Consider the following 102,735-nt stretch of genomic DNA (forward strand, 5'->3'; position numbering starts at 1 on the left):
CCGGCCCCCCCCCCCCCGCCCCCCCCCCCCCGCTCCTCATCCTTGCTACTCTGGGCTATATTCCCAGCATTGTCACTGGCCTGCAGTGCTGGATGACCTTGGGCAAGTCACTGCCCTGCTCTGTGCCTCAGTTTCCACATCTGTAAAATGATGATAATGCTACCAGCCTCCTTTGTAAAGCGCTCAGAGACCCACGGATGAAAAGCGCTAGATAAGAGCCAGAGATTGTTGTTATTTATTCATCTATGGCCACACTGATGCCAGTTGCTCTGCTGCCTACACCAGAGAGATTGATTCCTCTGTAACGTGGCCTGGTCATTTATTCAGAAAAGAAGAGTTGCAGATCTTCTGGCAAACTACATCCCGGAGGACGAGGCGCTGCTGCTAAGGAACGGCAGGTACGTTAGATCCATTTGACAGCAAGCAACGTGGTTCTGAGAAGACCGTATGCCATAAGGATCAGGTCAAATAAAATCCAACCTCAGCCTAAAGCCCACATTGAACTATGACCCTTTGAATCAGTTCAATTCATTAATTAGCGTATTTATTTATTCTGGGGACTGAAGCTGCAAAATTGGCAGTGTGGCCTAATGCACAGAGTACTGGAGTGGGAAGGGACTGAAGCTGCAAAATTGGCAGTGTGGCCTAATGCACAGAGTACTGGAGTGGGAATCAGGACACTTGGTTTCTCTTCCCTGATCTGCTACAGGCCTGCTAGGTGTCCTTGGGAAAATCCCTTCGTCACTCCGTGCCTCAGTTTCCCCATCTGTAAAATGGGGATAACAATACTGCTCTTCCTTTATCAAGCTCTACTGATGAAAAGCCCTAGATAAGAGCTAGCTAGGGGTTGTTATTTGTTATTAAATTAAGATCTGGATTTCCAAGGCCCCAGCAGTCAGGCAGACTGCTTGGCGAGAGAGTCAGGAATGTTTTGCTCAGGCCCATTATAAAAATAGGGAGTTATGTAAAATGTAAAAGTTAGACCCAGATCCAGGTTTGGATTTCAAACACCACCAAAAGCTGGAATCTGGGCTGTATATTGAGGCTGATCTGGGTATTTTTAGTTTAGTTTTCATTTTGGCTTTGCAGTTCCCCCTTCCCTTCAGATGTAAAAGAGCCACACGCCCCCAAGAGAGCCTCTGGCTAATATTACACACTCAGACCGGTTGGTTCGGCATTCAGACTTTCGGATGTTTGTCAGAGAATGAGCACGGTCCAGCGGCCATGGAGCCAGGAATTTTGGGTTCAGTTCTTGACTCTCCTTGGTTGTCACTTACGTTGTCCTGACCTGTTTCCTCAACTGCAAACTGGGGACAACAAAACAGAGGGTATGTGGTCCAGCATCCAGAGCATTGGAGTGGGAGTCAGGACACCGGGGTTCTCTTCCCAGTTCTGTCATTGACTCACTGGGCAAATCACTCCGTTTCCCTATAGGTAAGATGTGGATAGTAACACTTAACCTGGCTGCCTGTCCTTTGAGAGCCTCGGCCAGTTAGATTCATAGAGGTCCTACTGCGCTGGGTGAATCTGATAAATCATGATTTATTCTAGTGGATATAACTAGTGTCTCTTCCAGCCCAGTGTTACCAACTGCGCTGATAAGAAGGGCTGGGGGGGCCCATCTGTCCTTGTAGGTGTGCGTGAGGGGGAGATGCTCCTGGCTTGATATGACTGTCTTTCCTCTCTCTCTCAGATACGCCTGCACAGTATGTTTCCACCGTCCGGTCTTCGACACGCTTGACATGCTGACGGTCCATAGGGCCGGCAAGAAACACATCACTAGTAAGTCAGCCCTAAGGGCTCAGTTGCTCAGGGAGCTGCAGACTCTGGGTAGTGGAGATGGTGCAGGAGGAAAGAAGAGTCTAGCTTCACTCCCAAAGCTCAGGGGCAGTTGGTGGTGCTGGGAGGTAGAAGAACTGTCTTATCACCGACAGAATTGCCAGGCTGGATCAGACCCAAGGTCCTTCTCGGCCAGTATCCTCAGTCTGACAGTGGCCAGCACCAGGTGCTTCAGAGGCAGGTGTGAGTAGCAGATGTGGGATAATCTGCCTCTCACATAGGTCTCTTCCTGGTGTCTAATAGTTAGAGATCAGCTGAAGCCCGGCTTGATCCCCTCCAGAACCTACGCTCTGGAGCGTTAGACAATAGACATGAGCCCCATGATGCCATTTAGAGAGGTGCCTTTCAGGGGTGAGCTGCCTGGAGCTGTCTGTCTGCCTTGGGAGAAGGACAGACTGAGATGACCCAGCGAGGTTTGGACCTTCACACTGCTTGGATTGCTCAAAGCCATCCATCCATCCTCCTGAGACACAGCGGAAAGTGGCAGTCCGTGCCACCCCAACCCGGCAGCCCTTTGGCAATGTAACCTCGGCTGGGTGGCAGACTGCTTGGCGAGAGTCTCACTGCCTGGATTACCTGTGTCTGTCTCTCTCTGTGTCCCAGGCCTGCAGACGTTCTACGGAAAGAAGCGGTCACGCGAGAATGAGGTGCAGAAGCGGCGGCAGCAGGAGTTCCTGCGGGCAGAGGAGGCAGGCACGCAGGTTGGCACGTGCGCCCTATGGGAGCCCCTCCCATGACCTTTACCTGGCTGGCTGTGCTGAGCTTGTCTGTGTTTTCCTTAGGATCATGCGTGCCCTGCACCCTTGCTGGCTCAGACCAGGAAGATTGCCCAGAATGCTTTGCTGAAAGCCTCTCCTTATAACAGCTGCTGCCGAAGAAACAGGTAATACCTATGCGTTCCCTGCCAGCGTGGGTCGAGGGTTCACCATGGCGTCGGGGGATGGTACGAGAGCCAGGCACTGCCTTGGCAAGGTCTTTGTTGCAGGGTAGCGTCACCATCTGCTGGACATCTGCCCACAGCAGGCTTTTCTGCTCTGCTCCTCTGTAAGGGCCATTCGCCCAGTGGGTGTCAGTTAGCATAGCTTTGTGGACGTCCATGGTACGGTGCTGATTTACCCCAGCTGAGGATCAGGATCTGGCCCTGAATCCTTAAGCTGATCATTTCCTGGTGGGCCAGGCGCCGAGTGTAGTGGGAATGGTTTCAGAGCAGGGGATTGTGAGTCTTCTCTGTGCCTACTTTATATTTCAGCAGCGGAACGTGTATCACGTGAAGGCAGCAGCTTTGAGAAGAGAGTGTGGTCTAATGGTCAGAGCAGGGGACCTGAGTTCTATTCCCAGCCCTAGGTGGTTAGGGCAGAGGTCTGGGAGAGATGATGCATGGGTTCTCTTCCCAACTCTGGGAGGAGAGTGAGGTCTGGTGGTTAGAGCAGGGGGGGTGGCAGTCACGCCTTCTGGCTTCTGTTCCCAGATCTGGGAGGGGAGCGGGTCTGGTGGTTAGAACAGGGAACTGGGGGTCAGGACTCCTGGGTTCTGTGTCAAGCTGTGCCACTGACTTGGCCAATTCCCCTCTGTGCCTCAATTTCCGCATCTGTAACACAAGGATAATATTTATTTTCCTTACGTGGGGAATTGTGCGGGTTACTCCCTGTCCAGAAATCACTTTGGGATCCTCTGACGGATGGGGCTCTAGAGAGCAAGATACCATCCCTGGTTGTTACTGTGGCCGTGCACAGCGGGCAGCTGGTCGCCACTAGTCTCAGGAGACCTGCTGTCTGTTTTAGGCCCGATGGCAGCGGCTCAAGCGTTAGTTCTTCTAGGACGGAGCCTGCTGCCCCCGCTGCCTTCGGGAGTGCCGTTGGGAAGCAGCCAGCAGAACCGGGAAGCTCCGTGGCGAGAGGTGAAGAGGGATGTGCTGCTGCGGACACCCCCCACTCCACGCGGCTTCCTGGACACGCCAGCCCTCGAGCAGGTACCAGCCCGAGAGGCTCTGGGGTCTTGTCCCTTCCACTGAGGCACCTGGGGACAATTAAATCGACCATTCGCCTGTCTCACTGCAGCAGCTCGTATGTTTCTGCAATCTTCGGGAAATTCCAGTGCTGTTGTCTGCTGCTTAGAGTGGGGGGGCTGGAAGGCAAGACTCCTGGGTTCTTATCCCAGGGGGTCATTAGAGTGGGGGATGGGGCTGGGAGTCAGAACTCCCTGGGTTCTAGCTCTAGCTCTGAGAGGGGAGTAGGGTCTAGTGGTCAGAGTGGGGGGGTGGGGAGGGGCTGGGAGTCCAGACTCCTGGGTTCTTACTCTCCCCACCATTGATTTGCTATGTTGCGTTGGGGCAAATCCCCAGGCCTTGGTTTCCCGGGGGGGGGGGGGGGGGTGTGTGTGCGCATTCGTTGTTGTCACTCAGGTTTGTGAGCGGCGTTACAGATCACTGTAGAAATGCAAAGCGCCATTACCCCATCACATGAACTCACTGATCTCAGCCTCCCGTGAGCTGCCAGTTTGGCTCGGAACTAAGTGTGTCCACAGAGGTGATGAGCTCTCCGTGGAGGTGCCGGTGGGCAGCGATGCTCCATCCCGACCTTCCAAGGCCTCACGGCCTCATCTCGTCCCTTTCGTCTCATTCTAGACTTGCAGAAGGAACCTGCTGCGAGGATCAAGAGAAGCAGCAAAAGAAAATCCTCCTTGTCTGCCCAGCCTGGAGCCATCAGCCCTGAGAAGCGCCAAGCCCTGGAGCACTATCTCCTGCTCAGGAGGTGAGCTGGCTTCTGCCTGTTCCCCGCAGAGCAGCAGGGTGCATCGGCAGGGGTCCGATCCCTGGGGCTGAGGGGTAGGAGCTCATCTCAACACTCAGCAAAGGGAAAAGCCCCCTAAGTCCCATCCAGCCCCTTGCTGGGGGCCAGCCTGGGGGTTTAACCTACCATCTCTCCTCCATGGCTCTGCCCATCTAGTTCTTGGGCTCTCATGCATGCAGTCCCGCACAGCGCTCCCCGCCCGTCCATCTCCAAATGCTTTACAAAGGGATGGCATCACAAGTGGAGGGAAACCGAGGCACAGGGAGTGGGATGGAGTGACTGGCACTGACAGAATTGGTTATAGAACCCAGGAATCCTGGCCCTGTCAGTAGAGAAACCATCTCCTTAGCACCATCCTTCAGTATTCTTAAATTGGCATCCACCTGCCCTGGTGTTTGTAACTCTCTGTCTGTCTGTCCTTCCCTCAGCTCAGGCTGGATCCAGGACCCTTGCGGCAAGTGGGTGAAAGATGAGAATGTGGAGTTCGACTCTGATGAGGACGAGCCACCGTCCCTGCCGCCGTCCTGACTTCTCAGCCACTCCGGCTAGTGGGATACCCCCAGGAACCGGGCCCGGTACTGACTACGCTGACCATCTCTTGGGATGGGGCTGGCAGAGGGGGGCAGGAACGGCCTGTCTGCATCTTCCTATCCGGCCCCCATGGCTTTGATTTTTGGATATAAATCACCAGGGAAGAAGGCTCTTTCCAAACAGTTCCTAGAAACCCGCATCGCCGCTTCACTGTATCCACGGACACTGCTGGGGTCATTCACAGTGGGAGCTGCCATGTCACTATTGCCACAGGTTCCCAGCACGAGGTCTGCTCTGTCTCTGGGGATGAGCACAAGGGTGAGATGCAGCTCTTGGCGGGACACAGAGGAAAGCGGGGTGTGCTGGAGGAAGTCAGTGCTTCGGGTTCATCTAGCATCTTTCAACCCAGGATCTTAAAGCATCTCCCTGAGGGAGGCAAGTATCATGCCCCTTTTGTGTGGGGAAACTGAGGCACAGACTAGCAGCAACGTCTATGTGAGTCAGTGGGAAAAGTCAGGATAGATCTCAGGAGTCCTGATTCCCTCTTATGTTCTGATCACTTTTATTAGGTGTATTACGGTAGCACCTAGGCACCCCAGCTGTGGATCGGGACCCCATTGTGCTGGGCGCTGCACAGATACAGAACAAAGAGACGCTCCCTGCCCCCCAGAGCTCACTGGACAATGCTCTCTCCTAACAGGCAATTCTCTGGCCTTTTTTTTCCTCATGTGGTTTTTGTTTTTAAAAAGTCGATCTGAAAATCAAATTGGCTTCTCCCTGCGCTGCGGGGGTGGCTTGGTACATTAAAAAGCACCACAGACGTCTTCTGTTCTCAGCCCACTGGTGAGGTGGCACCTTCCTATTTGCATTACATTTGACACTTCATTTAAAAGAAATGTATGTTAGCGACCACACAGAGTAACAAGGAAAACGGGGGTGGTCTCTGTGAGGCCTTCCGGGGCCTGAGCGTGGGCTTAACTGTAAATATGGGAGCAGTCCCATTTGAAATCGGCTTCAAGTTAAGCACAGGCTTAAGTGCTTTGTTGGGTCAGAGGGCTAAAATTATTATTTATTAGGTGTATTATGGTAGCACCTTAAAGCCTCAGTCATGGACCAGGACCCTCTTGTGCTAGGCGCTGTATGTTATGTATTAGGTGTATTACAGTAGTGCTCAGGCGCCCTAGCCATGAACCAGAAACCCATATTAGGTGTCTTACGGTAGCACTCAAGCGCCCTAGCCACGGGCCAGGACCCCATGGGACTAGGCGCTGCACAGACACACACCAGACCAATGTCCTGCCCCCCAGAGCTCCCAGGCTCCCAGTCGCTTTTTTCCTGTAGCCCTCATGGGTCCTTAGACCCAGTGATAGAAACGCAGAGACCGGATCATCTTCCTTCCTAGTCCGCGGTCAGACTGGGGTAACCCCACTGACTTCAGTGCATCATGCCTGGTTTGCACCAGGGGAGTGAGAGGTTCCCACTGACCCAGTTGAGCTTTCCAGGTCCAGTCGGCCCTCGATTTGCACCCTGGCCCGTTCCTATCCCCATTCCCTGCCTCCCTGACCCGTATCCTCCCTTCTCCAGATGTCCTGGCTCCTGGTCAGTTTCTAGCTGCCGTGGGTGCTGGCAGATCTCAGAGCCTTGTGCGCCTTCAGGGCGTTGGAGCTGCTCACCCCAGGCCACCACAGCTGTTCGAATCCTGAAAGTTCTCAGCTACCGTGCTTGCGCTGAGTTTCCAGCGCTCGTTAATACAGCTTGAACTCTGCCAGGCATGAGCACAGGGGGGCGAGCTGGCCAGCCACTTTCTACTGGGGGCCCAGAACTTGCAGGTGGAGGGTCAGCTCGGGTCGTTAAAGCAACCCCGACAAGGGGGGGAGCCCAAGGCCTCGACCCACCTGTTGAGCTGCTTGTGAAAATGACGGGTCTCCTGGTCAGTTCAACAAGGATGGAGGCATGTGGGGCCCTTTCGCAGCCCCTCAAGCATACCTAGTTGGTTCCTGTCCTGCTTCGAGGAGCTAAGGAGGACGGCAGCTGGGGAAGGCGGGTGCGGATTGGCACCGGGTGTGGGGCCTCTGGATCAGCACTGCAGGGCCCTGGCTTGGAAAAAGGATTGTGAAGCTCCTGGCCCTGGTATTCTTCCGTGCAGCTCTCAGAGCCTCTCAGAGGGCGCCGTAAGCTTAGCTATTGGGAGGTACAGCAGCAGCCTGACAGGTTTCAGAGTAGCAGCCGTGTTAGTCTGTATCCGCAAAAAGAACAGGAGTACTTGTGGCACCTTAGAGACTAACAAATTTATTAGAGCATAAGCTTTCGTGCTTATGCATCCAAAGAAGTGGGCTGTAGTCCACGGAAGCTTATGCTCTAATAAATTTGTTAGTCTCTAAGGTGCCACAAGTACTCCTGTTCTTCTTTTAGCAGCAGCCTGGAAGCCTGCCAGCTCCCCCCTCCACTTCTATTCCTAGTGAGGTCCGGTGGGGCAGGCCCGGGCCTGGGCCTTGGCCACAGGACAACCGGGCTCTCTTCCGGGCCCTGCTCCTGACCTGCTCCAGGACCATGGGCGAGTCCCTTGCCCGCCCGGTGCCTCAGTTTCCCTGTGTGTGTCTGCTCTATTCAGCCTTTGAGCTCTTTAAGGCTGTCTCTCGCGCTGGGTCTGCAGTGCCTGGCGCGAGGGGCCCCAGTCTAGCCACCAGTCGGCCAGTGATAAATCGAAATACTGGGGTCAAGTTTCCTCCCTGGCAGCACCCGCTCCACTGCACGTGCTGCTTCTGCGCTGCTGCCCTGGGCGCTCTGCCTCCGGCACGGTGAGCGGGCATGGATCCTCCTCCCAACCGGCAGGCCCCAAGTTTGGAGCAGCTGATTTGAGCTCCAAATGGCCCCGAATGGGCCACATCCACCCTCCCAGAATACAGGCAAAGCGGGGGGCCTGCCCTGGGGGTGCCAAGGCCACGGAGGGGAATCCACAGACCCTCTGGCCCTTGGGAGGGGAGGGGGATGCTTGGCACGATGCCAGAGCTGCATTGGGGGGTCCTGCCTCTAGTCTGCCTGGAGGCAGTTAGGAGCAGCTCTGCCCCTGCTGGCACCTTGTGGGCACTGCTCTGCCACGTTTCCTGGGCTTGGGTTGTGAACAAGGCCCTGGGGGGGGCTGAGCCAGGACAGTCTGGTCTCGGTTGTGGCTGCCCGTAGTTCAGCCTCCTGCCTATAAATAGGCAGCGGGTGTTGGGCGGCCGTGCCCACCGGGTCCCTGCGGGGGGAGGGCGTGCTCCCGGGATGAATCGCACCCAAGGGCTCTGGCAGCCAGGACCAGGGAGGATCATGGGGCCAGGTGCTGGTGCCAACGGGGCGTGAAAGGGGCCCAGGCTGCAGGGGGAGGGGCCGGCCCCAGATGCGGCCGGAGCTGGAGTCCCCTCAGGAGCTTGGGGCCTGCCGGGCTTAGTGGAGCCGACTGCGGGCATGGGGGAGTCACTGCCTAGAGAGAGCAGGCGGGCGCCATCCCGGCTATGGGAGCAGGCGCTCCCTGCGTGAGGCTGGCATGGTCTGGCTAATCCCACGTGAGACACTCCCCAGCCGCGCACACCCTGCTCAGCGTCCCTAAGGACAGCTGAGCCGCCGGCTTTAATAGGTTGTTTCCAGCTGCTAGACGTGTAAATTTTAGGGCTTATAAACCTTTCCGGCTTGGGGGGAGGGGTAGCATTGTGGGTAGGATCGCAGGAGCCTTCGTCTAGCTGAGGAAGCGGAGAAGGTGTGGGGGGGGTGCCACTGGCGGAGATTGGGTCTAACCCCCATTACTGGGTATGGGGGACTGTGCTGGCCTCATTCCCCTCCTTGAGGGTGACGTCCATGCTGTCCTGTAACCTGATCGCCCTCGCTCCGTTTCACGGGCTGATCCCAGGGGTATAAATACACCAGGGCACAGGGTGCTTGGCTGCGGCGCTGCCTGCCTGCGACCAGTCCCCCGGCGGCAGCTCCGTGAGCCTATCGTGCCAGAGCTTAGCCACTGAGTCCCTGGCAGGCGCCAGCCTGGGTCTGTGCAGCGGTGGGCTCAGTGGAGAAGGTGGCACCACAGGGCAGTGCCACTTTGCAGCTGTGCCAGCCCTGGACACTGCAGGCTCCAGTCCCTGCCCCCGTGCCCAGCGCTTTTGGAGACAGCCCGGAGTTCAGTTACAAAGTCCCCACACTTCTGTTTCCAGCATCCACTGGATCGCGGGCGCAAGCCAAAGCTGATGGCCTCCCGCCTCCTCTGTGCTGTGACACAATGGCCCCTGCTCCACTTACCCCCACTTAGCCTGCCCCGGGGGCCAGCTGCATCTGGGTCACTGCTCCAGAGGGCCGGGTGGGGCTGGATCCCCTGCGACAGGCGGGGGGCCCTCTCCCATGGTTGGCCCCCAGCGGCCCACGGGATACTTTGCTTTCAGAGTACCTGCCTCCGAGAGTCTCAAAGCAAGTTATAGAGACAGGGCAGGATCAGCGGCCCCATACTACAGAGGGGGAAACTGAGGCACAGAGGGACCTTGCCCCAGGGTCACACAAGGAGTCAGTGGCAAAGCAGGGAATAGAACCCAGGCACCCTGCCTCCTCCCCAACCTCTGAGCTAACCACTGGACAATGCTGCCTCCCATTTATAATGCTCTTTTGAGCCTCCACCCTGATTTGCCCCTTACATGGGGCAGGATTCCTCGGACCCGCAAACGGAACCCAGGCGTCCTGTGCTGAAAGCGTGCCCCCTCCTCCCACTGGGGCTCCGCAGCAGTCAGGTGTGGCCACCACCCAGAAAGGGGCCGGGAGCCAGCCTAGCTCCATAGCCCCCTGCAGTGCTGCCCCCTGGTGGTGCCGGCGGGGAATTGCCTCTGGTCACCTTTGCAGGGACCCAGCCCAGTGACTGTCCTGGAAGCTCCAGCCCCCTCCCCTCGCCTCCCACCCACCCCTATCAGTCATCCCTGCTCCTCGCGGCCTAGGGCCGCAGCCCTTTGATGCTGAGTAAGACGCACACATGGGAGCAGCGTCGCTTGTTTACGAGCCTGGCAGCCCCAGGCCGGGCAGGGCTTAGCATGGCCCCGAACGTGTTTGCTGATTAATGCCACCTGCCCCCAGCAGCCCGTAGGCGTGACAGGGAGGGAGCCAGCGCGCCATAGTTACCATATAAGCCCATCAGTCGGTGCCTGGCTTGGGGCCTTCCTCTCTGCCAGCCTGGGCACGTGAGGCCGGGCACATCGGCCCTCCCCGCGCTGGCCCCTCTATGGAGCCTGAATCCGAACTCCTTCGCCCCGGGGGTGTCTGTGCCCAGGGATCCCCAGGTCTGGAGTCAGAGTGACAATGGATGTGTAGGGCCACGTCCCCCCCCAATCATGGCGGGGGCAACCCCTGTTGGCCAGTGGGGAGGGGGCCGTAAGGAGCTAGGCTGGCTGGGAAGCCAGGGCCTGAGGGGTACCACCAGGAGTGAGGCTGCAGGGCTAAGTGCCCATGGGGGACCCCCCCCCGCACCCGCCAAGGTGCCTCTTGATTCTCAGCCCCCCCATTGCTCCAGGAGCTGCCCCGGGCAGCAGGTGTGCGAATGGCTCGTGGGCCAGGGGGAGGATGAGGAGGGTGTGTGCATGGGCTGGCAGGAACCGGGAGGGGGGAGGTGGCATCCTTGAAATGACCTTCCGGCCACAGGGTTTGGCGTGAGCTGGGATGGCTGGAGCTGAGGTTGCACTAGGCCCTGGACAAGCAGCGCTGGGGAGCCCGGCAGGAACATGGGGGGGGGGGGGGTCAGGTTAGCGGCACACTCGAGGCAGAGCGCTCCAGGGGTAGGGCCCCACCACTAGCGCCACAGGGTCTAGGCCCTGTTCCAGTTCGGAGCGAGCTTGGGTAAGTCACTTCCCCACTCTGTACCTCAGTTTCGGCTCCCATCCCTTTGGCTAGTTACAGGGTGAGTGCCTTGGGGCGGGGCCCCGAGCTCTCGGGCAGCCTCTAGGCACCGCTGTAAGGAATGTAAGGGCTGGAGGCTGTGGGGGGAGAGGAGGGGGGCTGCAGGGGGTTGAGGGGTGGGGAGGGGGGGCTCCAGGGGCAAAGGAGGGAGGCGCAGGCGGTGGGGGCGAATCCAGGAGCAGGGGGTCACTCTCCGGAATGGGGAGCTGGGAGACTAGTGGGCAAATGGACTGATCTGTGGCTTGGCCAGCTCAACTCTGTTGGCCCCGCAGGGCAGGGGCTGGCCCTGCTGCAGCCCGGGGTGCGGGGCGGGGGGAGGAAGTGCCCTTTCTCTGAAGCAGCTGGGACTGGCCCCTGGGAGGAGGAGGCTCCCGGCCCTACGGCGTGCTGGTCCCCGCCCCCCACCCCAGTGCCCGAGCCTAGGCCCTCTGTCCGCATGGTGATCCCTTTATTTACAGTGAGAACCAAAATACTCGCTTCAGTTCTCTTCCTAGGAACGAGTAACCTGAGCCGGGGACTCCAAGTGCTAGATGGGGCGGGAGAGGGGCGGGGGGCCGACAGCTGAGGGCCGGCTCCAGGAAATCTACAAAAAGAACAAAAAGCTCCGCTTTGCTTTGCGCTGGAGGCAGCGCCCTGGCCGCGGGGCACCATGGCTTCGAGGCACGGAGAGGCGTTAAAGACACGGGCTGGCTTGCGGCGGCGCCGGGCATTATGTCTTCCTCTGCTTGCGACCTGTGGGGCAGACATAGCAAGGGGGTCGGTGGGGCAGAGCTGAGCCCAGAGGCCCCCACCCCACCCTCTGTAAATCGACAAGTACCAACCTCCCTCCCCCTCCCCAGATCTAGCTCTGGCCCATCCCGGAGACGAACAGGAAGAAAATGCCCCTGGGCGGTTTAGGACAGGAAGTGAAGAGGCTGACATCCATCAGGAACGGGCGATCCAGTGGGATGGTCTGTGGGAGTGTTACCACTCGCAGGGTCTTAATCCCCCTGCCCTGGGTGAAGTCCAGGGCCCGCTCTCCCATTCTGACCTCTCACACCCCCACTGCAGGGTCAGCCGGCTGGAGGAGCCTTCACTTCCTGTCCTAACCAGCAGCACATGGAATGACACCGGGGTCTGGGAATTGACTCATAAACCACCACATCCAAATGCACAGGTCTCGGTTGCTTAAGCTAAAGAACCGGCACCATTAACGCCACCCTCGGACCGGCTCTGTCTGGTCTAGCCGCTAGAGGGGAGCAGCATTGTACAGTCGCCCCAGAGCAGAGAGCACCAGACCTCAGGCCGTCCGCAGAGCCGCATCAATGGGGGTAAATCTGGGGCGAGGGGACCTGTTGTAAATCCAAGGGGGCTCGGGCTCCCGGAGCCGCTGCAGTGGGGCCGGGGAGGGGGTCGAGCCGTCGGTCTGTCCCCTCCCCACCCTTCCCCGACCTGCTACTTACGGAGCTCGTTGTTCTTGCTGATGGCAATGGAGGCTCTGGCCCTTGGTCCCTGCTGCGTGAAGTGGTACCCGAAGCGGATGATGGAGGGGCACTTCTCCAGCATGGCGGCCATCTCCATCTCCACCGAGTCCCCCAGCCGCTGAGACTGTGGGGGGAGGAACGGCAGCCTCGGTGGGTACCACCGCCCGGCCGAGCTTAGCCCCAGGGGCGGGGAGCTCTGCTCCCACCTTCCCCCAGGCTGCCCACCAGCCTCCCCAGCCTCCCAACTGGCCTGCCTGACACGGGCTGCACCAGCCCTGGTGTGGGGCATGGCCCTGGGAACCTGATTGCAGGCCTGGGTAGCCTTGGAAACAACCCCCCCCCCACCCTCCCTGCCGTCCATAGCCCCCAGGGCCCAGCCGGCCCTTGGTCTTTCCGCAGAGACTGCCAGGCGGCTGGGAGCTGGCCTGACAGCCGCCAGACTCATCTCACACCAGCTGCTGGGGGGTGACTACAAAGCAAGGCCGGCCCCTAGGGTGAGAGGCCTCATCTCCTGTTACTCACCCCCGGGAAACCGGGGATTGTTGTGGACGGACACCGGCCTCCGGGAGACCTTGTCAGTAAACTGGAGGCTGCATTTCAGACTCAGGCGGTGCTTAGGGTCCCGCCAGGCGGGCGCCCAGGCCTCCAGGACACGTCCCAGCCTCGGCACCTGTGGGGGCCCGAGGATGGTAGCCTGGAGCAAAAGGCTCAAGCCATTGTTTCTCTCTCTCTGTGTGCAGGGAAGGCTGAGCGGTTGTCAGGCCGGGTCCCTTGCCCGTGGGGTTCGGAGCCAGGAGCAGCTTTGGGCAGGGCAGGGCAGCGCTCGTGTGGCGGCACGACACCGGGGCAGGCGAGGTGAGCAGAACCATCCATCCTGCCGAGCTCCCTGCCGCTGGGATCTAACTGGGTCGGGGTTCGCCAGGGCCGGTGGCCCAGCGTGGGGCCCACCCCAGGCCTGACAGCTCTGGGCAGATGGCTGGTTGGTCCCAATCCTCCATTGATCCCTCGCTCTGGATCCAGATACCCAGCCCAAGCATCTGGCTGTCCTGAGTAACCGAGGCCTATTGGAGTCACCCAAAGCCTTTCCATTCACTTCATGGGGCCTCTCCTTACCCCACCCACAGCCCATGGCTGCAAGGCACTGCGCCCCCTGCTCCATGTACACACGGGATGCAGTGCGAGCTCCACCCCTCCCCAGATCAGGCCCTTGCCAGCTAATTAATAATTAGCCTCTGTCTACAAATGTGACCCCTCGTAACTCCCAGACAGATAAGGGAGTGTTAGAACAATACCTGGCCCTTGGCTAGGGAAAGTGGTCAACGCCCCTTACAAACCTGGGTTGCATTATCCCTGTTTTACCTGGGGGAAACTGAGGCAAAGAATGGCCAGCTTCCTTGTCACAGGGTGACTGGATCCTTTAAGGAGAAATGGGGCCAGCCCTGGCTGTGTCATAATTAGCAGCCTCCTAGCCTGAGGGGGCAGGACTAACTAAACACCTGGACCTCATAAAAACTTGGGTGAGGGGAAACTGAGGCAGGGATGCTGCAGAGCCATCCCAGGCCACAAGGGGGCACTCAGAGGCACCCACCCTGTCATACTCTTATTAGAATCAATTGCCAAATTCCCGCTGACGTCAATGGGGCCAGGATTTGAAACCCCATATGCCCACAGAAGCTAAGCTGGGATTAATACTGAGGGGTTTCCAGCACACAGGTCGGTTCGTTCGCCCCACCTCTCGCTTCCCGCCCACCCGTCAGATGACGCCTGGGCTCGCTTGCCCTTCCGGTGCCACGCCCCCACCAAGCCGCGTCTCGCACCCCGCCCCGGTGCTCCCTGGCAGCTGGGCACGGCCGTACCTGGTTGTCCACCTTGAGCTCGGCCAGCGCGGTGTTCTGCTGCACGCCCTTGATGACAGCCATCATCCCAGCACTGGTGATGAAATTGGATTCGATGTTGAGGCTCTCAAGAGTCTTGTTCTCCTTCAGCATCTCAGCCACAGCCTGTGGGAGTCCCAGACCAGAGTCAGTCGCATCGACCTCTCACAGCCTGCAAGCAGGGTTTGCTGTGGTGACATCCTCCCCACGCGGCCCCCCGTACAGAACACGAAGCTAAAAGGTCGCTGGCCCCCACATAAGGGCCTCCAAGGTAGACACCACCCTCAGGACACTGTCTGGATGGAAGTCAAGGCTGGTAGTTACCGGGGACGCTGTTGAGCGACATGAGACGCAGCCGCCCTCCCAGCTCTTGCTGGCTAAGGGACAGCGCGTGTACATGCAGCTCCAGCCAAGCCAGGTTTGCGGCATGGTCCCGGAGCCCCAGGCTGAGATTGGGGAAGGGGGGTTCGGTTCTGAGCTGAAAAGTCTACCCAGGGCCTGTCAGCACAGCCGCCACTGTGACCATCTGGCCCGACTAGCTTCACACAACCCAGAGAACCTCCCCAAAACAAGGCCATGAGAGAGCTGTGAGAGAAACATCCCGGCTGCCTTGAAAGACCCTCGGGAAATTGTTCCCAAGAGTTAATTACCCTCACCTGCGACCCAGAGGCCTTGGAATAACCCCTAGCTCTTCCCTATTGCGCTGCATCCACGGATCTCCAAAGGGAGGCAAGCATCATCGCCCTCATTTTACAGATGGGGAAACTGAGTCACAAGGCGGCAAAGTGACATGGCCAAGGTCACCCAGTGGCAACAGAACCCCGGACTCCAAGGCCAGGGCCCTACGCACTGGACCACACTGGGATCGCTAATGGTAATTGTTCCTCAGCTGTAGCTTGTCTTCTAGTCTGGTTCTTACAAGGCCTGGTCACCAGGGCTCCCTCCAGAGAGTGCGTTAAGCGTCGTGCCTCACATCTGTCCCGAGTGGTTCTTTGCTTGCCAAGCTGAGGGGCCGTGACTGAAGACTCCATTCAGCAGAGCACCGAAGCCCAAGCATAAGCCCCCCTGATTGTGTCTACGCTGCGACAGGGAGGCGACGTACCTGAGATCTAGCTAGATCAAAGCTAGCGCAAGTCAAAACAGCAGGGAAGCTGCTTGGCTTAGACCTGCCCACCCAGGCCCCTGGGGATGTGCACAAGCAGCTAGCCCCTGCCACCGCCTGGGTTGCTGGAGCGTCACCGTTTTGTTACTTGAGCTCACTAGATCAACCGGGCACGGGGCACATCTACACATGCTGAAGTCACACCTCCAGACTGCAGTATAGATGTATCCACTGAGCATAACGGGACCTATGCCGGTGCTTAAGGGCTTGGCTGAATCCAGCCGGGGCTTAAGTCTCCAGCCAGGGAAAATTCTCCCCGTCGGGGAAGCTGTTTCCCTCTGGGAGAGTCAGACTCCCCGACGATTCTGGTGCCAGCTACGGCTTGTCAAAGCTTGGCGGGGAACGGCAAACGGAGACGCTCCAAGCGGCTCCGTCTGTCGGGAGCTGCAGGGCTTACCTTGGCCACGGGGTCATTGCTCCGAGTCGCCACCAAGCTCAGCTTCTTCACGTGGGTGTTGGTTTTCATGGCTTCACAGATTTCCTTCAGTTTTGGGATGGGAATGTCCTGCAGGAGGAGAGAGTGAGAAAACGGAAGCCTTCACGGGTTTGTCTTGCATCACAATGGAGGGATGGACAGAGGGATGAGGTAGGTGGGTGGGTTGATGGGATGGGGGACGGAGGGATGAGGTGGATGAGATAGATGGATGGGTGGATGGAGGGAGGGATAGGGTGGGGTGGATAAGGTAGAGAGATGGATCAATGGGGTAGATGGACAAGGGGATGGAGGAATAGATGGATGGATGGATCAAAGAGGTAGATAGATGATGAAGTAGATGGATGGATCCAAGGGTGTGATGCTGTATGGAATCTGGGGGAATATGTCAGGTATAACTTGCCAGATGCGATCATCTCGTTTCTGTGTTTGTATCATCTTTGTATTATGAGTTATAGATATGTAGGTATGTCTGTATTTCAGATTTGCGCTATGCTTCCTCCGGGTGACACACCCAGACAGTTTGGCATCAGCACTGGCTAGCCTGCTTGATGGACCATTAAGGACCATCAGCTATACAACTGACCCATTGAGAGAAGGCAGAGGATACACCTTATCACTCAGCACGGAAGGCATGGGCATGCTTGTGGACAGAAAAGGCTTCCAAGCCATGTGTTGGAAACAAAGGAAGCACAGGCCGTATGGCAAAAGACTATCAAAGGCAGCTGCATCTTCTCCATTTTGTCTTCATTCCTGCTTCTTACCTCTGGAGGAACCTTTCTATAAAGGAAGCTCTGACAACGTACTGAATGACCCATCCCAGCTGTGGGTGTGTTCCAGAGGGACTTTCAAGCCAGCAAACTCACCAATACTGCTAGGAACCTGATATATCAGGAGTTCTCAAACTGGGGATCGGGACCCCTCAGGGGGTCACAAGGTTATTTCATGGGGGGTCGCGAGCTGTCAGCCTCCACCCCAAACCCTGCTTTGCCTCCAGCATTTATAATGGTGTTAAATATATAAAAAAATGTTTTTAATTTATAAGGGGGGGTCGCACTCAGAGGTTTGCTAAGTGAAAGGGGTCACCAGTACAAAAGTTTGAGAACTACTGTGATATATAGACTTTGAAGTCTTTGTATGTATGTGACTGTTTTACCATTTAACATCTCTCTTCTTGTTCTTTCTTTTTCTTTATAATAAACCTTTAGTTTTAGATACTAAAGGATTGGCCAGCAGCGTGGTATTTTGGGTAAGATCCAAACCTATACTGACCTGGTTAAGTGGCTGACCCTTTGGGCTCAGAAGAACATTTTGTATTGGTGAGCAGAGTTTTTAAATAACTTCTCACTGTACTGGACCCAGAGAACTGGAATGCAATAAAGGTGGCTGGGTGATTCCTTTTTTTGCTTCTTGATAACCAGTGTGGGGGATCAGAAACACAGTCTGTGACTGGTTGGGGAGTTTAACTTCAGTGTTACCCACCAATCTTGGAAGTATATGCTCTCCCTTTGGCAGCCAGCCCTGACCTTGGCATTTCCAGAGAGGGTGGCCCCAGCCAAAGTGTAGATAGATGATGGAGTAGATGGATGGATCAAAGTAGTACACAGGTAGATAGATGTAGATGGATCAAGGAATGGATGGAAGGAAGGGCTAAACAGATGGAGGGAAATGGATATCAGGTGTGTGGATCGAAGGGGTAAATAGGTGGAGGGAGGTGGATATCGGGTGTGTGGAATGAAGGGATAGATAGATGGAGGGAGGTGGATATCAGGTGGGCGGATCGAAGGGGTAGATAGATGGAAGGAGGTGGATATCGGGTGGATGGAATGAAGGGGTAGATAGATGGAGGGAGGTGGATATCAGGTGGGCGGATCGAAGGGGTAGATAGATGGAGGGAGGTGGATATTGGATGGGCGGATCGAAGGAGTAGATAGATGGAGGGAGGTGGATATCGGGTGGGTGGAAGGAAGGGGTAGATAGATGGAGGGAGGTGGATATCGGGTGGATGGAATGAAGGGATAGATAGATGGAGGGAGGTGGATATCTATTCCTCGAGGGGCTGAGGTCCTGGCCCCAAGGCATCAATGGCCCCACTATGATTGACATCAGTGGGACCAGGATTTCACCCCAGGGCTTTGACCAGTCAGATGCCCCCACGGCTCGGGGCTCCCACCCTCTCCCATGCCCCTTGCTACCCTGGGGGAAGCTGACCTTGATATTGTTCAGGTTGACCTCCTCCAGGTCCTTGTCATTGCTCTGGATTTTTTTGAGGGTCTCCTCCACGTTGGTGGGGTTCGGCGGCTCGTCTGGGACTGGTTTGTACCTATCCGGCTTTACCACGCCTGGTGGGAAACACACACGCACCACCAGGTCGGCAGGGGGAGATTCGCCGACCCAACCCTCTCACGTTCCACCAGGCCCGAACCTCAGCTGGCATCACCCGGCCTCGGAGCCAGGGGAACGCCGCCAATCAGCCAAAGATGCTTCGCTGTGGCTACTCCTGATTTACATCAGGATAAATGCTGGGAGAATTTGTCCCCCTCTGTTTCCTGACACCTCCTGCCCTGCGTTACTCATAACGATCCAAACCGAGAGGAATTTATAAACCCCATTTCGTTCTCATCCCAGATCTGCTGGTTTCACAGCCCGCGGTTCCTGACAGCAGGTTCACAGCCCCGCAGGTGGGACAATCCAGACCTAGGGACCCAGGCCTGGTGCTCTCCGACAGACTGAGCGACCCCACCGGAGTCAGCTGGCGCGTGGGATGAGCGCAAACCCCACCCGCCCGCCCCGCAGGCCGGTGGAGCTCACTCACTGTTGATGCCTTCGGTGCTGGTGATGTTGCCGCTGCAGATGGCTTCGTAGTACTGCTTGTTGCTCATCAGGGTGTACATCCCCAGAATGGCTGTTGGGGAGGGAACAGCAAACAGGCCGCAGGGTTTAATAGCAAAGACCGAGAGTCTGAGCTGCAGAGGTACGGGATGGGAGTCGCTGCAGCTCTCTGCTTTCACCCTGCACCTGCCTGGCAGAAGGGAACTGCCCAATTTCACTAAGAACAGAAGAACGGCCGTACTGGGTCAGGCCAAAGGTCCATCTAGCCCAGTATCCTGTCTGCCGACAGTGGCCAATGTCAGGTGCCCCAGAGGGAATGAACAGAACAGGTAATGATCAAGTGATCTCTCTCCTGCTGTCCATCACCACCCTCCGACAAACAGAGGCTAGGGACACCATTCCTTACCCATCCTGGCTAATAGCCATTAATGGACTTAACCTCCATGAATTTATCCAGTTCTCTTTTAAACCCTGTTATAGTCCTAGCCTTCACAACCTCCTCACGTGAGGAGTTCCACAAGTTGACTGTGCGCTGTGTGAAGAAGAACTTCCTTTTATTTGTTTTAAACCTGCTGCCTATTAATTTCATTTGGTGGCCCCTAGTTCTTGTATTATGGGAATACAATAAACTGCACTAAAGTGACAGTCGGAGTGTTGCTGTTTGCTGTTAAACAGCTACCACCTTGCACCCCAGAGGTGGCTGCATCTCAGCAAAGAGGAAGGGATCCCTGTACAAGCAGCTTCCACATTCCACGCCAGAAGGTGCTGTGTCTCACCACTGAGAGAGTGCTCCCTGTCTAAAATCTTCCATCCCAGAGATGGCAGCATGCACATAGTGGGTGACGATGCCTTTTATAAATAACTGCCGTGTTCCACCCCAGAGGTGGCTGCATGTCAGTGGGTGGGCAAGCAATTCCTGTACATGAAGGGCTCACAAGGTGCCCCATGACCCTGGGGATTGACGGCACTTCTCTATTACCGTGGCAGGCCACAGGGCAGCCCAGCGGCCGCACTCACACCCCGACCGCGGCTGGTTGTGGGAGGCCATAGGAAAAGCCCCTAAATGTAATCTCTCACCACATGCCCCACGTATTTTTATTGGCCTAGCATCTCCCCGGCGGGTGTAAGCGGATAGCCCTGGAGCCTGCCTTTCTCGTTTTAGCCACCCGCTGGCTCCCGGCCAGCTCGCTCGCTGCTGAGCTCTGGGAATCCGAGCTCATCATGGCTTGTATGGGCAAGAGCAGTGACATCTCTGAGGCGGCGTGGGGGCAGGGAACCAAAGCTGGGTCCCGGAGCTCGAGCAGGCCGGGCTTTGTGCTCGCTTTACCCCCTTGTCCCTCGACGCCCTCCCACCCCCACCCGGGGAGCTCAGAGGGCTGCTATGTATCGGTGCCAGGCTACGAGCCAGCCTGCATGTACTGGAGCCGCAGGGAGCCCCTTAAAGAAGGCGAGGGCACAAACACCCAGGAGTATATGCACACGCCAGGCCACGCGTGCACATGTGCTCACACCTACGTGGATTCACATAGGTGCATGTGTTCGCACAGGGGCATACAACCATGCAGGTACAACCATCTACATGTACGCATGCATACACCAGGCCACGAATGGGTCCACGCGCGCACATAAGCTCGTACATGCATATATTCGCACAGGGGCATACAACCACGCAGACACACGGGTATATGTATGCACATAGGCACAGGGACAGGCATCACACAGCGCATGGACTCACACGGGAGGCACCCAAACACAGGGGCCTATCCACACACCCCCAGACGCATGCATCCACTCACACGCGTGCATTCACACAGGGACGTGCATACAACACGCACAAACCCCCCTCTGCCTGCACGCACACGCCGAGCTCCCCGGGCATGCTCAGTCTGCACAAGTCTGCCCCGTCTGGGCAGGCATTTTCACACACCACAGACCCCAAACCGCAACATAGTCCCCTGCCACTAGCCCCACGGCAGTTACATGCCACACTCGCTAATTACAGGAGCTCTGAGGGGTCAAATCCAGCCCTGGCATAGGTGGCAAGATGCCTGTTGATTTCAGCGGGAGCTGTGCCCACGGGCCTGTCATTTGCTCCCCCTGACCGATCCCACACGCTGCGTCCCCACAGGGATGTTTTAGGGCAGCTGGCCCCAGCTCTAAGCCCCGAGGTTGTTCCTGGTACCCACCCCGGCTCCCCATGATGACGTCCAGGCCCCCTGTGGGGTAGGCAGGACCTGTTCCCTGCTCTCAGCATCTCCCACCCCCTTGAGCGGTCACACGTGGCAGATGATGAGCCTGCTACAGCCTTGGCCAACAGCCTCACCTTTCGGCTCCTGCCACAGAGCTGGTGCTTCATGCTCCAGAGGTCTCTGGGCGTGGGATTAAACCTATGACCCAACCCGGGGGGCTGAGCATCTCACTAGCTCCATCTGAATCCCACCCCCGGTGCCAGGACCCGGCCAACCTTAGCTCAGCCCCAGTCACAACACACCCACCCCAGAAATGCCAGCCGCCCAGCTGCAGCGATGTCTAGCCAGGGCCCCGGGCATTCACCACTAGCACGCAGGCAGGGCACTGCTGCCTCCCACACCGCTGTGGCCCCAAAGCAGACGGGGTTTGCTGCCCTCGAGGGCCCCAAGCCCTTCACCTGCAATGTCGCACATCTCTGCATCAGTGGCGTTGGCCAGGGCTTCCTCCAGCTCGGGTTCCAGAGTGATCTGCTCCTCCTTGGGGATCTCCCGCTGGGGGTTCTTTGGGATAAAGGGTTTCCCTGCAGAGAGACAGACTGGGGTTAGCATCTGGGCTGGAGAGCAGCGAAGGTTAGAACCGTAACATAGCGGCGTATGCGCTCAACTGCCTTCTGCTGCATGGAATCAAGCATGTGTGTCATATGCCCTATACTGCCAGCAGCCAGTGAAGATTCTTCTGCAGCTCACGTGGCAGGAGCCTAGACATTTGGAGTAGGAAGATGTGTTTTCTATTCCCCCTGCCACCACGAGGTTATAAGTAGCAGCCTGTTGATGCCAGGTAGCCATCGACTGGTGACAGCATCTTCGATTCCCACAGTGCCTTCTGCCCCGGAGTGCTTGCTTCCCAGCGCCAGAGCAGGAATTGCCGTCCCAGATCAGACGGGTTGTCAGAACTATAAAGGGAAGGGTAACAGCCCTCCTGTGTACAATACTATAAAATCCCTCCTGGCCAGAGATTCCAAAATCCTTTTACCTGTAAAGGGTTAAGAAGCTCAGGTAACCTGGCTGATACCTGACCCAAAGGACCAATAAGGGGACAAGATACTTTCAAATCTTGGTGGGGGGAAGGCTTTTGTTTGTGCTTTTTGTTTTCTTGGGAGTTCGCTCTTGGGACTAAGAGGGACCAGACATCAATCCAGGCTCTCCAAATCTTTCTGAACAAGTCTCTCATATTTCAAACTTGTAAGTACAGCCAGGCAAGGTGTGTTAGTTTTATCTTTGTTTTCTCAACTTGTAAATGTACCTTTTGCTAGGGTGTTTACCTCTGTTTGCTGTAACTTTGAACCTAAGGCTAGAGGGGATTCCTCTGGGCTCTTTAAGTTTGATTACCCTGTAAAGTTATTTTCCATCCTGATTTTACAGAGATGATTTTTACCTTTTTCTTTAATTAAAAGCCTTCTTTTTAAGAACCTGATTGATTTTCCTTGTTTTTAGATCCAAGGGGGTTGGATCTTGATCCACCAGGAGTTGGTGGGAGAAAGGAGGGAGATGGTTAATTTTTCCTTGTTTTAAGATCCAAGGGGTTTGGATCTGTATTCACCAGGGAATTGGTGAAGAGTCTCTCAAGGCTACCCAGAGAAGGGAATTAGCACATTGGGAGTGGTGGCAGCGGACCAGATCTAAGCTGGTAGTTAAGCTTAGAAGTTTTCAGGGAGGCCCCCACATCTGTACCCTAAAGTTCAGAGTGGGGAAGGAGCCTTGACACGGGTGATGCACAAATGCAGCCACCTCTGGGGCAGAACGCTGTAGCTGTTTAACAGCCACACGAGGTCAGGACAGGAAGCAAAGGAGAATCCAACTGAAAGGCCAGGCAGCGCTGAGTGACAGAATGTAAGAGTGCGGCCGATCCTTTTGACAGCCCCGCAGGGAGTTCTGGCCTCAGCTCTGTAAAATTCCTGTGACTCATTCGCTCCAGCCCCTTCACAGCTGGGAGCATGTGCCAGCCCCCAGGGCTAGAGATTACCAGGGTGTGTATCGCAGAGTCCCAGCCCCACCACACACACAGCAAGGCGAGGGCCCCTGCCCCAAGGAGCTGCCAGTCTAAGTCGAGAGACAACAGGTGCAGACAGACAGACGGGGGAGCACCAGGGGACAGATGGTCCTGATCAGCACAGAGGTGGAGAGAAGGTAGCACCCTGGATTGGTGCTGGCAGCAGCGTGAGATCCCACATCAGTTAGATCAGGACCGGCCCAATACGCCGTTCTCGATGCTGCCTTCGTGTGGAATAGCCTCTGGCCTAACCCACAAACAGCTCAGTGGCCCAGCAGCTCTGGAAGACCCAAAATCCGAGGACCATGGTTGCCAGCTCCTCCAGCCCAGGGGAGCTTTCTACCATCTGTGCAGCAGTTAGGGCTTCCTCGGGGGCTGGTCCCAGACTGGAGCATGAACTCCCCCAGGACTGGCTCTTCCCAGCCTTGCACCCCTCCCACCCCCCCGGTCTGCTTCTCTGCCCAGCCCTTCTCCAACACCACACAGCAACACCACCAAAACACTCCCCCTGGCGAGAGAACAAGCCACTCGTGGCAGGGGTCAGTCATGTGGCTTAATGCACGCCTGGAAGGTGCTCGCAGGCCACGGTCACGGGGCGGGATGGGAAACTGCATAGACTAGGAGGTCCTGCACTGGACAGGGGCCAGAGGAAGGTTGGGGGAGATGGAGCTGAGCAAAGTGCTTTTCTGATGTGACCAACCAGCCTGGAAGCACCTCGGGGCTCTTAGCTTCAGGGGAAACCAGCCACTGTCAGACACCTGATTTTCAGGAAGCTGCAGTAGCAACGGCTCCAGGCACCTCCTGCCTAGCTGGGGCACTGGGGGCAGTGTCACCCTGGCCTGGGTTTCATTTCACGGGTGCATCGTGGCGGGTTCTGATGCCGCACGTCCCTCCAGGGCGGCACAGAGCCCATCACAAGAGACGCTGTGTAGCTGACTAGCTGGCCCGGTTCCCTGGGCTCGCAGCCTAGCAGTGCCAGCACTTCTTTGTGATCATGCGCTGAAGGGGAAGCAGGGAGTTCTTGGGCCATCAGGTGGCCAGGGGCTATGGACAGAACATGTGGAGCCCATGCACTGGGGCCGATCCCAGTCACTCTGCGCCTGCGCTTGGAGCAGGATTGGGGTGCGGGGTGGCCTTTGCTCTCCCTGGATTCTGGGTTGTTGCCGGGCCCTGCCTGGCACCCAGGGTAAGGTGGAGCAGCCCGGGGTCCCAGTGGGCCCTGGGGAGAAAAGAATAGGCACAGTGCAGTGCAACACACCCGCCCTACCCTGTATGGACCCTGGGGAGCAGAGAATGGCCACAGCACAGGGTGCTACAGCCACAGCCCCGATCCACCCCCTGCAGCAGGGGTAGGGGCAGGGTGGGCACAGGGCTGGGGAGGCCCCGGCACAGGGAGGATTTTCAGGGGCACCGTTTCCAACCACACCCAGGCCAGAGCAGCACAGAGGGGCGTGAACGCACCAGAACCAGGCCTGCTGCCTCCACCTGCGTCACGGGGGTTCCACAGTGAGCGGCTCCTGTCCTGCCAGCGGAGCGAGGCGGGAGGATCCCCTCCCCGCAGGGTGCCGTCGGAGAGCTCTGCTTCCCAGCCGCCCCCCCAGCTCAGCCTGACGCTCCCAGCGACTCCAGCTCCCTCGCAGCCAGAGGCAGATTTAGAGCTCAGCCGTGCTCGGGAGCCAGGCAGGCGACCCGGCATCTCCCAAGGACTCTGTCTCTGCCCCAGGGCCCCGCCTTGATGTTCCAGGGCCCTGCGCTCCCAGGGCCCCAGGTGGATCCTTTAGCGCCACGATCTCCGTGGGGTCAGGAGGATTTTCGTTATAATTTGTCCAATGTGGCAGAAGACGTCCCCTGATTGGCAGCCCTGGGCATTCACCGGATGGGCAGAGCCCGGACTTAGCTTCCTCCTATGCTGCCCCCCGTGGCCCATTCCCTCCTGGGCCTCCCTGGTGAGTCTCCCAGGTGTTGGGGTCACCAGGTGGACCCCAGGCCCCGCGGATGGGGCAGGGGAGTCACTTCCGGCCCCGGACACCCTTTGAGCCGAAATGGAAGCCGGTTGCCACAGGAGGCCGTTGGGCTGGGGCCATGGTGACGCCGGGGAATGGACCCTGAGGTGCGCAGCACTGTGGGGGGCGGCTCAGGGGAAGGAGCCTCACAGGAGGGGTCCCCAGTCAGAGAATAGAGCATTGGCCCTTTAGGGTGGCATCCAGAGACCCCAGCTGAGATTGGGGCCCTGTACAGACCCAGAGTGGGAAGCGCTCCCTGCCCTGAAGATCCCAGTCTCAATAGACCAACCAGACTTGGGAGACATGGGAAACTGAGGCACGGAGAAGGAAAGGGACTTGCCCAAGATCCCCCCGTAGGCCAGTGGGAATAGAACATCAGGTATCCTGAGGCCCAGACTGGTGCCCACTAGCCCTTGCTGCCCCCCAGAACCTCAGCAGCTCTGCCCTTGCCCCTGCCCCAAGGAGCTGGCCCCGCCAGTCGCTGCTGGCTCCCTGGGGTTATGGGGAGAGGAGTGGCCAGGCCAAGGTGTGGGTTCCGGGGCCAGGAGCTGCAGTGCCTGGGCTGGTGGGACCCCAGCTTGGATCGGACGGGACAGCCGAGCAGCTCACCAAGATATTTTGGAGCAGCCGCAGCTCCTGGGCTGAGCTACGTATAATCCCTTCCCTCCTGGCCCTGCAGCCCAGCACCTGGGCAGACACTCGGCCAGCAGCACTCAGGGACAGCCCTGCCCACCCCTCAAAGGCCAAGGCAGGGCCCCCAATAGGCCCTGGGCCATTCTCCCTGGCCTGGTCCGCCTGACCCACCACTGCTTGGCCACCCAGAGACACAGGAGGGGGTGTGTCCCCAGGTGCTGCCCCTGCTCTGATGGGGGGCCACTTGGGCTGTAAGCACGTCTCCCCCAATCAGGGGGGCGATCAGGCAAGTGCAAGAGACTGTACCATTTGTGCCAGTGCCGGGTCAGGCTGAGCCAAGCCCCCGTGCACACCCCCGCACACACACTACCGTGGTACCTCTCTTCTCGCCGGTGAATGGCACCAGGTCCTCACGCTCCTTTGTCTCCAGCGCCTGCTTCTCCAGGTGCTGCATGAGGGCGTCCCGGTCCAGCGGCCCCGTCGGGCTCTTCTTGGTCTGGTCTCGCTGGCGCATCCCGGCTGGGAGCATCATGTTCTGGAAGAGGGAGGCGGGAAGGGGTCACTGGCGGGACAAGCCCCCCATAGAGATCACCGCCCCCCTGCCCCTGAGGAGGGGCACAAAGCCCTTTGCAAATAGCAATGAATGAAGCCTGGCGCCTATGCCCCATGTTACAACGGGGAAACTGAGGCACACAGCAGGGGAGTGGTTTACTCAGGAAGCTAGTGCCAGAGCTGGGAATAGAACCCAGAAGTCCTGGCTCCCAGCCCCCTGCTCTAACCACTGAACTGCACTCCCCTGCGACCCACACTGGTCTAAGTTTCGAAGAGTTTTATGACCATCATAGCTATAGGTGAAAGCCAGGGTCAGAGGTGGGGTGGGGACGGGATTGAGGCTTTGAAGTCTGGAGCGCAGAGGCCAGCAACTGTCCCCAAGCCGCAGCGTCACCCCCTTCCTGTGCCAGCTGGGGGCGGCCTCACCTCGGGATCCATCTCCTGCAGCTCTAGGTCGAGCTGGTCCAGCTCCTCGGGGGAAAGTTCCCTCAGGAGCTTCTCCTCGTCGATGTCCCGGTACTTCTCCAGCTCCATCCGGTAGGACGTCATGGTTCAGCAGCGTCGGAGGCAACCCCTCCGCAGCAACCAAGCAGAGACTTAGCCTGGGTGGGGACACAAACAGATGTGGGCTCTCCCTGCAGCGGGGCATTCATAAGGTTCACCCATGGGACTCCCTGCTGCCACACAAGACCTCTGGGTCACTGCCGAGGGACAGGACTGACATTGACCTCTGCAACTGCCTGCTACAAGATATCAGTGAGATCAGCCCCGGGGATTCCCTGATGTGGGATATTAGCAAGGTTAGCCCATGGAACTCCCTGCTACCGGATATTAGCGAGGTTAGTCTGTGTAATTCCCTGCCACTCGATATTAGTGAGACTAGACAGTGCAACTCTCTGTCACTGGCTATTAATCAGGTTAGCCCGTGGGACTGCCTGCCATTGGATATTAGTGAGATTGCTCCATGGAACTCCCAGCAACTGTATGGTTATTAGGTTAGCCTGTGGGACTCCTTGACACTGGATATTAGTGAGGTTAGCCTGTGGAACTCACTGCCGGTGGATATTATTGAATTCCCTGGCATTCCGGCAGTCTGAAGACGCTGTAGGGTCCAGAGTAGCAGTGGGCAGGAATCCAGCAGCCAGGCCCAGCCAACCTCCTGCCCCTCCCGAGGGGATGGTGCATTAACTGCCCTCATCTCCCACCCCCTCCCCAAAGCCTCGGCACAAGGGCCCCATGGCAGGAATGGTTAAATCAGCCCCTAATCTTGCCCCTCCCTGTCTCCAAACGGCTGCAGTAGCTCAGTGTCCTTATCAGAGACCCAGGACCCATCCCAGCCCCGCAGCCATTGGCCCCGGCCGATAAGGGAGCAAGTCTGAAGCAGACGCTCTGAGCAGGGTGGGAGGATGCAGAGGGTGCCCCTGGAGGGGACGAGAGAGTCCATTGGGGGCCATAGGTCCATGCTGGAAGGGATGGGGATGGAGGTGGTGCTGGGCTAAGGGTGGCAGAGGGAGGGCACCTGCACTGAGATAAGGATGGAGCTGGAGAGGGAATGGATGCCCTGGGGACGGACGGACAGGGCACAAGGGGGATGCAGGGTGTCGTGCTGGGGGTGGAGGAGGCACCAGGCGTGAGGGGGGTAGGCCAGGGATTGAAGGGGGTTGCTGGGCACAGAAGGGGCGCTAGGGGCGGAACCTAACGGGCAGATGGAGAGGTGACACAGCCAGCGTCATCCGCCCTTCGACTGATCAAAACTGCCAAGGCAGCTGCTCCAGGAATCTGCCAACCTGGCTGGACACGGGTCAGCCTGGCGCCCAATGTCATGTCCCGTGATGCTCGTTCGGAGAGCGGTGCCAGCTGGCAGCTGTAGAACAGGTGGGACGGCCGCCCCATCCCATCCCCTCCCCGCTGGAGCGGGGTCTGAAACAGGGCAGAGAAACGGGCCTTAAATAAAGTCACTGAGCAAAGTGCTACACGGTGCGGTGGGTTTTCTCGGGGCTCCCACAGGGCTGATAAATCGGAGAGGGGTCAGAGAAGAGCTGCAGGGAGGATTAAAGGATTCGAAAACTCCAGGAGCTCAATCTATTTAGCTTAACCAAGAGAAGGCTAAGGTGGGACTTGATCTCAGTCTGTGAGTACCCACATGGGGAACAAGTATTGAATAATAGGCTCTTCACACTAGCAGAGAAAGGCCGGACACGATCCAATGGCTGGAAATTGAAGCTAGCCACATTCAGACGGGAAATAACGTGCACGTTTTTAACCAGGACAGTAATTAGCCACTGGAACAATTCCCAAGGATCATGGTGGATTCTCCATCAGACACCATTTTTTAATCAAGACTGGATGTTTTTCTAACAGCTCTGCTCTGGGAATTCCTTGGGGGTAGGTCTCTGGCCTGTTACAGAGGTGGGATGATCACCACGGTCCCTTCTGGCCTTGGAATCTATGAATCTATGAACTCCAAGGGTAGACAGCCCCATAGTTTCCCGCATCAGTAAAATGGGAGGTGCTCGGAGATCCGCAGCTGGGAAGCGTCTTAAAGAGTGGGCCTGAGTCGCTTTTACCCTCAGGCATCGGCGGCGACTCCGTGGGTGCTCTGGGGCTGCAGCACCCATGGAAAAAAAAACAGTCGGTGTTCAGCACCCACCGGCAGCCCCGTGAATCAGCTCCTCCCCCACCCAGCCTTCCCACGCGCCAGTGGCCCCGCCAATCAGCTCCTCCCCCTCCCTCCCAGTGCCTGCCGCCCACCGTGATCAGCTGTTCAGCAATGTTCAGGAGGTGCTGGGGGGGGAAGGGGAAGGGTGGGGGGCAGGAAGAGGCGGAGATGAGGTTTGGGGAAAGGGGTGGGGGCGGGAAGAGGTGGGGTGGGGAATTTGGGGAAGGGGTGGAGTGGGGACTGGGCCTGGGGCAGAGCGGTGGTCAAGCACCCTGCGGGAACTGGGGAAGTCGACACCTATGCCCTCAGCCCGTTTACCCAGCTCTGGCAGTGTAAGGAGAGCATCTACGTCACCCGCTTCAAGCCCTGCACATTGCTGCCTGTTGCTTGTAAGCTCATTGGCACAGGGCCCAGCCCCCACGGTGATGGGCACTCTGACTGCCTAAGCAGACAGGACTGGCCAGGGCATAGGGATAACGTTGAATTAGAAGGGGCCACAGGGCCACAAGGAGGGATTCTGATCTCACACCACAGTGTTCAATGCCGTTGCTCTCGATTTACCAGCATACGGGCGATCAGAACCAAGCCTACAGCCGCTAAGGCCAGACAGAGTCGCTCTGATCGGTTAGTCTGACCTCCTATCTAACACAGGTCAGAGACAGCCACCCAGGGGTACCTGCCACAGAGGGAATTATTTATATTATTACCCATTAGCATGTTAAAGCAGCAGCAGCCACCAGACACCAGCTCACGTCGAAAAAGCCTTGCTAACAGCCCGCTGCTCCCAACTCCGCCTGACCTTGCTCTGCTGAGATCACAGCGGCCAGGTGCTCACATATAGCTGGAGCCTTACCGGGGTAAAGCTGGTTTCCGACTACAAAGCAAGGGCACAATGTCCTGGAGGGCTCTGGGAATCTGGCAATAGCCCTTTGGCCTTTCCCCAGAGCGAAACCTGACCGTCCTCTTGTTTTATTCCAAACAATTCAGTCTGCGGTTGTGCCACCGGGCACTGGGGTCCAGCTAGGTTTCAGAGGCTGAGTGGGACAGGCTGGGTTGGGAAGCTGGATAGGAGACCTCCGAGCGCCACCCACCCAGATCTGCAGGAAGCAATACTGGAGGATTTGATAGGTGGCGCTCTCCTTACTGGGTCAGCACAGGGCACTAGGGAGGGCTGCGTGGCAGGTGTAACACACACAAGCCCCCGTCACTAAAGATCCCCTAGTGCTTGTTAGCCCGAGTCCCAGCCAAATTCCAGCCTGGGAATTGCAATGTTGCCTACCTAATATTCCTCCTGCAGTTACGGTGCTCGGGCCCTGTCCTAAACGCTTATAACAGCTGCTGCAGCCCTCCCCAGAGGTGGCCACATTTGAGCACTAGTCAAACCGACCCGTACGGGTCTGTAACATTTACCCAGCGCTCTGGGCTGCGAAGCACTGTAGGAGCATCTATGTCGTAGCCCTGTCGTGCTTTGTATATTCTTTTGGTGGGGGGAAAGCAGGCCCAGTAGCCGAAACCCATCCTCCATCAAGATCATGCATGGAGCCATGATAGGAGACAAAGCTGTTTACCCGGAGGGTCAAGTTAAAGAGCAGATGTCCCAGGCAGAGAAGGCGTCTCAACGCACTAGGGAAAGATCCCTTCACCTACCTACAAGAGGAACACGTGCCCTACAGCCCAGAAAAGCAGGCACTGATCCCACATGGGCAGCCTGTCCCCTCCAACGCAAGCCGGAGGTGAGAATCCAGAGCCCAACGAGCAATGGCCGAAGAGGGCAAGGCAGCCCCACGCCCCTTCAGCGAGCCGCTTAGAATATTAGCTTTGTGGTTAGATCAGCCTTGTGCCCCATGGAGAAATCTACCCCCCGGGAGCAGGGCTTCCAGCTTACCTTCCCCTGGCAGTCCAGGACGCTGCCTTTCCAGGCTGGGCGAAAGTAGCAGCAGCAGCGCAGTGCTGAGGCAAGGGATACCGCCAGCGAAGTGTGTGAGATCAGCATTTTATTATTTTAGCTCCAGCCGGGCAAAGGGGAGGGTGGGGGAGCGAGATCACATAGACAGGCTGGTTATCAATCACTCCAACTGCCCAGCCGGTTTTCCCAGAGCCCTGCAGACCCCCAGTGGTCAAATGCCAGAATTGCCACTTGAAGGGGGCAGCTCTGGGTTGCCCGTTTTGCTTTGCAGGTGGGGAGGGCATGAGATGAGGCCTTAGCAGCAGGAAGGGCTCCTGCCGATCAGAGCCAGCCACACAGGCATCCTGGCAGAGCTGAGAAGACAGGACCCCTCTCACTCCAGATCCCACGCGACCGCACTGGGAATCCTGGCTTTAGCTCGGGATCAGACACGGCCTGGATCAGACGAGGGGATGAGACAGAGCTCTGTGGGGCAGCGATCGTCTCTTTGATGTGCCCGTACCACACCGAACACAGTGGACTGCTGGTCCGTGCCTGGGCGTCCCAGCTGCTACCATAATACACCTAATAAATAACATGCAGCACCCAGCACGATGGGGTCCTGGTCCATGACTGCCCCTCCCAGCTGGTACCGTAGTACCCCTAAAAAAGGTCCCTTCTGGCCTGTAATCTATTAAACTGAATTAGAGAAGAGAAACAGAAGGGAGGTGAGGGGCTGATTTATGAGGACAGCTTAATGGAGGTGTGGGGTAAGAAAAGGATGAGCTTGCAGTTAAGGCCTTGGACTGGGACCCTCGAGATCTGGATTCAATTCCCAGCTCTGACTCCCCATGTTAGTGTGAGACCTTGTGCCTCAGTTTCCCTATCTGTAAAATGGGGATAATGCTAAATCCCTGGGAGGGTCAATACACGACCATAGGCAAAGCATTCAGCTACTTTGGGGACGGGGCTGGCTAAGACGCTAGACAGGCAGAACTAAGCTGTACCCTGGGGGCAGGGGATGGGGCGGGGACGACGATAGCCAGCTGCAAGGAGGAAGAATTGCTTGGGGAGTAACTAGGAGCGAGAGAGAGAAATTTAAGCTGAAGCTCAGGAATGGCTTGTTAACAAGCTCTCCGGTGCAGCAGACTCATCCCCCAAGGCGCGGCATCCCCAGAGCCCGAGACATTTAAAACCAGAGTGGAGTAGAGAGGGGGCAGGGATCAAGCTGGCGGTGGATACAGGCAGGAAATCGGATGGGCTCGGGCAAGGAGGGCGACTGAGGAAATCGCCTTTGGAATGGGGGGTTCTTTTATTTCCCTTCTCTCCTTATTGAAGCAGCTGGGCTGGCGATGCTGCCTGAATAACACGCTGCTCTGGCTCTCCCAGGGGTGTTACTGACAACACTTATCAGAGCCCTGCAGGCTGGCCAAGCCACACGAGCAGGAGGCAGACACCAACTAACCTGTCTGCGACACGGAACCGCCTGTACGTCGCAGCCCTGCCAAGGCTCCAGTCAGCGCCACAAGTCAGGGTTTCAGCGCAAACCGCTCCTTGCGCCTCTGGCTTTTGCAATGGGAGTTTTACCCTGCCCGCAGTCTCAGCTAGAACCAACTGAACGTCACCTGGTCCCTGACGCTCTCCACTGGCACTGCCCCTGCTGTAGCTGATCAGTGAGAAGGGACATTAGACTGCAGCAGAATCCGGCCTCTTTCACCCGCTCCTCCCCTCCCTGCAATGAGCCACACAGTGCAGACAGCGTCTGTCCTGTCATTTTATTATCTTTCTAAACGGTTAAACAGGAGGCACCATTTCCGAGCTTAAAATCCATCCTGCTCCTTACAGAATAAGTGATTCCCACCCACTGCATGCCTCTGCTGGTGCACGCTGGTTTGGCTTTTGTAGGGGCTTCTGGGAGGGTTGGGCTGTGCACAGTGGTTTGTTTTTGTAGAGTCTGCTGGGAACAGCGGGCTGGACACGCTGTTTTGTCTTTTGAAGTGCCACCCAGGAGGGACGGGCTGTGCACGCTGGTTTGTTTCTCGTAGGGTCTCCCAGGAGAGAGGGGCTGTGCACGCTATTTTGTTTTTCGTAGGGTCTCCCAGGAGGGACGGGCTGTGCAGACTGGTCTGGGTCTGGTAGGACCGCTGCACGCATTGCTTTTTTTATTAAAAAATAAAATAATAAATAAAGAGCAATGAACCACCACCCATTTGAGTTTGAAAAACAAAAATACGTAGGGAAGAAGGAGGGGTGGGTCAATACTGAGCCACCCAAAGGTGCCTGTGTCTGTTTAAGAAGTTCCCTCCTGGAAAGGGAACAGACACTCCTGGGCTTTATGTGGCCGGGACGGTTTGTTTGATGATGATTTTCTGCCGGGTCGCCCGGACATTTGGATCCGTTGCGGGCGGCCCCGCCCCCAGGGCCGCAGAAGCCGCCGCATTGGGCAGCCCATGGGCAGTGATGTATTTCTTGTAGGCCTCACGGATGATTTTGAAGGCCCGGATGTTGGAATAGGGGATGTCGGTGATGGGGTCCCGGTAGACGGCCGGCTTGTGGGTGACGGGGCAGATCTCCTTCACGGGCAGCTTGGGCTGCTTGGCCTTAGGGAAGAAGCGCTCAAAGGTCTCGTCGTCGCTGAAGGTGATGAAGGTGCGAGAGCATTTGCCAGCCGGGGAGGCAGCAGCCTGGGGAGCCTCTGCTGTTTGCTGCATGTCTTGATCCAACCTGGGGGTGGGGAGAAAACACAGGAATCAGCTTGAGCTTCAAATGCAACAGCGGGAGTAAGAACATCCAGGGCTCTGGGGATGAGGGGGCACAAGGACACACGGTGCTTTTGGAGAGGTGCGGGGGGAGACAAAGGATGTACTAGGCACTTGTGCTCAGTAAAGGAAGCAGAGTTGGCGCCTGCCAGCCAGAGTGCAGGAGTCAGCAGGGACAGTGAGACCTAGGAGGGAGCTGGCAGCCCATCCCGAGGGGCCGGAGTTCAGGCTAGGGAGATGGGGATTGTATTCACTCCTCCCAACACCTACCCTTCCACATCCACATTCTCCTCCTTCACCCCGAGGTCAGTGATCAGCGGCATGGTCCCCGAGTAGTAGCGGATCACCGGCCCCACACACTTCCGCTTCTTCTGCACATGCTTCCTCTTGTCAGCTTCCAGCCGCTCGTAAGTCTCTGCAAGGGCGATTAAACCGAGGGTGAATGGAGCAGGGCGCGGAACAATGGGGCAGCTTGGAAAACACCATCAGTCAACGATCCGGCTACCGAGCCCACTCGACTGCCCTCAGAGCTCTGGGCTCTTTGCTTCACACTGGGAGGTACCACATGGAAGCACTGCAAGAGCCATTAACTGTGACTATGACTCCAGCATTTCAGAGGGATTTGTGCCACACCAAAAGCTCTCACTCTGCAGGTTGCAGGTCACCAATGGTCTGCAAACTCCTTCCTGGCGGTCTGAGAACCAAGGAGGGACACACGGGCTCCCATAAGGGGTGGCTGGTATCTGAATGAGCCAGAGAACTCCTGTGTTATGCCTATAATTCTGAACCATTCATGATGGTGAGGGGAGGTGCCTAGGCACGTCTATACATCATCCACAGAACTAATGCTTGGGTACCATTATCCACGCTTAAAATTGGGGAATCCGAGGCACAGAGCAGTGAAATGAATGGCCCATGGCAGAGATAGAAATAAAACCCAGAGTCCAGATTCCACCCCCACACTGCTCTAATCACTAGACTCCACTCTCCTTCAAGAACTAGGAACAGAACCCCGGAGTGCTAGCTCCAGGTCACCTGCTCTAATACTAGATAATACACCCTTCCAGAGCTGGCACTCGAACCTGGGCGTTCCGATTCCCAACCTTGTGCTCTGCCTATCAGATCATGTTGTCTCCAGTGGACCATTACAGCCCTGACTGGTGCGCCAGGGTCCTGCTGCCAACCTGAGTGAAGAGACTGTGTTTCTCAGGGCCTCCCATTCAGCTGCAAGCACAAGGGCTCGGACTGCTCTAAGCCCCATTCTTACATAAGCCCCTAACCCCAGTCATTTCACTCCCTGACCCCACGCTGCTCAGGTCTTCTTTGTGTGGCTCAATTCTGCCACTGCAGTGGGGTGAGGGCTACTGCCTGAAGACCTCACAAGCCTCATGCCCTCCTACCCATGTCACTCACCCAGAGACCGCAGGTTAATCTCCTCTGTGATCTTGGCCTCCTCCAGCAGCTCCTCCTGCGTCAGCGGCCTGTCATAGTTCGTCCCCCCCTTCTTGCGCTTCGACTGCACCTGACGCTCCTGGACACGCAGGAAGGTCTGGCGCGTGTGCTCCGTAGTTGACTGGCGCATGTACTTGCGGCCTGTAAGCCCAAGTCAGGACATTGGGTAAGGCAAGCAGAGACAGTGTAGCTACCAAGAAACCAGCAAAGCAGCCCCACAATGATTCCTCCTGGTCTGTGGATCACAGCTCAGCCCAGCAACTGTACTTGAATAACCTTGAATCAAGCCTCTGCCCTGCAAATGGATGCAGCAGCTTCGAGAAAACCTTACAAACAACTGGTGTCTGCTCACCAATAAATTTGATCCTAATAAGCATCAGACACACTTACTGTCTCCCACTTCATCCTGGAGTTCCAGGGGCGCAGACTTCTCCTCTCGCACCTTCTGGGAACTGCTAGCAGCTGTATCGGGCTTCTTGGGTCTCAGGCTTTTGATGGGCTCCTAGTGGGTTCAGAAAAGAGGTGATGCAAGGAGAGATAGAACCTCCTGGGGGCTTGCTATTTCCAACCCCATTTAAATAAAGAGCCACGAGGGATTTTGGAGCTTGTTTTTGAGAGAGGGCCCCTGCCAACATAAATGCCTTTAAAAAGAAAAGTGCTTTGCCCATATTACTAGTTACACCTTTGATTACAAGTATCAGAGGGGTAGCCATGTTAGTCTGGATCTGTAAAAAGCGACAAAGAGTCCTGTGTCACCTTATAGACTAACAGACCTATTGGAGCATAAGCTTTTGCATGGATCTAACGAAGCAGGTATTCACCCATGAAAGCTTATGCTCCAATACGTCTGCTAGTCTATAAGGTGACGCAGGACTCTTTGTCACCTTTGATTACAGAAAGAACATTTTCAACCTCTGATTTACGTTAACCATTGCTGCAGTCTGTTTATTATGGTTGGTTTCTAACCACTAGACATCACTCCCTCCAAGAGCCAGGAATAGAACCCAGGAGTCCTGACTGCCCATCTCCTGCTTAAACATGAGGCCACACTCCATCCCAGAGCTGGAAATAGAACCCAGGAGTCCTGCCCAGGAGTCTGCACTCCCACTCCTGAAAGGCACTAATTGAAGATGTTTTCAAGGTCCTGCTGCTGATCATAAACGAAACAGCCTATAAATGGAATTGCTGCCAACTCCCCGGCTACCCTCTAAACTAGATTATAATCTGGTTGTACTGAGCGTTTTGGCAGCAGCTTTCATGGGGGTCCCTCCCTCAGCCCAACACGACTATATCAGAAACAGCGGTTAGACAGCTGGTGAGTTGAGACCACTGTCCATCATGCTGACTGTGGTTGTATTGTTGTTTCCTTGCGCACCTCTGTCTGTGTCCACCTGGTGTCTCCTGTCTTGTACTTCAATTAGACGCTCTTTGGGGCAGAGACCATCATTTTCTTCGCTGTCCATACAGCACCCAGCACACTAGAGTCCTGGTCCATGACTGGTGGGTGCTCTTAGGTGCTACCCCAATACAGAACCAGAGGCTGGGTCACCCAGCACCACAACCAGCTGCTCCGTCCTCACCTTGTAAGCCTTGGTGACCACCCTGCGTTTCCTCTTGGGCTCGTCATCGTCCTGGTCACTGGCCGGCTCGTCACCCTCATCAATGTCGAAGTCCGAGTCCACTTCGTCGTCGCTGTCCGACTGGTCGCCTTTGTACTCGTCATCTCCCGACTCCTGCCCGGGAGAGGGGGGGCAAACAACAGTCACAGCTGAGCTGATCCCACTGCCCCTTTGGGAGTCCCGCTCCCCCAGGCATGTTTCCCCCCAATGGGCCCCACTGCCCCCAGCCCAACACACACTGGCCCCACCACAGCTGCCCCCCAAGTGGCCCACAGCCCCCCAACTCAGCCTCCACAGGGCCTTGCTGCACACTCCCCCGCCCCCCAACTGTACTCCCCAAGGGGCCCATTTCCCCCCACAAAGCCCCCCACGCTACCCTCTTGGGGCCCCTCACAGCCCCCCCCCCCCAGGGGCACTGCTCCCCTCCCACAGCGCCATCTCCCAGACCCCACCCAGCCCCCTACAGTTCCTCCCGGGCCCCTGCNCCCCCCCCCCGGCCCCCTCACAGCCCCCCCCTCCTCAGCCTCTCCCCCCACCTCCGTGAAGCCCCCGTAGGTGGTCTGGTAGAACTCATCCTCCTCGGCATTCAGCAGCCCCGCCAGCCGGTTCCCCGCCGTGCGGCGCGGCGCCCTGCCCCCCGCCAGGCTCATCCCGCTCCGCCGCCGCCGAGCGACTGCTCCGGCCTGGCCCAGGGGAGAGCGAGCGCACGCCGAGACAAATCACCCCGTCCCGGCTCGGAGCGCCGAGAGATCGAGGCAGGAGGAGCGGCCAGGGGAGAACGATCGAGCACTGAGAGAGCGATGGAAGATGGGAGGGGCTTGAGGGAGGGCCTGCCCACCTGTCTTCCCTATATCAGGGCTGTGCCTACCCTTCCCCCCAGTCACAATACCCCTCACAGCTACTCCTGACCTCCCCACAACAGGGTTTTATAGGGGGGGTCTCCCCTCCACATGCTGACCCAGATCAGCCCTACTTAGCTTGTGAGAGTTATCCAAGCACCCAGCCCAATGCCCCACGGGAGGCAGCAACTTTTGCCCCTGTGAGAATCCCACTGGAAACCAGCCCCTTGCCATTAGCAATTCTCACCACAGAGACAAGTGACTTCCTGCCACCACAATGACTGGAGACCTGGGACACTGTTGCCAGCCCCCAGCACTCGACACTCATAGTCAACTCCACCCTCCAAAAACATCACAAGACTAGCTTAAAAATCATGATAATATCAAAATAATCAATTATTGGCTGTCTGTTTTTTGAGACTTAAGACGTTGTGATTTCCAGCTTTTCTCTGCAGCCGTGAGGGCTAGAAACTGCCTGTAATGAGCTAGGGCAGGTGAAACTTTGTTATGGGATGAGTCAAAAGGGTGAATAAGTTGCCCATTTAAGCCAGTTGTAAGAGACAGTTAAGGGGACACACTTAAAACAAAGCCTACTAAAGTCTGCCTGAAGACTAGCAGCACCTATTGAGTTCAACTGGGTATTGGGGGGAAGAGAACATGCAGAAACTGAGACCAGACAGAGGAGAGAACTAGAAACTAACCTGAAGGAATGAGTATCAGAGGGGTAGCCGTGTTAGTCTGAATCTGTAAAAAGCAACAGAGGGTCCTGTGGCACCTTTAAGACTAACAGAAATATTGGGAGCATAAGCACTTGCATCTGAAGAAGTGAGGTTCTTACCCACGAAAGCTTATGCTCCCAATACTTCTGTTAGTCTTAAAGGTGCCACAGGACCCTCTGTTGCTTTCTGAAGGAATGAGCAACTGAAAGCATGTGGCTGACCCCAGAAGAAACCTGGGGAGAGTTTTTTTGGGTCAGGAGTGCAGGCTGAAAAGCATGTGCTTGGTTCTGTGAGCAACAGAAGTTGTTTCTTGCTATTTGATTCCCTCTGCATTCAGAGGCACAGGACTTCGTACATTAGGGTTACCATATTTTGAGTGTCAAAAGGAGGACACTCCACGGGGCCCCGCCCATGCCCCAACTCCACCCCTTCCCCAAAGTCCCCGCCCCAATTCCGCCCCCTCCCCTGCTTTCCGCGAACATTTGATTCACGGGAAGCCTGAAGCAGGTAAGGGGGAAGTGGGGGGAGGAGGCGTGGCCCAGTCTGGCCCCCCCGGCGTCTCCAGCCTGGGTCGGCTTGGGCCCTGGGGTCCCAGCCCTGGGCCAGCCCCCGGCCGAGCACCCCCGGCCCGCCCAGCACTGTCGGTCCCCAGCCCCCGGCCCGGCACCGCCGGCCCGGCCCCCGGCCCCCGGCTCGGCATCGCCGGCCCGGCCCCCGGCCCGGCACCGCCAGCCCCGCATGTCCCGATTTTCCTGGACATGTCCGGCTTTTTGGGATTTCCCCCTGGACGGGGATTTGGAGCCCAAAAAGCTGGACATGTCCGGGAAAATCCGGACGTATGGTAACCCTATCGTACATTCCTTGTAAATAAGCAAAACTGCATCACAGAAATACCTAGCTCCAATTTCTGCTCCCCACGGGAACACCCACAGGGCCCCAAGTGGTGACTAGCAAGTTTGGTCAAAAGGGGCAACACTGGCCTTTTTAAAACAAAAATGAAAGCTGAGATTCTCTGTTATGTAATCACATAACTCCAGCAAGTGGGGCTTTCACAAAAACACCAGATGCTGCAAGGCTTGACATAAAATACCATTGAGATCAGTGCAGCAGCAAGAACAATAAAGGCAAGAGTTGGAAACACTGCTGGTAGGATGATACAAAATGGGGGCCCCTCATGATCCAACAAATCATTAACAGAGCACAAAGAGACAGCAAAAACTCCCCCTCTCATACTGTGCCTCATCGGTTACACCTGTACAAAGTAAGCGTAAAACACTGCTGTCCCAATTTGATTGCACTTCATACTCACTTGGCACAGGTGTCAATAGTGACATGTGGTGCAAAGCTTGAGAGAATCAGGTAGCTGGAAAGAGCAGGTGTAACTCCACTGACCAAACCTGGCCTTCTGCTTCAGACCTGGGCCAAGAGAACATAGAGATCATCTCAGACAGTCTGTTGAAGCAATCTGGCAAGTTGCCTAATTATTTTGAGAGCAGTTGTGACCTGATACCAGCTAGTGTTACTGATTGTTTATACCTGCCTCACTAGATTTCCCTGATGTGCTCGTGGTTTTTGCTTTGGAACTGTATCTTGGGGATAAAGACTGAAATCAAAACAGGAGCTATTTAGAACCAGCTCCACTGATTGATATCTCCCGTTTTCCCTTTTCCTTGTTTTCTTGTTGCTAAAGCTGTTTGCATTGAAACAGGATAATTCACGAGAATTCTTTGCCCTGTCATGGTGCCTTCCATCTAAAGATCTCAAAACACTGTACAAACATTAATTCATTATCTCAGCCCTCCCAATCCCAGGAGGTAACTCAGCTGTGGGGATCCAACCAATAAAGCAAACCTCAGCCCAAACCACTGAGTTTGGATGCAGGACCATGAATCAGCCTCTGTTTTTGTTGTTGTTGCTGTTTTCATCTGAGTTCAGTCTTGCTAAAAAGTTGCGGGAAACTTTCAAGGAAGCTGATTTGAGTCTGACGTTTGGCACAAAAACAGGTTTCACGTCTTCATCTTTCAAGGCCAGAGGGGACCTTTGTGATCATCGAGTCTGACCTCCTGGATTACACAGCCAGAGAACTTCCCCAACATAATTCCTAGAGCAGAGCTTTCAGAAAAACATCCAATCTTGATTAAAAAGTTGCCAGTGATGGGGAATCCACTATGACCCTTGGTAAATTTTAAGTGGTGTCAAAACCAATCTTCCCCTTCTGATATCAAAATTCCCCTGCAGCCCAACTGTGATGGCACAAACAGGTTTCTGACCGCCAGTGGGAAATAAGACCAATGGACAGATGCATCCCAATTTAAGGAACAAAGACCCACAGGCCAAATTCACCCTGAGTGTAAATATACACAATCCCACTGACGTCAATAGCAGTTGCATCCACTAACACAAGAGATGAATTTGGTCCATAAAGAAAAATAAACCAGATCTCAGCAGAATTGTCTCTGCTGAGGAAGTTTTTCAAAATTTTCCACAAGGCATGACTTTATCATGGTGCATTCATTTCTGATCTCCTAACATGATTAACTCATCTTTGTTATAAATCTAGATTTATAATATATCTGGAAGAAACTGACCATGCTGAGCTGAAAACGCATGATTAACAAATTATCAGCCGATCAGCTTTGTTGCTAAAATATGTACTGAGAATCTAACTCCTTCTGCCTAGTTTAATTTGGAACCTACTGGTTTTTTCACACCATAGGAAGTTCCATGGCATTTTGCTAAAAGGTCATTTTAAAGGTCTGTTAAGCAGAGAAAACTTTGGCATCTGCAGCCATGTCTACCCTACACAATTATGATGACCTAATGTCAGCATACAGCCACCGCAGTGGTTGAAGCGCTTGTGTATGTGCACACTTGGCTCCTTGTGTCGGTGGTGTGTGTCATCGCCAGAAGCGCTTATACCAACTGTATTGCTAGTGTGTAGGGTTACCATATCTCATAAATAAAAAAAGAGGACCCTCCACGGGCCCTGGCCCCACCCATTCCCCCCACCCCTAGCCCCGCCCCAACTCCGCCCCTTCCCCGTCCTAACCCCGCCCCCTCCTCCCTCCCACTCCCAGCCAGGGGGAAAGGACTGCCCCAACGCTACCGGCTTTAGGGTTTGCCGGGCAGCCCCCAGACCCTGCGCCCCCAGCCGGCGGTTCCCCAGCGCAGCTGGATCCCGGGAAGGGAAGCGCCCAGCCGGGGGCGCAGGGTCTGGAGGCTGCCCGGCAAACCGTGAAGCCGGTAGAGCTCGGGCTTTGGGCAGCCCCTATGCCTCCGGACCCTGCGCCCCCAGCCGGGCACTTCCCCTTCCGGGCTCCGGCGGTGCAGGGTCCGGAGGCACGGGGGCTGCCCGAAACCGGTAGCGCTCGGGCAGCCCGGCTCTTAAACAGAGCCGAAGAGTCGGGGAGGAGCAGAGCCGCCATTTTCCCGGACATGTTCGGCTTTTTGGCAATTCCCCCCGGACGGGGGTTTGACTGCTGAAAAGCCGGACATGTCCGGGAAAAAGAGGACGTATGGTAACCCTACTAGTGTGGGGCATTGTGAAAGCCAGTAACAGTTGACATAAGTATTGCAGTGTCTACACTAACACTGCGTCGACCTAATTACATCGACCGTGACGCTGCTCAGGGAGGTGGTGTTACTAAATCGGCAGAGAGAGCATGAATTTAAATGAAGACACTTCCACAGCTAGGTCGACACAAGGCAGCCTATGTCGACCTAACCATGTAGTATAGACCAGGCCTAAATCTAACCTGACTTGCCTGGGTTTCAGCTAGTTTCAGGTTTGCTGGAGTCAGTAGCTCCTCCTAGTGTAAGTGGCAAGAAATAACATTTGGAGATTGTATCATACGCTCATTCCATCCTACCTATCTGATCTCACGTCCAATCTACTCCTCACTGCCCTTTCAAATTTCATCTCTCTCTCTCAGGTTTGATTGACGGTTACCCTGCATTGGAACCAGGGCCAGCTCCAGGGTTTTGGCCGGCCAAGCAGCCAAAAAAAAAAAAAAGCCGCGATCGCAATCGCGATCTGCGGTGGCAATTCGGCGGAAGGTCCTTCGCTCCGAGCAGGAGTGAGGGACCATCTGCCGAATTGCCGCCGAACAGCTGGACATGCCGCCCCTCTCCGGAGTGGCCGCCCCAAGCACCTGCTTGCCAAGCTGGTGCCTGGAGCCGGCCCTGATTGGAACAGTATCATTTTAAACCTGCTTTGCATTGATGTAAATGACAACACAACACTCAAGACAATGGGGAATCAGGCTTAGAGTGCAGAGCGTGCATGTGTTTGGTTGCTTGCATTCGTGGGAACGTATAACCCAGGAGCGATAACAATGGAGGAACTGCTTGAGGCAGGGAATTCAGCAACAGAGAGGGCGTGCTGTGGCCCTAACCAATACCCCAGGGTCATCCGCCCTGCTCGGAAACACGTCTGCTACGTGGCAGAGAGTGTAGCTCCAGAATAGGCCTTAAGAGCCATCAGCGGACCTACAAATAATTTGAAATAGACAGTCCATGAAAGACAATCATCCTCAACTTCAAGGGATTCCCGACGAAGATGGTGATGAATGTAAAATAAATAAATCACAAGAATTATCTAGCTATCGCCATACATACATATCTGTCCACGTAGGGTCTTATACTGGTGCCCATCATCATGGTATCTGGGCGCCCGCGGAATGGACCACATCCTGCTGTGCCCCTACAATTCATGTTAGTTTCATGGGAGGTGCAGCGCTTCTCAGGATCTGGCTTGTTGAAATCAGCAGGACGGTCTGAGCAGGATGATGACTTGTTCTACGTGGTTCAAATCACCAGCTTGCCCCAACCGGGACGTATGGCCCTCTTCTTACAAAACAAGCGGCTGGCGCTCCGCTGATTTACAGCAGCTGAGGATGTGGTCCAAATTATGTTCCAGCATCGCGACTCAGTCCAGTAACAATGCTTACAAAGTGTCCTAACACATGAAGGGCTTAAACAGTCATCTTTTCGGTATGTGCTGGGTGCTCGGTGATAGATTAGCCATAATTCTGGATTGTTACCAGATGAGGGTTTTTTAACACAATGAGGTTTGCAAAAAATAAAGCCCTCTCTGGAACTGTCTCTTCTCCCTTGCCTCTAGGAGCTTAATCCAAAACCCACTGAAGTCAATGGGAATCTGAATCATCAAAGTCAGAAGTGGAAAAGACCTATTAGATTATCTAGTCCATCTCTCTGAGACCAGGGAAAGTTTGTTCTCTATGGTACATTTTCAAATACTTTGTCTAGTCTAGTTTTAAAAGTCCCCCATGCAATCCAAGAACTTATTGATGTTTGTAATGTTTGTAAACCATCTGTCTATCTCCAGAACAGGTACAGCACACCCTATGGTCATTGATGTTCGCACTACAATAGCAGGGGTCATAATCCAAGTGTCCTGGCCAAATTCCAATTTAAGCCATAACATCTTCGCGTCCTGTTCTAAATTGGTGCACAGAGGTGGCTGCATATGAATGGTGGAAGAAGCAACTCCTGTATGCCCAGTCTTGCTGTAATTTGTAAAGGGCTTTGGGACTCTTCTGAATGAACAAAACTATGGCAATCTAAAATAATTATCTATCATTTACAGGGAAACCTGGACTATCCAAATGGGAACTGTAATTTCAGCAAATCAATTTCAATCACACTTCTCAAAAAATAAAATTCTGGTTTGGACGACATTTCCAAATTTCAGAGTATGTCTACACTGCTGATGATAAAGCTCAACCGCTAGGAGAGAGCTCCCCTCCGTGAGGGGAATAGCTCCCAGCACTGTAACACTGTCTACACTGCCACTTTACAGCTCTGAAACTTGCATCATTCAGGGGGGTGTTTCTTCACACCCCTAAGCGAAGAAAGTTTCAGCACTGTGTCAGTGTAGACAAGACCTCAGATAATCCAAATTTCAGATAATTGGAGTTGGGAAATGTTTAGCACCAGTCATGGTGGTTGCATGGTTTCTGCCTGGATTTTTTAATCTGTATTATTTGTAGCTGAAGTTTCAGTCACTGAATCCATTAGTGCATATCTGCAGGGGAGACTCGAGATATAGGTCTGCTGGGAACAATGGCACCAGAAGGACAGCAGAAGTTGAAGGGAGGGACAGCCAAATATGAGTGAGTGCTGCTGCGACCTGGGGCACAGGGTCTCAATGCCACTCACATTTGGCCCAGCCACCCCTGGGCCAAGGGAAGGGATTCTGCCTTTATGCCACCCAATTCTGGTGAGAAGTCAAGGGGGGGCCTGCTCACCCCTCTCAATGTACCCCTGCTGCCAAGTTCAGGTTCTCAAAAGTGAGTGGCATGACCCCCCTGTTTAAAAAGTATGAGGCGATGGCTCTTTGGCCCTCCTGTTGCCGGTTCCCATGTCTGGGAGAAGTACATTTCAAGAAAGGACTGAAGTATGGCTAACTGCATCAGGGAGAGGGTTCTAGTCATAGCATTCTCAGGGGACTTTTCATGGGTAAATAACTGGTGCCAGGTGTAATTTTCTAAAGGAAGTAAGGCTTGACACCATGGGAATGAGTCAGTTTCCAGAAACAGTGAAATCCTGACCCCTCTTAAATTTCACAAGTCAGTATTTGGCTAGCTAAAGAACACAATAAAAACCAGGAAAGAATTTCAAGGTCCTTTTAATACTCACATGATGGGCTGTAGTCCACGAAAGCTTATGCTCTAATAAATTTGTTAGTCTCTAAGGTGCCACAAGTACTCCTGTTCTTCTTTTTGCGGATACAGACTAACACGGCTGTTACTCTGAAACATGACTAAGAGCAAGAGTCCATGGGATGAAACATGCTCCGACAAAAACAGGAAATCGAGTCGTTCACTGTGCAGTTGTAGCAGTGAGAGTTCGCCTCTTTAGAAGGAGTTTGGTGGTCACTAGGCCTGTAAACAGAAGCCTACCTGGAAATCCAGGTCAGATAAATAGGATCATTAGCATGTCTATAGCACCTTCCATCCAAGGATTGTTCTTCCTTTGCCATGTCCCCTGAGGGTAGGAGGAGAAATAATCCTCTTAGTTTGCACAAGGGAGATTCAGGTTAGATATCAGGAAACTTTGGAACTCTAAGGATAGTTAAGCACTGGAATTAGCTTCCAAGGGAGGTTGTGGAATCCCCATCATTGGAGGATTTTAAGAACATTGGAGGTGCTAGACAAACACCTCTCAGGGTGGTCTAGGTATACTTAACTCTGCCTCAGCAGAGGGTGGGGTCGATGGATTAGATGGCGTCTTAAAGTCCCTTCCAGACCCAAATTCCTATGATTTTATGATCTCAAATTAACCCTGACAGCCCCCAATGTCAGGTAGATATTATTGCCCGCATTTTACAGCTATGGAAACTGAGGCACAGAGCAGGGGACAGGACTTTCCTAAAGTTACACTGTGAGTCTGTGGTAGAGATGGGACTAGAACTCACATGGGCAATGTGGGGATAATGGTAAGGCTCCACCTCCCAGGGGGATGAACCCGGTGAATTAAGTAATGTCTGCATAGTACTTGGTCCATGTAAAGTCGAAGTACAAATTATTATTCTCTGAGAAGTCTCCTCCAAGATAGACCTGATATCATAGGCAAAGCACCAACGAGAAGCTGGCATCACCACCTGTGTACAGGGCAGCTCACAAGAGGAAATGAACTCAACTTAAAAATAACAGCCGTCAATCAGGACAGTGTGGGGCCTGCAAGCCCCCTACACAGGGCCTCTTGAAGACAAAGGGCTCCCTGAGAGCACAGGAGCCTGTCTGCGTAGAACTGCCTACAGGATGCAGATTAGGGTGACCAGATGTCCCAATTTGATAGGGACAGTCCTGGTATTCAGGGCTTTGTCTTGTACAGGCGCCTATTACCCCCCCACCCCCATCCTGATTTTTCACACTTGCTACCTGGTCACGCTAATGCAGATTGTAGTCCAAGCTAGGAGTTTTCTCCTGATTTGCTTGAGGGCGGCAGATGGAATGTGATTTTCTCATAATTACTATGAGCTGAGATTTACCAGACTTAAATTAGTGTTGAAGAGGTGGAAAGGAACAACCAGAAAAACATCCCGGAGTCTGGATTTTGTAGTATAGAAATATCACTTGACATGTAAAATAACTACAATTGCCCCATGGTTTATTGATTATCACCTGTTACAGGACTGGCCCGTCGACAGTCTGATTATACTCTTGTTATGTCGCATTGAAGCAGTCTTCTTATGGAATCAAGATTAGAAATGCTCCTTAATTCACTGGACCAAGCTACCCTTTCTTTTGTGATTGTTGCTAAAGACGAGAAGATTGGATCTGTCTGAAATCCCCACAGCAGCTGTCATTCCTTCTGTGATGTGGAGCCCTGACAGCCAGCTCTCATGTTTTGCCTGTAGGTGGCAGAAGCTTTCTAATGCCTGCCCACAGAGTCATCCCAAACAGACCTATTATTACCCTGATGAAAGGACAGGGGTGTAACGCAATGCTTTGTTTCAAGGCTGGTAGCCTATCTGAGTCACCAGTTAAAATAAAGCGATGCTTCATTTGACAGGGAGCTTTCAAAACAAGGACTCTCCTAGCAGCTGCAACGGTCCCATTTTGTTTTCACAGCAGAGGGTCTTATCGATGGGGTTTCCCTTATAACACTGACTCAGTTACAAATAACGCATGGCATTTCTGACCTCCATAGCGCTTCATGAATGTCCACTAATTAACAATTCCCTCCTGACCAGGGCCGGCTCCAGGCACCAGCTGAGGAAGCTGGTGCTTGGGGCGGCAGATTGTTGGAGGCGGCATTCTGCCCAATCCTAGGGCGGCACGGCCCCCCCTTTTTTTTTTGTTCCGCTCCGGCTGCCCTGTAGGGGGCGGCAGCGCGGAGAACAAGAGTGCCCTGCAGGGCAGTCCTCTTCCTTCCCTCCCCGCCAACCGGAGCGGAGCCCTTTTGGCAGGCGGCAGCGCAGTGGGAGGGGCCGTGTGGCAACGCCCCTGCTGTAGCCCTGGCAGCCCCCTTCTCTCTCTCTCCCGCCCGCTCCCTCCGCCTCCCCACCCAAGCCGGTCCCCCTGCACCCACGTTCCGGTTGCGCCGCAGGTTTTGTGTTTTTTTTTGCTTTGCCATTCTTTGCTTGGGGCGGCCAAAAAGCCAGAGCCGGCCCTGCTCCTGCCCATGCTGTATAGGGGTTAGGTATGTGTTATTATCCCCACTTTACAAGAAGTGAGAGTAAGGCAGAGAGGTTAAGTGACTTGCCCAAGGCCAGAGATGGAATCAATGTCACAGCTGAAACTAGAACTCAGGAGTTCCTGTTCCGCTACTTCTGTGCTTAGATAACTAAGGTATGCTTCTCTGTCAAAGATAGTGTTGTATAATCTATTGCACCTACAAGGCATCTTTCATCCCCAAATTCTTTGCAATCTTGAATAACTGCTGTCATCATTGAAATGCAACCAGCTCTGGGGTGGAATGCAGCAGCTGTTTAATAACTCACAGCAATGCTACATGACAGGCAGTGAAGAAGAATGTCATAACCAAGTGAAACCGCAGTGAGGATTTAGGAAGGCAGAATTTAATCATTCAGATTTACTCAGGAGGACCCTCTTACTTTTGAGTCAAGAGATTTTCAATGCTATACACACATTGCATGCATGCTTTCACCTGGCACTGCGAGATGACACTGCAACCTGAGGGTCTTGACACTGCACCAAGACACCATCAAGTCATTGGGACAGCATGATGCACCAAGAAGAACTTTGCACCAAAAGGTGACATGCCACAATTGCACGGCAAGATGACAGGCCACAATACAACATAACCACATTGAACTCTAGAGGCCATCCCCTAGTTGTGGTCCATGATGAAACTGGGCCAAAATATACTAACATGGCATCCTGGCTTGATGACTTGCCATAATGTGACATGACAACTTTGTGTTAAAACACAAGCAGTTAGTGTTGCAAACATTACAATGTCTTGCTGTGTTGCAACATGGCAGCACTGACCCACAGGGGCTGTCATGTAGTATTGTGACAAGCTGGTGTGGTCATGCAGATGGCATGATACCCTGCATAAACTAGGGTGACCAGACAGCAAATGTGAAAAATTGGGACAGGGGGTTGGGGGTAATAGGAGCCTATATAAGAAAAAGACCCCAAAATCGGGACTGTCCCTATAAAATCGGGACATCTGGTCACCCTAGCATAAACACTCTTGTCTTGGCATGACAACATGTCAGACTGACCAGTGATGCAATATAATGTCATTCCTTGTTGCCACATGGCCAAAAGACCATGGTTAGGTATCAGGATATCCTGATGTGACAAAGGGCCATTGCCTATCAATGCAACATGATATAGTTTCTTGTCAGCATATGACAGCATCCACCCAATGTCCATGGTGTACTGTTGTGGTGTCAAGATGTGTTAAGCGCTTGCCTAGAGATGCAATATGGTTACGTTTCTCGTGGCAAAATGGTGCTGCAATCACAAGGATTTGACTTGGTCACGGAGGTCATGGTATCCGTGACATTAACAGAGCTCTGTGACTTTTTTGGCTTCAGCTTCAGCCCCACGCATGGTGGGGCTCCGGCTGCCAGCCACGCACCACGGGGCTTCGGCTCCAGTTCCGCACTGCAAGGCTGGGGCTTCCGTGGTTTATTGTTTATTACCCGCGTCCTGTCCCTGACTTTTACTAAAAATACCCATGACAAAATCTTAGCCTTAGTCATGATGTGATCCAGTGAGGTCAGCACATGACTTGGTGACACATTGCAAAGAGATAGTGCCAGGACACTACATGACACAGCAACATAAAGAGGTTTAGCTGTGACATGGTGATTTGACCTACCATGGCAATGTGATAGATGAGGATATAATAGAAGAAGTGTTTTAGGTGAAATGGTATTTACTCCCTTTGTTTTAAACTGGTTGGGGTTACTGGGTCTCTGATTGCTCTTGGTGAACTCTGTAACCAGAGCTGTACAATATATGAAATCTCCTCCCTTTGACTTGCTGTACTTGGAGGGCCAATGGCAGGCTACAGCAATACACCATAAACTGTTGTTGTTTAACTTAACATACAATTTGGTCCCAAACTTATACACCAGTCATGGGAATTTAGTACCTCCCACTGTGAAATAAGGATTAGACTCTTACCAAATAGAAAATTCATTCTTATAAACCGCAAATCCCAGATCTCTCAACTCAGCTAGTGATACGGCGAGGTCAGGATGTAACACGCCAAGGCAACGTGACATCATGGCAATGTGGTGGTGAGGTCATGGCATGATATGATGGTTTTTTTAAAGGGAAATCATGTCTTACTAATCTATTAGAGTTCTTTGAAGGGGTCAACAAACATGTGGACAAGGGGGATCCAGTGGACATAATGTACTTAGATTTCCAGAAAGCTTTGACAAGGTCCCACGCCAAAGGCTTGTACGTAAATTAAGTTGTCATGGGATAAAAGGGAAGGACCTTTCATGGATTGAGAACTGGTTAGAAGACAGGGAACAAAGGGTAGGAATTAATGGTAAATTCTCCCAGAATGGAGAGGGGTAAGTAGTGGTGCTCCCAAGGGTCAGTCCTAAGACCAATCCTATTCAACTTATTCATAAATGATCTGGAGAAAGGGGTAAAAAGTGAGGTAGCAAAATTTGCAGATGATACTAAACTGCTCAAGACAGTTAAGACCAAAGCAGACTGTGAAGAACTTCAAAAAGATCTCACAAAACTAAGTGATTGGGCAACAAAATGGCAAATTAAATGTAATGTGGATAAATATAAAATAATGCACATTGGAAAAAATAACCCCAACTATACATACAATATGATGGGAGCTAATTTAGCTACAACAAATCGGAAAAAGATCTTGGAGTCATCGTGGATAGTTCTCTGAAGACGTCCACGCAGTGTGCAGAAGCGGACAAAAAAGCAAACAGGATGTTATGAATCATTAAAAAGGGGATAGAGAATAAGACGGAGAATATATTATTGCCCTTATATAAATAGATGGTACGCCCTCATCTTGAATACTGCGTACAGATGTGGTCTCATCTCAAAAAAGATATACTAGCACTAGAAAAGGTTCAGAGAAGGGCAACTAAAGTGATTAGGGGTTTGGAGAAAGTCCCATATGAGGAGAGATTAAAGAGGCTAGGACTCTTCAGCTTGGAAAAGAGGAGACTAAGGGGGGATATGATAGAGGTATATAAAATTATGAGTGATGTAGAGAAAGTAGATAAGGAAAAGTTATTTACTTATTCTCATAATACAAGAACTAGGGGTCACCAAATGAAATTAATAGGCAGCAGGTTTAAAACGAATAAAAGGAAGTTCTTCTTCACACAGCGCACAGTCAACTTGTGGAACTCCTTACCTGAGGAGGTTGTGAAGGCTAGGACTATAACAGCGTTTAAAAGAGATCTGGATAAATTCATGGAGGTTAAGTCCATTAATGGCTATTAGCCAGGATGGGTAAGGAATGGTGTCCCTAGCCTCTGTTTGTCAGAGGGTGGACATCATGGATGGCAGGAGAGAGATCACTTGATCATTGCCTGTTAGGTTCACTCCCTCTGGGGCACCTGGCATTGGCCACTGTCGGTAGACAGGATATTGGGCTAGATGGACCTTTGGTGTGACCCAGTACGGCCTTTTTTATGATGCAGTGAGGTCAGCACATCACTCAGTGACAGCGGGATAAGGTCAGGATGTATGGGGCTGGGACGATATGGAAAAGGCGGGACATGCTATGTTCTGGCAACGCGGGCAGGTGAGAGGTGAGGTGCCACAATGAGGTCAGGACACGCGGTGCCATGACCTGATGAGGTCAGGACATGCGGTGCTACAGGGACATGATGTGACGATGAGGTCAGGACATAAGACGCCATGACAACGGGGTGAGCTCGGAGCACCGTGGCAACACAAATGAAGACATGACAAGCCATGTTATGTTACCATGGCAACATCCCGGTATCACCATGATGTGCCAGGCCCACCCCTTGACATCATACTGGAGGAGGTTATCATTGTTTTTGTGGCCTTCTCCACTGTCATGTGACCCATGGCGGCTTCCACTATAGCTTCGCCCCCCCCACCTCTGTGCGCATGCGCTGCAGCCAGCTCGAGAGGCGCCCAGCTCCCCGAGTTTAGAAATAACAGGCGGTGGCCGCAGCCCGGCCTCGCCACCCCTCCCATCCACGCTGAGTGGTTCGGTCTGGAGCCGGCCGGGCGAGTCCAAGTCGGAGGGAGCGACCCAACGCGCCTAAGCCCGAATGGTGCGGTCCTGGGCCGCGGGCGGCACCAAGTGAGGGGCCCCCGGGGGAGGGAGGAGCTGCCGGCGGCCAGTGGAGCAGGGAGAAGCTCCAAGATGGCGTCGGCCGGCCCCGAGTCTGGGGGCAGCAGCAGCAGCAGCGCCGGCATCGCGGGTAAGGGGGGCCCGGCGGGGGAGGGGGGAGCGGGGCCCGGCGGGGGGGGGAGAAGGGGGGCTGTAACCTCCCCAAAGGGGCGGGGGAAGGGAGGAGGGACCCCATGTGTGGAGACCGGGGGGGCGCTGGGGGCCGAGGCCCCTATAGGGGGGGGATGTGGGGGTGGGGTAGCTGGGCGGGAGCTGAATCGCCCCCTCCCGCGTGGCTCTGCCCCTAGAGCCTGGGGGCCGAGGTGTGACCCTCCCCCCCCCTTTCTTGGGCGGGGGGTCGCCTCTGTAAGGGGGGCTGGGGTTTGCAAGCACTTGGGGGGCTCCGGCTGGGGATGCGCAGGGGGCAGGTGCTGGGGGATGCTCGGCGAGGTGCTTCCAGCGTCCCCCGCGCTGCTCTGGGCTGGGGGGGGATAGCCCGGCTGTGTGCAGAGACCGCTCGTCGGGGTGCTTTGGGACCCTACGGGAGCACGCCCGGTGCTGTGGGAGGGTAAATTCTCATCAGGCTTGTTTTAGGAAGAGGCTCCATCCCTGGGCAGCCAAGGCAAAGATTCCCCTAGTCCTTTCTCTGTTTACCGGGGTGTGAAGGGGTTTGTCACTGTTAAAACAGCGGTGACAGACACCTCCGCACCCTGGAAGTCCTGGTCCCTTCTCTTTATTAACTCGAGCTGGACCAGGAATGGTGTTGACAGGAGCTGGAAGGAGCTCTGAATGCTATTGCTAAACCTGGTGATGGAGGCTTGTAATAGTGAAAATGGGGTTGTGGCAGCTAGCCACCCCTGGGAGACAAAGGGGCAGATACTTAGCACTCATACAGATCTCCATGTTGCATCTTCAGAGCACTTCACAGACACTAAGGCTATGGCTACACGGGCACTTTTTCTCGCTCAGGGGTGTAGAAAAACACCCCCCTGAGCGCAGCCAGTTACAGCGCTGTAAAGCACCAGTGTAAACAGTGCCCCAGCGCTGGGAGCTAATCCCCTCGCGGAGGTGGAGTACCTGCAGTGCTGGGGGAGCTCTCTCCCAGTGCTGGCGCGCGACCACACTCACCCTTCAAAGCGCTGCCGTGGGAGCGCGTTGGAGTTTCGAGTGTAGCCAAGGCCTAATTCTTGCAGTATCACTGGGTGGGGTGTTACTGAGTGCCATCCTCTTTTGATAGGAATTGGGTTGGGTCTCCTGATAACATGCCAAACCAAACACCTCTCTCTAGCCTGTGGCTGTAGTGCAAGTGAACTTTTTAAAAAGGCCTTTAGTTTACATTCCAAACAATCACTCAACCCTTTGTGATCTGTTGACGTATGTATCCTTTTATTTAGCATTTACTGCACAGGCTTTATAATCTTTCCACCTTCTCCTCTTCCTCTTGTCCATCACTTACGGATTTGTCTGCACTAAACTACTTTGGGAAATCTCCCAGAGTGGTAGCAATGGTGGAAGCTCTAGTGTAGACAGGGCACTAACATCTTTGTCATCTAGAACTGTTCTAAGCAGCATTAACAAAGCAGTAAAAATGCCGTCTACACTAGTGCTCCTACTGTTGCTGCCACTTTATCAAAAAAAAAGTCTAAGGGTATGTCTTCACTAACAACGTTAAAGTGCTGTCGCGGCTGTGTAGCTGGGGGAGAGCTCCCCCAGCGCTGTAATAAAACCACCCCCATGAGGGGAGTAGCTATCAGCGCTGTAGCACTGTCTGTACTGCCACTTTACATCGCTGAAACTTGCAGCGCTGGGAGGGGGGTGAAATAAAGTTGCAGCACTGTAAAATGGTAGTGTAGACAGGCACAGCCTTTGGGGCAAGTGATGGCCATTAACCCTTTGACTGTCCTATAGTGTGGATTTTAAGATTTTCTATTCTTTGACTAATTAGCAAACTGGCTTAGACCAGTAATTGTCCCCTCTGTTTCAAATGACAATTGCCTTATCTCGTGATCTTATTGCTGTGACACAGGAGGATGCAAACGCTGGTCCTGAATTCAGCAACCCTCTCCTCAAGGATTTAAGGGTATCTTGGTTCTCTCTCCAACAAACACCTGCAGGCCCCTCAGGAGCAGCATTGTCAGGCTCCAGAGGAAGCGGAGTACAGCTTTCCTTAGGTAGAATGAGCATAGTAGTTGGATATTAAAAATGGCTTGGTAGCTTGGACGTGGAGAGTGCGCTTCCTCCCCACAATACAACTAAAACCACTTAAAGACTTGGCATGGTTATTAGGGGGCTATCCACATTCCAGAGTGGCACGTGTTACTATTTACCCTCTGGCATATTACTCAATTACTGGCTTCTCCCTGCATACATAAAGGGGATGACTGTTTCTGAAACTTGTTCCACCCTTTCCTCCTTAAAGTCCAGTCATGCGGAGTTTCCCCCACCCTCTCTGCAGGACATGGAGATGTTGCCTCCTTGTTTGTTTTTTTTTAACTATGTATGGAAACACCCAAGACTGGAGGATCACATCTTGTTGCTTTCAGTTTGAAGTGGGACAACACGTGCCAAAAGTAGCAGTGTGAGACTTGCTTGGTTCTTTGTGTTCACTGCAGTAGCCACTCCAAAGATATAGTTCCAACTGAGTTTTCATTGTAACCTTGAGTTTGGGCCCCTTTCTCAAATCTCCAAACAAAGGACTATAGCCTCAGATCTAACCTAATTTTGAGAGTGGAGGTAGAATTTTTCTGACCGATTTGAAGTTAATTGCACAAGGGGGTTCTGAATTATGGTAAACTCCGCAGCTGCTGCCTTCAGAACTGGGCTCTCAAGGCAGAACAGAAGTAAGTATGGCAATCTTGCAACCTCCCTACAACAGCTTTGGGATCCCCCCACGGTTACACCACCATGAAATTTCAGATATAAACACTTGAAATCGTGAAACTCACTGATTTTTTTAAGATCCGGTGGCCGTGAAATTGACCAAAGTGAACCATGAATTTGGGAGGACCCTAACTATTGGAGTCCTAGGCCTCCATTTTAAAAAGTCTCTTGCCCTTTTCCTCACAGAGCTAAACTTCAAAACCCAGGATGGATTGTTTTAAATCACCAAGTGAAAAAGCTCAATTTAACTTATAAATGTTAAGAAACTTTTCCATTTGTATTTCAGTTATTTTCTTAAGAAGGGTAACAATTAAAACATGCTGATTTACAACTAAATAGAGCCTTTACACTAGATTTGGTACATCTTTTTGCTACCTAGGAAGGTACGCTATAAATATATGCACTTATTTAAGCAGTCGTATATAGTCTGATATTTTCAGATTTTTATTAATTTTACATTTTTAACTTTTTAGTAAAAGGTGAATGACATACTGCTTATTTACTAGATAATTAACTTTTTGCTCATGATTTGTGTCAAACAGCATTAGGATGGTAACTGGGATTTAATTAAACACACAAAACAACATATCAAATTTATTTTTATTTAAACAAGCCCTTAACACAGCACATGATCTGTTGTGCCATATTTGTAAAGGTTGACCTCCAAAGTTAGATGTTTTTGCCCTGATTCTTTCTTCATATAAAAAAAGCAGTCTTTAACTCAAGTTTTGATAGGGGTTCATGGATTCAACATATATATATTTTTTAGATATATGTTTTAAGAGATTATAGGTTTTCGCCTTAATATGTATTAAATTCAGATTCGTTTTAAACATTCATATTTAAAAAGAAAAACATTATATTTTATCTAAATTATAAAATCTGATTTTTTTTGCCCTCCCTTCCCCCCCCCCCCCAAATCGATTTGTATCCACCCTGTCAAAATCTAAAATGATCTTTGGTGGGTAGTCAACTATGTGAACATAAGAATGGCCATACTGGGTCAGACCAAAGGTCCATCTAGTCCAGTATCCTGTCTTCTGACAGTGGCCAATGCCAGGTGCCCCAGAGGGAATGAACAAAATAGGTAATCATGAAGTGTTCCATCCCTGTCACCCAATCCCAGCTTCTGAATGCTCTTGTAAACTGCACGCTGTTTTCTCACCCTGGTCTAAACTTGCACTTTCACTTTTGCTACCATTTAATGTAGCTACAATGGTGGGAAACTGAAGAAAAACCTAGTGCAGAAAAACTTCATGCGCTTGTGTTTGCAATACACATGCTGGCATTGGCCAAATTGCCCTGTCCTTTAAGACAGAGGAGAGATGGTACCAGGTGATTTAAAAGAACAAAGTAGTGTGTTTGCTTTTCTAAGCAAAATACAAACAGGTCTGTCAAGCTGGAAGTTTCTTCTTTGGAAGATTCTTTAGAAAGAAGAGCATGAAAATACAGGAAAAGTTTTATCACCTGGCATGGTGGGGGAATGGGGAGTGCTGGTTAGTCAAAAATTCCAGTTAACTAATGGAGGGAGAGGGTTGGGGCACGGGGTGAGTGTGTGCAGGGTGTGGACTCTGGGAGAAAGTTTGGGTGTGGGAGGGGGCTTGGGGCGGGGCGTTGGGGTGCAGGAGTGATTTCAGGGTGCCGGATCTGGGCAGCGCTCAGCTTGGGTAGCTCCCCGCAAGTGGCGACATGTCCCTGCTGTTCCTAGGTGGAGGCGCGGCCAGAAGGCTCTGTGTGCTGCCTCTGCCCGCAGACGCTGTCCCCGCAACTCCCATTGGCCGTGGTCCCCAGCCAATGGGACCTGCGGAGCCGGCATGCGGGGCGGGGGCAATGCATGCAGCCCCTGTGGATGTTCCTCCGCCTAGGAGCAGGAGGGACATGTCGCCACTTCTGGGGAGCCAGGTAGGGAGCCTGCCAGTCCTGTGCCAACCAGACTTTTAATGGAGATATCAGAGATGCTGGTTTCTAGAGCTTTATGGTTGGTAAAATGCTGGATAACACAGCTTTTACTGTACGATGGTTTGTGGTGGTACGATAGCACCATTTCCTGAATTTCTTAAACTTGAGCCCCCTTTTGGAAAACACAGCCTTTAATGCTGGCATGTGTTGTTAAAGGGCAACCCATCTTAACTTCTTCATCTTCCATGCCACTCCAGCTAGTCCCTCACTTGCCCACACCCCTGGAAAATAATGGGCTCTGAAGCCTTTTATTTCTAGGTGACTGGTTCAATTACAACCCAGGTTAGGAGGGACTGAAAGGTGTTACTGCTTTGTCTGTGTGGTTGTCTTTGTCCAGATCACACTAGACAGGCATCTGCCCACTACCGTTGACAATTTCAGCAATAGAGGCCAAGGACTACGCTTTTTCCTCTTACTCTTAGTGTTTCTCTCCACATGAAAATCCGGAATAAGGTAGGGTGGGTATTTAAAGTGGATTATTATCTGTTTCTGATTAACCCTGTATATGAACACTCTTATTCCAGAATAAGCATGCCTTATCTGAATTAGTCTAATAATGTGGACTAAGCTAATTTGGAATAAGGCACACTTATTTTGGAATAAAGGCTTGTCTACGCATAAACCGCTACAGTGACACAGCTGTGCTGTGTAGCGCTTCAGTGAAGACGCTACATATGCCAACAAGAAGGGTTCTCCTGCTGGCGTAGGTAATCCACCTCCTTGAGAGGCAGTAGCTAGGTTGACAGAAGAATTCTCCCATCCATCTAGCGCTGTCTACACCAGGGTTAGGTCAATTTAACTGTGTCGCTCAGGGCTGTGGATTTTTCACACCTCCCAAGCAACATAGTTATACTGACCTAATTTCATAGGGTAGACGAGCCTAAGGGGAATTAATCAGGAGTATCTCCCTGGGTAGATGAGGCCTTAGATGTGGGCCCCTCCAGCTCAGGACCAAAGCACGTTGACACTGCTGCTTGTGCAGTATCTCTTTGGTGATGCAGAGCTTCACTCTAGGGCTGTCAGTTTCACTTTTGATAAAGACTAGATGCAATGAAAACCAGAAAATGTGACACAGATCTTGTAGGTAGTTCTTGATCTTTGTTGATTACTTTGTAATATCACAATTATAATACCATTAAATATGTTAAGGTGTTTTATAATCCCCACTCACTCTCCCTTGTTCTAAAAGCCATAGCACTCAGGAGACAGAATGGCATTTTAGATGTAGCCTAAACTCTATTCTGCTGGAAAATGACAATTTGCCTCCCCAAAGTGGGGGAAAAAAACATGGCCTGAACACATGACAAGGGACCAGTGAGTACCCCAATTTCTAATCCCAACTCCCTCTGTGGCCTTGGTTGAATCACTTAACCTGTCAGCATAAATTTCTTTTCTGTAGAATGGAAATAACAGCTCTGTGAAGTAAATGGGCAAGTGTTGTGAGGATAGTCTAGAAAGCGTTCCTGTCAGAGTGCTCATGCTTTCAGAAGGGCTGAACTGTCTTCTGTAGATACTGATGTCTGCCACTGTGTCTCGAGGAGCCAAGAAACTTAAGATATCCTTTCCATGGGAGATGGAATGTGGTTTTCTCCTTTTAGAAACAACACATTTACATTACTTTCACATCTAGCCTTTGTAATTAAATAGCTTTTTGTTGCAGCACTTGCTGGTTGACTCGTACCAGGATGTAATTGTACTGTTTCATACTTACATAATACTCTTCATCTTTAAAACATTATAATGCTTCTTACCGAACTATCGCCAAACCCGGCCTCCTGCCTGCTTGGTGGTATTCCCACTTTACAGATGGGGAAACTGAGGCAGAGAGGTATTGGTGAATCACTTCACTACAGGGGAGTGTGTGTAAGAATCAAAAGAACGGCCATACTGGGTCAGACCAAAGGTAGTCCAGTATCTTGTCTTCCGACAGTGGCCAATGCCAGGTGACCCAGAGGGAACGAACAGAACAGGCAATCATTAAGTGATCCATCCCCTGTCGCTCATTCCCAGCTTCTGGCAAACAGAGGCTAGTGTCATCATCCCTGTCCATCCTGGCTAATAGCCACTGATGGACCTATCCCCCATGAATTTATCTTGTTCTTTTTTTAACCCTTTTATAGTCTTGGCCTTCACATCATCAGCCAGGATCAGAAGTCAGTGGCTTTTAGCTCCCTGTCCTTTGGAACACTCCTCTCACCTTAAGAATTTCCATGGCTTTGCTTCAGTCACAAAGGCTGTCTGCTCGACATCTGTGAACCATTCATTGAGGTCTCTTGTCCGTCCTTCGCTTGCTCCCCACAATGCCATGTGCATAAATCTTGTATTTATTTGGAAAGTCATGTGATACGGGACGTTGGAGTTGCATAATTCTGATTAACATACGATTTTCTCACTTTACCGCAAAATGATCTTAACTTCTATCTTGAGCACAGCCAAAGCCAGCAACAAATGCATTGTACAATCCAAAGTTTGCAGGGCCGGTTTACTGGTGGTAGAAAACATGAATCATCCACTCTAGCTGTTCATGAAACCTTCGCTGCTAAAATCAGCAACGGGGCAAGGGCTTGTGGTGTTGAGGGAAATAGCAAGATGTCCGTCAGAAAGTCCTTTTCTAATGTGTGGTGTTCTCATGGACTAAAAACAGTTTTATTTGCCGCTATACATGCACTTGAGAACAATGATCTTTTCTAAGCATTGCTCCGGGGCTAGTGATCAGGAAAAAAAGAAAGGTCTGTTAGGTTTCTATAGAACACTCTTCCCCCTCCCCCCCCCCCCCCAACCCCCCGCACCCGCCGCGCCCAGAGGTGGGGCAGCTGCCCAGAGCGCAAAGCTGCGGGGGTGGAAAACTGAGGCAGGGAGGTCATGTGGGGTCACATCCTCCCCCCCCCCCCCCAGATTTTTGCCTTCCATTTAGCATAGTGGTTTTTAAACTGTCGGGTGCATCTCCCTAGGGGGGTTTGCCCTACAGTTTGAAAACCTGGCAGGAGCCAGTGGATTGGAAGCTGGTGGAAGTTGCTCAGGCCCCAGCTCTCCGCACTGTAGGAGCCAGGGCACTGACTGGCTGCCCAGCAGCCCTCCCTCTCTGCATGGCCAGGTGCTCCCCAGGCAGGGCAGGCTCAGTGGGCAAGGGCCGGCTCCAAGGGGCATCGCCAAGCAGCGCCGGACTCTTGAGGGAGAGGCAAGAGCCCGTCGGGATGCAGCTTGGAGCTGTGCTGCGTGCCCTGGCTGGGGAGTACCCAGCCATGCAGAGGTGGCACAGCTAGGGGAGCAGGGCAAGGAGGGCAGCACCTCGGCTCCCACAGTGCGGACAGCCAGGGGCCTAAGTGAGCTAGGCAGCTCCCATCAGCGTCTGATCTGCCAGCAGGTGACTGTTTTCAAACTGGAGTGTGCCTTTTGAAAACCTTTGTGTTAAACTGAAAGCGGGGGGGGGGGGGGGGGGGGGGGGGCATGTGATCCTGTGTGCCCCCCCCCCATGTTGCCTTTAAGGAGTGCAGATATACTTGTTTGCCCTGGGTGCGAAAATGCCTAGATACAGCTCTGGGCCTGATCCTAAACCCAATTAAATCAATGCAAAGACTCCCACTGACCTCAGCGGGTTTTGGTTCAGGACCCAAAATAGTTAGTTGCCGTTAAGTATCTCTGTTCCTCGGTTTGTTACTGCAACTATCTCCAACAGCGAGTTTATAATTCCTGTGTTCCAGTAGGTTTACAATGCTCACTTACTAACATGAGCATGGAACTTCTCTCCACATCTCCTTAAGGTTTGTAGGTGAAGTTTGAAAACCTGTTGGTTTCCCTCCCCCCCCTCCCCCACTTGCCAAATCTCTGTGCAATAATGCAGTAAAAGTCCATGTTTCCTTCTATTTCTGGATGTCTTGATGTCTGAGCTCAACTCTCTGTATTAGGTATTTATAAAGTGCCTGTTGCTGTAGTATCTTAAGCCCCGAGGAATAGTTTATTCCTGTCCTGTAAAGCAACAAGAGGAGCTGGCCATGAAAACGTGGTGCAAAATGTTTAGCATTTTCCTGTGGGCTATTCTCCAGGAAACTTTGATGGTCTCACTGTGAGCCTAATCGTTGTCAGCAGCATCCCAGTAACTTCAGAAATATCCTATCTCCTGCTCTGATCCATTAGTTCATAGTACAAGTGAAATATTGAAAGAAGAAGCTGTACACTAATCCAGGGCAACGAAGTCATTCATGCATGTGTTAATTCTGCTGACTGCTAGCAAATTGTGGTAGCAAGAATGAGTAGTTTGTGAAAAAGAATCTTCAAAATGTAGCAAGTCTTAATCCAGACGTTCTTTAACAGCAAATTTAAATCAAAAACATTTGGGAATGCTCTTAACATAAGTTGTTGGATAGATCTATTGGTTTATTTGTGGGCATGCGACAGAGGGCTTCTGAGAGCTCGGCCAGAATGAGAGGCAGCTATAGCTGACCATCAGGAGTCCGTCCCAGAGCACTCTGCCAGCATCGGGATTGGTCAGATCCGGGGAGAAAAGGGCTCGTGTAGAAGGCCCCGGCCCTCCCACATATCTTTTCTGGATCCGGGGGGAGGGAGGGGATGCTGCCCTCTGCCAGAAGGCAGGTGACGTGCTTCTTAGCCCCCCATCTCTCTCTCCAGGGTGTAGAAGAAGCGGGACTTCAAAATGCCACTCACTGCTTGGCCTTCCAGCCAAGATCAAGTGTTGATATATCCTCTTTCAGAGGACTGTATTCTGCCCTGGTGGGTGGTGGGCTGAATGATCTAACAGATCTCTTCCATCTCCAACTACTATGCTCAATGTTGTTTTGACTTTACGTTCAAGCCAGGCTCCTGGAGTGTCTATAAGAGCCTTTTACCAAAAGCAAATGAAATATTTAGAGGCTCGTCTTCTAGAGCTACAAAAGAGTTTTGTTGTGAGTGAACTCAACAGGGCAAGGGTGTCTTGGTAAGAACTCGACTTTTTTTTTTTTTTCCACACTGTTTGAGAGGTGTCCTCTTTCTTACCTTACCAGAAATTGTATTTGGTCTTGATAAAATTTGTTCCCGTATCTTTAGCCAGAAAAAAGTTTTCCGTTTCTTTAAGGGTTGAAGTTTCAATCTGCATTTTTTTGCTTTGTTTTTCCTCATAGATTTCAGCTTTTTGTGCTGCTCAGTATCATCTCTGAGGTAGACAAGTTGCATACATATGCTTCAGAAGCATGGGTTTTCTTCCTGTCCGATAACTAGCAGCAAACAGCCCTGTCTTTACATAACTGTCTTGGCTTTTAAGAAGAGTGATACAGAATCAAGCCTTTTGTAGGCTTAGTAGATGGGTGCTATAACTTTGCTCAGTGGAAGCTGTTATTTTAATTAAAAAGCAACAAAGAATCCTGTGGCACCTTATAGACTAATCACTGTATTGGAGCATAAGCTTTCGTGGGTGGATACTCACTTTGTCAGATGCATTGTGGGTATTCACGCACGAAAGCTTATGCTCCAATACAGTGGTTAGTCTATAAGGTGCCACAGGACTCTGTCGCTTTTTACAGATCCAGACTAACACAGCTACCCCTCTGATATTTTAATTAAATGGCTTTTTTTTTTTAAAGTGCATGTTATATGAAAGTCTGAGCTACCGCCTGACATCTAAACAGCTGTGTGTGTGTGCCAGGATTATTCAAGTTAGGTTCATTTTATGCTTTCGTACCTGCTTGACATGCCTTTCTGGAAACATCTCAGCTGTCTTCCATCTGTAGAACCTTTGAAAGCCATCCTAAATAGAAAAGAGGTTGTTGGTGGTTTTTTTTTATGTCCCTCTCCAGTTGCCTGCTGGCAGGGTTGAGACGAAACCTGAAATTGGGAGAGGAGATGGAGATATGTCTTCTTTCCTCACAAGAGCTTCTAGCAGCTTCAATGCATGCTTGTTTGATGTGGCCCTGGTGCTTAGCTTGTAAGATGCTTCATACCCTGAAGAGTGTAGCTCTCGATGATATGTTTGGATGTGGTAACGTTTTCACATTTATTTTATCTAAAACATGAGATAAAACTGAAATTTGTCAGAACTGCTCCATAAATATAGACACTGGTGGCTATGAAGCCTGCCCACCCCAAATTAGCACATCTATCCACTAGACAAATAAGTGAGGTGAGAATTTGACCTGAATTTCTGTGTTGTATACTCCTTTCAGAGCAGTTCACGTGCCGTTTAACCAAAACGGCACCAGTAGCTTCAATATGGCTTTTAGTCTGATATTTATTTGATGTGCTGTAGGAAGTATACTACTTGTAGTGGTCCTGTACTATTTTCAGCCAGCTTCTATTTGTTTCTCCTGATTCAGCTTCCAATAAATAACTCTATGGACAGTCTGAATTCTCCTGGGGGATTGACTGTGTAATGTTAAAAGAAGCAGACATATAATAATCCTTCCTTTTTTGGGGGGGGGCAGAGATGGGGGCATAGGTAATGTTTAACACTTCTCTAATCCCCTCAAAAGAGAGGCCAGGCATGGAAGTTAAACCACAGAGTATCAAAATATTACCATAACTCTTTAAAATCAAGCAGGTGATTGACTAATTAAACACTTGAGATAGGTTTTAAAAATATGTACCTCTTCTTTAATAAAAAAAAAAAAAAACACTCATGAATTGAATTTAAGCAGATCTAACACATTTTCAGAAACACCTAGGCACAAGCGAAGCTTTATAAAGATTGTTTTGTAGAAAATGTGCTCATTGAGTTGGCTAACGCTGTTGCCCTTCATTTCTCCACATAGTGCAGAAGAAATGGTCATTTTAAAAAAGAGACTAATAACTCTAACTTCTTCGCATGGAAAGTCTTTTAGTTTTAACTGTTCCCTGGCTCTGTGTATGATGCCTCCCTCTGGCCAAAACTAGTAATGCTTTTAACTGAGGAAGCTTATGCATTTGCAGGCAACTCCCAACATTTACAGGAATTGCACACGCCTGTTTACATTCATCTCCCCTTACTTAGGAGACCAGACTCCTGCTGCATGTTCATTCTAGTGCTCAAGTGTAATTAACCATCTTTATTGTGGACAAAGGGAAATAACCTATTGCCCAATCTCATAGACTTTAAGGCCAGAAGGGACCATCATGATCATCTGGTCTGACCACCTGCTCATCGCAGCACACAGAACCTCATCTGCCCACTCCTGCAATAGGCCTGTAACCTCTGGCTGAGTTACTAAAGTCCTCAAATCTTGATTTAAAAACTTCAAGTTACAAACAATCCACCATTTACTCTAGTTCAAACCAGCAAGTGACCCACACCCCACTGCAGAGAAGCAAAAATACACCAGGGTCTCTGTCAATCTGACCTGGGGGGAAATTCCTTCTCGACCCCAAATAGGGTGCTCAATTAGACCCTGAGCATGAGAGAGAGCCCCTCTAGCCAGACACCTGGGAAAGAATCTCTGTAGTAACTCAGAACCCTCCCTATCTAGGACTGTTGGCCATATCGCAATCAACGGATATTGCACATTTGTTTGGAAATGAAGGAACTAGAGAAAGGGAGGGAGTGTTTCCCATATTGCACATGGTAGGGGGTGTGTGTGTGTGTTGGTTACCGATCCTTGTTACAGCATACAGTAACTTTCCTGTGCTGACTAGTGAGCTTTCCTTGTAAACAGTGGCGCTTGATTTGGAGATAATGTATATCTGATTTCCAGATAGCATTCACTAGAATTACATGATGGGAGACAATGTTCTCTCTAGCAGTTAGACCAGGGAAGTAGGAATGTAGGGCTGGAAGGGACCTTGAGAGGTCATCTAGTCCAGCCTCCTGTGCAGGACCAAGTAAACCTAGACCATCCCTGACAGGTGTTTGTCGAACTGTTCTTTAAAAGTTCTGTGATGGGGATTCTACAACCTCTCTTGAAAGCTTGTTCCAGTGCTTAACTTTCCTTACAGTTAAAACGTTTTTTCCTAATATCTAATCTAAATCTCTCTCGCTTCAGATTAACCCAATTACTGCTTGTCCTGCCTTCAGTGGACATGGGGAACAGTTGATCACTGTCCTTTTTATAACAGCCCTTAACATATTGAGTGACTGCCATAAGGTTTCCCCCTCAATCATCTTTTCTCAAGACTAGACTTGCCCAGTTTTTAAAACTTTCATCATAGATCAGATTCTCTAAACCTTTTATCATCGTTGTTGCTCTCTTCTGGACTCTCTCCAATTTGTCCACATCTTTCCTAAAGTGTGGCTCCTGGAACTGGACATGGTGTTCAGGTGAGGCTTCACCAGTGCCATGTAGAGCCAGTTTCTTGGTTTCTGTTCTCAGTCCTGATGCTGATTTGCTGTGTAACTTCAGGCAAATCACTGTACATTACTCTATAAAACTCTGTAAAATGAGTGCCTGTCTCACATTGGTATAGCGCAGGGGTGGTCAAACCGTGGCTCGCAAGCCGCATGCAGTTCTTTTACAGTTAGTGTGGCTGGCGGAGCCCCGCCACCCCCAGGTGTGCCCTCCCCCCCCTTTCTTCACCTACCAAACTTGGGGGGGGGGGAGCTGAGGACCTCTGCCTTGCAGCAGGGTGGTGGGGTAGGGACTTTGGCTCAGCGGGGAGAGGGGTGTCAGGGCTTCAGCCCCATGGGGCACATGTGCCGGGGCTCAGGGCTTCAGCAGGAGCGGGGCTGAAACCGCAAACCCCAGCAGGTGTGCACCAGTTCTCAAACTTCTAGAGATTGTCGTATGCGGCTTGCCGGGTCAGTAAGCTTGGTATAGAGGCCAAGCGAATATGAAATCCTTTGGAATCCTCAGTTGAGAAGTGCTACATAAGTGAAAAGTTAGTGGTACGTTTTTTATATTTGCGTTTTTGTTTTTTGGGGTCTTTTTGGCTTAATGTTTCTTGGATGCGATTGGAAAGGTATAAAAAGGCTCATTTGTTGGCCCTTTTGAATAAATAGTTTTAGGTAAATCCTCAGAGAATTTAAGGGTTCGAATGGCTGATTATTGACATAGCTAATCTCTAAGGTGATGGGGCTAGCTGTGCTGCTGGTTCAGTGTGACTTATAGAGAACATTGGATTTACATCCTTACAGAATACTCACTCGAAAAGGCAATAGGGCTCAATGGTTGCTGAGCAGGTGCTGCATTATAATGACTGAGTTGCTTCCTCCACTGTGTCCCAGACATTGACAGTTTGGAAAGCCTTGTTCAAAGCAGTCACCTGTACTGCAAGGTGACAGAGTGGAGCGCTGTCAGTTTTTCATTAAAACAGCATACTGAAAAACTGGGTTATGGCAGCGTGGCTTCTGTTAGCGGGACTGAAAAGTATAGAAGCTAGCTTCCAACTGGGAATATGTTTGCTTTCAGATCCATTCTGTTCTGTAGTGACAGAACTTCCTGTTTGGGGGCAGGGGTGGAGAACAAAAGCTGTTAACTTGCACTGTCAGACGGTGATCGCCTAGCAGGCTTCTCCGGCTTCAAGCCCATGGAAACTCTGAGAGCCTCCTTGACTCCACAGCGGTTCAGCTGGCCAAATTGAATAGTGGCAGCAGAAGGTTGAGCCCTTGGACCTATGTCCCAGGACAAATGGCTCTGACTGATATGCAGAAGTGGCTGCCCTGCTAGCCTGACTGCCTTTGATCTATGGCAATGGTTTTCAACCTTATTTGAGGACCCCTACAATTTTTTTGAATGGAAGTGCAGACCCCCTTGGAAATCTTAGACATAGTCTGCGGACCCTCAGGAGTCCATGGGCCACAGGTTGTAAGCCACTGGTCTGTGGCCTTGCGTAGCACAGCTAGTTGCAAGTCAGTGCATATGAATACAGCTGTGCATTACTCATTTTTATGAAGAGCACAGAATGTACTGGGAGGAGGAGGGAATAGCTCCTAAACGTGTGGCACTTTATACATAAAAATTAGAACTTGTCATGACACCTTCCTTGCCTTAAGGAGAGAACAGACGGGGTGGAAAACAAGTTGAAAAAGCCAGCCGCTATCCTTTCACTTTGGGTAGTAAAAAGGTTTTGGCACAGAATTATTTTTGCTCACTGTTTTGTCTGTCTTGAAATGGGAGCTTTGATTGTTTGATAAATGGATCGGAAGGATGGTCAGTTTCACTGTTTAAGTGTCTTTGTGTCCTTTGCTGAAATGTGGTTTTCTTACCACCATAACACTTTAGTTTTTCTTTTGCCCCCGTTTTGAATGACTGAGGTTGCCATGGTTGAAAAATAAGCTTAATCAGACTGTATTTGTGGCTCTCACCTGGGGAGGATGTGCTGCCACGGAGATGGAGTCTTGTTTTGTTTTGTCCCAGGTAGAGGAAGAGGAAGAAATGCAAGTTTTCCCATGACTTCACTTTATGTGCGGGCAGTATGTCTGCTTTTGCAATTCTGGGCTGCTTCTGAGTATTATTGCTGATCTGTGTGGTGGTTTTGTAGGTTGGACAAACATCCACAAAAGAGCAGGATCCCAGAGTCCGTTTCTGTTCCCGTATCCAAGAAACAGGACTGGAATCCTGGCCTCAAAAGGTGGAAAAAGTAGTAAATCACCTCACTGTCATTTAGCCCTAGTATTGTCCGAATCTTAACAGTCGACTAAAGGATTTATGTTGTGATTGTAAAAACCCCTGGAAATAAGTTCATAATGGAAGTGCTGACACTGCAGCATCACAAAGCTTGAACTATGAAAATTGGGTCTTTGATGTAGTGATTTTAATTAATGGTTGGTTAGAGCCATATTAAGTCTTGGTGTAACTCAACTGAACTTGATAAAGTTGCATCAGCTTACACCGTGTCTGAATTTGGCCCTGAGTTTCTATACACGGCTAAAAAATTCTTGGAATCTGGCTGAGCCGGAGAGATCAGACTAGCAAATAGCTACTCTGTGAGAGATAAACAAAGTTAAGTTGGGATGGCTGTGTGGTAAGCAGAATGACATTTCCTTGTGGCCTGAGAAAAATTTCCCTGTGCTGTGAGCAAGAGGAGAAGTTGAAAAATCAAACATGAGTCAGTGCTTTTTCAGATACGCTAAAACATTCAAATCACAGCAGTATGTCAGGCTTTTTCTGCAATATATAATGACCTGTTTCTTTGCTAAATGTCTCTTAATTTTCTATCTTGGCAGGATCAGCAACCTTCAAAAAATCATTCACTTCAGAGGTAAGTTACTTCTTGAGAAATTGGTGTGCTTTGTTCCCTGGGCACTGTCATAAATGGGTGCTTTCTATTAAACTAGGCATTTTGAGCTCTGTATATGGCTTGAATCTGGAAGGGAAAGCGGGGGACAAAGCTGAACAAGCAATTATAAGGCTGCAATGAGCTGGTGTATTCACTTGTGAAATCAGTGGGCCTTTGTTCCTCATAAGAGAATTGGGTCCATTTTTATATCCTAATGGCCCTGGAATTTCAAGTGATTCCATGCCACCAAAACACTATATAAATGTCAAGCCACAGAGCCTGAGCTCAAGTTTATAGAGCAACAGAATGGCCGTTTACACAGAAGACAATGACCGAGGCAAGTTTCCAAGGGGTCATAGAGTAGTGCAGACAAGATGCAGCTAAAATTGCCACCTCTGCCTGAGAAACTAGATTAACTTGTACCACCAACCTAGCTCACTTCCTCAAAGGACTCAAGTCTTCGAAGTGTATGTCTGTACTGCAATCACAGGGTATAATTGCAGCTTGAGCACACATACTAGCTTTGATCTAGCTAGCTCGGATACTGGAGCAGTGAAGTTGTGGCCGTGTGCACTTGAGCATGAGATGTACAAGCCCAATACCCATGCTAGCTAGAGCAGGGGTCGGCAGCCTTTCAGAAGTGGTGTGCCAAGTCTTCATTTATTCACTCTAATTTAAGGTTTCGCATGCCGGTAATACATTTTAATGTTTTTTAGAAGGTCTCACTCTGTCTATATATTATATAAATAAACTAGTGTTGTACTGTAAAATAAACAAGGTTTTCAAAATGTTTAAGAAGCTTCATTTACAATTAAATTAAAATGTTGATCTTATGCCGCTAGCCCGCTGCTGGTCTGGGGTTCTGTTCTGCTAGGCCAGCAGCGGGCTGAGCAGGGCCTGCGGCCGGGACCCTGGCTGGCAAGGGTCCAGCAGCCAGAACCCCAGACCGGCAGCAGGCTGTGCGGGTCCGGCGGCCGGGACCCCGTGCCAGCAGTGTGCTGAGCGGCTCAGCCCACTGCCGCTCGGGGGTTCATCCGCCAGCTCCTGCCAGCCGGGATCCTGACTGCCGGATCCGCACAGCCCGCTGCCAGTCTAGGGTCCCGGCCCTGCCCACATACAGTGGGTACCTACCTTCTCCCTGGTTTTGGCCCATTCTCTTCCTCTCTCTGCACTGAGCTGAGGATGGGAGTGCCCTGAGCACAGGGCTGGGGGTGAAGGGTCTGGCCAGGAGCTAGAATGAGGGAGAGGGCTCAGGGTTGGGGCAGGAGGTTTGGGTGTGGGGCACTTACCTTGGCAGCTCCCATTTGATGCGAGGGGTGCAGGTGGGAATGGGGGGGAGGCTGCAGGAGCTCCCGTTTGATGCTCATGGTGGGGGTCGGGGGTGGGTGCATGGGGTGTGTGTGTGTGGGGGGTGCAAGAGTCAGGGCAGAGGGCTGGGGGCATGTGAGGGGGGTGCAGGTGTCAGGGCAGGGGGGGGCTGGGTATGTGTGTGGGTGCCAGAATCAGGGCTGGGGTGGATGTGTGTGTGAGAAGGAGTCAAGCAGAGGGCTGGGTGTGTATATGAGGGAGGTACAGGGCTCAGGGCACGGGGCTGAGGGGGTGCAGGGCTTAGGGCAGAGGGCTGGGTGTGTGTGTGTGGGTGGGGTGTCAGGGCTCAGGGCAGAGGGCTGGGTGACTGCCCCCCCGAACCTCCAACCCCCCCCCCCCGCTTCTTGTCCCCTGACTACTCCCTCCTGGGACCCCTGCCCCCCAGAACCCCACCGCCATCTAAGCCTCCCTGCTCCTTGTCCCCGGACTGCCCCCCCTAGGACCTTCCCCCCCACCTGTCCCCTGACTGCTCGGACCCTTAGCCACACCCTGCCCCCTGACAGGACCTCCAGAACTCCCGACCCATCCAACCCCCCAGCTCCTTTTCCCCTGACCACCCCCTTCAGAGACCCCCATCCTAACTGCCCCCCCAGGACCCTTCTTGCTCCCTGCCCTGACCCCTATCCACCCCCAGCCCCCTGACAGACCCTGGGACTCCCATCCAACCCCCCCTGTTCTGACTACCCCCTCCAGAGACCCCACCCCACCCGGGATCCCACCCCCATCCAACCCACCCTGCCCTCTGTCCCCTGACTGCCCCACCCCTTATCCAACCCCCCTGCCCTGGACCCCTTACCATGAGGCTCCAAGCAGAGCCAGATACGCAGCCCCGCCCCTCAGAGCGCTGCGCACGCAGCGGAAGGGCTCCGGTTGAGCAGGGAGCGTGTCTGCCTCCCCGCGGAGCCAAACACTGCCCCGCGGGAGCGCGCAGGGCGGCATGGCTCATGGGGAGGGGGCAGCGTGTCTGCCTCCCCGCGGAGCCAAACACTGCCCCACTGGAGCGCACAGCCCCGATCCCCAGAGTGCTGCGCGTGTGGCGGCAGGGCTTCAGGGGAGGGGGAAAGGCGGGGGAGGGGCCAGCGGCACTCAGCACTCAGCCAGGCGCTGCGGACCCCGCAGCTTGCCGCGCCGGGAGAGTGGGGTTATTTGCCCACCCCATGCGCATGCCTATGCTTCTGCTCCCTGCCCCCCGCAGGGGCAGAGGAAAGCGGGCCAGGCTAGGCAGGATTTTTAATGACACGCTGGAGTCCCGGCAGGCAGCAGCGTGCCATTAAAAATTGGCACGCGTGCCATAGGTTGCCGACCCCTGAGCTAGAGTATGTCTGCTCAAGCTCCAGTCATATCGTGTAATTGCAGTATAGCTAAACCCTTCATGGGCATGAGTTGTACCAGTAAAGGAAAGCGCACACTGATTGCAGCCTGAGGTCATTCAGGACCAGTCTGCTGGAAATTAAAGCTTCTAAGAGCAACCTGAAAACTCTCTCCTTGTACAGGAACCAAACTTCCTCCTCTAGCTTGCATTTTGCGAAGACAGTCCCCTCCACCCCTTTATTTAGATTCCAAGTCTGCATCACACAGGAAGCTAGTATCTCTCCAAGGTTCTTTAATGTCACTCTGCTATTTTGAAGATGAAGTTAGGTCATATAATGTCCCCCTCCATATTAATATGCAGAAGCAGCCCGTGAAGACTACCGGTCCCAGTGTGTGGTGCTCCATCTTGATCCAAGCAGTTTCTGGCATTGCACGCGGGGACCTGTAATGTTCTACAAGCTGCATCTTTGTATTAAAGGTGGAAGTTGAAAAGAAATGTATTCTACAACTCCATAGACTTACCCCCGAGAGATCCTCTGTAGTTACGCTTCTTGATTCTCGGCGGGGAGCTACACCTAGGATATTTGTTTTTAAAGCTTCTTGGTTCTTGTCTTCACGCATACCCCTAGATGTCTGGTTCTTCTGGACAGCCTGGCTCACAGACAATAAAGAAAGGTCATAGAGGAGTAGATTCCACTGGTGAGACTACATATAAAAAGGTAGGTGCCTCTCACCTAATTAATCTGATTGCATTCTCCTATTCACTAAATTAATGCTGCCCAGAGCATCAGGGTTTCTGACTCATTCTATTTAGCATAAAAGGTTGGGTAACTTGCGTGACAAACATTAAAGGAGATCTCAGTGGGAGCAAAGGCTGGCAGGCTGGAGAGGCTGAAGGGCTGAATTTATGCTTTGGGAGTAGCTTCTCTGCCATTGCCTCCTAAAGACAGGATTATTTTTTTTTTTAAACCTTACCCCATTAGCAACACTTCCTAGGACCCTTCTCGTTTACTGAGTGCGCTCTATGCTGTCTGGACACAATAGCGGCTACAGATTGTGATTTTGCTGGAATTTGCTTTACAAAGGGCAGATTGTGTGTGTTGGTTTCTTAAACCAGCCTATGGATGTGGGGATTTTTGGACCCTGCTACTAACTTTTGTTGGACTTCATCAGTATGTGCCAACTTGCTTTACAACAAGAGTGGTTTCCCGTGTCTGGATTAAATGGATAATGGCATGATCGAGGCGTTTCAGCAGCTCTCGCTTCATGTAAGTGGAAGCTTCTCGTTTGAAATCTCTAATCCAGCTATGCTTTACTATCCACATACTGTTTGGTGACAGGGTTCGCTTCTAGAGATCACCTGGAAAGTAAGGGAACGGAGTGTGTGGGAGAGAACTTAAACAGCACTTCTGTTGAATCTAGTCTCTCTAATTTACTATAATTGACTATGTTTAAGCTTGGGGTTCTCAGTTCAGATCTCCAGTATCCCGGCATGCTGAGTGGGGGAGGAGGTAGCAGTACTGGCTGGGAGAAGGCAGCAACCAAAGTGGAATTAGATGAGACACTTAAATATGTTTGCAGGGGCCCCAGAAACTAGTAACAGGGGGACTCCTAATGGGGAAATGACTGACAGGCTCTCCTTACTTAAGCTGTTGTTGTGGCTGTCTCTCCCTCCTTTCCTTGAGGCAGTATGTTGATTAATTTATTCTCTCTGCCCTTCGTTAAAACAATTGTAAACAGGCAGCTGACTGCTCAGTTTATGATGAGGGGGGAGGAAAAATGCACACAGCTTAATGGCAACCTCATTGTGGCTCTTTGCACCCACAGATAATGCAGCACTGCCAAGCTGTTTGTAGTTTCTTTATCTTCATCCTTTTTGGTATGAACAGTGTGCTGAGCTTGCGTGGATTTTTCAGCGATATTAATTTTAAAAGGCAAGAAGGAAGGGTATTTAGGAGAACTGTTCCAACGTCCTAGACAGATTGTGTGATAAATCTCACATGGGCACATCCCAGGATCTGGTTAGTAAGGAAAGTGGAGGGATGCCATGAAGTGGTCTAAAACCGGATGGAATCAAGAAAAACCTGAGTTCTGTTCTCAGTTCTGTCACTTACTGTGTGACCTTGGACAGATCTTACTCCATTTCCATTTACCGTCTGCTCTGTCCAGCTCACCCCCTTCCCTTTTCTTTCCATTAGCTGATCCTCTCCTAATCAAACCCACTCCCAAAAAAATAATGGAACTAACCTGCCTGCTGCCATCACACTGTCCACTCTGCTTGTGTGTTCTACTTCTTCCCCTCCTTGCATCTGTCTTGCCTATTTAAATAATAAGCTCTTTATTTCTGAGTTTGTACAGTGCCTAGTACAGTGGGGCCTCATTCTTGGTTGGCCCTTAGGTGCTACTGTAATAAACATGATTAATAATAAATTGGGAATATGTTTGTTCATCTTTGAAAGATTTTGTAGATACTCAAATGAAAGCCAGAGCATTCGTTTTAGAAGCAATGGAGGGGAAATCTAGGGAAGCCAAAACATACTTAAGCAAATTGGAATCTGGCCTAATCATCAAGGTTAAATATCTTTCACAACGTACCTTGATCTTAAATGACCAAGTCATCAGGACGTCTTATTAGATGCACAGTGTCCCTTGGCATCTAGCTGGGGTATTGAACCAATACTGACTGTCAGAAGAACACCACCTACTGAGTCACCTGCTCCGGATTTTGTTTTAGGTTCAGTTGCCTTGTATGTAAACAACTTGCACCTGTTCCGCCATAGTTTTAACAACCTTTGCAGTGGGCTTATGTCTTATAGACAGACAGGGAATTGACACAGACCATGTAACTTTGGTAGTTGTCAAACAGATCTTATCTGCATCATCCTGGAAGATTCATGACCACATAGAACAAGCTGGATATAAGCAAGTGTTAATGGCCGAAGACAAAATCGCGTGTTCTGTAGACATGAGCAGACTAGCAGATTCTTGATGTTTGTAAATAGCTGCCACAGGAATATAATACTGCATTGTTCTTGGACAATTTTATGCAGAGGCCACAGCATTTTATGCAGAGGCCACGGTTTGTTTTTAAAACTGTAATGACCAGCTGTTAGTTAGGCTTGGAAGGATCAGGTTTTTATCGGTAAACCTCAGTTTCACCCTGCACATACAAACTGACACACATATTTCCATCACTGGTCGAAAGTCCAGCTAGGCAAAGAAAAATGCCGCTTGAGAACTGGTTCGAGTTTGATTTTTAAGGATATTTGCTTCCTCTGTGGTGCCAATTTGTGTTTTGACACGGGCAAAGTTTAAACTGTTTGAATCGCAACATCTACGGTCATTAAATAATTGTCTGACTTCCCCCAAATTTCCCACAACTGTGAACATTTACATGTTCACAGTTCTGCAAAATGATGGCTTTAAGCACTTTTTTTCCTATTTTTATCCATTTTTAAATTGATACAAGTCTTAACAAATGCTTAAAAATAAACATGTTATTACAGTCAACGTGTTTTTTAAAAAAAAAAAATCAGTGAAATCTGCCAAGCCTCCTCTTATTGCTTATGAGCCACAAGCCTAGCAAAGAGGTAGGATGAGAGGGTGAGACTAGAGGGTTGAAACCCACAAATGTGCATTCTGTGGGGTTAGGTTATTTTGAGGGCTAGCTCTGTGGTGGGATTTCTGCATTGCCTTGAGGAAGACCAGAGTCTATGCTGCGGCCTTCTGATCATGCAAACCTAGGTTTCGGGAGATTGAGATGATGCACAGATACCATGCTTGTCTGCTTCCCAGAGGAAAGAGAGTACTTTGCTGTTCAATACCCACCACTCCAGTCGTTGTAAGGAGTGGAAATGAACACCTTGGAAGGAGTTAAAATCCAGTCTTCATGAGGCCAGGTGGATGGTAGCTACAGTGCAAGCCCTCTGGGGTAGCAATGCTGCAGAATGGGGATAAAACGAGATGAAGGATTGTTAGGGCTTTGTCAGGGATGTAGAGGTATCCCCATCCCTACATACATACACCTCCTACCCTAATATAACTCTGTCCTCGGGAGCCAAAAAATCTTACCGTGTTATAGGTGAAACCGTGTTATATCGAACTTGCTTTGATCCGCCAGACTGCACGCTGCCGCCGACACCTCCCCCCCCCCCCCCCCGAGCACTGCTCTACCGCGTTCTATCCGAATTTGTGTTCTATCACGTCGCGTTATATCGGGGTAGCGGTGTGTATGGCAGAAGCTAGTCTTATATGCTCTGCGCTTCAGATGAGTGGAATATGGAGCCCTTGTCACCTTAGTTTGGCAGCAGCTTAAATATTCTGGAAACAGGGTCCCTTTCATGTGATGATCTTGCTGCTCCGTGATAAGTTGTAAACAGGTTGAGAATCTTTCCCATAGAGCAGATGGACATGAAAGAAAGCAGCCAAAGATGAAGTTAGCCAGCTAGAGAGAAGCAAATAAAGGAAACCAGGGTTTATGGGTACAAAATACTATCTAGTCAGTGCCTGCTGGAAGGATGCTAGTTTAAATTGGAGCTTTTTATTTATTTTTTTTTTTTTGCTTGAAGACGGTCATCCATTTAACCCCTTCTGTTCCAATTCGGAATCTACTGCTCCATGTCAGAGATATTTGACTTCCTGTTTCCTTCTCCCCTCCAGACTACGTCATCGGCCTTGAAAGGTGCCATTCAGCTGGGCATCACCCACACAGTGGGAAGCTTGAGCACCAAACCAGAGCGAGATGTTCTCATGCAAGACTTCTATGTAGTAGAAAGTATTTTCTTCCCAAGGTGAGCGCTTTCTTGCTGCTCTGTGAAATGCTTTTACTTAAGGTTATCCACTCTGAGATGAGTCTTCCTGTGGGTTAGGAGCTAGTACTGTTACTTTACTTGTAGGTTAGGGTGTTAAGAGAAGAAAGCAGCACTGATTCCAGATAAGCTCCCTAAGACACGGACAGGCGTCTCTAAAGCACTCAATAGTATAGTAGCTAGTTCTGCACTTGTTGATATGGCAACCACACAACAGAATGCAACTCAGCCCCTAATTTTAGATATTACTCAACCTTTCCATTAGAGCAAGCATTCAACAATGATTGTTCTTGCATTATATATGATAGAAAAATACCTGCTGGAGCTCTGAGGCATGCGAGGGTTAATGAAAGAGAATTTAAGGCAGCAGTTCTCAACCTGCAGCCCACCGCTTGCAGCCCAATCAGCACAGAGCTGCGGCCTATGTGACATCCTCAGGGCCATACAGGTAGTATTGGATGCAGCCCACAATGGTAAATAGGTTGAGAATCACTGATTTAAGGTGTTAAATTTACCATCTGTGTTGTTTTTGGGGGGTGTAGAAAATTGCCTTGGGGTGGTCCTTTTTTATTTTTAAAAGAGGCCTTTAAAAGTACTGTGTGTATTTCTAATTACCTGTTCCCCTCCCCCACAGCGAAGGGAGTAACCTGACCCCAGCTCATCACTACAGTGACTTCCGGTTTAAAACCTATGCTCCTGTAGCATTTCGCTACTTCCGGGAACTGTTTGGAATACGGCCAGATGACTATCTGGTAAGTCACTGGGGAAGCCAGTGTTATTTGTCATACTTGATTTTTCCCTTCTTCCCCAGTGTAAATTGTCTCTATCCGGTCCCACTCCTAACACTGTGCGCACACCACTGTTGTCTCCGCTTCACCCCCTTCTTGGGGTTTGCCTTTATTTATTAAAGTTTACCAAGAAAAAGCCCTTGGCCAGGACTGCACTTACAGCCATCAGCCTGATCCCCAATTCCCCAATGTGGGCAGATTAGTATTTATCCTTGTTGGGATCTCTTGACCCTTCTGATGACTATTGGCTGATGTTCTGGAGTGGAGCTAATGAGACCTGCCTGGTCTGACTGTCAGATTCGCAGCAGCATATTCTGAACGTCCATACAGAGTCCTGTACCAATTCCATCCTGATTGTGCTTCTCCGGGACATGAGACTCTCCTAGCTCCCTTGAAACCACTGCTTTAACCCAGGGGGCCAAAGCAGCACCTGCAGCCCACAGGATTCACAGGGCCAAATGCAGCCCACAGAATTCTATTGTGCAGCTCCCGTCTTTGATGTGGAGATCAGACTACTAGAATCAAAATGGAGTTGTGCACACTGGGCCAGGTAATCTCTGCAGTTGTGCCACTGTATTAGAGCAGGATGCAGCAATTCTTACCTCTATTTTATACAAATTAGGTGTGATCCTTGCTTATAGGGCCCCATGGTTGGCCAGAATATGTTGCCCGTTAGCCGGTCAATGGGCCAGTATCTTCAGGAAGGAACCAAACCATTCCTTTACGTAGCAAGCAACTGCACTAACCCAGCGGGGTCCTGGTCTTTAACTCGAGCTCCTAGGTGCTATGCTAATACAAATCATTACTAATAGCGAACAACACAAAGGGAGGGAGGGAGCAAAGCTGCCGAGACATCACAGGCTTATAACTACATCTCCATGCCTACCTGTAATCTCTCCAAACAAGACATGTTCTAGCACAAAGTTATGGACATGAAAAAGCACTAACCTGAGGGCCACAGATTCCAGAGACAGTCATGCTGGATGCTTCCCCAACTCTAAAAGCTGTGCCATGACTTGCTATGCCCGTAAAACATCTCTAGTTTATCTAACTTAATGAACTAGTAACCAGTCTATGTACTGAATTGCATATTTATCTGTTTGTGGGCAATATACGATGCTGCTGTTCACTGGAGTGGCTCAAAGTGCTTTGCAAAGGCACATATGCGGATGTGTAATGACTCCATCTCTACGTACTCAGACCCTTGAGTTGGCCCTTTAGCTGTAACTTGGATAAAGATGCCTGTGCTTTGTTACTAGTTTATCTTATGCCTTTGCTTTTTAATTCACCTCCCTTCAGTACTCGCTCTGCAGTGAGCCACTCATTGAGCTCTCCAACTCCGGGGCCAGTGGTTCCCTCTTCTACGTATCCAGTGATGACGAGTTCATCATTAAAACAGTTCAGCACAAAGAAGCAGAGTTCTTGCAGAAGCTGCTGCCGGGTTACTATATGGTAAGTGACCTTTCTGCGTGGGGTGTAATGATGTTTCTCTAATGGCATAAACTTGAGAATATCGTCGTAGCTGGCAGGTCACACGCTGTGCGGCAGGTTAACCTCTGGTCTCAAGGCCGTATTTTCAGAGATGTTGAGCACACTCCATTCCCATTCGCTGCAGGGGCAGATGCGCTGGACCTGAGCCCTTTGGGTTGGTCAACTCCATTTTGCCTCTGCTAGCTAATACTGATACACCCTCCTGCATGTGATTAAGAGAGACTGTTGGAGCTCTTTGGGCCTGCACCGGGAGGTTTGTACCAGACCTTCCCATTTGGATTGTTTTGAAGAGTGCCTGTGTCCCTTGAAGGGACCCACCCAGCATTCAAGTTTGCACTGCTAGGTTCTTTGTGGTTGAATAGCTGTGTGTGTGTCTGCTCAGTCAGTGTTTGTGCGAGAAGCTCATACCCATGATATGCAAAGACTAGCAAAGTTCCTTATTTCCTTTCCCCCCTTCTGGACCATTCTCTTTGTTTCATCAGTGCTGGCCAACAAACACTACTTTGTTATTTAAATTTAACATGCCCGTGTGCCAGGGCCTCTGAGTGTCTGTCTAAAGAGACTAAAAATGTGATGATAAATAGATCAATGGGCCCTGCTAGTCCTAGAACAAAATCCGATCCCGCCCCAACATACAATATATAATCCCACTAGAGATGGCAGATGGTCCCAGAGTGCTTTACTAACTGCCTCCCTGAGTGGGAATTTGGCCAGGATATTGGGAGTTTGTCCCTGGCTTAGAAAAGTGCCATGGGATTCTTAATATATGCAATGGTTAAGACCTCTTCTTACCTACCCATGCCCATATTACTAGGCTGGGAATCTGGACCAATGCTAGTTTCTGCAACCACCAGAGTTATAGGGGTCTCTTATTCCAGTGTGCACCCACCCCATCCTGCTTAGCATTAGATCTGGCAAGAGCCTAGCTTGAGGAGGGAGTGGCAAACTAAAAGACTAAGCACAAAAATCCTCCTTTTCCCTGCTGGCTGCCACAAATGGGCTCTGGCAGATAATTGTGTGGATGAAGATGCAAATTTCTTTTGTGCAACAGCTGCATCAGACACGTTCAGTTTTGCAGAGAAAACCTATCTATGCCCCAAGTTCACCCATCCCTGATTTGTTGCTTTGCTGATCATCACTTTGGATCCCAGACAGGGTTGCTTTGGTTCAGATACACCGGTAAAGAGCAAATAGCTAGCCACTCTGAATTTAGGGAGTCACCCGGACTCTGAAGTTCTGTCTTCTGTCTTTGGGCATTTAGAACTTGAATCAGAATCCTCGGACACTGCTGCCTAAGTTCTATGGCCTGTACTGCGTGCAGGCCGGAGGGAAGAACATCCGCATCGTAGTGATGAACAACCTGCTGCCCCGCTCTGTGAAAATGCACCTCAAGTATGACTTGAAAGGCTCCACCTATAAACGTCGAGCATCCCAGAAGGAGCGGGAGAAGGTCTTCCCGACATACAAAGACCTGGATTTTATGCAGGACATCCCCGATGGCCTGTTCCTAGACTCTGATATGTACAATGCCTTATGCAAAACACTACAGAGAGATTGTTTGGTGAGTGACGGGTGAGACCAGCTGAATTGAGACAGATTTCCCCCCTTCTCTGTGGATTAGCTTCATGCCTTTTGAAACGTGTGTACCCCAGGGTCGCTGTAAAGCTTCTTAGGCCTGGCATTTGCCCTGGTGTTCTCCTTGTGTGTCCACAGGCTGGATAATTCTGCGGTGCAGTTTTTAAGTGGAAGGTGCTAGAATCGAGTCCTCTGTCCCCCAGAAAGGCACAGCCCAGGCAACTGCAATGCAGTCACCCCCTCCAAACATTGCCCTCCCCCTACAACTCCGTTCTGACCCAGGGAACTCCACTATCATGATCCAGTCAAACTTTGACACCTCAGATTCAAATCAGTAATCTAGAGGGATATGGTGCAGTCTTCCCTCCCCCGTCCCCCTGAGCAGTCAGATTTATGCTCCCCACCCAATAACGTCTTACTACTTGAAGGCCTGGGCTACACGGGGTGGGGGGGACAGCGGGGCGCGGGGTTGGAACTAAGTTGGACTTACCTGGCCGTCCTCTCAGTGGCAAGTCGACCGCCGCGGCTCCCCCGTCGACTCCGCTTACTCCTCCTGCCGAGGTAGAGTACAGGCGTCGATTCAGGGATCGATTTATCGCGTCCCGTCTAGACGCGATAAATGGATCCCCGATACATCGAACACTACCCACCGATCCGGCGGGTAGTATAGACGTACCCTTACAGTAGGAGGAGTCCTAATTTTAGAGCAGCTGTGTGGTCCAGCGGATAGGACACCAGACTGAGCGTCAGAGGACCCGAGTTCTGTGCCTGCAACTGATCTGGTGTGTAGCCCCGCACAAAGCATTTTCCCGGTTGCCCTGTCTGTAGAAGAAAGATACTGATATTTTACTTTCCTTTGTAAAGCTGCTCATTGTTATCTGTGGGTGAAGATCACTGAGTGTTTATATAGAGGCCATCCCCTTGGTATTTTCAGAACACTAAGCAAAAATACTCCGTGCATGCATAAAACTGGAATAGTTTAACCATTCATGTAGCTTGCAAAACGTAAATGATGCCATATTGACTTTGTTTCCGTCCAGGTTCTGCAGAGTTTTAAAATCATGGATTATAGTTTGCTTGTGGCTGTCCATAACATTGATCAGGCACTAAGAGAGCGTGCGATAATGGATGGGACGGCCCAGTCGGACATGCGAAGGCCAGCTACCCAAAAAGCTCTCTACTCCACTGCTATGGAGTCTATCCGAGGAGAGGCCCGGCGAGGCGGCACCATAGAGACTGACGACCAGTACGTCTGCTTTGATCATTCAAATTAACATGGCCAATTCATACTTGGAGCGGATGGGGTAAAATCCAAGGATTGATAAGATGTGATTTTTAGGTATCAAGTATGGATCACAGGGCCAAAGCATTGTGGCAGGAGTATGATGTAGGGCTGAGCCTGAGGCTTGGAATTCAGGACTCCTGAGTTCTGGTTTCAGTTCCTTATTGCGAGTGTCACTTAAGTCCTTTGTACTTCTGCTTCCTTGACCTGCGAAAGCAGGATGCTTGCCAGCCTCACGGGGATATGTGAGGATTAATGTGTCTGTACCACACCTGGAAGCTGTACTCAAACACCTAAACATTAAGTATCGCCTCCGCGGATCATAGGAATTGCTATAGCGGATCAGACCTGAACTTCTGTTTCTAAGGGCTGGTCTACGCTGGGGCGGGGATCGATCCAAGATATGCAACTTCAGCTACACGAATAGCGTAGCTGAAGTCGAAGTATCTTGGATCAAATTACCTGGGGTCCAGACGGCGCGGGATCGACGGCCGCAGCTCCCCCGTCGACTGCGCTACCGCCGCTCGCTCTGATGCAGTTCCGGAGTCAACGGTGAGCGCGTTCGGGGATCAATATATCGTGTCTCATTAAGACGCGATATATCGATCCTGGATAAATCGATTGCTATCCGCCAATACAGCGGGTAGTGAAGACGTACCCTAACAGTGGCCAGCACCAGATACTCCAGGGTGTCTTGGATTCTTCTCAAAGTGGTCAGTTATCAATTAACCAGCCCCCGGTTTCAGTAAAATAGACAAATGTACAGGAAACAGGGATAAGCTCTTATTATGTTTTGGTAACTTACTGACTTAGCATTTATCTGTGATTTGTCTTCACTAGAGTTTGTCAGCTCAGCAGTAGGTGTTCTCTGCATGTTGCCACTCGTTAATCCACTTAACGTTTAACCCATGCAAGGCTGAGTTGTGTAGAGTGAAAACGTTTTGATCAGGGTAAAGCCTGCAAATCTCATGCTTCCTGTTTTTGTTTTCTAGAATGGGAGGCATTCCAGCCCGGAATTCAAAGGGGGAAAGGCTGCTTTTATATATTGGTATCATTGATGTGCTACAGTCCTACAGGTAAGAGCCTTTACATGACCCCCTGTATGTTGTCAACAGTGGATAAAATAAACCTCCAGTAATAAAATTGGCCCTGTTTGGTTGCAACAGTCTGAGACTCTATGGCTTGTTTACTGAAGACTACAAGCAGTTTTTAGTTTTATTGCCCCATTTCCTTGACATATTTCATAGGCTGAAATCTCCACATGCTCCGCTGGACCTTGTATCCCTCGTTTATTCGGTGTCAGAGTACAGGCTGGCTCTTACAGGCCAGGTTTTTCTTAGCCTTGGTGATTATGCTGAAGGGAGTGTGCAGGAAGTGGCAGAGAAAAATAGGTGGTAGGTTAAAATTACCATAGCGCCTCTTCCCTCTGGAATGAAAAATAGTTTTACGACTTTGCTTAGATGTTTGTAGTGTTGATGTCGAGTTGGCGCATAGCCTCGGGTGCTGGGACAGTTTGTATAGTGGGGGGTGCTAAGAGTCATTGAACCAAACTGTAAACCCTGAATATGATGGAAACCACTTCAAGCCCGGAGGTGCTGCCACACCCCTAGTTCCAGCTAGCTGGGAATTCTAGCTAACTTAAAAAAAAAAAAAAAAGAGAGAGAGAGCTTTTTACATTTATCATTAGAAGTCAATGAGCGTTATCTCACTGCTATTGGTGCCTCTTAAAATCTCCCCCCAGAAGAATAAAACTGCTACTGAATGTTTAGATTCTTTTAACTAGGTCTGTAAATTTACTTTGGCTTTAGGAAAAAGGTGCATTTCTGTTTTATCTGTCAATGTTAAGAAGCCAAACTGCAGCAATGAACGTAATTTACTAATAGTGATTGCAAAGCCTAAATTTGAAAATTACTGTGGTCTGTTCACTGCTTTCAAATCTCACTTCTCAGATTCGTTAAGAAGTTGGAGCACTCATGGAAAGCATTGGTGCACGACGGGGTAAGTGGCAAGAATGTTATCCGGGGGCTCTTAAATTACCTGATAGCAGTATTTTCAAACCAGGTGTCCCATCAAACAGATAGTTGTGTGTGTAGAAATATATATTTTAAAGTAGTATCTGTGGTCACACCTTATATTAAAGGTACATTTTATAAAGATCAACAAATGATTGATAGATGTTAATAAATGCATAGTCGATGGTTAGTCCAAGTTAATAGCTTGCTTATAACCATCTATAACGCCTTCTATTGATGTGTTTATAACGCATACTATTCATGCTTTCAGCAGCTATTAATCACTTTATTAATTGTTTATACACCATTTATAAAGATGCCTTTAATATAGTGAGACCATACTTGTTCCAAATGTAAACCTACTCTAAAAGAAACCCATGTTGCCTTAGAATTCTGCTTATCCCTAGTTACATGTGTAACTTTTGTCCCTTGGATGTTTTTAGGACACTGTGTCTGTGCATAGGCCCAGCTTCTATGCAGAAAGGTTTCAACGATTCATGTGCAACATTGCGTTCAAGAAAATACCATGTAAGTATCTCTTCACAGGTGGGTTCCTGGGAGGCTGCCATAGTCAGGGGAGAGAATGAATGGAGGTGCCTCTGATCAGTAGGAAACTTGTGCTGTGTCAGGGTTACTGGTACATCTTTCTGCCCCACAGAACGTGACTGACAACTCGTAGGGGAGGGTCTTTCATCCATTGGCTTTCTTCTGAGTGCAACACTTTCTCATTAAATAATGGGGAAGGTTATGGATGTTGCTATGTAAGATTCTGGTGGGGGTTTTTTTTGTGTTTTTCCGGAAAAGGTGATATTAAGTAAAATCTTTCTTTGCTTTTGTCTTCAAGTAAAACTTTCTCCTTCTAAAAAGAGCCGGTCTGGCACAACCGTTCCTCGGAGGACGGGTCAGGGCGGAGCCCCTTACCAATCGCATGCATCGTGTGAAACTAAAGCACAAGTAACGGCAGAAGCAGATGTGGAGCAAGGTTGGTGCCTATGCTAGAAAACCCAGATGACAGGAATTGCTTTCCTTTTTAAAAAAAAAGAACAGCAAAAGAAGCTTGGTTCAGCCCAGATTTTTGTGATCCAAGACCTCCACTGATGAGACTGTGGGGACATTCAATAGACGCTGTCAGTCTGCAAGCTTGCTAGAGATCTATCCTGGGATCCCAGATCTAATCGCAGCTACCAGGACTCAGATGCAGTCATTAATATATTGCGTAGCTCAAGGGGTGTGGCATTCTGAGGTGTCTTCAGCAGGCCTAGAGGAGTTGTCAGACTTTCATGAAATGTCTCTCTCAGCCCACTGGGGACCTGCCAACGTTGTGGTGCATTAATGGTGGAACAGTAAAGAGACTTTTTTCCACGTAATGTATACTTAAACCGTGGCACTCACTGCTACAGGAAGTGAATGAGATCAAGAACTAATTTAGCAAGAAGCAAAAGGGATTAGACATCTATATGAATTACAATTGGATATTCTTGTTTTCGTAACAAATTCTGGAAGGGATTTTAAACCTCAGGCTTCAGGGCTTAAGACTGTCTTTAACTCTTAGAGGTCAGGAGGAGACCTAATCTGGTCAGGGGTGGATTATCCCATGTCAGTAGCGTTGTTACCCCATTCCTCTGAAGCATCTAGTATTGGCCTGTATAAAGACAGGAAACTGGACTGATTGGACCTCTAGTCCAATCCAGTATGGTAAGTCCTATGTAATTGGCCTAAGTGATGTCTTGAGCCTTGATCTCCTTCCCTATGGATCATGCCCTGCCAGCATGTTAATAGAAATGTTAGTACAGAGACTGTATCACAAAGAGCTGGATTCTCTTAAGAATGGATACCAAACGTGCTGGACTGGACCATTCTGTTGTGTAGTTTGCAGCATTGGCTACAGAAGATTTTGGCAAATGATCAGTTATTGTTGCTCATGCCAGGGGATGCTATTCATTACGTTTCTGACCGAGCTATCTGTTCTCTTCTTCCTGCAGGTTCGCATCTTGGTCGCCCTGATCTCCTTCCCAGAACTCCTCCAGTAGACGAAGCTAACAGTGATTCCATAGCAACAACCTTGTCCACTTCTTCGTTGGGCAGTGGAGGACTTAACTCTCCAGCCAACAGGTACCTCTCCATTAATCACAACAGTGCGTGGGAGGCCACTGCTGCCTGCAGGCTGGGATACTCTGCTTTCGAACACATCAGTCACAGGGCAGATGCCTGCTGCTTTCATGGAGTGTTCATTTTTTGGCATGCTTGTCAAACTACGTGTCTTTTGAGCAGTCGTCCCATGCCAGACAGGTTCAGTACCATCGGCGCAAGGGGTCATTGTAACACCAATAACATGCAGTGTTGTGTTTGAAGACAAGGTAGTGTTGCATCCTCTGCTTGTTGGCCTTCTAGCTCCTTGCTTGAACTGTGTAGCAGCTTTGATTTTTTTTTTTTTTTTTTAACTTGATCATTTGAAATCTTTTACAGTAGGTGATTTGGTGAAATGTCACTTAAAAAAAAAAAAAGACATGCAGGAGAACACGAGCATAGTACCAAGCAGGATTGACAGAATTTACTTCATTTTTTTTCCCCGGAGGTGTGAGCTCTTGCAGCTCTCATGGAAACCAGTAGAATTATAGGTGCTTAATCCCTCTGAAGATGAGGCCAAAAGAAAAGGACTTTTAAAAGTGCATCTGCTAAGAGATGAATGCGCAGACACAGCTGTAAGGAAGCAATGAAAGGACCCCCTTGAATCTTTTGTTTGTTGCAAAAGGGGTGAGATTGGTAGAGAATAAGAGGGGCTGTAAGGGGGGGCAGTCTGGATCGTGGAAGTGCACAGCTGCTCTGATGCTAATTTCTCATATCACAAGTGATCAGAAACATTCTGTCCTCATTAATCATAGACTGACTGCAGAATGTCACAAACCCAGCCCAACATCTGATTTTTGTTCTGTCCTGAACCGGTGGGCCAGAACTGGATTACAAGTTTATAATTTGCCCGTCTCCCACACGCTTCTTTATAGGGATCCGAAACCAGATCTTCTCCTTTTCAATAAAGTCAGCATGTCTGAGGCTTTTTTTTTTTTTTGGACTCACCACTGAGGGTCTCTCTCCTTTAATTTCTGCTTAGGTCAGTGGGAGTGCAAGTTCACAAATCTGAAACCGCGCCAAAGGGTTTGGCTAGAACAGCTCCTGCCATCTGCTCAAATAGGTGAGGGCGAGGATCATGCTTTGCCTGAAACCTCTTCAGTTCTAAAAGGAATTTTGACTTCTCCTGTCTGTAGATGAAGTACTTAGTAGCCTGTTTTTAGTGGGACCACTTGTCCAACTTGCCATATGCCCCTTTACTGTTCAAAGGCTATAAGTGGTCTGCATCTAGGGAATTCATCATATGTAATGTAATACCATGTAACACAGTGGATGCTTGCACCAAGCTACAAATGCACCAAGGTTGCTGTAAATCAGAAGGTGGAACGATACGTGCCTTCCGGGTATGGTGTCAAGTATCAGGGGGTAGCCGTGTTAGTCTGGATCTGTAAAAAAGCAACAGAGTCCTGTGGCACCTTATAAACTAACAGATGTATTGGAGCATGAGCTTTCATGGGTGAATGCCCTCTTCATCAGACAGGTATGATGTCATCCTTGCATGACATATTATTCCCTGCATCCATAGGATTTGCCTTGCTGGATTAATCCCACTGGTCCATCAAATCTGGAATCCTGTGAACATTTTTTTTTTTTTTTTTTTTTTTTTTACGGGAAGGAAACACCCTTCCCTCCCGCACCCATCCATTAATACACTTGCCCAATGGGGCAACACTACACATGAATAAAGCAATTCCTTCCTGACCCCTGCAAGCAATCATGAGATGCAATTACTTTTCTCTAACCTCCCATAGATACAAGTGAGGACAGATTGCAGGAGCAAGGGTCTTAGTCTTGTGTTCAAATCCCACTGCACTGTATTAATAGACTAGCACTGAGGAAGTTTCATATCTATAGTAATTGTTTACATGAAATTAAACCACAGTTTCTCCTTCTCTATAGAGTCAGCAAGCTTTGTATTTACCACTCACTGTGGAGTTTCACTTTTGTAATCTCTGTGTAGGTCAGTGGGAGTTCAAGTTCACAAGTCTGAAAACTCTACAATTAGAACAATTCTCAGCTTCCGCTCCAATAGGTGAGGGTGAAGACCAAGACCGGAAAGGCACTAATTTGTCCTGTACTTAAGTTCTAAATACAAGGGGATGGGCCCCCTATTTTGCAATATCAGGTTGAAGGAACTACTCCAGTCTCTGGTTTGCAGCACAGCCACTTCCCCTCCTGTGGAGTGTTGCTATATGCCTCTAACTGTGCACGGTCTGCACTGAAGACAATGCACCCCTCAAAGCAACATAAGCGATACCAAGTTGTTAGCGTGTGCTTACAGCAAATCCTGCCTGCCTTTGTGAGGGGTGAAGCCAAACCCCGGGAGCCTGCCACTGACATGAGGCTGTCCCTGTACAGCCTTCTGTGTATGGAGCCCCTGGGCCAACACTCATGACAGAGTAGACTTGCCACACTGGATCAAGTCATTGAGCCATTAAATCTGGTGTCCTGCCTTTTGCTGTAACCAATACCTGATGCTTCAAAGCAAGCTGTAGTGCTGTGCAGGTGGGAAGGAGACTGTCTCCCTGAGATACGTGGGGGTCAGTTTATACGCTGTATAACCTCAGGTGAAAAGAGGGGTCAGTCCAGAAGAGAATGGGGCTGCGAGTTAGGACTCCCCTGTGTATCTAGACCCATCTCTGCCATTGACTCTCATATTGTTTGTGAAGCACGTTGAGATTCCCCGAACAGTGCTGCTAAATAAAGTATAAATTATTCAGCCATAGTGTTTCATTGGCATCCTGTGGCAATGAGTTTCATAGGTTGACCTTCCTCATGGCTTTACGTGGGGGATTTCTCTTCATCCCTTTGCTGGATTCGGTGGCACTAAATAAATGACCTTAAAATTAGGATATCCTTTCTTAATTTTAAAACGCAAACTTGTGGGTTATCACCAGACTTTCCCCTCTTTGTAAAATCAGTGTCTGGAGCATTGTATTCACCAGCTGAGGGTCTCTCCTTTTAATCTCTGTGTAGGTCAGTGGGACTGGAAGTTCACAGCTCAGAAAGCTCCGCAGAGGATGTAGCTAGTTCAGCCCTGAGTAACTACTCAAATAGGTGAGGCTTAATCTAGGCAGGAAAGATGTGTGGTACCCTCTGTGTCCAAACACAAGGACTCCAGTGTCTCCAGTCTGCTGAATGTGAGTGAACAGAAGATTATTGAGCCAGAGGTCCTAGCTTTGCAGGGTGACCACTTTTCATGTACCGACCGTTGTCCTCCACCTCATGGTTTGACAGCTCTATGCATTTCGTACCCTGCCGATGATGCATGCAGCACCAGATGACAAGGTGTAGCCTGCTGGAAGCAAACAACAAGCCCTGGGTGCATTAGCAACATAAGCCAAAGTGCCTTCAACTTCAGCAGCATTTGGCTTTCCTTATGCAATCACAACTCTTTCTTTAAGATAAGGTCTGTAATGTGACTAGCGTCTCTTGACCTGTGTAACACACGGTACTATGTGAAATCCGTGTTCACCAGGTTGAACTTTCCCTTTATCTACTTCATGGAGTCCAACCTTTGGGTTGTGAAGTAGAGTCAGGAGATCATGCCCACACTGCCCGTCCTGTATTGCTAGGTGGGAGGGGTGGGGAGGCCCAGTTTGGAAACCAGTGCATCGCCTCCCCCACTCCCCATGCACCCTGACCCTTTTCAAGGTCCAGTCTTGTCAGCCTCTTGAAGCCCACATGCAAATCAGAGACTTGCCATTGGTACAACTACTTATTTTATTGTAAATGTTAGGGGATCACGAAAATTTTTGACTTTGAATAAGGAATTGCCATTTTGAAAAGGTCGAGAAACACTGCTCTAGCCCATTATGTCACTTTATCGCAGGGGTAGGCAACCTATGGCATGTGTGCTGAAGGCGGCACGCAAGCTGATTTTCAGCGGTGCTCACTGCCCGGGTCCTGGGCACCAGTCTGGGGGGCTCTGTATTTTAATTTAATTTTAAAAGAAGCTTCTTAAACATGTTAAAAACCTTATTTACTTTACATACAACAATAGTTTAGTTATATATTATAGACTTATAGAAAGAGACCTTCTAAAAATGTTAAAATGTATGACTGGCACGCAAAACCTTAAATTAGAGTGAATAAATGAAGACTCGGCACACCACTTCTGAAAGGTTGCCGACCCCTGCTTTATCGTCTCTTTGAAATGGCTTCCATCTAGGAGTATTTATTTACGTACCAGCAGTGTGCTAGGGCAGGGGTTTTCAACCTGTGGTCCACAGACCCCTCGGGATCTGCAGACTAATATTTCCAATGGGGTTTGTGCCTCCGTTTGAAATTTTGTAGGGGTCCACAAATGAAAGAAGGTTGAAAACCACTGTGCTTGTAAAGAGGAGCCATTGGTTTATCTGAACCATAAGCCTTCTCATCTAGTGTTAAAAGATGCTCTGTTTATTGTGTAAACGTGTAATTAAAACCAGGGAAGGGAAGCTGACTGCTCCAACTGAGTAAATACTAGGGATGGAATGTTTGTAGAATGGAAACATGTGACATAAATTGGCCTCTCTTTGCGTTTCTTTAAATGAGTCAACACCCAGCGGTGGGCCCCACCTGCTTGCCTGAAACTCCCCTCAGTTAGAGTCCGTGATGAGGGCAGTTCTTTTTTTAATAAAAATCTCTGCAGTCCCCATGTGGGAAAGGAGCATTCTGCCCTGGAGAGACAGTAACACGTCACAGCACTCTTGTGGGGCAGGGAGGAGAAACCTGGATTCCAGACCGGCACAGTCACTTTGGGGTGGGTGGGGTTTATTTTATTTTTTTTCCTGGTGCAATCTTTTCAAGTACACATGCCAAGGTGGCTAATGAGTCAGGAACATCTCACGTGTGGCTAAGAGATGCTTTATACGTCGCTTGGATATTACTGTGGGCATATTAGGAAACCCAAAGGGGCACGAAGAATTTTGAAGGCTTATTTAGAAGAAATAGCTTCATAGGTGTCCCTTTTCTGTTTCCCCAGTGGCTCCGCAGGGCCTTCCGTAACAGAACGCTCCTCAGAACTGACAGAACATTTTGAAGACGTGCAAGAAACAGAGATAAGCTTTGTAAGTACCTGCATTTCCATAGGTGCGAGGAGGGCTCTGTCGGGCAGTTTTAGTCGCAGTTTAAAAAAAAAAAAGTTTAATTTGGCTTTTCATTCAAATGCAGGCGTTTTGTGCTTGGGGTGTGAGAATCACGAAATGCAACCGACTAACTCAATTAATTACTTTGTTTCTTTGATACCAATGGCCCCTCATTTTGCTGCGTGCTACACAGACATCTAGTGAGACTCTGCACCAGAGAACATGTGGAGTGGGAGGGGAAATAGAGGCACAGAGCTGACATGTCCAAAGCAAGTCTATGGAAAAGTGAGAATAGAACCAAGGCTCCTGGGTCCCAGTCCAGTGCCAGAGCCACTGGGCCACAAAGTGTAATTATCCAGGCTAGTCTCACTGTCCAAGCTGAAAGTGAACCATCAGCATGATTTGGGACATATAAAACCACAATCAAGTGTAGACCAAACTTGTGACCTGTCTAGACAGCATCTTTTAATACAGTGTCTGCCTCAGAGAGGCCAAGAATTGCTAGGCCCTAGATCAGTGGTTCTCAACTTGCAGCCCAGTCAGCGCAGAGCTGTGGCCCATGTGACGTCCCCAGGGCCATAGAGGTAGTATTGCATGCGGCCCACAATGGTAACTAGGTTGAGAACCACTGCCCTGACTACTCAAGGAAAGGAAGGAAGCACTTTATGACACTCCCATTAGCACAGACTAGTTGTGCCTGTTCAGAGCCTAGCTTTTGAAATGTCAGTGAGGCTTTGCATTGCTACTGGGCTTGTCTCTTACTCACCACAACCATTTAGCAATCCAGCACCTTTCACCAAGGAAGAAACTCACTCAGACTGCTTAGAAAACCTTCCTGAATAGTCTACCTATTGATTTTTTTCTCTTTACAGTGAAATAACAGAGGGACGGTTGTAATGTGAGCAGAAGATTTCTCTCTACTCTGCGTGGGCCGTAGAGTCTGACAAACATTCAGCCCCTGCGGCTGATCTTAGAAATCTTATCCGGACAGAATCCGTAGAAGCTGGAAGGCTTGGGACCTACTTAGTGTCATAGTATTAACCGTGGCTGAGCCCAGAGCAACCTCCTCTTCTGCAAAACAGCCCTCAAGCTGTGGCTGGTTGCATCTAGTTTGTTTTCTGCTGCTGTCCTCTCTTCGAAGACTGGCAGGAGCAAGGCTGCTCATCTCCAAGGAGGAGCAGGAGCTGCTCCGTGCAGGCCAGAGTCCTCTGGAGAAAAGGAGCTGGCTTTGGGGGAGCTGGTTACCTAGGATTGAGGACATCACAAACCTTGCAAGAACAATGGTCAACTATGAAGAGCACCAGGGGAAATGGACATTGGAGCCTTGTTGGAACCGTTTTTGCAACAGCTCAACATGGTGTTTGGTTTTTATATTAATTTAAGTTTCTTTAATTCAGTCATATCGTTTTTTTTAGGCTGCGACAATTATCTATTCTTTTTAAAAATAGTTTTATCAGTGTTTCACCAAAAATGTCCCGTGAAAGGGGGAGCAACTGGTTTTTTTTTTGGTCACACATGAAAGGTATTGATCATGGATGTCTTGTCTATAAACTAATTTTGAGTGCAGCAGTCTAATGCATTTATGACATTGCATCATCATCATCCTGAGAAGGTGACCTGGAACAGACCCACCCACAAGACTTTATCATGGCTTGGTGCTTGAAGGATTTGGAATGGGCTACGCTTTTAAGATGTCAGAGAGGTTTTTGCATTGCTTTGTCCTGTTTTAAACTACTCCTTTATTCTCTCATCCTCACACAGAATGAGAAGCAACAGAGATTTCGGGAGATCTTGGTGCCTGGCGCATTTTTAAGCCTTCAGTGTTTCTTAAGCAAATGGACCAAACCGATCCTGCTTGTTTTTTTTCCCCAGTATTATGTGTCCTTCTTGGGACACAACTTGTAAAATCTGCCTTTTTTTTTTTTTTTTTTTAAATAGCTAAATTCCCTTTTGATAGCTATGCTTCCATCTTACCCCTTGGCATCAGGGTTACCTTTTGCGCACGGTGCTCTAACCGCATCCAAATAGAGATTCCCATAATGCCACTCCATATAAATGGCTGCCAGGTCTCTGTGCAGAGCAACAGATTTTGGGTTTTTTTTTTCCCTCAACAAGTGTGTGTTCCACTCTGATTCCAAGCTGCGGCTTATTAGAATCAGCGGAAAAGACGCATTGCTGTATTATCTTAGCCAGTTGCTGTACATAAGACTGGGGCAGTCCTTACCAAGTTACCAGCTGCAGACACGTGGCTAGAAACCTGAGCATATGTTGTACTGATTTTTATTTTCACTAAAGTTTTTTTTTAAAAATTAAATGAATCTTAGTCTTTTTTCCCCAAAAGCAGTGACCCTCCCCCACCTCCTTTTTATAGATTAAAAAATAAAGAAATGGTTGCTCCTGCACATGCAAGGGTTTTGTGTGCCTATTAGCAGTCGTGGCTAATAAAGCCGAGGAATGTAGCGGCGTAGGAGGGGTTTTTTAGTTGATGTATCAGGGCTCAGTGTTTGGGGTTTTTTCCTCGATCACATTTAAAGTGAATATAGTTCAAGCTGCTAGTTTAAAAAAACAGATCTTTGAAAGGCAGATCAGGCAGAACCGCCTTTCTCACAGAGAGCCAGCCAGGTGTCCAAATGCAAAGGAGTTTAGTCAAGCAGGAAAGCGGTGGTCTCCGAGTAATGTCTGGTTCCTAAGGGCTCTGGAACCTCTTTATCTAGCTGTAAACGTCAAGTGATGTCCTGACGAGACCTGTACCTTGAAGATCAATGTAGTGACAACAAGAAATGGCTTTAGTACAATTTCCCTCTTTCTCCCCTCTAAATCTACTTCATATCCTGATGAACCGTCTATATTAGACATACTCTTTCCGATCTTCCCTCCTGACTCCAATTCTTTTTTTACCAGGAGGAAAGAAACCAATTTAGTTGGGTTTTTTTTTTTCATGATTTAATATTTATGAAGTTGTATTTAAATGTTTTATTCTGGGAATAGTTACTCAGCGTGCAGGGAGCTCAGAGGGTGGGGGAGGGAGGGCGTTGCCATTTATATATCATAATTATCAACCTCTGCTTTGCAATGGTTTAACAGCAAAGGCTTCTTGCATTCTAAAAGGGGCAGCATAACTGGTTTAAGGTACTAAAACCTGATCGGTTATTTCTATCATGAGGGGTTTGGTTACCTGGCTAACGGCTCAGAGAGTTGGGTCTATGAAGGGGGCTCAACACCCTTGATCCTGGCTCCCTGTTTAAGCCTCTTGTCCTACCCTTACCCCTCCATTGTTGGACTGAAATGCGGGGAGAAGCATCAAGAGTTGCTGATGGCTGGACCTCTTTCCTGCTCAAGTCTACGCCGACAGCTTTGATTCCACACGGCAGGATCCGTTACTTCTTCATCAATCCAGCAGGGAGGATCTGACCTGTCAAGCATACATCCTTCTGAAACAACTTGTGCCGTGTGGTGAATATTGTCGTTTTAACCTTGTAACACTTTTGCCATCATTGGCTGTTAAATTGAATATTAAAAACAAAAGCTGTCTCTTAGCCGCCTGTCCTACACAGGGGATAATATCGCTGTGAGGGGACGTTACAATACACAGTGTGCTACCAAACCCAGAAAGGTGTGTATTTTTTTTTCCTCTTGGTGGTGAGGGGTGGCTTGAGGGAACTTGAAAACTATCCTTCATCCATTTCATAAGTTCATACAACTGTCTCCCAGCATGCAGCAACGGAGATGGTAGATGTGAGAGACAAGGAATGCTGGGAAGGGTCTGTAGGGTAAGGACTAAGTTCAGGGCACTGCTGTTGAAGTGTTGAGTTCTGAGCTGTGCTTGTTGGCTTGGAGCGAGTTGTCTCCAGTGGCTCTAGCAACACTCTGTTCACTGCTCCTATTTAGGCCTGGTCTACAGTTGAAAAGTTAAATAAACCTAACAGTTGCTCAGGCCTGTGAAGAATTTTGCACCCTGAGTGCCATGGTTAAGTTGACCTAACCCCAGTGTAGATGCAGCCAGGTCAACAATAATTCTTCCTAGCTAACCGCATCTCGGAGAGATGGGTTAACTCCAGAGAAATTCCTCCCATCAGTGGAGGAAGTGTCTACACTATAGCGACAGTGCTGTAGCTGTGCTTGTAGCGTAGGCATGGCCTGAGAGGTGTCCCACTGAACGCTTAATTTTGTCCTTGTGATGGGGTTCACTCGCCAGTGGGGCTTCTCCTTGCAGCCTCAGTCAGTTGCTCACCCTGCAGACACTCTGGACTTGGAGTGCTCTCTTTGTGACAGACCTCCAGACAGGTCACTGTAGCCCTGCCCTGCTAGAGTATTAAACTCTCCCTGGACAAACTGACTATCTGCAGTCTCAGGCGGTCTTCTGCTTCACCTCCTAGACTATGCCACTTTCCTTGTGGCTGGTAGGGGAACCTGGCCTCGTCCATTACTCCAGGTTCCAGACCAGGGACCATATGCCCATCAACCAGTCTGCTTAAGTTCCAACACTATTGCTGTTTCCCTGGGTTCTTTCCTACCTATCTTCTCCTCCTCAGGGCTACTAGTGGACCTCGAGAAGTCATTAAGTCCAGACCCCTGCCCTGTGGCAGGACCAATAAACTTAGACCATCCCTGACAGGGGTTTGTCCACCCTACTCTTAAAAATTTCCAACGACAGGGATCCCATAACCTCCCTTGGAAACCTAGTTTAGAGCAGAACTACCTATCAGTAAAAAAGTTTTTCCTAATCTCTAACCTAAATCTCCCTTGCTGCAGATTAAGCCCATTACTACTTGTCCTACCTTCAGGGGATGTGTTGTGATAATTGGGCGTACACACCCTAATTGTCAGCTCAACTGTGAAAAGCGACTGAAGGTTCATAAAAGTGTCACGATAACCTATTACGAGTGTTGATGGGAGAAGATAAAAATGGAGACAGACTGAATTAGTCCAAACCCCAAGTCCCACTGATACAATTCAAGGGCTGTGTTAAAATCATGCCTAGTAAACGAGAGAAGTGTGGGACTGAAAATCAATTAACTCAAATTGGTGTCAGAAATTAAGTATAATTGGTGGACAAAATGAGGGGGAGGAGCCATTCCACCCATCACTCCTCCTTGGGGTCCTCAAAAAGACAAGTGGGGAAAGCTGGCTACTGAAAGATGAGCTGACTGAAAAGGGGATACGAACACTGGCTAAAAGATAAGGGAAAGGGATGGGTTTTACCACCCCATTATTCTGCCACTCCATTATTTCCCAGGACCTTAAACCTTCTTTGGCCCTGTCTACACTACCCACTGGATAGTAATTGATCTATCGGGGATCGATTTATCGTGTCTCGTCTAGACGCGATAAATTCATCCCCGAAATCAACGCCTGTACTCCATCTCGACAGGAAGAGTAAGTGGAGTTGACGGGGGAGTCGCAGCGGTCGATTTGCGGCCGTGAGGACGGCCAGGTAAGTCGAAGTAACTGAAGTTGCGTATCTTAGGCTGGGTCTACACTACCCACCTGAATCGGCGGGTAGAAATCTACCTCTCGGGGATCGATTTATCGCGTCCTGTTGGGACGCGACAAACGATCCCCAAATCAACGCTCTTACTCCACCAGCGGAGGTGGGAGTAAGAGCCCTCGACGGGAAGCCGCAGAGGTCGATTTTGCCGCCGTCCCTACAGCGGGGTAAGTCGGCTGCGATACGTCGAATTCAGCTACGCTATTCGCGTAGCTGAATTTGCGTATCTTAAATCGCCCCCCCCCCCCCCCCTGTAGTGTAGATGTAGCCTTAGAGTGATTTTCACCCCCCCAGTGTAGACCAGCCCTTTGTCTTAATCCTGAGAGACGTCCTGACCAGGCCAGGCCAGAGAGAGGGACCCAGATGACCCCACCACCTCTGCCAGCTCCAACTAAATCCCGAACACCACCTGGGATGTGAGACTTTTTCTCCCAATATGTCCTTTCCCTTCCCTACCTTATTTCTTCTCTTCCCTGCCTCCCTCTCCCCTTTTCCTTCCGTCTAAAAAGAGGCTGGCTTGATTGGCCAAGACTGCATATTTTGCAACAGTGCTGTAAGCCTGCGATTGCAAGGACAGCTAAGTGCAATGCTCTAAAATACCTACTGCTGGCACAAGTTTGCCAGGTGTCTGAGTGGCTGATAGGCACAGCGGGTGGTTTTGTGTTTGTTCAGCAGCTAGGTTGCACCGGAGAGCCTGCTGCATTCTCTCTTTTGCTGTTCTTTCCTTTCCCCTTGACTGTGCTCCTCTTGTTTGGTTTTCTGGAAAGCAGGATTGGACTCGAATAACAGCAACAACGCCAGCTCCAGCCCGTTTCGACTAGCGTCTCTTTTCCCCAAAAGGAAGTTTTGACCATCTTTAATGCCACTTCAACTGAGCTGGGAGGAGGGTCCTTTAAAAAACTCTCCAGCTCACGGGAAAGGGAGCGAGGGGTGTTAAAATGAAAGCCTTATTTAAAACTTTACATTTTCCTTCTGTATGTTTTTAGTGCAGAGTTCGTGATTTTGAATGGTGTGTTTGCCATGGTAGAAGTAGGCCCCTGAACCTTGTTTAACGCTGTTGGAGAGTAGCAGGATCATGTTAACACCTTGGACTCTTTGGGCTCTTCTATTCCATCTAAATGACTACAACAGACATGGAGAACAGTTGATCCTTATAACAGCCCTTAACATGTTTGAAGATTATCAGGTCCCCAGACTAAACATGCCCAATCTTCATAGGTCAGGTTTGCTAAACATTTTAGCATTTTTGTTGCTCTCCTTTGGACTCTCTCCAGTTTGTCCACATGTTTCTTAAAGCGTGGTGCCCCAAACCAGATCTGTTACTCCAGCCTAAGCCTCACCAGGGCTGAGTGGACTGAGACAGTTTCTTCCTGTGTCTTACATACGACATGGAACTCATGATTTCATCCATACAGATGACAGTATTTGCACACAGTTTTCATTAGGTTTCAGAATCAACAATCAATTTACATGACTAAGTAGTTCACCCCTTTCAAAACTATTGTTTGGCTGCAGGCTCAGAAACAAAGCAAGTGCATGTATTACAAGGCCACAAAGGACTATTGTGTTCATCAAGGCCTGGTCTGCACTAGTGGCGGGGATCGACCCAAGATACGCAACTTCAGTTATGAGAATAGCGTAGCTGAAGTCGACGTATCTTAGGTCGACTTACCTCGTGTCCTCATGGCGTGGGGTTCACTGCTGCCATGCCCCCGTCGACTCCGCTTCCGCCTCTCACCGTGGTGGAGTACAGGAGTCGACAGCAGAGTGATCGGGGATCGATTTATTGCATCTATACTAGACGCAATAAAAATAAATGATCCAGCGAGTAGTGTAGACGTACATCTAGTCAGACCTTCTATCTAACGCAGGCCAGAGACCTGGACCCAAGTAATTCCAGGAGCAGGTCTTTTAGAAAAACATCCGATCTTTATTTAAAACTTCAGTGATGGAGAATCCATTATGACCGTTGGTAAACTGTTCAAATAGTTAATTACTTTGTTTTAAATTTACACCTTATTTCCAGGCTGAATTGGTCTAGCTTCTACTTCCAGCCGTTAGATGGTGTTCAACCTTTCTCTGCTAGACTGAAGAGCCCCTTATTAAATATTGTTCCCCATGTAGATAATTATAGGCTGTAGTCAAGTCTTCCCTTCACCTTCTCTTTAAGCTTAATAGAAAGAGTCTTTGAGTCTCTTACTATAAGGTATGTTTTCTAATTCTTTATTCATTCTCCTGGCCCTCTCCACTTTTTCAACATCCTTGTTGTGAATTGTGGGCACCAGAACTGGACACAGGATTCCAGCAGCAGTTGCAGCAGTGCCAAATACAGGGGTAAAATAATCTCCCTGCTCCTACTCGAGATTTCCCTGTTTATACATCCCACTGAGATGTAGTTTGCTTACGGTCAAGGCCCTTCACAGCCTCTTCCCACCATCCCCATCATGTCTCATTCAGTATGGGAGATGGGAGTCGACCTTTCTATCACCCACTTCTTACATTTTCAAACATCTTCCTGCTTTCTCCTCTCGGCCCCTCACGCCTGGGACAAGCACCCTGTGATTCACTGTGAACAGTCGCAAAGCTACAGTATTCTCCTCCTTCACAAAGATCTATTCAAATTGGTACCACAAGTACTCCTGTTCTTTGTGCGGATGCAGACTAACACGGCTGCTACTCTGAAACCTATTCGAATTGGAAATGTTGCAGAGAAGGGCAACAAAACGATTAAGGGGATGGACAAGCTTCCCGTATGAGCTGAAATTAAAAAAGACGGGGACTGTTCAGCTTTGAAAAGAGACGACTAAGGGGGGAGAGGATAGAGGTCTATACATTCATGAATGGTATGGAGAACGGGAATAGAGAAGTGTTAGTTACCCCTTCCCATGACATGCAAACCAGGGGTCACCCAATGAAATTAACGGGCAGCAGGTTTAAAACGGAACATAAGAAGTACTTCTTCACGCAATGCAGTCAACCTGGGGAACTTGTTGCCAGGGGATGTTGCGAAGGCCAAAAGTATATCTGGGTCACAAATTAGAGTAGTTCCTGGAGGCTAGGTCCATCAATGGCTATTAGTCAAGACACTCCGGGTGTCCCTAAACCTCCAACTGCCAGAAGATGGGACTGGACGACAGGATGGATCACTCAATAATTGCCCTGTTCTGTTCATTCCCACTGAAACATCTGGCACCAGCCACTGTGAGAAGACAGGATACTGGGCTAGATGAACCATTGGTCTGGCCCAATATGGCCATTCTTATATTTTTAATCCTCCTTAAAACTCTCCTTTGCTGTGAGGCCTACAAAAACATTGACAACATTTAGGCTGCTGGTGTGCAAAGCCTGCACACAGGCCTCGCTGTTTCCTTGCGCTCCTCCAGCTGTTCTGTATCCAGCTGTTGTCTCTTGTCTTATGCCTAGATTGGAAGCTTTTGGGGGCAGGGATTGTCTTTGTTCGGTGATTGTACAGCGCCTAGCGCTGGTTCTTGAGCATAAGCCTATTTTACAGATGGCGAAATGGACGCCTAGAGAGCTGAAGTTACCTGCTCTTGGTCACAATGCAAAAATCCGCGACCAAACTGGTGCCAGAATGCAATCCCGGGGCTCTGCACTACGAACTAGACAGACCGCGGTGCCTTCCTCGGAAAAATCACCACCCTCTGCACTCAAGGGCGCATTGCAAACCTTCGATGAAAGAGTCAAGGCCCAAATTTAGTTGTAAGGAAGGAGAAAAAGAGAGGTCAAACTTTAGCTGAACTCTGCTGAACAACACATTGGCCTAGCTCGAACATGCTATGTTTTTATACGCTCTGCGCCTGCTTTGCTGTGCTGTCTGCTGAGGGTAGCAGAATGCAGGCTGTTTGGCTCACGTTTCCCCTCCAGCTATTATTTGTTATCTGTCTGGCACCGCGGCTCCCAGCCTTCCTTGGTTCACATACCGCCCTCTTAAAAATATGCTGTGACGTGAATGGAGTATCAAGCGCCTATACCTCCAGTGGGACACATAACTCCGTTAGAAGCCCTGGCTAGCTTATTAGCTAAAGAGAACCGGGAGAGGGCCCGACTGGACCGGCTCTTTCGCTTTCAGGGTTGCAGGCAGCCCCGCCTACATCCTACTGACGGGTGGCGAGAGCTGGGGTCTGTTTGAATCACGGCACCTCTTGTGGTGGAAAACTGTTTTTCAAAGGGATTTTGCCTTCTTTGTGTCACTGTGCACACGCCTTATGGGCATGACCTCCTTGTCTTGAACAGCCCCTAGCTGGAGATCCTTCTACAATGAATTAGAGAGCTGGTGCTGGGAAGGGGGTACCTGATGAAATCAAAGTGCTTCTGTGCTCCCCCATGTGCCTTCAATAACCGTCCACCGGTTTTTAAATTGGTGGGGGAGGGGCTCCTGAAGTGTGTGTGACCCAGCTGGCTCAGAAGGCGGACTTACTGTCAGGGCTGGTGCAAGGAAGTTTCACACCCTAGGTAAAACTTACACCTTGCGCCCCCCCCCCCCGCCCCCCCGCCGCTCCCCGCTCCCCCCCCCCCCCGCGGCAGCTCCCCCCTGGGGAGCCGTGCGGCAGCTCCCCACCCCAGCTCACCTCTGCTCCGCCTCCTCCCCGAGCACGCCGCCCCGCTCTAATTCTCCTCCCCTCCCAGGCTTGCGGCGCCAAACAGTTGATTGGCGCTGCAAGCCTGGGAGGCGGGAGAAGTGGAGCGGCGACTGCGTGCTCAGGGAGGAACGCTGTAAAAAAAAATTGGGGGCACTGCTTTTTGGCACCCCCAAATTTTGGCACCCTAGACAACTGCCTAGTTCACCTTAATGGTAGCACTGGCCCTGCTTACTGTTTATATTGCTGTAATACCCAGAGGCCTCAAGGAGGGTCAGGACCTCACTGTGCTGCATGCTGGACAAAGCCATGCTCGCTGCATTGAACAGCTCACAATCCAAGGCCCGGATCCTGAAACTGGTTCTGTGCAGAGCCCCTGCTGCAGGACCAGGGCCTGAGACAAGTGACAGCAGATGGTGATGTGATAACAGATACATTTTCATAACCATGTACACACTTGCCTCAGAGTGGATAAAGCATTAAACTGGGGCTTGGGAGACCTGGGTTCTAGTCCCAGCTCTGCTCCTAGCCTGCGGGGTGACCTTGGGCAAGTCCCTGCCCGTCTATGTGCCTCAGTTTCCCCATGTAAAATGGGGATAAGGATACTGACCTCCATGGTAAAGCGCTTGGAGATCTCCTGATTAAAAAGCCCTAACTGTTCTTTTACTATTAATATTACAATAGGGCTAGAGGCCCTATGTGACATCAGGGCCCCATTGTGCTAGGTGCTGTACGTACACTAAGAACAGGTCTACACTTAAAACGCTGCACCAATGCAGTTGCGCCTCTGCAGTACTTTCGTGAAGACACACTATGCCGACAGGAGAGAGCTCTCCTGTTGGCATAGTTAATCTACCTCTGACAGAGGCCGTAGCTATGTCAGCAGGAGAAGATCTTCTGTCAACCTAGCACTGTCTACATTGGCGCTTAGATCGGTATAACTGGGTGACCAGATGTCCCGATTTTATAGGGACAGTCCCGATATTTGGGGCTTTTTCTTATATAGGCTCCTATTACCCCCCCACCACCTGTCCCGATTTTTCACACGTGCTGTCTGGTCACCTTAACTACGTCACTCAGGGGTGTGGATTTGAGTGACGTAGTTATACCGAAGTAATTCTGTACTGTAGACCTAGTCATAGTAAGAGCCATTCCCTGCCCTAAGGAGCATAGGCAATCTAAATAGATAAGCAAAAAGAACAGGCGTACTTGAGGCACCTCAGAGACTAGCACATTTATTTGAGCATAAGCTTTCGTGGGCTACAGCCCGCTTCTTCGGATGTACCCCACAAAAGCTTATGCTCAAATAAATGTGCTAGTCTCTAAGGTGCCACAAGTACTCCTGTTCTTTTTGCGGATACAGACTAACACGGCTGCTACTCTGAAACCTAAATAGATAAGGCAGGCAAAGGATGGGAGAGGAAACAGAGAGGGGAAGTGACTCACCCATCCTCACAGCCAGGAATAGAAGAACCCAGATGTCCTGACTGCAGATCCAGTGCCCTACCCACTAGATCACATTGTCTCCCTCATTATAGACGGATGAAGCAAGTTAAAATATCAAAGCTCATTGGTTTGTTACTGGGGCTGACTTTAAACATGGGGTAGAGAGATCATCACAAGCCACTCATGCAGAAGGAATCCCTAAACAAAATGCGTAATGGTCCCAGCTTTGAATTTCACGATCTAAACCTCAAGTCCACCTTTAAAAATGTTTCTTCCAGAGAAACACAAGTGCCTGTTCGGTCCTCTTGAGCTGGTAGTGCAGTGACCCCCAATGGCCAAATATGGTCAGGACATCTCTCTTGCACCAGCTGCTTTTAAAACAGTTAACGAAAGAGTCTGGTATCTTTGTTCACACTGTAAGATCTATAGGTGCACAGGTGGGAGTTTTCAGTTACCACAAGCCTAGTAATCCAAGACTACCATCCTCTGGGTAATTTTAACTGGCAGGGATGGGATGGATTGAAGCTAAATGTGATACTGATCAAAGAAATGTGCAGGGGAATTGTGGAACTCCTTGCCAGAGGATGTTGTGAAGGCCAAGACTACAACAGGGTTCAAAAAGAACTAGAAAAATTAATGGAGGAGATGTCCATCAATGGCTATTAGCAAGGATGGGCAGGGATGGTGTCCCTAGCCTCTGTTTGCCAGAAGCTGGGAATGGGTGACAGGGGATGGATCACTTAATAATTATCTGTTCTGTTCATTCTCTCTGAAGCACCCGGCATTGGCCCCTGTTGGAAGACAGGATACTGGGCTAGATGGACCGTTGGTATGACCCAGTATGGCCGTTCTTATGTCCTTAACCAATCCAAGCACTACTCCCAAATAATTAACAGATGCTGCACTCCTCCATGTACTTGTGGGTACACGCATTCCAAATCGCTCACTCGTTGGCGGGCAGCCACGCTAGGAATTGTTGTAGCAATGGCACATCTACAAAGCTTGTCTTGGAAATAAAGTGCTTGTCCATTCCAGCAAGGTCAGGTTTAAACTCCCAGAAGGGACAACTATGACCATCTAGTCTGACCTCCTGTCTAACGCAGGCCAGAGAACTTTCTCAAAATAATGCCTGAAAGCTCAACTCAGGTGGGGCTCAAACCTACAACGTACAAGTGCCCTCCCTCCCCGCGCTGCAAGTCCCATTATTTGCATTTCACTCATTTCTCTTTTCCCCCGTTGTTATGACAACAAAGGGCTGGCCAGTGAATTCTGCATCAGGGCCAGTAATTTTCCAAAGCAATTTTGTTTGCAAAAACCTGGCCATTCCTCCAGGGCGAAAGCCCATTCATCTGGGCCAAGTAACTTTTCCTGCTGGGGGAATAAAACGCAACTAATCTCCCTGCGTGAGAGGAGTTGCCTGCGCTCATTTTTCTTGCAAGGCTGGGGAGGGAGCAGCTCCAACGAGAAGCCTCCCGCCCCTAGCCGGGGACGAAGTTGTCCTTCTGTAGTCCCTTGAGAAGACGCGATGAAACTACAATTCCCAGCGGCCCTTGCGGCCGACCTTTTAAGATGGGCGCCGGTGATTGGCTGGAGGCTGGGCCAGTGCGAGGGTGGCTTGTTGGCTGGGCCTAGCCCGGCCGGTGTCTCGGAGGGAGGCAAGATGGTGCTGGAGAGCACTATGGTCTGGTGAGGAGCGGGGCCGGGTCGGGGGCGCGGGACGCTGGGGCGGGGGCCGAGACGGACGCGGTCGGGCCGGGACCCCGGGGAGGAGCCGAGGATAGGCCGGGCCAGGGCCCGGGAAGCAGGACCCGGGCCCCCGCGGGGTTTCCCTGAGTCATCCCGGCTCCTGCGCCGCTGTCTAGGCCCGGCCGGGGGGGCTGTCGGGGTGGGGGCAGACTGAGGGGGAGCAGGGTCAGGCGGGGGG

General features: G+C 50.7%; 5 protein-coding genes across 10 annotated transcripts in view; 3 read left to right on the forward strand and 2 right to left on the reverse strand.

Annotated features, from left to right (window-relative positions):
• Nucleotides 1-300: 300 nt before the first annotated feature.
• On the forward strand, nt 301-5,999 carry SCNM1 (sodium channel modifier 1; the record flags this gene model as incomplete). The annotated part of the gene is made up of 7 exons (XM_034756949.1): nt 301-398; nt 1,694-1,782; nt 2,443-2,540; nt 2,622-2,722; nt 3,621-3,808; nt 4,463-4,589; nt 5,057-5,999. Coding segments are annotated over 7 exons (801 nt in total), but the record flags the coding sequence as incomplete, so codon positions are not given.
• Nucleotides 6,000-11,652: 5,653 nt separating this feature from the next.
• On the reverse strand, nt 11,653-32,510 carry TMOD4 (tropomodulin 4). Of its 2 annotated transcripts, none has more exons than XM_034756713.1 (10): nt 32,261-32,510; nt 26,678-26,853; nt 26,078-26,234; nt 21,472-21,594; nt 18,808-18,897; nt 18,204-18,334; nt 15,957-16,064; nt 14,380-14,523; nt 12,503-12,647; nt 11,653-11,792 (listed from the first exon to the last, which is right to left on the reverse strand). In XM_034756713.1, exons 2-10 carry the CDS (start codon nt 26,798-26,800, stop codon nt 11,770-11,772), a joined length of 1,044 nt encoding a protein of 347 aa, XP_034612604.1. In that variant the 5' UTR covers nt 26,801-26,853; nt 32,261-32,510; the 3' UTR covers nt 11,653-11,769. The 2 variants fall into 2 exon arrangements, with proteins under 2 accessions (XP_034612604.1, XP_034612605.1); XM_034756714.1 differs by lacking the exon at nt 32,261-32,510 and adding an exon at nt 30,796-32,238.
• Nucleotides 32,511-32,555: 45 nt separating this feature from the next.
• VPS72 (vacuolar protein sorting 72 homolog) lies at nt 32,556-37,366 on the reverse strand. Its single transcript, XM_034756712.1, has 6 exons — nt 37,162-37,366; nt 36,587-36,739; nt 35,397-35,508; nt 34,968-35,147; nt 33,825-33,969; nt 32,556-33,519 (listed from the first exon to the last, which is right to left on the reverse strand). The coding sequence occupies exons 1-6, from the start codon at nt 37,273-37,275 to the stop codon at nt 33,129-33,131; spliced, it is 1,095 nt and encodes a 364-aa protein (XP_034612603.1). The 5' UTR covers nt 37,276-37,366; the 3' UTR covers nt 32,556-33,128.
• A 13,840-nt stretch (nt 37,367-51,206) lies between these two features.
• PIP5K1A (phosphatidylinositol-4-phosphate 5-kinase type 1 alpha) lies at nt 51,207-92,891 on the forward strand. 5 transcript variants are annotated; one of them, XM_034756482.1, is made up of 18 exons: nt 51,207-51,585; nt 67,396-67,430; nt 70,757-70,846; nt 74,787-74,917; nt 75,570-75,687; nt 77,023-77,175; nt 78,476-78,775; nt 79,830-80,035; nt 81,064-81,147; nt 82,021-82,069; nt 82,527-82,611; nt 82,928-83,065; nt 84,066-84,195; nt 85,193-85,273; nt 86,171-86,242; nt 87,187-87,267; nt 89,177-89,261; nt 90,152-92,891. In XM_034756482.1, the coding sequence occupies exons 1-18, from the start codon at nt 51,222-51,224 to the stop codon at nt 90,152-90,154; spliced, it is 2,205 nt and encodes a 734-aa protein (XP_034612373.1). In that variant the 5' UTR covers nt 51,207-51,221; the 3' UTR covers nt 90,155-92,891. The 5 variants fall into 5 exon arrangements, with proteins under 5 accessions (XP_034612373.1, XP_034612374.1, XP_034612375.1 ...); XM_034756483.1 differs by lacking the exon at nt 86,171-86,242; XM_034756486.1 differs by lacking the exons at nt 51,207-51,585; nt 67,396-67,430 and adding an exon at nt 71,301-71,395 and having other exon boundaries at nt 70,755-70,846.
• A 9,475-nt stretch (nt 92,892-102,366) lies between these two features.
• The window catches only part of PSMD4 (proteasome 26S subunit, non-ATPase 4), a 20,331-nt gene continuing 19,962 nt past the window's right edge, over nt 102,367-102,735 (forward strand). Inside the window, exon 1 of the mRNA XM_034756633.1 lies at nt 102,367-102,497. Coding sequence (XP_034612524.1) covers nt 102,472-102,497 — 26 coding nt within the window. The 5' untranslated portion in view covers nt 102,367-102,471. The remainder of the gene's footprint in view (nt 102,498-102,735) is intronic.

The sequence above is a fragment of the Trachemys scripta genome, chromosome 24 (genome assembly GCF_013100865.1).
Source record: "Trachemys scripta elegans isolate TJP31775 chromosome 24, CAS_Tse_1.0, whole genome shotgun sequence".
Taxonomy (NCBI): Eukaryota; Metazoa; Chordata; order Testudines; family Emydidae; genus Trachemys; species Trachemys scripta.

Excerpts from the sequence above, each read along its gene's own strand:
- PIP5K1A (XM_034756482.1), top strand. The coding sequence starts at position 51,222 with ATGGCGGCTTCCACTATAGCTTCGCCCCCCCCACCTCTGTGCGCATGC. Across the intron at positions 81,148-82,020 it reads GATGTGCTACAGTCCTACAG|ATTCGTTAAGAAGTTGGAGC; the intron begins GTAAGAGCCTTT and ends CTCACTTCTCAG. Across the intron at positions 84,196-85,192 it reads CTTAACTCTCCAGCCAACAG|GTCAGTGGGAGTGCAAGTTC; the intron begins GTACCTCTCCAT and ends ATTTCTGCTTAG.
- VPS72 (XM_034756712.1), bottom strand. The coding sequence starts at position 37,275 with ATGAGCCTGGCGGGGGGCAGGGCGCCGCGCCGCACGGCGGGGAACCGG. Across the intron at positions 36,740-37,161 it reads CCTACGGGGGCTTCACGGAG|GAGTCGGGAGATGACGAGTA; the intron begins GTGGGGGGAGAG and ends TCTCCCGGGCAG. Across the intron at positions 35,509-36,586 it reads TGGTCACCAAGGCTTACAAG|GAGCCCATCAAAAGCCTGAG; the intron begins GTGAGGACGGAG and ends TGAACCCACTAG.
- TMOD4 (XM_034756713.1), bottom strand. The coding sequence starts at position 26,800 with ATGACGTCCTACCGGATGGAGCTGGAGAAGTACCGGGACATCGACGAG. Across the intron at positions 21,595-26,077 it reads ATTCACCGGCGAGAAGAGAG|GGAAACCCTTTATCCCAAAG; the intron begins GTACCACGGTAG and ends GTCTCTCTGCAG. Across the intron at positions 11,793-12,502 it reads CAGCAAGAACAACGAGCTCC|GTCGCAAGCAGAGGAAGACA; the intron begins GTAAGTAGCAGG and ends TCTGCCCCACAG.